The sequence below is a fragment of the Gossypium raimondii genome, chromosome 3, assembly GCF_025698545.1.
Source record: "Gossypium raimondii isolate GPD5lz chromosome 3, ASM2569854v1, whole genome shotgun sequence".
Classification (NCBI taxonomy): Eukaryota; Viridiplantae; Streptophyta; class Magnoliopsida; order Malvales; family Malvaceae; genus Gossypium; species Gossypium raimondii.
In genome coordinates this window covers 43,281,766-43,425,944 of record NC_068567.1, presented here as the reverse complement: position 1 = coordinate 43,425,944, position 144,179 = coordinate 43,281,766, and the positions used below count along the sequence as shown (strand labels likewise).

Below are 144,179 nucleotides of genomic sequence, written 5' to 3'. Positions count from 1 at the left end.
TTAAAATCCGAGAAATCCTTGACGAAACTTCAAAGTTACTTTAGAAAGCTTCTAATTAGGTTAAAAATAATTGAAAAACACTTTAAAACCAAGTTTTTATCCACAAACTCAAAATTCACTATTAAAGACCCGATTTTCGACTTTTAATCAAAACATGCGACTTAACGGCTAAAAATTCAATTTCAAATACCCAATAACATTAAAAACTAATGAGAGTGCGAATGGTTACCTTTAATGAGAGGAATAACAAGTTTTCGATGCAAATTCGAAAAACCCACAAATGGATAAGATGATGAAATTGGTGAGATTTTTAGGTAGTTTCGTGAAGATTTAAAGTGGTTTAATGCTTAGAAATGATAGAAATTCAAAGTATTACAGTTTTGGAGTCAAAAATCAATAGAGAGAGTGAGGAATAGCAAGGGACGACAACACTAAGGAGATGGGAAGAAGCATTCGTGAAAATAACTAGAATAGGGTTTATTAGGTTGATTTTGAAAAATTGGTTTAATTGCTTCAGAAGGACTCAAAGCTTTTACCCTTTTACAAATTAGTCTTTTTTTTAAATTAAAGACATTTAAAACTCATTTCCAAAAAGTGACTTAGCTCTATGAAAACCATTGTCGAAAATATTATCAAGTTCCAACCTTACGAAATTTCGAGCTTATATAGGCCAAAATTTCTAAAATACCCGTAAAACTCCTAGGCCCTATTTTGGGGTGTAACAATTGGCACAACAATTCAAACATATATTCAACAACCATTCAATCAAAACATGTAAACAATTTGGTTTCATTCAAACATCCTTTAAACTTTAGATAGCAAACATCAAAGTTCATCCACAAACCAAACCTTTAAATGTTCAAATACCTTACTGCAAATGCATAACATAACATAACCAATTTGACCATTCATCAAGTTTCAAACATTCCAAATTGCATATACCTAAACATACCAAAATAACCATTTGAATGCATCTAGATATCACTATATGCATCCACCATCATAACCAATCAAAATACTAGTTGAGATTTACATCAATATACACATATCATACTTCAATTGACACAAAACATATGCACAATGCTCATAACATATATATACTGAAAACCTATTTACATGTCACTTATAAATGACCAAGATAAACAAGTATCTACCAAATGAGTTGTCAGATAGTGTGATCTCCAACGACGTTCCAATTGACAGCAAAATTCCGACAATCTACAAGGAAGAAAACCAAATAGGGTAAGCTTATGTAAAGCTTAGTAAGTTCGTAAAAGAACATATGTCAGTCTAAGTTTACAATTCATACATAACATAGAAATAACATCCTTTTTTCTTGTTTCATAACTCCTACCATGTCAACTGGTTAGGCCTAGATAAATCAAATCATCAAAACATAACATACCAAGATTTATATACCAAGTTATAATCAACATGACATAATTCATCATATCATCTTGTTCCATTTCCTTTTCAATAATTAATTTTTTTGCCTGGAGAACTATAGTAAATTGACTTCAGATACAAGGAAGGGTAATACTCACACAAGCTGACAAAATAACATTAACTAATACACGATGTTGCTCACACAAGCTTTAGAGAATCTGCAACACATACAGGATCTCAAGCCATCGGTATGGTATCCATCACCGGTACATAGTATGTACTAAATAACTATGAAATGATGCCATAACGTCTTTCAGCTATGGTCTTAGTCCTATTTACCATGATGCCATAGCATCTTTCAGCCATGGTCTTACTCACTTCTGTCATGATGCCATAATGTCTTTCAATTATGGTCTTACTCATTTGAATCAAATTAACATGCTCATATTTGTTTCATATGATATACCATTCAATTCACACATACTCATTTACTATGCTTCACAAATCAATCATTCATTTCCAATTTTATGACTTACCTCAATTAATCATGTTAACCTAATACGAACTTACCTAAATAAAGCAACAACCATACCAAAATGATTACTACTTGACAACTTTTGCTTTCACGCAGTTAACAATCAATCAAACCATTTCTTGATATGCATGAATAAAAGTAAGATCGAAGCTTGAAGAACTCGAAACCATGGTGTTTCGATGGGGAGACTTTAAAAATAGGGAATATGACAACCTTAAGTTATGTTTTACTTTGAATATTATTATTTTAACATTTTAAATTAAAAATAACATGTAATTTAATTAATTCTATTTGATAAACCATCCATCATGCTACATTATGGTCAACTTACCAAGCCATTTAATTAATAAAATTCAATAGAGATTAAGTTTTATAGCTTTTACGATTTAATATTTTTTATTTAATTAACTATCTCAACATTAAAAATTCTGGATCAAATTTCAATACACCTTTATAATAACTCTGTAAATATTTAATAAAAATATTTACGGGCTCGATTTACAGAAACAAGGTCCCAAAACTTTATTTTCCAAAACTACTTGACTGTATGGACAACCCACTAATACTTTACTATCCATTCAATTAGCAAAAATTATTAAACCAAAATCTAATATAATATTAAAATTGACTCGTAAATATTAAATAATAATATTTACAAGCTAACTTGTTGGATTTTTTGTCTCGAAACTACTATTTTTGACACCACTAGAAAATGGCCTGTTACAGTTAGTGAGTGGACGTGTGATTAATTAATTGTTATGTAGGGTTTTCTTAGCGGATCAGCTATTTGGGAGAGGAATAACGTAAACCCTAAGCTTGACAACCCTAGAAAGTCATTTAGGTGGGAATTAACAAAAAAATTGGCATGGCTTATTCGTGAACATCTTACCCCCAAACCGATCTAAACTGTGAGGTCAAGATGTAACACCCCATACACGGCCTGGACGCCAAGCTGAATATCAAGATGCCACACCATCGTCTTACATCGATTTTATTATAATTATCAGAATTGAAATACATGTAGTTTCGTTTTACTTTAATTACTTTAGCATTTCTGAGAATATCAAGTCATGCAACCTTAGTTTAGTATTTAAACATACTACCATATGACAAACAAACATAAAATGTACATATCTCTAGCATTGGGACCACATAGCAAATTTTTCCAAAAATGTTACGTAGGTATCGATATTGCCTCTATGGTATCGATATTTCATTTAAGTGGTATCGATACCACATGGAAAATCGATACAAAACTAGCATTCTATTTCTCGCCAAATTTCAAACATTAGAAAATACCATTACATTTCATAAGGTAGCAATAATCACACCCCGAGTATCGATACTCGGGCTAAGGTATCGATACTGTGACACCCCAAACCCGACCTGGATGAACATGCCCTAATTCGAAGCATTGCATTAGTCACCTAAGTGGCTCTCCAACTAACGACCACGCAAGACACACCTTGACCTTATAACACCTCAATCTTATCTAATTATTAGTTATGTATTAATGTGGAAGAAAATTATGAGCCAATTTTAAACATTTCCTAAGTAATTTAACTTAAGGGCATTTTTGTCATTTTACCACCTATGGTAAAACTAACCCGATTTTAGATCTAAGTGCTTATCAACCTTCATTTAGTCAAAATTATGCAAGCCTAGAAATTTCAGCTTAATTTGAGTTCATTTACTATGTCTAATTAAAGTTTTATTATTAGAGACTAAATTGTAACAAATACAAACTATTAGGACATATTTCGAATATAAATTGTGTTTCTATCAAATTTTACCTATTATGAGACTAATCCTAAAACTTTACCAAGTTTCCTTATCATTTAAGGCTCTAATTAGACTAATCAATTTTTAGAATTAAATTGTAACTTAAACAAATTAGAATACCAAATTAAAAAGCCCAAAACCCACATTACCGTGTCCCCCAAACCATGTGTTATTAAACGACCGTGTTCGCATCGTGAAAAAATTTTTAGACCTACCGTACACGCCCGAGTGGAAATCCCATGTGCTCGTATGCAATAGCTCCAGTATCCATACGCTCGTGTCACTTACCCACACGTCTGTGCGCAACCCCTCACACGCCCGTGTGGACAGGCACATGACTGTGTGAAAACCACTGCACCTATTTTTGTGAAAAACTCCTTTTAAAACCCAATTTTTCATATTTTAATGGCCAATTAAACTCGATTTAACTACGATTAATTAACATACATATACATACACCTTCAATTGAATTTATTGACATCAATTAAGCCTCAATTATATAGAATTAGGCAATCAATTTCATGCATAACAAACACTGAATAAATCAAACAAGTGGTGTACCTTAGTTGATAGTAAACCACTCCATGAAAGCTTCATTTAAACAATCGTTAGTATAAATTTCATGCCTCACACACCATATTATCAATCATCGTGTTATTAAGCAACAATACACCGTAAATCATTCAATAATTAAACTCAAACATGCATCATAATTATAATAAAATCATCCAAAATAAAATGTCCAATGTCCAATGTCCAAAGTCCAATTACAACCAAAATTAAAACAATTCTCGGGAGTTCCACAATGCCTAATTACAGTCTCTAAGACGTGTAATAAAGTCTCTACCAAGCCTAAATCTCTTGGAACTCTCTTGCTAGGCTCCTCAAGCTCGACGATTATCTGCACGAATTGTGAGGGTGTAAGCTTTCAAAAGCTCAGTGAATGTTAATAAAAACAACTAGTAAGTCAACATCCAAATCATGCTTAAATCACATCCAATCAATCACCAATTATCATTCATAATAATGAAACATGTCAATTTAATTTCCATATGCTTTATCAATATCAAGAATCAATTATTCATGGCTTACAAACATCAAATGATATAACAATAATCACACTCAAATATATCGGCATACACTTCTCATGGCTTAATCGAGTGATCATACATTAGATAAACGGATCTCTAAACCCACACAAATATCAAATAAAATCCATTGAGTTGAATGGACTAAAGCACACGCTCCCTTATAACGCCTCAAATAACCCAATGAATGGAGACTCATGCTCAACACTCCCGTATCTACTGCGAACAAATCAGTCCACCTAGAGTCATATGCTCACAATGTCACAAATAAAAGTGAGTACTCACAAATCTTATGGCATGCCAAATATATCCAATGGATCCACCATGCATGTTGCTAATATATTCAGTCAAATAGAGCATATAAATCAATCATTATTGTGCTCAATTTAATGTGACAAAATGCTTATGTGTAACATGTAACATAGCCATTTAACATCCAATTAAATCAAGCATTTCATTTGCTATTTTTCAATGTTCAATTACCAATTGTAACACCAATATATCATGATCAGAAACTCCAGTAAACATGCTTTAATAATCAATATATTTAGTCTAATTAAATTGCACAAAATCACCTAAATGCTTACTTACCATTATTCAATAAAAACTCAACTCTTGTACATATAATATCAATCTTTCAAAAATAAGCCATTCAACCATAATTAATCAATTGAAATCATCAATTAAGCTACTAGTTAAACATAAATGAGGCTTAATTTACCAAATCACCCTTAGAAACACTCACCACACAATCTATTCTACCACAAACAAATGATCAACCAAGCAAATCCAAACTTCAGTTCCAGTTAGCTCTATCATCTTCAAGATTCAGAGCTTTAACAGAGATAAAGTAGACATTACAACCTTTCCAATGCTATAATAAACATGAATTTTAATTAACTATACTAATTGAAATCCTTTCACAAAGATACCTTACCGGATTTGTAACATCAAGTCGAAAACTCGATTCCTTACAAAATCGATCTCTCTAGCCCTTCTAAAAACTTTCAATCATCAATACGAGACAAAATACACTTATACTAAGTATCAATTTCATCTTTAAATCAATTTCACAAAATTCTGAAAAATCAGTTCATGAAGATGATAAAATTTGGATTTCTTTAAATTACCTCACATATCATGTTTAATCTTGATAAATAAGATCAAAAACCTTTTAATAGATCCATTTTGAGTTGAAATGTCCATTGATTTGTGGATTTCCTCTCAAAATTCAAGATCCACCATTAAAGAACCATGTGTTCTTAGAAGAAGATGACATTGATAAAAATCCTTTAATTGACTCTCAAATTGAGTAAAACTGTTTCTAATCATCACAAAGGAGTCGTACACCTCCGACCATACAGAGCCTCAAATGGTGTCATCTTAATACTCCTGATAGCTATTATTATACGCAAACTCAGCTAATAGCAAGTAATGATCCCAGTTATCTTCGAAGTTGATAACCCAAACTACGAAGCATGACCTCAAGAATTTGGATCACCCTCTCTGACTGACCATCGGATTCGAACCCAAAGCCTCATGCAAGGCTTTCCAAAATCTCAAAGTAAATCGTGAATCTCGGCCTGATATAATTGAAATAGGAACTCCATGAAGACAAATGGAGACACGAAAATATATACACTTTTTCATGCCATTTTAACTTAAATTCATGCAGTTTCGGTAAAATTCTTGTCGAAAAATATATAATTATTATAAAATAGTTAAATTGCACTCAAATTATTAACATGTTAAATCTTAATTAATTTTATATTAAATTTTGATTATTTTTTATTATTTTCAACAGATTTGCACAAAGGGCGAAAAATGGCTCGACAAACACTACTAGAAGCACAAAACCGAGAAGCAATTTTGAAGCATCAAGGCAAATTAATTTTTCAGCCTAAGACGATCCAAATTATGAATGTTAATTCATAATATAATTAATTTTAATTTTAATCCAATTTAATTTGGGTTAAATAAATTATTGTTAATTAATCATGAAAAGGGGTCTAGTTGAGTTGAACTGAGAAAACCAATCCAATCGAGCATTGGGCAACCCAAAACTGTCCTACATGTTGACCCAATCAGCTTGTTTGGCTAATTATTTGGATTGCAAAAATAGCCCTTGAAGACTCCTTGAATTTTCATTCAAACCCCTCCACTATATATGTCTTTCTAGATTTGCCCCTACCTTAAAATAGAAAGTTTGAAACCTTCAAACTTGCCACATGTGTGGCCAGCCATGGGGGGACTCTATGGCTGCTGATTTTTGCTATTTTTAGCTACCATCTCAACCTATAAATACCCCCTTGGCTGTTCACTTCAAACAGATCTCAAAAACCTCTCATCCTTTCACTTCTCTCTCACTTTCTCTCTTCAATCCCCTTCGTTGTTCTTCATTTTCTTCCCCATTCCCTTGTCGATTTTACCTCTTGAAAAAGAGTCCTTAAACCACCATTTGGAGTAGCATTCAAGTGTTTTTGGAAGCTTCAGTTCAACAAGAATAAGAGGAGAAGGAGGAGCGGAACAAACTAGTCAAGCCTCGGAGAAACACAGAATTTGATTCTTATTCCTTATCCTTTTTAATTTTATTGTTGTTGTTATGAACATGTCTATGAATATTTGTGATGTTGATATGTTTAATTTAATTAATATGGCTTAAATTCAATTCATGTTAGGCTGATTGCATTTTGTCCACTTAATTTATTAAAATTGTGTTTGTGTTGTTATAGGCCTTGGTAAGATGTTTGATTAAGTAAAACTATGACTAACAGTTGCAAGGTAACTAATGAATTAATTATTTAAACGAATTGAAATTATAATTAATTGTCACAATACTTAATCAATGCATGTTTAATCATCTAAGGTAGTTGAGGGTTAAATTAGCAATGGTATCTAACGATACATTTGCCTTGCATAACTTCTGTTCCAAGGTAGGAATACATTGTTACCTCACGTAATCTTTTATGTGCTTATGAGATTGAATTAATTGTTTGAATTGGCATAGAGATATGTACAATTGATTATTTTAATTTCATAAGTATGTATGTGCATTAAAACATTTGCTTATTAAAATTTGTTTAATCGGTTGAATTGACATAGAGATATAGTCAAGAGATAAATGGATTTTGGTAGGTGAGTATGTTCATAAGTTAGCAAATTACTGAGTTGCCGTGAATTTATTCGTAACAACATGAACATGAGTTTTGTAATTCTAAGTTAAAAAATGTAATTAATCTAACACAATTATGTCATCTTGATTAACATCATCTTTTGAAATCGTGCATTGGAACTTTTATTTTCTTTTTATTTAATTTATTTAGTTAAAATCTTAGTTTTTAATCACCTCCTCAAATCAAAATATTTTTCTTCACCAAAGTATTTTTAATTGCATTCATAAATAATTCTTTTCATAGTCCCTATGGGTACGATAACTCGACATTTACTTGTCACTTTGTTACTTGTTGCGACAAAAATTGAACAATCAAATAAAAGTAAACTCAAATTTTCACGAGTGAATGTTTACTCGATTGTGTACAGTTGCACATTTTCGTCGTTCCAACGAACAATCTTTCCGATGTAGAGCTCAACTAACTGATGCAGACTAAAAGTTGTACGGACCGGCAGAAAATGTACAGACTTCATAAATCTATCTGCAGTCACCCAAATTGAATCCTTACATGTTGGAATCAAAGGCAAACCCAAAATGAAGTCCATCATAATCCGCTCCCATTTCCACTCCGGAATCTAAATAGGCTGAAGCAAATCCGATGGACGCTGATGTTTGGCTTTCACCCTCTGACAAACCAAACATCTCACAACAAAGTCGAAAACATTCTTCTTCAACCCATTCCACCAATACAAAACCTAAAGATCTTGTTACATCTTATTCCCACCAGGATGTATAGAAAAATGATTGCCATGAGCCTTGATAAGAATCGAGTGCCTCAAATCCAGCGCCTTTGTCTCAAGTTCAACTCCTTCTGGGTTAGGAAATACTTAAGACTCTTGTGATCGGTGTATATCACACACCTCTCATTGTATAGGTAGTGATGCCAAATCTTGAGCGTAAAGACTATGGCAGCTAACTTTGGATCGTGAGTCAGATAGTTACACTCATGCGGCCTCAACTGCCTCGACAAATAAGCAACTACCCTACCCTCCTACATTAGCAGACAACCCATTCCCGTATAAGAAGCATCACTGTAAACCACATACTCCTTACCGGATACCGGCTGTGTCAACAAAGGCGCTTCGGTCAAAACTGACTTCAGCTTTTCAAAGCACTTTTACCTCTCATCAGTCAACTTAAAAGTAGTGTTGTTTTGAAGCAACTTCGTCAAAAGAGCAATAATGCTCGAAAACCCCTCGACAAAGCGACAGTAATAACTAGCTAACCTCAAGAAACTTCTAACCTCAAAAACAGTCCTCGACGGCTTCCAATCCAAAATTACCTCAACCTTCTTTGGATCAACTTGAATACCCTTAGCTGAAACGACATGACCCAGAAAAACCACCTCACGAAGTCAAAACTCACACTTGCTCAGCTTCACATACAACTGCTTCTCCCACAAAACTTTCAGAACCACTCTTAAGTGTTCATCGTGCTATCCTCAGATCGAGAATACACCAAATATCATCTATGAAAATCATTATGAACTGATCCAAGTAGGAATGGAATACTCGGTTCATCATGTCCATAAATGCGGTAAGTGCATTTGTCAACCCGAATGGCATGACAAGAAAATTGTAATGACCATATCGAGTCCTGAAAGCAGTCTTCATCACATCTGAATCCTTAACCTTTAATTGATAATACCCAAACCTCAAATCAATCTTCGAGAAAACCAAAGCTCTCTGAAACTGGTTAAACAGATTATCAATCCTTGGTAATGGATACTTATTCTTGATGGTCAACTTATTTAGCTAACGATAATCAATGCATGGCCTCAAGGTCTCATCCTTCTTCTTCATGAACAACACCGATGCTTCCCACGAAGACACACTTGAACGAATGAACCCACGATCTAACAACTCTTGCAACGTCAGCTTCAACTCTTTCAATTCCTTAAGTGCCATGCTATAGAGCACAACAGTCACTAGAGCAGTACCAGGATAGAGCCCAATACTGAACTCAACGGTGTTAATCCAGGACACTCCTCAGGAAACACATTCGAAAAATCACAGACAGCTTGAATCTCATCCAACCTCATCTCCCTACTATCGGTATTCAAGATATAGCTAAATAAACTTCGTAACCTTTCTGGACTAACTTCTCATCATGAAACGAAGAAATCACATTCGACAACAACTCAAACTTCTCACCAACAACAACAACTTTTGAACTGCCAACACCACACAGAGTCACCAACTTCGCCTCGCAATCCACCTTAGCCCGATGCTCAGACAACCAATCCATAACCAGAATAATGTTGAAACCCTAAAATAACAGCTTGAGAAGATAAATTGGGAACACTTGTCCCTGAACCATCAGAGGACAATGACGATAAACCCGATCCACCACTGCACTATCACCTAAAAGGCTCTTAACTATAACACTCAACCTAGATGTCTCTACAACAATCCCCAACTCTCTAGCTATGTCTCTCAAGATAAACGACCTCGTCGCACCAGAATCAAATAAAGCTAGCAGAAAAAAAGACTGTAGCTTGAAAGTACCTGCGATAACATCAGTGGCCTCTCTAATCTGAGGCTCCCTCACTACATAAACTTTGGCTAGACCACCATCACCACCTCGTGCATTACCACACTAACTAGCACCTCTACCACCATCACCTCTTGCACGACTTCTCCCTCGAGCCAGAATAGGTACAGCAGCAACACCAGCAATAGGCTGATCGCAAACAAAAATGGCTCTCCTCAAGCAGTCACTCACATGGTGCTCCATCGAACCACAGACAAGACAAGCACTCGCCACGATGACGTCGACTATAATGCTCACATATCAACCATACAATAGCCTCCTAATCAACAGGACCAGCCTCAACTCTCCCAGCTTGGCTATCCAGACTACGGCCACCAGCAATACGTCGCCCAGATCTACCGAAACGACCTCTCTTACCCTTATGACCAGAACCACTAGCAGCCTCAGTCGACATCTTAACAGCTCCAGACGAAGCAGTTTTGGGCTCCTCCCCCAAAGTCTCCTCTAACGCACGAGCCTTCTCAACTAACTCGTCGAAAACCTCAGTATTCTGAGAAACCAGATAGAGCTTAATCTCACGGTTCAACCTAAACCTGAACCTCTTACAACAGTTCGCCTCAAAAGACACCAACTCGGAAGCATACTGGCTCAACCAAAAAAACTCAGTCTCGTACTCATCCGCCGACAAAGTACCCTGAACAAGATCCATAAAATCCCGTCTCCTTGCCTCGAGATACTACTCGCCCATAAAATTCATTTGAAACGATGCTAAAAAGAAGTCCCAAGTTAGATGATCCGGTACAGTACCCCTCTCAATAGTCATCCACCATCTGTAAGCCTCGTTCGTCAACAACAATACGGTACAACACAACTTATCCTCATCAGAACAACCTATCTGACCGAGAATACAAACGACGCCCTCCAACCAATACTCTACACATGTCAAATCACCACCCCTAACACCATGAAATGCTTAGGCTCCAAGCTATGCAACAATCAACAATCAAATCTATCCAAAATGTGCCTAAACAAGGCAAAACATACCAATTCACAATCAACCTATGTGCCTAACCAATATGCCATCATTGGTGTAACACCCCATACTCGACCTGGATGCCAAGCCGAATATCGAGATGCCACACCACCGTCTCACTACTTGTTCATTTAAACAGACATGCTATTTCTCATTTATCTTTTTTTTATTAATAAAAACATAGCATTATCATGATTTATAAAACATTCATTCACTATTTGTTGATAAATCATGCCAATAATTCATAAAATAGCATAACATAGGCAATAATCATGCATTAGGACTACTTATCAAAATTTTCCAAAAATGTTACGTAAGAATCAATACCACCTCTATGGTATTGATATTTCCTTTAAATGGAATCGATGCCACATAGAAAATCGATATCAAGCTAGCATTTTGTTTCTTACCAAATTTCAAAACATCAGAAAATATCGGTACCTTTCACAAGGTATCGATAATTACACCCTGAGTATCGATACTCGAACCAAGGTATCAATACCAAATTGGTATTCTAACTCCCTGCACTTTAAAAAATACAAAGGTATCATTTTAAAAGTCTTAATATCGATACCTCTACTTGAAGTTACAAAAATTCAGCTTATAAGAGCATTTAAATCATTTAAGCTTAGTTCCTAAACATCATGCTTCATTCACCTAGTCACATATGAATAGATACTGTACAAATTGTGTAAATAATAATAATAATAATAATAATAATAATAATAATAATAAAACCTTATCATAATGTTGATTGTCATAAATTGATTTATGAAAATAAATTTATATGAACCTTAATAATTATTAGGTCTCAAATAATGTTAATAATTACCTTAATAATTTTAGGATCCATGTAAATTGATTCACATTGATTTGATGGATTGTTTATTAAATAAATCGTTAAATTTATCAATATATTTATACTTGTTATACATATAAAATTTTAATTGATCCGATATTTTTATCACATCGATCTAAAATATTATTTATATTAATATATATTTAATGGTTGAAAGTTTTTTTAAATAATTAAAATTTTTTAAATTTACGCTAAACTTGATATGTATAATCTATACGTATAAAAAATCACGAAAGAGCCTAAAATCACTTTTATTTTACTTTGGTATAAATAAATCCTCCCCTCCCTCTTAACTTGTATTTTGTGCATTTTGGTGTTGGTGAAGGATTAGAAGAAAGAACAAAAAAAAAATAGCAAAAATGCATTCGCATAGAAATATTCAGAGGTTAGAATTTGAGACACTATTTCATTTGAGAGGTCCCATGTTTAAATCCCGGGATGACTGCAATGTTTTGTAGAATGGGCGACTTAATTCGTGACAACCATGAATCATGCCATCTCGGCAACCGCAGCCAACATTGCGGATCAAAGTAAGAGCTCGCACAATTTCATCATCAATTTCCCACTGCAAAATTTGCAGCATTAATGCTTAAATGGAAGTGTTCTTTATGGAAATAAACAGACAACCTTTGAGTTCAAATGGACAATTTCCCAGTACAAAACTTTCTATATTAGATAGATAATATAAGAGTGGGAAACTCCCAGACAGTCTAACTAAATGATGAGCATTTTCTGCATTAAAAAGAACTTGGAGCATAAAATACCTCACGACCAATTAGACTCTAAAAACCAAAATCCAGTAACTGTAGTAAGTACATAAAACTGCTACTATTTCTGACATGCTAATGGAAGCCACTGGGAAATGTCAGCTCACTATCATCAAATCAGTACGTAAATGAGAAGGATCACAAAAACCAAAGGAAAACGAAAGCTTACCCTCTCAAGGTCTTGTGACAGTTAATAATATAAACATATGTACAATTCCAATCAATTTTCTTCCTCTTGTTCAACATTTATCTCTGGAGATGGTGAATCAAAATGGTGTAACGAATGGAGACTGTAACAGAGTTAAAAAGCAGGGAAACCATTTTGAGGAAAATATTCCAGATTATATAAACTTACAATGCATAGGATGATAGAAAAAAGGGTGCCTAGATTTAGACAGCAAGAGTACCTGCAGTTCTGAGGAACCCTCCAGGAGATAACAGATTCATTCTTCAGATCTGGTGGCAATGACGTGAAAGCTCTCCAATCTTGAAGCATAATTTTGAGATCATGAAGCTTGCTATCCATACCATAACAGCAATTTGCATGCATTGTGCATACTAAATTCAAATCTTTACTAGGTTCACAAAGACCACCAAAATAAGCAGTATCCAAAAATCTAATCTTTAATCCGATATCTGAGATTAAAGGATCAAACTTGATCTTATTGAAAACATCCTGATCGTGGTATCCAGGATAAGTTTCATGTGAAGCATACCAGAATTTGTAGAATGCTATTGACCGGTTATTAGACTTTACATAGTTAAATCCCCCATTGGGCATGTTATTCAGATCATCAGGATCGCCAAAAAAAATGGTCACATGCAATCTGGAAATCAGCATCTGGAAAAACTGCGGAAATGGATCCCTAAACCACATGATATCGGTGTCCTGGAGATTAACCAAAGAAAAAGGCATTAAACATGCAGATAATCGTTTTCACAGGATTCACTAGATTTGGATAAGATCCATAAACATAACTGAGAAAAGCTATGAACAAGTGAGACAAGACTGCATCTAAGTGGAAACAATTGTAGTCACCCCAACTATCCCTGCTATCTTTCTACCCCCTTTGTGTATCAACATGTTAGACGAGACCATATCTTAAGTTTTCCTATTTCTACTGACTAACATAAATAGTGATACATTTCAAAACAGACTGATCAGGACACAGTGAAACAAAACTCTGCAGGAACAGAGAGAAGAACACTCTTGTTAGTGCAAAATATTGTCAGTACTCAAGAAGACAAAGACCATTATCCTGTTTTGACATTTAAACAGTAATCTACAAAGTTATAAGGCGCTAGGATTTATTTTTGATTTATTATGTTACACAGACAGTAAAATGTGCGTTCTTCAGAAAATCGTAAATGAAGACTAATCTTTTAGCAGAAAGGAGTACTCCTGGACAAAAAATCCCTGCATTTGCAGCTCTAAAGGAAAATATAGAAAGTTTAATATATTATTGATTGATTTTCATTATGCATTTCCTGCAATGATTAAAGCTGCAGCACTGCTCACAAGCTCATATGGTGTGCATCCTTCAGCAACAACAGGTTTTCTTCTGATTGTTTGACCAATGAAAGCTTCCAATACTGCTTAAACTACTAAAATACATTCTAAAAGCAAGAATTTGTTTTCAAAAATTTTCATTCATAAAAGAATGCATCTTGCTTCTCGTATTCATTGACTGTGTTTTAAAAAGAAAGTATGCACCATGATAACAATGAATCTTTCAGTTAGATATCAAGCATCATCAGTTCTAAAACAAAAACAGTCAAGTCAATCTCAAATTGGACAAGCTTGGTCAAATTAATGATATTAAGTTTCCCAAATAGAGAAAAGGAAAATACCGTGAAAACAAAATCATAACCCAACTCAAGCACAGAACGCAGGAAATCAATCCTTCTCCACATCATCTTCAAGTAGTTTGGGGTCATAAAATATGCTTCCTCTTGAAAATCAACATCCTCGGTGACAAGTGAAAAGCAATGCTTATGTACTGCTTGACAACGATTATATGCCTTTTCATCCAGGGCAATAATCACCAAATGGTCCAAAAGCCAATGTGTGCCGTCTCCAAGCATAAAACTCTTAAGGAAAAGGTCAACAACTGAATTGGTACTGGCCCAGGCATCATTTAATGTCGTTAAAATAACAGTATTATTCCCCATAGAAGCATTCCCCAAAACTTCTTTAAGATGTTGCATTGGATTCTGCAGGAAAACAACTTTAAATGTAAAAGCTTTCGAGGATATTCCAGGGATTGTTTTTGCAGCTAAACACTAAAAACAAAACATAGTTAGCATGTCATCCTATAAGGACACTTCGGCGCTTCCTTTAGCACATGCAATATCTGTTAGATAAAAAGCTTAGTCTATTCAAGCTGTTCGAGTAAATTTTACTGCAGAACACAAGGGAAAAATACGGAGCACTAAACACTGAATTCATATTCAAATTACGTAGTACTACCCCAAAATCGATTATCTAAAAGCATCAAGCAAATAAATTCAGCAAATTTGTTAACACTTGTAAAAAATTTGCTTTCCGAAAAATATAAAATAGAATCCTTAGTCTCTACTAAGAACTAGTTCTATCATGCAGGGAATATCTAAACTGGATAAGCCAGTTGGATTCTTAATTTAAACCAATATGACAAATAGTTTAATAAACCAAGTAAAAATATTCCAAAACTAATTGAATTCACAACGAAATTATGCATGTAATAAAAATAGAAATAAAAGGAAAAGAGAACGAACCGGAGAAGGAGAGTTATTGAGATAGGAAGGGAAAATGCGAACTAAAGTGGAAGAGGAAAGGGAAGCGGACGGAAGATGGAGGAAGCGGATGGAATCAGTAGCAGTGTAAAGCATCAAAAGGGAAAGAGTGAGGAGCGTGAAAAGGCAAGCAGCTCGGCGGATGAGCGTTGATGGTTTGGGAGGAGACATACCGGCGGAAGAGCAGTCACGGAGAGGAAGAGAACGAGGAGGAGCGAAAGGGCAGCAAGCTGAAACCGCCGTAGAAGGAGGGTACCGTCGCCTGTGAAACCTTGCTAACAGTCGCGGGGACGCCATCCACCGACAACGACAATGGTTTCATTCCTTTTCCCTGATTCAGATTTTCGATTAAGATTGCAGAGAGAGAAACATGAAACTTGGTAAAGTGGGCCCTCACTCCGCACCACTACCCCCCACTTGAAATTAATTTTATTTCTTAATGTAATCTCAGTTTTGACTGATTTGATTATTTTATGCTTATATTAATTAAGACTAAACGCACTCGTTAATATTTTTTTGTTTTGTATTAAGGATACCCGTAAGATTAAAAAGACTCGGGCAAAATTATCTATATATATGCTAAAAAAAATCATTTGAGAAATTAAGTTGAATTTTAAAAATTTTGTCGATTTATATTGTTTCGGGGAGGAAAAAACACATCGTATAGAGTAGTTTTCACTGGTGTGGTAGTGAAAACGTGCCCTGTAGGAATCGTTTTCAAGAGAGAGAATAAAAACACGTCCTATAGGGTGAGTTTTCACTAAAGTGGTTGTGAAAACGTGCTCTATAATATGCTTTTTCACTTAGCTAAAATTTGTTTTTTTGTTTTTTTTTTCTTGCGATTAGAAATTAGAAGTTTGTATATTTATTTTTATCTGTGTTTGAGATAGACATGGTTATAGTTTTAAGGAACGTTTAAATTTACGGTGGTGCCATGAAGCCTTCACCCGGGAAGCCAGATCACGTTGCAAATTAAGGTCTCAGTTGATGGTGATTATACGGTCTAGGGTTGAAGTGTAACTAGGGTTTCAAGTTTATAAAGGAAATGTTGTCAAAGGATGGAGCATATTGGGGCTCTAATTGACAGTGGTTATGCGGGCACATCAACCACTTTTTCCTCGTCAAAGGAGGATGCTTTATAAAACCCCAAATAGACGTACGAAGAAGAAAATGCAGTGGCCTTTTAGTATAATCAAGTATTTCGTTTTATCCATGTCCACCAAAGGCAGCGACCCTATTATTATAACCTGTGATATGAGATGAACAATATGAATTACTTGATTATACTAAAAGGCCACTTTTATATAGGTTTCATAAAGCATGCTCCTCTGAATGGGAGAAACTGATGTTGTGCCCGCATAACTACTATCAACTAGGGCCCCAGATATGCTCTATCCTTTGACAACATAACCTTTGTAACCTTAAAGCCCTAGTTACACTTCAACTTAAGACAGTATAATCACTTTCATCTTGTACCTCAAGCTGCAAAACGATCCCGGTTTCTCAGGTGATGGCACCATACTCACACGATAAGTGAAATATGCAGGTTACCGAGCTTTATAACATCACCATGAACCCAAACACAACTTAAAAATATTACTATGTCTTCCTCAAAGCGAGAGAGAAGTAAACCTTTAAACCCAAAACTTTCAACGCGCAAGAAAAAGAAAAAAAACAATTTAGAGAAGACTGAGATGTGGGTGAGTAGGGGATGGAAGGACGATTTATATTAGGGATGGGGCGGGGTATAATGGGAAATTTTTCTATTCCGGGATAAACTTGATTGTGGAAAATATAGAAATCACAAACTTAATGACTTCAGGGTATCCACACAACCCGAGAGCATTGAGGAGAAGAGCTAATGACTATATGGTAACTCATGCAGTGAAAACACTAAATTATTCATTTATTCATTATTGCTTTGTAAAGTGTAAGTTAATATTAATTATTGAAGTAAGATATATTACAAAATGCAAGTCAAAGTTTTAATCTATTTCCGAACCTTCTAAACAATACTTCATTTTCTAAAAGTATTGTATTTAACAAATAGACAGAGAAAAACTTAAATGAAAAATGTAACATCCTATAACCGGCTTGGTATGAAAAATGTAACATCCTATAACCGGCCCGAACACCGAGCCCGAATATCAGGATGCCGCACCACTGTCTCACATCACACACAGTACAAATAAGCTCATTATTAAAGAAATGTCTTCCTTTTTAACATACGCACAAGTTATGAGTCAAACTTACTCTAGTCATACATAATACATACTAAACATACATTGAATAGTCTTATAAATATAACCAAACATGCATAGGGTTCATTTAGCAAAATTTCAAAACTGACTATGAGGGTATTGATACTGGAACATGGGTATCGATATTTTCCTTAAACAATATCGATACTGATTGAAAAATCGATACAAAAACGACATTTTGTTTCTTATCTAAAAATAAAACATAGGAAAATATCGGTACATTTCAAAAAGTATCAGTAATTTTACCCTGAGTATCGATACTCGTGATGTGGTATCGATACAAAATTATAAGACTATTTTCCTACACTTTCGAAAAATCACAGAGGTACAATACCTCTACTCCAGACCATAATAATACAACAGTTTCAAGCATATAATCCATACTAGCATAACCACAAACATCATGCATCATTCACCTCATCAAATGGACACCAAAAAGTCCAAAATATCAGTCCAAAACATCATAATCATGACTAAGCAAGAAACCAATAAAACATACTTTAAGTCCATAAGTTCTAAGCAAAATGAACATGTAATCAACTTAATAATCATAGCATATAGCCTACCACATTGTCTTTATTCCCCAAAACATAAATAATCAAATAAACACCGACAAATAACTACTAAAGTTTTGGCTTGGATCACCCTTCGAAGACCACACCGCTCACACTGGCACTACTTATCTACAATAGTTTAAAAGGAGCGGGTGAGCTTAACAAGCTCAGTGAATGTTCAGAGTAGCTACCACACAAACAAGTCATCATGAATTAACAACAACTAAATGGCATAATTAACAGTCCCAACTTTAGTGTCATATTATATTTACTCATGCATAACATATTAGTTCATTTTCATGGTAATCGCATTAGCTTTTAAGCATATATCACTTTACATGGAAATCATAGATAATGATAATTTGAAACTTGAGGTTATAAAACATAAAAGTGGGCACAATCACCACTTATCGGATACACGGATCTCCAATACACCAAATTTCTCATAGAGTTGAACATGTCCCAAAAGTGAAGCATATAGCTAATACTCTCTAACACAACAAATATATCTCGTTGAATGGAGCTTAGCACACATTCCCTTATCTCTCTAAAATTGTCTCGGGCCTTAATCCTCAAAATCACAACATAGAGGTGACTACTCATAATCCTATAGCATGCTGATTTTATCCAACGGTCTCATAAGGTCACAAGGCCAAAATATCCACAATTTATCACCCATTACTTACCAATTTTTTGCACATATTCAATGCATATTCACGATATTAGCACAATATAATCATTGTCAGTTGGCATGAATAACATGCCCACATATTCTCTTTCACAATAGTCATCGCAAGCTTATAACACATGTCATAGCATCACATATACATTCATATTTCCACATTTGCACAAGCAATCATATCTTATAATGAATCTTGGTATAAAAAGACTTATACTCGAAATTTAGAGTAGGGTTTTAGGTTACCTCTAAACTCCCAATTTACACAATGAATCATTTAAGAGCAGTAATTTCTAAACACTCACAAAATATGCTTTCGCCAAAAAGCTAAAAGCTCAAACAAGCTTTTCTTTACCTTTTTCTCTACTCTTTGAAGGTTCTATCAAATCTGACACTTAAACAAGACAAACCACACAAACATAGAACCAACAATCATCCACTGACTTACCTAAAATAGTCAAAAAAAAGCTTAAGCTAAGTTCTCTTATAACCGAAACCTTCGACATAGAAAACCTAGAATTCAAATATCTCGGTCTACACTTAATATTTTTGCATGAAACTAATTCCATTCATCTACATGTTCATCTAAAACTAATTCCCAACCATTAAACTACACAGAATCCCTCAATTTACAACACCAAAATTTTTTGACGTATAATGGCTATTTTGATGGAAGTTCATTAAAACTTGAGAAATCCTTAACGAAACTTTAAAGTAAGTTTAGAAACATTCTAATCATGTTAAAACAAGTTAAAAATCACTTTGACACCATATTTTTATTCAAAATCATAGAATCCACCATTAACGACCCAATTTTTGGCTTTTATTTAAAACATGCAAATTAATAACTGCTAACTCAGTTTTAAAGACTAAATAATGTTTAAAAAAATAGAAAGACAAACAATTACCTTCAATGGGAAAAAAATAGAGATTTTTTATGCAAATCCGAGAAGCCCACAAGTAAGGAAGTTGAAGAAATTAATAGTATTTTGAGTGTTTTTCTTAAAATTCCTATGAATATCAATGCTATGGAAATGGAAGAAATCAATTGAATTAAGGTTTGAAGAACAAAATGTGAAAGAGAGGAGCTTGGGGAGCAAGGGACGACTAATGCATGAAGATGGAGAAAACTTCTGTGAAAAAATATAGGTGGGGGAAAGAAATAGGTCTATTTTAAAAATTTTGTAAAATTGCAACATAAATGCTCATAATTTTGACTCTATCACAAATAAGTCATTTTCTAAAATTATAGGTTTCTAAAATAATTTTCAAAAATTGATTTGATTTCCTAAAAACCGTAGTTGAAAACATTTTCATGTTAGCATGTCAAAAAACTTTGAACACTCTAAAGCTAAAATCCCTAAAATACCTTTAAAACTTCTAGGCCCTATTTTGGGGTGTTAGGAAAAAGTAATATAAATAATTGTAAATTTTAAACTCATAATATGATTGTTTACAAATCAAACCAATTTAATAAATTTGTTTTGTATATTGTAAATAAGTATACATTTGGGATGTAAAACAAAGTATACAAAAAATTAAAAAATAACAAACTAACATAATTATTGCCATAATTAAAAAATAACAAACAAACCAGGTGGGCATTGGGCATGCCTAGGGCTCCGTCACACTGTTTGATCACCATAATCATCTCTTTCGTCCGTTGTTGCTTGCGACCGTGTCTTAGTAGCCCATCGTGCATCCCCCTATTTGAGTCAACGATTGCGAGGATGGCCCACCTCATTAAAACAACGATAAGGTGTTTGTGAGACTATCATCGAATGACTATATAGTGTTGCATAGGCTGATTGCGGATCAATGGTAAGAATTTTCGATGATACCAGATGTATTGTTGTTGTTGGCGAAATCGACATGTAATATGATACAATGGGTGGTGGTTGTGAAAAATATATCCCTGAAGAAGATGTTGATACAAGGAATGATTGCATGTGTTGTGGTACTTGCTTAAAATAAACTGGTGTTGAATGTGTTGATGTAAGGAATGATTGTGCATGCTGTGGTACTTGTGCAAAATAAACCGAAGTTAAAGGTGATGATGTGGAAAACAAGTTTGTTTGTGTGTGTGTGTTGTGATGCTTGTGACAAAAAAAAACTAGGTTAGAAGCAAAAATAAATGAATCATATTGACTGAGAGGTTACACGAAAATCGAGTCCTCCGGTGTAAATGGAGCAGATTTTGATCAAACCTGACGTCTTCTCCCGACCTGAGATTAATAGGCCCTCGTCTTGGTCTCCTACGACAACATTGCCTACTCTTTTTTGAAGTCAACAGTAAGTATGACTTGCCGTAATGTTTGAACCAATCCATGTAATCTGAAAATGTCACCAACTTTGGTGTAAGAAATGGTTTACATGTTGGCAAGTAATCAGATCTATGTTGCCACATCTCAATATACTTTTTTTGTGGAATGTTGGCCAATCTTCCTTGAGTCTCTCCCGCAAGTCGATCTTGTGCAAATTATCAAGCTCCTGAGATGGTGGTGGAATACGTTGCGTACACCTGAACTATCACATCACTCAGTCAAATTCGTACATCTCGACCGTCAAAAAAACTATCAATGACACTTTGACATTCTAGATGTTGTGATTGGCCAAAAATTCGACCGGGATGAATTCTTGAATCTTCGGATCCGCATATGGCAAATACAAACTGTAGTACAAATTTATAAATTTTAGCACGTGCTTAGTATTAAATTTCAAATGCTGGAATCAAAAACTGGTAACTTTTAAATTCATAAACTAACCTCCTATTTGATTTGTTGATCTAAACCTACTTGGATATCCTCGAGCTCAATTGGTATACTGATGTGTCTCGTAGGGTTATTCCACCTATTCAAATAATGTTATTTCAAAATTAAAACAATGAAAAATAAAAATAGTAATGATATTATCAAATGAATTTTACCATATGATGAGTGAGAATTTGTAAAAAAGTTCCACTCTGGAGCGTAAAAATGGTAGTTGATACCATGCCCACGATTGAAGAAGGAGCATACAACTGTCAATTTTAAATTTACCCGGTATCATAGCTCGACATATTTCTCGGAACAATGTCACCAACTGTAACACTCAAAAAATACATGTTTATGTTTTTATAATTAATTGACACAAATATCTGTCTGCTTCAGTGGTTAAGTGTTCTGGGAAGTGTCTGAGAGGTCCCAACTTCAAGCGCTTGGGAAAATTTTTGTTTTTAAATGAATAAACCTCCATCTCTAATCAGTATGCTTATAAATAAATGTTGGTAAAATATGACATAATTGGCCTGCTGGTCTAGTGGTTAAGTGGTGATTTGGTGTGCTAAAGGTCTTATGTTCGAGTCTGGGCAGGAGTATTATTTTTGTTATTTGTGTCGTGAAGGAGTTTGGATTGTAGTCAAATGTTGAGAATTTAAGGTGTAGTAGGGAAGTAGTGGACGATTTTGGGGAGAGATTTTAGGGATTGTGGATTGAGGTGAGTGTTTTGGGGGATATGGGCATTAACTTGAGGAATTTCATCCAGAATAGAATTTTTGGCTAAAAAGTTTTCTTCCTCATTTCTTTTTGTGTTCTGCCGATTTTCTACTCTGCATATTTTCTTCTTCTTTTTTGTTTTTAGCTGAAATATCCCCACTTGCTGCCTTTTTTAAAGAAATTTGATTCCCCTTTTCTGTTCCCAAATTTTTTACGCTAGTTTCCCCTTTCCCTCAAGTCGACTGTGCGTTATCTTGCTCCTCTTCTTGGCCGAATATTGCTAGGTGAGTTTTGCTTTGCCTTCTATCCCCTTTTGGCTTTGCACGTTCCTTTTCATCAGGTTTTTTCCCTTATTGTCGTTACCCCATCTATTTTGCCTCTTTTCAATCTTTGATTCCCCTTTTCGATTCGTTCTCTCCTGCGTTGCCAAATTGTACTATGTTCTTTCGTCAGTTGGGTAAGTGATTTAGGTTTTTTGTTGTCTCATTTTATAATCGGTAAGTATAATTTAATTGAAGTTTACAGTGTGATTCGATTAAAGGTTTAACAAAAAGGTTTGTGACTCTCGTTTTAAGTGGAGACCAAGGGTTGGTTGGTGCGTCTTCAAGGAATTGAGGGTACGATTTCGGTTGACTTTGGTAAGGGGGTTTTGATTGTTGATCTATTTTTAAATTTTTTAGGCTTTGATTGAATAATGAGTTAAGTAGTTGGTTGAATGATGTTTTCATTGAATCTAGGTTTTGGAGTACTCGGAGTGCAAGTTAACTTCAAACAAAATCAGGTGTGTAAACACAACTTTAAAAACGAAAATCGATGAAAAGCTAAAAAACATTATTGTTGACGCTACACAGGCGTACGACCGCCAGTGTGGTAGGTCGCGTGATCGAACATAGGGTGTGATCGACGAGGCTGGCCATGTACGATTCATGGGCCAAACCGAATTGGGCTGTGTGGGCACAAGGGGGCGTGGGCCCTATAAGGGTGAACCACACGGACGTGTGGGAATATTGGGTCAGGCCCTGAGATCTACATGGCCAAGGCCATTTTGGGCCGTGTAGGCCACAAGAGCGTGAGGGCCCATATGGGCATGCAACACAGGCTATGGGCCCATTTTCATTGTTTTACTGCTAAGGTTGCACGGGTCGCCCGAGTCGACTGTGGACCTACTGTAGGGTCAGTAAGCTTACCTAGACCCCTAATTGATTGAAATGACTGTATGACTGTTACAATTATGCAAGTTGTTAAGCATGATGATGTCCCACTGGTTTGATACTGTATGCCCTGATTTTATGCATGATATTATGTTTTAGCATGTCATATATGTATATTGCATTGCATTGGGGTGGGGTGGGGTTATATTGTTTGGAGGAAGTGTACTGAAAGGCCTTGAGCCTAAATTACTGGCAGCTCAGTTGCAAACTACTGTCTAGTGCTGCACTCGGTGCTACTTGGAGTGTAGGGATGGGTGGGTTGATTATATCCCCACATGGAGTGTAGGGTTGGACGGAGTTGGAGTGTAGAGGCTGGCTAGGATTTGATACTACATAACTGTTACTGTACTGAGTATTGATACTGTAATGGGCCAAGGCTGAAATGTATGACTGCTTCTGTATTGTAATGGGCTATAGCCCTAACTGAAACTGAAACTTTTACCAAAATGGGCTTAGGCCCAGACTATGATCGCATACTGTCTGTTTTTTTATGTTGGGATTACACACTGAGTTTTTGTAAACTCACCCTTCTGATTGATCTGTTCAGGTAATCCTCATACTTAGGCAGATCGGAGCGGCGGAGGACTTGGCTGTGGCCACACGGCTCCTTTTTATTGTTTCGTATTTAATTAGGTTTTTTTAAAGCTTTATTTGGGGTATTTTTCTGTAATAATGGCCGCTATGAGTTTTTGCTTAAAATTTGGATTTTATACTACTTTATGTTTTATATCTACTAGAGGTAGATAAAACACGGGTTTTTAAAAGAAATGCATGTGTTTTAGCAAAATACCCACAAGGACACAAACTGTTTTAAAAAGCTTCCGCAACGTATAATATTTTGCAAACTAACGACTGAATAAAAATCACTATTTTAGGATTAATAAAAGATAACGACGAGATCTAAATGAAAATTTTTTAAGCAAAGTCACGATTTTTTCAACACGAGCTTTGATTTTTAAACACACTATCAAGTGACATCGCCAGATTCGGCCATAACGTCTATACCGAGTTTAGGGTGTTACGTTTAGTGGTATCAGAGCCAAGTTACAAAACTAGGCTGTGGATTTGAGTTTTAAAACTTGGTTTTTAAAGCACTGATTTCTAAATGATTTGAAACATTTTTACTGAATGTGTGGTACACCAAGTCTTCAGTGCCGATCTTGTAAGTTTTCTGAAGCCTTTACGTGTTTTAAACTGAAACTAATTTGATACTGAAACTACTATAGATAGTAAAAACTAAGAATACTATAGGTAGATTGTATAGAAAACACTCAAGTTAGTGTATACTAATATTGTAGTAAAACCGATAGACACTGATAGACACCGCGTTGTACAAAAATGAACGTTACACTTCTGATACTATTTTCATAAAATATTTGTTAATAAACACTGGAACTGTAAACTGATGCATAAAATTTTAAATACAGATTAACACGAACAGACAATGAGCACAAGAGGTACTCACGGACAGGGTACAAGAGGCCGTAGTAGAGGCCGTAGAGGTGCTCGAGTTGGGTCCTTATTTTTTGGCAACTTGCCTAATTTAGATACAAGTGAGACAGCGGTTTCACCCGTGACCGAAACTGGGTCTCATGATCGTGCGGCTGGGGACGAAGCACTATCTCAAGCCGTGTTAAGGATTCTAAAGAGGGTCGTTAGGCCCAATATGGGAGCTGGAGGCCGCGGGTCGGTTACGGAACGAATCCAGTCTAACGGAGCTGAACTTTTCATGTGTATTGCTGGAGTTACCCCTAATGTGGCTGAGTACTAGATAGAGGCCACAGAGAGGAGTATGGACGATCTGAACTGCACTCCCGAGTAGAAATTAAAGGGGGCAGTATCGTTGCTACGTGATGAGGCATATTAGTGGTGGCTCACTGTTAAGGAGGGCACTCAGCCCAATCGACTGACCTAGGAGTTCTTTAAGACCGCTTTCCAGGGAAAGTATGTATGGGTCAATTATGTGGATGCCCATTGGAGGGAGTTCCTAAATCTGACTTAAGGACATAGATTAGTGGCTGGGTATGAGGCCGAGTTTTTATGACTGAGCCGCTATACACGTGGTATGGTTGCGACTGAGTACGAGCGATTTGTTCGCTTCGAGGATGGCCTCAGGGATAATCTGAGAGTTCTAATAGCTCCACAAAGGGAGCGAGATTTTGTTGCACTGGTTGATAAGGTGAAGATTGCCGAGGAAGTGAAGCGCACTGAGCTCCAGAACCGTAATAGAGAGAGGTAGGAATAAGAGGGATTCGGAGCCCTTGAGTTTCGTTCAAATGCCTATAAAAAGGCCAGAATTGATGGGCTGATCAGAGTTGGGGATCCTATTGCTACTATTGGACAACTGCTGCATACTGACTGTGGTAGGTGCCATTAGGGTGAGTGTTGGAAAGGAACTGAGGCATGTTTGAGGTGCAATTCTCTAGAGCACCGTATTAGAGAGTGTCCACAGAGGTCTGATTAGATGCAAGCTCCGGGTAATAATACTGCACAGCCACCAAGAGTAGTTCATCAGCCACCGAGAGTCTGGATCAAGCCAGAGGTGGTAATGGTTTGGGTCGTGGTTAGAGAGCACCGGGCAGAGGTGCTGGACATACTCGGGCGAGGCAGCCGACTCTAGTTTATGCTACTCGTTGCCGAGAGGATGGAGATATCATCAGTTGAGGGTTAAGGACACTGATGTGCACAAAACGACATTTAAGACTCGGTACAATCATTATGAGTTCCTAGTGATTCGTTTTGGACTGACGAATGCACCAATAGCTTTTATGGATCTAATGAACCGAGTGTTCCAACCTTATCTGGATCTGTTCATGGTAGTATTTATTGACGACATACTGGTGTATTCGAGAACTGAGGATGAGCACGATGAACACCTCAGAGTGGTTCTACAGATTCTGCGAGAAAAATAATTGTACGCCAAGTTTAGTAGATGTGAGTTTTGGTTACGTGAAGTAACGTTTTTGGGATATGTAGTTTCTGTTGAAGGGATTAGAGTCGATCCTCAAAAGATTGAGACTGTCTTGGATTGGAAGCAACCTAAGACTATATCTGAGATCCGTATTTTTCTTAGACTGGCAGAGTATTATCGGCGATTTATGGAGGGGTTTTCTCTGATTACTGTACCCTTGACTAAGCTATTACGTAAGGGTTTAACTGGACTAATTCTCAGCAAGAGAGCTTTGAGAAGCTCAAGACTGTACTAACTAAGGCCCCCGTTCTAATACAGCCAGAGTCTAGAAGGAGTTTACTATTTACAGCGACGCATCACATGTCGGTTTAGGATGTGTGTTGATGCAAGAGGGTAAGGTGGTAGTGTACGCGTCTCGTTAGCTTAAAACTAATGAAGCGAATTATCTGACACATGAATTGGAGTTGGCCGCAGTAGTATTCGCACTGAAAATCTGGAGGCATTACTTGTATGGTGAGAAGTGTATCATTTACACTGATCACAAAAGCCTCAAGTACCTCCTCACTTAGAAATAGAGCTATGACTGACCTGAGGGCGATGTTTGCTCGCCTCAGTTTATTTGATGATGGTAGTCTACTAGCTGAACTTCAAGTTAAACTGACATGGATAGAGCAGATTAAGGGTAAACAGTTGGAGGATCAGTCTTTGGGTCTTCTCTTCTGACAAATTGAGAGTGGAAATATTGTGGATTTTAGACTGAATAGCAAAGGGGTACTCTGTTTTATGGGAGAATCTGTGTACCAAAAGACATTGAATTAAGGAAATCGATACTGAGAGAGGCGCATAGTAGCCCCTATGCTATGCATCTTGGCGGAAATAAGATGTACTGAGACCTTCATGAGTTATACTGGTGGCCAGGTCTTAGGCGTGAGGTTACAGATTTTGTAGGTAAATGTTTGACCTGCCAGCAGGTTAAAGCTAAGCATTTGTTACCTTCGGAATTGTTGCAGCTAGTTAAGATTCTGTTTTGGAAGTGGGAGCGTGTAACTATAGATTTCGTTAGTGGGTTACCCCTCACACCCACTAAGAAGGATTCGGTGTGAGTCATCGTGGATCGATTGACCAAATCTGTCTACTTCATAACGATTTGTACTGACTACTCTCTGCAGAAGCTGGCTAGATTGTATGTGTCCGAGATAGTGAGACTGCATGGGGTACCAGCTTTAATAATATCTTATAAGGATCCTCGCTTCACGTCTCATTTCTGGAAGAAGCTACATGAAGCTCTGGGTACAAGATTGAACTTCAGTACTGCGTTCCATCCTCAGACGGACGGTCAGTCAGGGAGGGTGATTCAGATACTGGAGGACATGTTAAGGAGTTGCGTGATTGATTTCTGAGATAGTTGGAAGGATTACTTACCGCTAGCAAAGTTTTCTTATAACAACAGCTATTAGTCTAGTATTCGGATGACACCTTACGAGGCATTATATAGTCGTAGGTGTCGCACACCTTCATGTTAGATTGAGTTGGGCGAGCGGCATGTTCTAGGCTATGAACTAGTTTCTGATACCGAGGATAAAGTTAGGTTGATTCGAGACCGACTGAAAGCGGCATCTGATAGGCAGAAGTCTTACACCGACCTGAAGTGTCGAGAGATTGAATATTCAGTGGGGGACTTTATTTTTTTCAAGGTCTCACCGTGGAAGAAGGTACTGAGATTTGGTCGCAAGGGCAAGTTGAGCCCTAGATTTATTAGACCTTACCGTGTGCTTAAGCGAGTGGGACCAGTTGCTTACCAGTTAGAGCTACCTCCAGAGTTGGACCAGATTGACGACATTTTCCATGTCACAATGTTGAGGTGCTACCGCTCTGATCCCACACACATTGTTCCTGTTTAGAAGATTGAGGTAAGGCTAGATCTGACCTTTGAGGAGGAGCCAGTGCAGAGCCAATACAGATATTGGAGCGAGATGTAAAGGTTCTAAGAAGAAAATTCATCCCATTGGTTAAAGTTCTTTGGCGTAATCATAGCACCGAGAAGGGCACGTGGGAGCCTGAGGATGCGATGCGTTAGCAGTATCCCCATCTATTCTGATCAGGTAAAATTTTGAGGCCAAAATTTTCTTTTAGGGGTAGAGTTGTAATGCCCCAAAAATACTTGTTTATGTTCTTATAATTAATTAACACAAATATTTGTTTGCTTCAGTGTTAAGTGTTCTAGGAAGTGTCTAAAAGGTCCCAAGTTCAAGCTTTAGCTTGGGCAAATTTTTGTTTTTAAATGAATAAACCTCTATCTTTAATCAGTAGGCTTATAAATAAATGTTGGTAAAATATGACCGAATGGGCCTGCTAGTCTGGTAGTTAAGTTATGAGTTGGTGTGCTAAAGGTCTTGTGTTCGAGTCCGGGTAGGAGTATTATTTTTGTTATTTGTGTCGTGAAGGAGTTTGGATTGCATCCAAATGTTGAGCATTTGAGGTGTAATAGGGAAGTAGTGGACGGTTTGGGGGAGAGATTTTAGGGATTATGGATTGAGGGGAGTGTTTTGGAGGATATGGGCATTAACTTGAGAAATTTGGCCAGAATAGAATTTTTGGCTGAAAAGTTTTCTTCCTCCTTTCTTTGTGTTCTGCAAATTTTCTACTGTTCATCTTTTCTTCCTCTTTTTTATTTTTAACCGAAATATCCCCACTTGCTGCCTTTTTTTAAAGAAATCCAGTTCCCCCTTTCTGTTCCTAATTTTTTTCGCTACTTTCCCCTTCCCCTTAAGCCAACCGTGCGTCATCTTACTATTCTTCATGGCTGAATATTGCTAGGTGAGTTCTGATTTGCCTTCTGTCCTCTTTCGACTTTGCACTTTCCTTCTCATCGTTTTCTTCTTCCTTTTCTTGCCATTACCCCCTCTATTTTGCCTAATTTTAGTCTTTGATTCCCCTTTTCGATTCATTCTCTCTGGTGTTGCCAAATTGGACTATGTTCTTTCGTCAATTGGGTAAGTGATTTAGGTGTTTTGTTGTCTCGTTTTATTATATACTGGATGAAGGGTTATCTTTGATCGGTAAATATGATTTAATTGAAGGTTACAGTGTGATTTGATTAAGGTTTAACAAAAAGGTTTGTGACTCTCATTTTAGGTGGAGAGCAAGGGTTGGTTGGTGCGTCTTCAAGGAATTGAAGGTGCGATTTCGATTGACTTCGGTAAAGGGGTTTCGATTGTTGATCGATTTTTAACTTTGTTAGGATTTGATTGAATGATGAGTTAAGTAGTTGATTGAATGGTGCTTTGGTTGAATCTAGGTTTTGGAGTACTCGGAGTGCGGGTTAACTTTAAACAAAATCAAGTGTGTAAACACAACTCTGAAAACAGAAATCAGCGAAAGGCCAAAAAATGTGATTGTTGACGCTACACAGGCGTGCGGCCGCCCGTGTGGTAGGTCGTGTGATCGACCATAGGGTGTGATCGACGAGGCTGGTCGTGTGTGATTCATGGGCCAGGCCGAATTGGGCAGTATGGGCCACATGGATGCGTGGGCCCCACATGAGTGTATGAGAATATTGGGCCAGGCCGCATTCGGTGCTACTTGGAGTGTAGGGATGGGTGGGTTGATTATATCCCCACATGAAGTGTAGGGTTGGACGGAATTGGAGTGTAGAGGCTGGCTGGGTAGGATTTGATGCTACATCACTGTTACTGTACTGAGTATTGATACTATAATGGGCCACTGCCCAAATGCATGCCTACTTCTGTATTATAATGGGCTAAAGCCCTAACTGAAACTGAAACTGTTACCGAAATGGACTTAGGCCCGGACTATGATTGCATATTGTCTGCTTGTTTATGTGAGGATTACACACTGAGTTTTCGTAAACTCACCCTTCTGATTCATCTGTTCAGGTAATCCCCAGACTTAGGCGGATCGGAGCAGCGGAGGACTCAGCTGTGGCCATATGACTCATTTTTACTGTTTTGTATTTAATTAGGTTTATTTTTTTAAAGCTTTATTTGGGGTATTTTTCTGTAATAATGGTCGCTGTGAGTTTTTGCTTAAAATTTGGATTTTATACTACTTTATATTTTATATCTTCTAGAGGTAGATAAAACACGGGTTTTTAAAAGAAATGCATGTGTTTTAGCAAAATACCCATAAGGGCACAAAGTATTTTAAAAAGCTTCCGCAACGTATAGTATTTTGCAAACTAACGACTGAATAAAAATCACTATTTTAGGATTAATAAAAGAAACGTCGAGATCTAAATGGAAAATGTTTTAAGCAAAATTATGGTTTTTTCAACACGAGCTTTGATTTTCAAACACACTATCATGTGACATCGCCAGATTCGGCCATAACGTCCAGGCCGAGTTTGGGGTGTTACACCAACACTACAGATCCCCAACTAATCGTCCCAATTCTTTTAAGTTGGCTAGTAGTAGTAGCCACCTTAAATGTACCAGATTGCGAGATTTATTTAGCATTAGCAGACCCCTGATCAACCTTAAGATGAACACACGCGTGAATTTTTCCTTTTCAATGTCACTTGTAGAAGCCTCGATAGTTTGAAAGTTCTCCTTCAACCATCTCATCTCGATTCGACTACCCCTAAACTTGTTCGACACCTTCCCTAGTAGTTGCTCGCATGTTGCACTCCACTCGGCACTAATAACTAGCCCTATATCGACTTCCCCGTTGACTGGTAGACCAAATTGTAAACTAATGTACTCGAGTGTAATTGTACACTCACCGCAAGGAAGATGGAATATGTGTGTCTCTAGTCTCCATCTTTCGACCAAAGCACTGATAAGTGGGGGATCCAATTTTGTCTTCCTGAGCATATAAGTCATGTATAGAAATCTTGCATCTCGCAAGTGTCCATAAATGATATCAAATGCACATTCACTTCAATTGTTTATGAACGTCTCCAAAATTTGATATTCAGGTTGGGTATATAAACATAAAAAATTAATAATCTAAACAACATAATAATTAACTATTTAAATTTTAATAATTTAATAATTTTTCTTACCATTTGTAAATGAGCGTCGAAGATATACTTGTCATCCAAGCGAATAAATTGATTTGCCATTTTAAAATTATAATGAATAAATAAAATAGAAGAGAATAAAATTAAAAAAATTAGGATTTAGAATTGAAAATAGAAAATTGAAAATTGAAATTGAAAATTGAATATTGAAAATAGAAAATTGGAAATTGGAGATTGAAGCTTGAGAATTTGGGAAGGAAGAATAAGTATTGAGTATTTGGTTGAAAAGAATGAACTTTGGAGGGGTTTATATAGGAAATTTATGGTTGTTGGAGCCATTGTAGCCGTTAGAAAAGTTACTATTGAAAGGAAAATGCTACCTGTAAGGCCCAATATTTGCCCGGGCCTGCAAACCAAAAATCAAACAAAAAATAATACAAAAAACAAAACAAATACCATAGTTTATTAAACCGTCCATTTACAGACTCACTCAGCCCAAATTACCTAGACCCGAATACTAGCCTAACACCTAACCCTGGCCCAAATCTCCTAAGCCCAAAACCAGTAACAGAAACCTTAGGGTTTCTGGAAACCAAGTCGCCGCCAACACCCCACAAGCGCGCCTCCAGCCTTCCCTCGGCCCCACAAGCCTTCACACGCGTCAGCCGCCTCCGAGCCGAGCCACACCACCGCTAGGGACCACGCCTTCACGCGTCGCACCGTGCCACTCGCGCGAGCCTCCGTACGCACACGTCCATTGCTTCATACGACACCTGCAAAAGACACAGCAAACGCAACAAAAAACAGAAAAATAGCAGCAAATAAAAGAGATATTTCGTTGTAATTTTTTTGTTTTATCTTCGGCTATATAAAGCCATATTCGAGCATTTGTAAAAAAAAAAAAAACGCATACACACAATATCAATATACAAAAAAAAAATTCATTCAAAGAAATCAAAAAAGTTCGAAAGGTGATTTCTTTTAATCTTTTGCTTTTCTTTTTTCTGCTCCTTTGTTCATTGATTAGTGCTAAAGAGAGGAGAGAAAGGATGTGAGAGGCTTACCTGGTCTCCGTTCGCTCCGTCGCAATCGGGGTCGGACGAGGCTGAAAGTCCCCCGAGTAGTCGATGCACAGATGCGAGGAGGGGGGCTTCTGTCTTCTGATGCGGCGCAGGAGGGATGGTTTAGGGTTTCTTAGGTTTAGTTATTTATTTATTTATTTAATGCTGATTATTAAACGACACCGTTTAGCAGTCTTTGACCCGCGCGGTGACCCGGCCCAGGAAGGATCCGCGCGTTTTGGGTCTTAGGGGATTATTGCGTGAACGGCCCTTGTATCTTTGCATGTCTGTTTCAAATCGACCCTTTTACCTTTTTTAATTTTGCCCCGCGTTTTTAACGTGTGTCTCATTTCAGTCCTATGCAACGCAGCGTTTTGGGGGACAGGATATTTCCTGTTTCAGTCCCCCATGTTATTCGCACATTGCACATGGACCCTTAGTTGGTTTTATTTATGCTTATTCCCTAGTAACTCTGTTTTAGTTGCATTTTCATCCCTTTCGTATTTGTTTTCTTTTTGTCAATTAATTTAATAATATTATTATTATTTAATAACCCTAATGTTATTTGTATTATTATTTAAACTTGTCACATATTTTAGGTAAATTCAATATAGTTTGTGTATATTCATTAATAGTCTTATAATGTTTTTTGATCTCTCTTTTATACATCTTTGTGTTTTAAAGGATTTTCATGATAATATTCTTATACAATAGTATTATATATATGTGTATATACATACGTATACTTTATGTTAAATTGTTTTATTTTATATATTGGTTTCATATTATTATATATTATTATTTGTATTATTAAACTTTTCATTTTATACGTACGTTACTTATTTAAATTAGTATATGTATATTATTTTATGTAATTGATTTTCTTCTTATATGATATTTATTTTAAATTTTATTTTGATACTATTATTTTATATAGTATTTATTTTTAACTATATTTTTAATTTTCATGTATATATTATTTATTTTAAATTCATCGACTATAATTTTCCATCTTCCATATTTCTTAAATTATTTTAAAATTTGTACAATTTCATATGTGTTAATTTGTTTGGTGCTTTGATTGACATGTAATTCATTAACCCTTGAATGTAAGTATGATATGATGTGAGATTTATAGCTCGTATGCGCATTGTATCAATTGTCTATATTGATTGATTATTTGTTATTCATTAGTGTATGCTTTGGTTTACGAATTATCGCTTTGTATTGTACATTATTATACAATCGTTTTTTTATTCATTCAAAAGATTTAAATATCAAAATTATTTATTCAAAGTCTTTCAAGATAACGCAAAGTTCGGTATTTGGAGTCTTCGAAGGAATTGAGCCCTAACGTATTGGGTTCCAATTTTCCTCGTCGAATCTAAATAATCGAAATTTTTTTAAACATACAAATTTCAAATAAAAGCTCATTCTCGGAAATTTGACGCGTTGTGTCCTAACGCATTGAATATGACGTATTATTTTCTTGAGACGAGGATTTTAAGGTAATGTTCGATATCTAGGAATTTTGCAAAATCGAACCCTAACTTACTGGGTTTTGATTTTCTCATTTGACTCAGATAATCAGACATCCCCCTCAAGATGCATAGGTTTTAAAAGACGAGAGATAAATTTAATTTTGAGGATTTAAAATATTGCACTCTAACTTACTGAGTGTGACGATTTATTTCTTTGAAATAAGTGAATCTCATCGTCTAATTCATTTTATTCAAAATAAAAGGATCGTATTTTAAAATCTTTTCAAAATTTCGACATTAAGACATTAAACAATCAATTCGGTACTAATTTTGGGCGTCACGAGGGTGCTAACCCTTCCTCGTGCGTAACCGACTCCCGAACCTGTTTTCTCAAATTTCGCAGACCTAAAATTTATTTTTAATGGTGAACCGATCACACCTTAATAAAAGATCGGTGGCGACTCCATTCCCATTTTCAAAATCGATACCCATTTTTCAAATTGCAAAAAAATGGTTTCGACACTACCTACAAGACGCGTTTTCACTAATGCGACAGTGAAAACACACCCTGTAAGACGCGTTTTTATTCTCTTTCCTAAAAACACGTCTTACATTATCACATTAGTGAAAATGCGCTTGTAGGATGCATTTTCTTTTGTCTCCCCAAAAATAGAAAATCAATGTACTTTCTCAATTTCTTTTCCAGCATACTCTATTAAATTAACCAAAAGATGGCATTCAAACTACACATTTTCCTAATTAAATTTTTTATTATAAGTGTATCTAAATTTTCTTTTTCAAATTGGTATTTTAGTTAATGAAACTGTTATTATTTAAAAAAGTTTAACCAACAAATTGATACTTAAACTATACATTTTTCTCATTTTGTACTTAAATTTTCTTTTAATTACAAATGATACTTAAGCTATTTTTTTCCAAATTAATATATTTTTTATTTGATAGTTAGTTAAATCATTAAGTCCATTAAAAGGATAACCAATTAAAATTGACATGTGGCAAAAAGATAAAAAACTATTATTTTCTCTTTTATATATATACACATTGTTTTTATTTTTTCTTTCTTTAGAATTGAACCGATGGTCAAACCCATTAGGCTACTAATTCTCGGTTTGATCGATTATTCGATTTGATCAAATAAATTATTAAAAATTCATAAAATAAAAAATATATTTAAAAAATAGAGAAAATAGTTCATTTTTTTAGTTTGGTTCAACCAAACTATATAAGTTTGTGGGTCAATCGGTTCAACCCTTAACTCCGGACTGATATCTCAACCAATTCTTGGTTTAACTGTTCCAACAGGTCGTTCCGATTCAATTATGAAAATACTGATTCTGATTAATGAAATAACTTTTTTGATCTTGTCAGGTTGAGCAAACAAGTGATGAAATTCGAAAACAACGTTGGTATTGCCATGCATCATAAAAGAATAAGAAGAAAAAAAAAGGGGAAATAGAAAGAAATAATGTAAAAGGAAAATAAAAATAAAAATAATTATTTTTAATTTTATATGACATGAAAAATTATTATTGGCTGGATTTTTAACGGATATAATATTTTTGTGTAAAATAAGTAATAGAAGAATAGTTTAAGTATCACTTATGACAAAAAAAATATTTAGGTACCAAAGTGGGGAAAAATGCATAGTTTAGGTACCAATTTATGGTTTATTTAAAAAAATAGATTTAACTGACTAATGGAGGTATCAAGTTGAAAAAAGATACCACTTGTGACAAAAATTTAAATAAAACAAATTTTAAATACCAATATATGAGTTAAACTAATTAAAAATAATAATGAAAGTGAGATTAACTATTATACTAATAAAATCATATATGGTAACATAAAATTACAATCAATAAAGTGAAATGGAATAAGAAATTATTATTACAAAATTAAGCTAAAATCTATATATGACGAAATCTTGAGTTAATTGATATTTATGAGATAATTAAAAATATGTTTAATTGTAATCATATAATTTAATTATATATTTTTAATAACTCAGATTTTTGTTAGTGTTTGAAAATTTTAATTTTGACCAGAATTTTTAAATCAGATTAATTCGAAGAAAAAATTAATTGAAGGATTTTCGAAGATGAGTGTCACAATAATTGTATTTTATTTATTTATTAAATATGACACCGACAAACTACTCAAATCAAACCATAATTTAAATTAATAAATATGGTCTAGGGACTAAATTATAGAAGGTAGTGAAGTGACATGTAAAATTTAAGATTAATGAAGTGAGAAACATAGTGATTTTAGGGACTTAAGTGGCTATTTGCCATGGCTTAGTTAAGTTAAATTAGTGGATGACTTTGATACCAGCCATAGATTTCCACTAAGTTTATCAACATTAAATCATGCCCATTGATATATGTGTGAGTGAGATTTCATGGAAAAAAGCACTAACGAAGCTAGATTAATATTAAGAATTTTGTTGTTAAAGAACAGGGAGGAAATTTAGTGGTAATTGGATTATGATTGTAAAAAAATAGAATGTTGGTAATGATAATATATCGCAAAGAAAAGAGAAATAAAAATAAAGAGCACACAGATTTTAACGTGGAAACCCTTTCGGGAAAAAACCACGGATAGAGGAGAAGAAAATTCACTATGTTGAATTCGAATGATTACAAGAGGAGTAGACGATGTCTATTCATAGGCTTGTAAAACCATATTCTAATAGGAGTGTAGTAAGATTGAAACGTCTTATTCTAATCAATATCAAATAGATGGAGTTTAATAAGATTTAAAAAAACTTATTCTAAAATAAAATAAAATAAAGTGTAGTTCTATAGGGATTTTACTTTTATTTTATTTTACCACTGTATTTTATTTAAATAAGGATTCAGGTCACTTAATTCTAACAATCTCCACCTTGACACGAAATTCTCAATGAATAAGTTCTTCATCGCGAACTCTCAAAGAACAAGTTCTCCACCTCTTCCATAAAGCCCCTTTAAGGGTTTAACTTCAACAATGAACACCAACCAAGTCTAAGCAATACTCGAAATTGGTCATAGGAAATCACTTAGTCATCATATCTACAAGATTTTCATGAGTACTAATTTTGCTCACAACAATATCACCACGACCAATAATATCACGAACAAAATGATACTGAACATCAATGTGTTTTATTCTCTCATGAAACATTTGATCTTTTGTTAGGAAGATGGCACTCTGACTGTCACAAAATACTGTACTGATTTGAAGATCTTCATTAAGTTCACTAACGAGTCCCTTCAACCAAATAGCTTCTTTACAAGCCTCAGTAATCACTATGTACTCAGCTTCAGTGGTAGACAAAGTGACTGTAGTTTGCAAAGTGGCTTTCCAACTGATTGCACAACCTCCGATTTTAAAGACATAACTTGTGAGAGATCTTCTTCTATCAAGGTCTCCAACAAAATTAGCATCAACATACCCCGTGACTCCATCTCTAGTTCTTCCAAACTGTAAGCAAACATCAGTAGTACCTCATAAGTATCTTAAAATCCACTAAACTACTTTCCAATATTCTTTATCAGTATTCACAATGCATCTGCTAATTGCACTGACTGCATACGATAAATCTGGACGTGAACAAACCATAGCATACATGAGAGATCCCACTGCACTAGAGTATGAGACATTTGACATCTACTCAATCTCATTATCTGATTGTGGAGACAAAGCCGATGAAAGTCTGAAATGGGCTGCTAAAGGAGTACTAACAGGCTTAGCACTCTGCATATGGAACCTGCAAAGAACTTTCTCAATGTACCCCTTCTGACTTAGGTACAATTTACTTGCTTTTCTATATATAAGAATCTCCATACCAAGTATCTTCTTTGCTGGTCCCAAATCTTTCATCTCAAATTCTTCACTTAGTTGGGCTTTGACATTTCTTATCTCTCATTTATCTTTCGCTGCTATCAACATTTCATCAACATAGTAGATACACAAAAGAACCATCACTGTTTTTCTTAAACAAAACACAACTGTCAAAGCTGTTTTTTTTTGAAATAATGAGAAGTCATAAAGGAATCAAACCTCTTGTACCACTGTCTTGGTGACTGTTTCAAACCATAAAGGGAATTTTTCAGCAAGCAAACATAGCCCTCTTTTTTTGAGACTGTAAAATCCTTTGGTTGTTGCATGTAAATATCCTCCTCAAGTTCTCCATGCAAAAATGCAGTTTTTACATCTAACTGCTCAAGCTCCAAATTATGCTTGGCCACAATACCAAGCAAAGCTAAAATCGAACTATGTTTCACAACTGGAGAGAACACATCTGTGAAGTCCACTCCTGGAATTTGAGTGTAACCCTTTGCAACAAGCCTTGCTTCATATCTGGGTTTTTCAACTCCTGGAGTCACTTCTTTCTTTTTAAACACCTATTTACAATGAACAACCTTTTTACCTTTAGGAAGTTTCACAAGATCCCATGTTCTATTTTTGTGGAGTGATTCTATCTCCTCTTGCATAGCAAACATCCACTTTTGTAAGTTTTTATAGCTAACCGCCTCAGAATAATTAGATGGCTCTTGGTTTGCATCTATATCTTTAGCCACATTTAAAGCATAAGCAACTAGATCAGCCTCGGCATACTTTTTTAGAGGTTTAATTTCTCTTTTAGTTTTATTTTTGGTGATAGAGTATTGTGGTGAAGAAGTAACTCTATTCTGAATTTTTGTACTGGCTTGAGGAGTCGACTCTGTTGTAGATTCTGGATTAATCTGATGCTCCACCTACTTTTAATTTTCTTTATTGGAGGAGTCTTTAAGAGATAAGTTAGATAGCATAACAGTTTCATCAAAAACAGCATCTCTGCTAATCACAACTTTTCTATTTTCAGTACACCATAACTTATACCCTTTTACACCAACTTTATAACCAAGAAAAACACATTTAATAGATCTCGATTCCAATTTTCCATTATTAACATGAGCATACTCAGGACACCCAAAGATCTTTAAATCAAAATAGTCAGCAGGATTACCAGACCATACCTCTTGTGGATTCTTTTTCTCAATGGCAACAGATGGATATTGATTGATCAAAAAACATGCAGTAGAGGCTTCTTCGGCCCAAAATGACTTTGGTAAGTTAGCATTCGACAACATACATCAAAATTTTTCCATGATTGTTCTATTCATTCGTTCTTCAACGCTATTTTGTTGTGGAGTATGACGAACTATCAAGTGTCTCACAATCCTCTCAAACTTTCATAGTTCATTAAACTCATCAGAATAGAACTGTAAGCCATTGTCTGTGCGGAGATGTTTTATTTGTTTTCTTGTCTGTTTTTCAATCATAGTTTTCCAAGACTTAAATATGGAAAACACATCGCTTTTTTGCTTCAGGAAGAACGGCCAAACTTTTCTGGAAAAATCATCAATAAAAGTTACCATATAATTAGCTCCACCTCTCGAAGGCATTCTGGATGGCCTCCATAGATCAGAATGAATATACTCCAACGTTTCTTTCATGTTATGGATTCCTCTGGTGAATCGAACTCTCTTTTGCTTCCCAAAAATGCAGTGTTCACAGAACTTTAGTTTGCAAATTCTTTGCCAATTAAAAAGTCCTCTTTTGCTCAATTCTGCCATGTCATTCTCACTCATATGCCCTAGGCGCATATGCCAAAGTTTAGTAACATCATCATCTAATAAGGATGAGGAAGTGACACCTGTATCACTAGTAACAGTAGAACCCTGCAAAACATATAACTTGGCAGTCTTTCTCTACCCTTTCATAACAACAAGGGAACCTTTGGAAATCTTCAAAACCCCACTCTCAGCTGTATATTTGTACCCTTTTGAATCAAGAGTACTAAAAAAAATTAAATTTCTCTTCAATTCTGGAACATGTCGCATGTCACTGAGTGTTCTGACAACTCCGTCAAACATCTTAACTTTAATCGTTCCAACACCTGTAATTTTACACAAAACATTATTTCTCATCAAAACAAAACCTTCAGACATTGTTTCGTAAGTTGTAAACCAATCCTGATTGGGACTTATATGGAAGGTGCAGCCCGAATCAAGGATCCACTCCTCGCTCACTTTAGAATTGTTGATAGAAGCGACTAAAAGTTCACCATCGCTGTAGTCTTCAACAACATCAGCTTCACAAAATTTTTCTAGTTGTTTTCCTTCTTGATTCGTAGCCTCCCTTTTTATCTTGTTCTACAGCTTACAACACTCAGATTTAATGTGGCCTTTTTTCTTGCAAAAGTTACAAGTTTTACCTCTATTTGAAGACTTTGATCTACCTTTAGATTTACCGCGAGGATTTCATTTCTGTGTCCTTTCACGATCATAATCAGCATTTTGATCTTGTCTCCCACGAATAATAAGACCCTCTCCCTGAGAGTCAGGTTTAACCACAAGATGCTTCATCTTATCATACGAGGTCAAAGAATCATAAACCTCAGTAACTGTAAGAGACTCGCGGCTATATAAAATTGTGTCTCTAAAGGTTGAATAAGACAGGGGCAACAAACAAAATAGAATCAACCCTAGATCTTCCTTATCATACTGAACCTTCATGGCCTCCAAGTTTGAGAGAATTTCTTTAAACAATGTTAAGTGTTCATGCACAGACGTACCTTCCTCAAAATAATTAGCATAAAGACGCTGCTTCATATGGAACTTGCTGGTTAGAGTTTTCGACATACATATTTGTTTCAGCCTCTTCCATAATACAGCGGCGGTCTTCTCCTTTATCGCATCCTGTAAAATTTCGTTAGGAAAATATAGATGTAATTGTGTTAATGTCTTTCGATCCTTACGCTTCTTCTCTTCATCTGTTAATGTCGAAAGCATCTTATCTATACCTAGCAAGGCATCCTCCAAATCCATCTGCGCAAGAACTACTTGCATCTTAATCTGCCACAACGCAAATCTGGTGTTGCGATCCAACAGTAAAATTTCATACTTCAAAGACGCCATTATCCTGATCGAGATGAACAACCCGAAAGCTCGGATACCAATTTGTAAAAAAATAGAATGTCGGTAATGACAATATATCGCAAAGAAAAGAGAAATAAAAATAAAAAACACACAGATTTTTACATCGAAACCCTTTCGGGAAAAAATCACGGACAGAGGAGAAGAAAATTCACTATGTCGAATTTGAATTATTACAAGAGGAGTAGACTATGTCTATTTATAGGCTTGTAAAACCATATTCTAATAGGAGTGTAGTAAGATTGAAACACCTTATTCTAATCAATATCAAATAGATGGAGTTTAATAAGGTTTAAAAAATCTTATTCTAAAATAAAATAAAAGAAGTGTAGTTCTATAGGGATTTTACTTTTATTCTATTTTACCATTGTATTTTATTTAAATAAGGATTCGGGTATCTTAATTCTAATAATGATCAAGAAGATTAGGGTGGATTATGGTCATTGATCAAGTCAATAGATATTTCCTTTTGAGTTTAGTTTTATAGTCAATAAAATATGATGGGGATAAGTGGCATTGTATGGTGGTTCATGAAGCCAGTCTATAGGGGAGTGTAGGGGGTAGGAGAGAATTCAATGGAGCTTTCGTTTTGCTTTGACATGGCTGAAGAAAAAGGGATAGGAGAACAGTGTAGGAAAACTGAAATTGAGTTCTTCCATTAGTGCATTTTGCCAGCTGGTTAAAAAGATGATTTTTGCCATAAACCGTGAGTACCAACTATGATTTCTTGAAAAATTTCCTTACCACCGTGAGTCCTTCAAATTCAAACTTGGAAGTTTTTGCTTGCTTCAAGTGAAATTCTTTCCATTTAAATCTATAATATTTCTTACCCAAGGAGGAGAGTTTTAGTAAAGTCAGACCATAGTTTTAAGGGTTGGAAACTATATGTTGAAAGACAAAATCCTAGAGAAGATGAGCTTGGTTAAAGCTAGATTTCGATCAAGCCATAAGAACTAAAGACGTGTGGGATGTAGGGGTGAGCATTCGATCGAATCGAATCGAATCGAATCGAAAATTTTCGAGTTAATCGAGTTTTCGAATCTCATTTTATCATCTTAACTTTATTTGAAGTTTTCTCGAATCGAGTCGAGTGAGATGGAATTCGAATCGAATCGAATATATTTGTTCGAGTTAAATTTTAAAAAATAATTTTGGGTCATTGTAACCATTGTCACCCATCGTAATAAAATTTGTCCACCTTAATCAAATTTTTTATTAACTTTCATCACCTCATAATTTATTTATTAATTTTTATATACTGGTTAGCTTATTTGTTTGCTTAGTTGTTTCAATTATCTTGGATTCTTGTCACTATGTATTTTGGAATTAAAATATATTAAATATAAAATATGATTTTTAATAAAATTTATTTTAAAAATAAAATTTGAAATTGATACCAATATAAAATTTTAACACGAATATTTTATGGCATAATTAAGAATTCAATTTTAATATAAATATTCAATATGACTAAACAATTCAATAATATAAATAATATAAAATGTGAAATTTAATTTAATAATATAAATAGTATATATAAATAAAATTATTACTATTTATGTTTAGTGATTTTTTGGATAATTTTGATTTTTATTTGAGAGTAAAGGGTGAGAAGTAAAAGTTTAGGGGAAAATAAAAGTTTTGGGGAATAAAAGTTTGAGGGAAAGTAAATAGGGGAGTAAAATTTTGGAGGAAAATATTAAAAAAATTGGAGGGGGAGGGTTTGGGGTAGATGGGAGGTGGGATGGGAAGAGAATAAAAGTTTTAGGGGAAAAGTGGGAGGGAGTAAAAATTTTGAGGGAAGATAAAAGGTTTTGAGGGTTTTTGAGAGTAAAATTTTGAAAAAAAAAATGAATGGAAGAGTAAAATTTTGGTGGGAAATGGATTTTGGGTAGATTGGGGGGTTGGGAGGGGAGGGGAGTAAAAGTTTTGGGGGAAAAGTGGTAAGGAGTAAAAGTTTTGAGGGAAAAGTAAAAAAGTTTGGGAGTTTAGGGTAAAACTGTAAAATATTATAGTTTGATATTCGAATTATTCGAATTATTCGAATTATTCGAATTCGAAAACTCAACTCGATTCGAACTCAAAATTCAAAAAAAAAATCGAGTTGATTCGAATAACTCGATTAACTCAAATAACTCGATTCGTTTAACTCGAAATTCGAATTTTTTTCAATTTTTTCAAGTCGAATCGAATTTTGCTCACCCCTAGTGGGATGTGTGACAAGTTACGGTTTGTGTTAATCTAATTCGGCTTAAGAGATTTATTATTGATATAATGGTTTTTGAACATATATATGTTTAAAGCATGTAGTTGGTTTATTTGATTTGAAGTAATTAATTGACTTTGGGAATTTTTGGTTTAGATGAAAATTTGATTAATTCTAGATGTTCAATAATTGTGTTAAATAATAATAATAATAATAATAATAATAATAATATATAATGTGTTAAACATATATGTGTTCAAATTAGAGATGATATCGGTTTGATTTGATTGGATTTTTAGATTTTTAAATTGTTCATCATAATTTGGTTCGCTTTAGGTTTTTATATTAATTTTTATTTTGGATTTTAGACCTATTTTGACAAAATAAGCTTGGTTTCATGGTATTTGAATATTATTTGACCAAATTTTAAAGTCTTTTTCAAAAATATTTTTAAAATATAACAAACTTTTAAGAACTTGTAAATTATTTTCACTATTTTAAATATAAAATATTTATTTTTATCATAAAAATTAAAATAAATTATATATTAATTAAAAATAAAATTCGATTTAGTTTTAGGTAACCATAATTTTAATTTTATATTTTATAAACTGTCCAAAATTTTGAGTCGAATCGATTTTTATTTTTCTTGGTAAGTGCTAGTTCAAGTAGTTAAGTTTAAAGGATTAATAGTGATGATTGTTGGTATAATGTATAGGACTATGCTTGATGAGTTTGAAAATATTTGGTATGATGTCGATTGCACTATTATGATGGAAACGATAAATTATTCTCTTTGCATAAATTCATTGAGAAGTTAAGCTTAAAATATTAATGATAATGTCTTTTGTGATATCATGCACGGTTATAAAGTATTTTAAAGCATGAAAGAGTTGGTATAAATATCAATTAAAACAATGATAGATTAAAATTATATGCTTATAGTACTATGCGATGATTCTTGACGAAAATACAAAATGAGAAATGTGAATATGCTTTGGTGATTATGAAAATGATTGGTATATATACGAATGGATTGTGTATTAAAATAATATATATTGCAATGATAAATGATAATGACAACGTCTTGGATAGGGTTAAAATATATATTTACATGTCATAAGACTATGCCTAAGAAAGTTTTAGTGAGTAGTACATTTTATTTAACTCTCGAATTTTTGAAGGGTTAGAGTACGTATCATTAGCTTTAATTCTCCGAAAGTCGTAAGCGCATATCAATGTATTAACTTGCGTATATCCGTTCTTGAGTTTACATTCGACTAATAGTGACTAAATATGAAAATCTAATGTGGTTTAAATAATGGTAATAAAACTTGGTTATCTTATATATGAAAATGAAATGCAAATATCTTGAGGATGCATTGGTACTGTGATATATATTTAATAAAAGTGAGATATGATATACACATGAAAATTATGGTAAATGTTGTTTAAATACTCTAAGGTAGATGGAGGAAATCATATTTGGTTATATGATCATTGTTGTTAGATATGGAATTTGGTAATGATATGTTACAATTTCATTTTAGTATGTTTAATTGTTTAATTTTTTTAATATTTTGAAATCGAATTAAATTAGCTTCATTAAGCTTTCAATGCTCATGTGCAAATATGTTTGTTTTTATGTGCAAATATTTAGTAGACTTTTGACTAGCTCGTGTGGTTCAGCAGCATCTAAAGATTCAAGTCTCAGCTCACGTTAGTGATCACTACACTTCGTTAAAAATAAATTGTAAATGGCATATATATAAGACCTAGAAAACTTATGGGTCGTATATGTTGATTTTAAATATCTGAATATTAATTATGAATTATGTGTCACGCATTTTTATTCAGCTTTGAGTGTTATGTATCTGTTTTTTTGAGTTGCTTCGACAACAAATGTGGAGTCCTACCTTTCGGATTGGATGTGAGGTGTTTGTTTGAGTTGCTTCGACAACGAATATGATATCTTGTCATTCGAATTAGGTGTTAGGTGTCGAATAATATAATATAAAATTTAATTATCCTATCATTTGTATAAATTTTAAAAGTTTACTATTAGGATAAATTATTTATATATTAAGAAAATTATAAAATTTTACTATCAGGGTAAATTATTTATATATTAAGAAACTTTTGAAATTTTGAAATAAAGTTAGCTGTTTAAAATAGACCATTTAAAAATATTAAAAGTACATCTTTAAATAAATTGAGATAAAGTTCCTATTCTAAATTAAATGACTAAAATTTATTTTATATTAATATTTCTATATTTCTCCTAAATTTTATTGTTAAATTAAATGATTAAAACTTCATTTTATATTAATATTTCTATGTTTCTCCTAAATTTTATTGTTAAGACAATTTTAAAATGTTAGAATGGATTCTTTTCAGAAAAAAATAAAGAGAATGAATTGATAAAAAAATAAAGATTAAAATTTATCTAATTTTTAAATGATTAATGTCGTAGCCATATTTTTTCTGGCTTAAGTGTAACACCTTTCGCCCATCTTCGTCACCGAATTAGGGTTATGGAATACTATAGTAAATAACAGAACAGGAGCAAGCAGTTTTAATTCAAAGATTCTGTAAACAATCATGAATTATCAATCAATCGGAGCTGTTGACTCTACTAGTGAGACATAAATATAGTCATTGGAAGAATGATACATTAGACTGTACCCAGTTGAATTAATTTTGAATCCATTTGTGAATTAATTTATTGTGACGTTCATGGTGTGACTTACGTAAATCCATATTTAGTCACTGACCATGCGTATATAACAGATGTGCTTTGATATAAGTGAAGACTTATGCTGTAAAGATTATTAAGCCCATAACCGGTATGTTGGGTACTTGACTTGTGTATGGTATGGCTTTACAAGCAACAATGAAATTCATAGCTCGATTAAAGAGTTAACGATATCCTCTCATTGGCATTGTGTAGATTGATAAATATGGAACGTGCCCACAGGTTGCTTGTTCTCGAACAAGCAATTTATCACAGTCATTTATTAGCAGTGATCATATTAATCATTAAGAAGACACACTAGTCACAATGAGATAAAATAAGATTGTATTGAGTGAATGGATTTAAATCAAATGAATCAAGGGTATCATATAAGGGTAACACACATATGACGAGGACATTGGACAAAGCTGTGGGATGAATTGCTTTCGAAAAAAGTATACAATAAGAAGTTTTCACTCATAGTACTTCTTGTTGACTGACTCTATGACAAAGTAAATGCGAATTATCAGAACGATGCTTCTGGACATAATTGTAATTACTAGGGTCTAATTGTATATGTTTGATTGATTCCTCCACAAACTCAACAAAAGCTTGATATGACTGCATTTGAATCAAAAGGAAATTTTATGACTTTGGAAATAATTTAATTGAGTCAATTTATTCAATGTGAAATTAAATTAGGCTGTTGTTAAATTTGTTTAATTAGAGAATTTGAATAAAGAATTTTCTTGAAAAATTAATTTCAGAAAATCTCAGTGATTTTTAGAAAAATTAATTTTGATCAATCAAAATTAAATTAATCAATTCAATTAAAATAAATATGATATTTTGGGAAATTAAACTTCAAGTCAAACAATTGGCCCAACGGATTATTGAACTTGAAAATTGGATTTAAGATTGAAAATTGGACCTGAAACCCAAAACTAAGACCAACACCCAAAGCTAGTTGAACTAAGCCTGGTATGTGAAATCGGGCCGAAGATCCAACACTAGGCCCGAACCAGACTAGTCAAACTGTCATTAGGCCTGAATCAAACTGACAGTAGTCGAACCAGCTCGGGGTGTCGTAAAGGTTGTCGCGCCTGCACAATTGGACATGGTGATGTCAGTGACTGCGACATTCCGGTAGCTAACGAATGGTCAGCGACGACGGTTCTTCAGTGGTTGCGCTAGAGGCCAATTCCGAGGATGAAGACTAGTTTCATGTCTTAGCATAGTTTCATTTTTTTATGCGGCAGGAAACTATTAAATACTAAATTTTAGATGGATATTTGGATTTGTTTTTCATTTTTCATTTTTCTTTATTGTTTGCACTTGTTTCCTATGTTCTTTGTCTGTGTTACCATACCACGATAAGTCGTTGGGCCATTCAGGGAAGTCCAATAACCTTTTAATATTTTTTTAGGATACATATTAGGGACAATGTGTAGTTTAAATATGGGGGGATGCACACTATATTATTTTGCTTTGCTTTTATGTTCCTTTTGTATGTTTTTCTATTTTTAGGTCATTCTTCAAAAAATTTCAAAAATGCTTTTCTTTGTGCATGGTACTTGAACATGATTTGATTGATAACGGTGAATTGTGGAATGTTTTTGTGAAATAGATTCTTTGAGTGTACAAACTTTGAATGATGCTTGATGAATTCTATTTTTTGTGAATAAATTATTTAGTTCAATTAGTTATGTCATGCCCAAAAACTCGACCTAGTAGTTTTGGGTAGTAGAATCGGGTTTTTTTTTAACCGAAGGTTGAGTTAGTTATCCAAAAATAGGGTCGTAAATGAGTAATTGAAGTATGTGAGTGTCATAATTAGATTTTCATTTTATTATTTAGCTAAAAATATTTAAATTTTGAGGCCTAATTTGAAAAAAAATTTATTTGATTTAGGACCTTTTTGAAAAAGGAAAGAACTAGGAGTGACCTAAAGCGCAAATTGCCAATTTTTGAAATTAGTCTCTTACAAAAGAACACCCATCGTCCTCCCTTTCTTTTCAAAGACCCAATTTCGAACGAAAATCGCATTTTCTTCCCCAAATTCGTCATTTTTATTCTTGAGTTCAAATCTCGAATTAGAATGTATTTTACTTCAATTTGGTAGTTCATAACCAAATTTTTTTAAGAATAAAGAGTTTTCCCCTTTCTTATGTTCTTGAAAGCTTCAATTTTCTGGAAAATTTATGACCATGGATTTAGGTGAAATAAATGGTTTATTTGTGAAATTAAATGTTATTTAAGATGCTTGAACTTGAAATAGAGGATTAAAATGAGGTTAGGGTGTCGAAACTTCAATTTCGACAAAACTAGCTAGTTTTCGATAGTGAAAAAAGAGAGACTTGAATTGTATATTTCTTGATGTTTAGTTGTGTTCAAGGCTGATTTTTGATGAGTTTGGAATGTGTTTGTTATGTGTATAAAAGTTTCATATCAATTGGGAGCCACTACGAGCAAGTCTAAAGGCAAGGAAAAGCTTGTTTGAGCTTTTGGCTTGTAAGTGGAAGCGTGATTGGTGAATGTCGGGAGTTACTGCTAGTATGCGTGATTCATAGCATTAATCAAGAGCTTAGGAATATCCTAAAACCCTATCCTAAGTTTCGAGTGTAAGCCTTTCTTATATTGTTGCTTTGTTGTGAAATTACATTTAATGAATGTTAATTTGTGGATTGAGATATTTTTGTAACTTGTAATGTGTGTGAATACTTGTATGTGATAAATTGATTTTAATGCATACATATGTGGTTGGATATGTGATTGCTCAATGAGCATAGTTGTGGCACTTAAAGTGCAATTAGTTTTAATTCGATAAGCTTGTGTTATGTACAAGTTTGTGATATGAATTGATGAATATGAATAGAGATTATGTGCATTAAAGCAATAATTAAGTATGTGTAACTGTGGATATTTTGGCCATGTGGTCTCTTGAAACCGTTGGATATAGTTGGCATGCCATAGGATTGTGAGTACTCACTTTTGTGTTTTCTGATTTGGACGTTGAAGCCCCGGGACAGCTTGGAGAGGTAAGGGAATGTCGAGCTAAGCTCTATTCTTCGGGACATGTTGCTGTGTTAGAGAGTGTTAGCTTGATGCTACACTTATGGGATATGTTAGAATCCTTGAGTCATTGGTGTAATGGAGATTCGTGTATCCAATGTGTGGTGATAGAATCCACTTTTATCATTAAATTATCATTAAATTACTTATATATATGAGATATATTGTGTGTAATTGTACAGTATATGCTATTTTTATGAATTAATGAAGCATGAACATGTAATTTTGACTCGGTTAGAATATGGTTGTGAATGTGCTTAGTATGTTCTTGTTTAACCTTTGATGTTGCCTATGCTTTGTGGTTATTCTGACATTTACTAATCTTGTTTAAGCTCACACACTCCACATTCAAATCTTGCAACTAAGTAGCTTTTTCGGTGTGATGGAGCGGCAAAGGAAGTGATCCAAGCAAGCAATATTTTTTAGTAGGTGAGTTTTTGTGATTCTTTTGAACTCACTAAATAAAGGCAATGCAGGTTAGAGTTTTAGTTTTGATTATTAAAATTATTTTATTTATTCTATTTTGGTATTGGATTGACGGAATACAAATGCTGTTTTGGACTTTGTTTGCAACTAAATTGATGTTTGAGATTAAGTTTGATAATGTATGTTAGATATTCTTATTTAAATGTATGAATGTGGCATGATAAATGTTTAAAGGATGTTAATAAGTTCAGTTAAATTATATTGTAATTGTATGTTGAGTAGAACATTGTTTTGAGCATGGATAACATTCTAATTTGTGATTTTTGGTATTTTGGGTAATGTATCAATACTCGGGATACAAATATCGATACCTCAAAGTTGGGATGTTTCCAAACTTTGATAGAATCCAACTTCGGTATCAGTACCCATATACGAGTATCGGTACTCGAGATAAAATATCAATACATGCTCATTCGGTATCGATACCTACATGGTTTTTCGAGATTTATTAAAAATGAACCTTAATTAAAGTTAAAACCATTTCTATTGTCGTTTAAATTAGCCATGAAATTTTCTTTAAATGTTAATTTTAGTAGTCGTTGCTCTTAATCCAAACCATCTATGCATGTGATTAAGTTTCATTGGTTGATGTAGCATTTTGTAACTCAGGTCTGGCGACCGTATCGGTGAAGGGTGTTACAAGTTACATTGCCTAATAGAGTATAGGTATTAAAAAATGTGTGAATTTTTTTTCCAAATGATGAATAAGTATATGGATAAATATGTGGATCAATGCATTAGGATTTATTATCATTTATGGAAATAAGTAGAAGCATATTTTGGTTTTGTAATCGTTGAGATCTTAAGGAATGACCTAAGGCATTGTGTAACACCTCTAACTCGTATCCGTCACCGGATTAGGGTTACGAAGCATTACTGGACATAGCATGATAGAACGCAAACATTTAACATTCAAATGATATGCATACTACTTAAAATTTAATCATACAGTAACATTAAGATATGGTTGTAAATAACTTCTCTATTGTTATTACATGTACATAACTCATTTTATCATAAAGCAACCGAATTATCTTAGTTAGTGCATATATATATATATAAATATACTAATACATCATAAACTTATAGTTGCATATAACATAAATTTAATACTTGTCCATTTAAGATCAAATTATGTAAAAACGAAAAGCTTATTCATCTTTCCACATAAAAAATATCGTATAATGTAACTACTAAAAATTTCATTTCATAGTCGAATAACGTATCATGAATTTATATAATAAAAATACAAAAATGTATAATCACCACATTATAACTATTCAATATATCAACTTCAATACGACTAAACCTAACCATTCAACTATTTGCCATAATCAAATTCATTTATATCATAGACTATATAACCGAATTTAACCTATCAATTTTTACATACCATTACCGAATATAAATTATACCTATGACCACAACAAAATATGCCCATATTAGACATAAGCATAAACTCCATTTTTATACTTGTACATGCATGCTCATACTGATCTACTTCCAAGTTTATGCTTAAATTCATTACCAAGTAACTAAGCATTTATTTTAGAATCATGCATATAAATCATCCAATACATATCATGATATTATATGCTATCAACAAAACAAGTATCAAATTATATTCAATGGTAAACTCATTCATTTATCGAATTAATCATATAAACTAGCAACTACATTCAACATCCACATTTAAACGTATCATATTCAAATTTTATGTTTAAATCACAAGTCTAAATCATTAGATAAATAAGCATATCAACATTCATTCACCCTTATAATAAGACTAAAGAAACTCATTATTAACAACTATAGGTACATCTTCATACATATATACATATACATATGTACTATTATTCATACAATGCTAAACCCAAATTAAAATATGCTCTAGACATCATTCATTCAAAACTGAACACCACAAGATAACTAAGCCATTTTCGCATGGCTTTAGTATATACACATTTGAATTTAAACAAAGTTCAAACTAGTCTATACATGCCATATTCCAAATTAAGCTTCAACTTATAAAATACCGTAGTTATTTGATAGCGTGAGGAGCTTTACTGACGAATCCCCGAGCTCGTAACAATCTCCAAAATCTATAAAATAAAATTAAACAAAAATACAAAGTAAGCTACCTTAGCTTAGTAAGTCTTAAGCAATACATAAATAAAATATGAATCATATAATTTCTTAAATAAATTTACTGAGCCACAAATACCCTTTATAAATACTATCAAAACGTTTATTAACCTCAAGACCTTTTATTCATAACAATTAAACATGATATAAACTCACAAATTTGTACCTACCATTTGTACATAACCGAATATGTATACTCATCGAATACATATAAATATATACCTTAATATATTCTTTTTTTTATTTACAATCAATCAATGTACTTACCTAATATCAAATAAGAAATAAATAACACATACCCGATTATCATAATTTCATCATCCATTAGTTATTACATTGACAAAGAACTTACTAATCACATATTTTAAAATGATTCACCGGCATGTAGCCTGCTAGGCTTAAAGCCTAATTCAGAACACCGGTATTAAGCCTACTAGATGTAAAGTCTGAAATATTTCACTGCATTAAGCCTGCTAGACGTAAAGTTTGAATTATTTCACTGGCATTAAGCCTGCTAGACGTAAAGTCTGAATTATTTCACTAGCATTAAGCCTGCTAAGTACAGAGCCTGAATAACTCAGATGCAAAATTAATCTTTCATATAATGCTTTATGATTCATATAAATCCTTCTAAAGAAACTCAAATCATATATTCGATCCACATGAAAATATATATATAATTCATAACATTAAGTTTAGCTCAAAGAACTTGTATATTACATTCGAACCTCATATGTATAGTTCAAAACATTAAATTCAGCTCAATGAATTTGTAACCTATATTCGAACCACACACACACACACATATATATATATATATATATATAAATGTATACATCAAATTCGACTCAAGAGATTTTGCAATCTATGTTTGAACCACATACGTATAAGAAATTTATATATTAAATTCAACTCAAGAACTTGAATATATTTATATATATATTTATTCGAACCACATATATATGAAATTATACATCGATTCGATCAAAGAAGTTAAATCTTGCATTCGATTTACATGTCCATGCATATATTCTTCTATTAGTTTCATATCATTGAACTTAAAGTATACTTTAGCTAATATACATGTAATTTATACCTTTAATTTCAACCTACCAAAATCAATTCCTATGTTCGGCTATAATGTAGAAAAATCTCAAAGTTTTATTCCATTTAAATACTTTTAGTTCCAGCTTACTAATGTATGATAGATATATATATATATAAATTCCAATTTGATAACATTTAAATTGCTATTAGACTTACCTCGAATATCGACGGACACAGTCGACTACTCAGCTACTTTCGATCCCCCAATCTAATTCCGTTTTCTTTGTTTCTTGATCTAAACATATTCAAATTTAGCCTTTTTATTCATCAAATCATTCAATTTAATCCAAAAACACAAAAATGGGAAAATTACCATTTTACCCCTGTCATTTTACTCTTTTTGCAATTTAGTTTCTATTGCACAAAACACAAAATACACAAAATTTGCACACACTATGCTAGGGCCGAATGTTCATAAGCTTCATACAAGTCCCCACATTTCATTTATTTCACGTTTTAGTCCCTCAAAAATTTATTTTCACAATTTAGCCCTAATTACTCAATTTCACCAAAAATTCAAAGACAAAACATGTTAATCTTTCACATATCTTTCATATTTCATCATCAACTATCAGAAAGCTCAAGTATTCATCAATGGCATATCTAAAAATCACCATCAAATTCTAAAATTAAAGCATGGGCTAGATAGAACACGAAGCAACGATCACAAAAACATAAAAAATCATAAAAAACCGAAACCAAAACATACCTTAATCAAGCTAAGGAAGTGCCGAAACTTAGGAAGCCATGGATGGTTTCTTCCTTTTCAATATTCGGCTAACAAAGATGAACATATTCATCTTTTTATGACTTATTTTTATTATAATGTTAATATTTACCTTATTACTATATTAACCTTTTAATTATAATTATGTATAACATATATATTAAGGTTAATTTTGTCAAATGCTGCCCACTATCTAACTTTTGGTCTTATTGCATCATAAATCCTCCCATTTAAAAAGACAACAACATTTAGGTGCTTTTAGATTTAACCCTTAAATTTTCATTTTTCGCGATTAAGCCATTTTTATTAAATCGGACACTTAAACGACAAAATTAAAACACGAAAATTTCACACAATCAAATTCACACATAATAAAATCACAAAATAATATTAAGATATTTTTCTGACTCAGATTTGTGGTCTCGAAACCACATGTCTGATTAGGGTCAATATTGGGCTGTTACACATTGTTTGTGTAGCCTAGAGCCTAAACGACCAACCTATATGCTACGTTATCCCTAGTTCCCATGACTTGAGCCTTTAATTATCCTTTCTTGATGAACCTACTTGTTCTAGACCTGAAGCCTAAAGTGAGCTAAAAACTCAACCCTTCATAGTCTTTAATCTTGAAATGCACTATAAATGGATGTCAAGTCACAGACATTGAAGGTTAGGTAGAAACATTTGGAGGTCTTAAAAATGAGTTGAGTGAATAGTAAAGACATGGTTCAATATGGCATGTATAGACTCTTACAAAATGTGCATATAATGAAAAATATGAGCGAATAAAAGCAGTGTGAGGGTCAAAAGCAAAATGAGCAAATAAAAAGCATGGTTACGGATAAAAGCATTGAGAGTGAAAAGAGCAAAAATTGAAAATATGCTAAAAAATGAGAAATAGATTAAGGAGCGTAAAATGAGCTTTTCACTATCATAGTACACAAGTACTCGCTAAGTTGTTTATAATAGCCAATATCAAATCGTTTCTTCCACATTGTTGGAAAGTAAATGAAGGCGAGAGAGAGGAGAAATAATGTGGCGAGCTTAAAGATTACATATTGGGGAATTGGGAGTAATTTCATGTGTCATACTGTTCATAATGCTTGAACCGTTTTGAGTTTATTTTTTCTTTGCAACCATACCAACCCAAGCCTTAGAATGTTACAAGACAAAAAGCCCTATGTGACCTTCGCATCAACATTTATGAAACCAAAACTTGTGAAACTTAATAAGAAATGAATAAGTTAGATCCTATCATGTATAGATTCATCATATCTGCATATCTTGTTTGGATGGGATAATATGAAAAATGAGTTTTATGCATGTTTGTGTGTTTTCTTAAAGACAAACAAAGACTTTAGTGTGGGGGAGTGTGATTTGTCGTAATTTGATATGTGAAATTATGCTTCCCATTACACTTAACGAGCTTGTTTTCAAGAAATTTAAAGGTATTTTTTATGTTTTTAGTTAGTTTTAGTTCTCTGTATTAATAAGTGATTAGTGTGCTTTTTGTGCTACTTTTGAGACCCGAATTGGCCAAATACGTCATAGGAACCCTAACAGTTGATTGATTTTTGTAGGGAGTCAACTGTGACCCGGACATGAATGAAAACATCACTTAGAATGGGGTATCGCGATTTCAAAGCATAGAAGTCGTGATACCCCAGACAATGTTAAAATAAAAAAGATTAAGCTACCAATAGTGGTATAGCGATATCGACCATAAGGTATCTTGATACCCAAAACTCCCAAAGGACCCATATTTCAAAACTGTCAAGGATATCGCAATATGTAACACCCCAAACCTGGCCTAGAAGATAGGCCCGAATCTGGCATTTCATATTGAAGTGTTTTTCGAAAACCATGTTTTCATTAAAAATCCTTCTTGAAATTTCCAACTTTTTGAAATCCTCCACATGAGCAAAATAAATAATCTCATTTGCATGCAGTAAGACTTGAACCTTTGACCTCCTTACCACACCTGTGATGCCACCTCCTTGCCACACCTGTGTCACCACCTTGCCACTGCACCACTGACTCTTTTTGTGTCATGATTTCACAAAAACATTTATAAACCCTTCAAGCTAAGGCCAAGATTTACTTAAGAGCAAAAATAAAATAAAAAATTTCTAAAGCCAGGTTTGAACCCAAGATTTCTCCAACACTCCCAACTCTTCCTAAATCACTTAACCACTGAAGCAGACGTTCATTTATGTCATTTTCTTGAACACATAAGTTTTTATGTGATCTCATGCTCAATACATATTTCCATCTAGGCCCAAATTCGGGCCGTTACACAATACTGAACTATAGGTTTCGTGATATCACTATCGAAAGGAGACAAAAAATTATCGTAGGGGTAGTCCTTATCCAACATGTCCCCTAACCAAAATATAAAGTCTAGAGGCATTTTGGTCCAAAATTTTGGGTTGTAATCAAATGTTAAAAGCCACTTTTGGTTGAGAAGAAAGAGAGAGCTTTTAGTTTAGGGTTTCTTTCATCTTTTTAACTTAGGTTTAGAGTAGTTTTCTTTTGCATAGCTCTAGGTCTTAGTTTATATTTTCTTCTAGTTTTTCTTAGTTCCAAGAGTAGTTAGTTAAGTTAGTTATCACTATAGCTAGGGTTTATTTGCTTGTTCAGCACCTTAAACTCTTTATATTTTCAATTTAATACTTAGTTTTAACATAACTCAATTTCCTTTTAGTTTAATCATTAAAAATCTAATTTTTAAGTGTTCTTTTACATTTCAGTTGCTATCATTTTCATTACTTTCAAGCTTTTTCAAGAAAAGCCCAAGCTTTCTCATTTTATTATGTTTACCTTAGATGCATATTTTGTGTGATTATTGTGTATTTGTTTGCTTCAGTATGATAATGGGTAACTGAATCTGAAGTGAGAGGCTGATGGAAATGTTAGCTAGTTAACTTTTGGTTCAAGGACTAAATTATAAAAATTGAACTAAATCAAATAGACTTCAAAACTTAGGATTGACGCCCCTAAGGGAAATTTAAGATAAGTGAGACCAAGAGGAGATCTTACCGGGCACCAATTTAATATTCTAGGGTTAGTTGGGTGAGGTCGAGAGATAAACCAGACTAATTCTTCTAACTTGGTAAAATTGAGGCCGATAGGTAAAATTGATCAATTTTAGGTGTAACATCCTAAAAATTGGGGGTTACTAGAATTGGGTTTGTGAATCGAGAGAGAGTCATCATGCCTTAATTTTTTAAATTATCTATACATTTTTAGGAAATAAATGAGGTATCGGTTTGTTGGTTAAGTGTTAGTGTAACGTTTCTTGAAACCCAAGTTCAAATCCCTTCTCTCGCATCATTTTTATTATTTTGCGAATTTTGCCTTAAACCCTAGCATGTGACATGCCTTGGTTTTTTAAATAAATATTTCAATTTATATTAAGAATGAGTTATTGGTTTGATGGTTAACATTAGTGAATTTATCATTAAGGACCTAACTTCAATTCCCTTCTCATGCAAATAATTTAATTTTTTTGACAAAAACCCCTTGTTTTAATGTGTGGGCCATCCAAGCCTAGTTAACCTAGGTATAAATATTAATTTTTCACTAATAAACAGCCTTTAATCCTCCTTCTCATTGCCCTAGTCGTTCCTCTCCTCCTCTCCTTCTCTTTGATTTTAATTTTTTTTCCTTTCCTCCATTATTATCGTCGCTCAGGCCTAGTTTTACCATCTTTATTTTTCTTTTTCTTTTTTCCACAAGATCTGTTAACATATTCTCTATTGCTGTCATTTTTCCTCATTAAAATCAGCCCCAAATCTACAATCTTGAACTCCAAGATCAATCCTGAACATTACCAAGAAAGTGTCATTGTCGTTTTCTCTCGACTAGCTTGGGTAAGGTCTCTTCTCTCTTCAATTTATTAATTAATCTTGTCCATTAAAAACCTAAATTTTAAAATCTAGAATTTTGGAGATTTTAAATGATTTCAAAGGTATTTTTCCAAAATTTAATGAGATCTCAAACCATTTTAAAATTTAGCCCCAATTTTGGCCACCATGGGTGGTGGTGTGTGCGCCTATGTGCAATAAAGGGTTGTTTTGTTTCTTGGTTCTTACCTATATTTTTCCAACATTAATTTGAGTTCTTAAACCCTCCTAATCAGATTTTAAACTCATTTCAATTAGGGAAAAACATTCTTAATTGATTGGTCATTTGAATCACACAAATCGTGAAGCGTATGTGCAATTAAGGGTAACTAATTTGTTATTTTGACATAGTTGTTGGGTAAAGGTTATGAATTGATTAAATTAAGGAATTTAATCATTAATTAGTTACTGATTTTCCAGTATATTATTGAATTAGGTGCTGACCCAAACACCCCAAATCATCCATAAATGCGAAGAACGATTGTACGTACGATTTGCATCAATACAGTGTAAGGAATCTAACTAGTTTGGATTCATAAAATAGTTATAATTTCAACGATTGGTTTGAATTCATAAGTGGGTTTTTGGGGCCTGTTTTAATGGTAAATTGATTGAATTTATACTGAATTTTTATTTAGATTCATTTAAGAAATTAGTAAGGAAAATTGGAAGATTCGCTAATGTGTTGAGAGGAAGCAAAAAATAAGGTGTGGGTCCTAAAATTATAAAATTGTTTGAAAATATTAAATATCATGTTATATATGATAAATTAGCTTGCTTATTGAATTATCTTAATAGCCAAATTATTGATTTTGTGAGTGGTCGAACCAGGTATGTTTCGAGCCTTAAAAGATTGACATGTTGGCAAAATTTCTAGTTTGATACTATGGATGTTTGATTGAGTTTGTAATTGTATATTTGAGTTATGAGATATGAGAATGTTTAACTGAATGATATAATGTGTTGAGATATTAAGCTTATGTATGATTTAAATGTATGAGATATTTGCTATATTATGTACTGAAAATGGTGCTATTTATGCACAAAGAAAATCTGTAAAGTATGTGAATTTGAACGATATTGATTGATACCAACACAATGGTAATTTGAAAGATTGGAAAACTGTTTCCATTTACTAAAAGTATGTGATTATTGAGGACATGCTGAGCATGTCAAATGAATGTGAAAAGTATTGAGGTATAATTATGTATGATATTGTGTGACATATTACATATGCAATGGGTTGGGATTTAGTGGTTGACGGAGGAGTTTCGTGGAGTACCGGCGACATATTAAGTCAGCATTATTCGTAGCCAGTGTACTTCACCTGGAGCACCAAGGCGATTGCTGATTTTATCGCGTATTATATGTTAATTGCAATTGTATCGCACTATTTGATATCCGGCAAATTTTCTGCATTATTGATTATTCGGTGGTTTTACCACATCGAGCTATGCTCCAATGTTTTGGAGTTTGGCAGACGGGTTCTGGGGAATTCGTGGTGTGTAGCGGATGGTATGGGTAGGAACCTTTTTGCATTGCATCATGTGTACGACATATTTGAATATTATTGATTTATGTTACGCATTGTATTTGTTGTATTGAATGGTATCATAATTAATGATTGTTCCTCGAATGAATGATGACCTATGCTCATACACCGTTTGACATCATTTGATAATGGCTATGTAATGACATGAAATTCCTATGATGGTTCTGTTTTCTTCTTTTAATGCTAATATGTTTCACTGTATTTGATGTTTTTACCCGTTTAAATAATTATTTGACTCACACTAAGCTTTTCATAAGCTCACCTCCCAATAATGATTAAATTTTCAAGTAAATCTTAAAATTAGGATCTGGCTCGGCATTCAGAGAATCACCTTGGACCTCGAACTATTCTTAATAAGTATTATTAAGACTTTATTGGTTTTGGCTTCTAATTTTTAATTATCTCTGATCTGTGGCTTGGTAACTGTAAACTGAAAAATATATAGGATTTTCCTATATAATTCATTACCTTTTACGTAAATTTGTTGTTAAAACCAAGTAATTGTTTAATAAATTAATGAAATATGTGAAAATATGAAATTAGGACATAGAAATTATTAAAATGTGATTTTATACTTTATTATATAGTTTTCATGCATAAAATGGCTTATTTTATATTAATTTGAGCATATTATATTTTTAAGCTATAAAGTGGGCCATGCATGATTGAATTAAATAATAAAATATAAATTTATATTTAATAATTCATTTTTAATATTTCATTAATAAATTGGGTTTTAATTAATTAAGCAAATTGATTAATTAAAGTGGTTAAATTATATTATTTGGTCCTGTAAACTATCTACTATTTTTGGACAGGTCTGAGAGTTTTCTTCTAATTGCAAAACCGTCCAAATTGGGGACCAAGTCAACCCAATTTTTGGCTGCACATGGATGTCATAAACCATTTTTTGGTTTAATTATACAAAGTCTTTGAAGACTTAAAGAAATCAGAGATTTTCCCGAAGATTTGTTGATGACCGAGTCTTAGTCCTAAGTTGTTGTGGCACTCAAATTGACCAAAAATCAAGGGAAAATCAGCCACCTTTCCTCAATTCATGGCCGGACACTCTTGGAGGAAGTTTCAAAGGATGGGCACTCCTATTTTTAGCAAACTAGCTCCTTTGCCTCACCTATAAATAAGAGTTCATTTCTCACTTTTTTAATCAACCCTCATCCCATCATCTCTCACTCATTCATCATTCTCTCAACTCTTTTAGCTATGTTTCCCCTTCTTCATCCTTGCATAAGGATTTTAGCAATTAAGCCTCTTAAAGAACCCTTGGAGAGCCATCAGCAAAGGAGCAATGCAAAAAAGCGAAGGAGCCTCGTCAGTCAGAGTCTTGGGTGACAGCCACTTTGAATTGGGTTTAATCTTTCTTTTCTTTAATTTAATATAAAGATGTTTGCTATGTGTTCATTGTTCTTGTTTACAACAATGATAGCTTAATTTTATTTAAGCTAGGATGATTATTTTGATTAAATAATATTTATTTGATTCATGCTTATTATGTTTGTGCCTCAATCGATCATGTTTTCAATTAAAATCAAGTTTGTATTTCGTTCATACATTATTGAAATGCACCTGAATTAGCTGAACGATCCTAACCAGGCGACGGCTAGTGGACACATAATTGAAATGTGGATGCTCAATTTAGATCCTAACTCGATTGAATTGTATGTTGCATAACAACTCTAACCAAGCTCTGTTATTTGCATAGTTTTTAGATTTGTGTGATTAAATTGTTTCAAACCTAACATGTCCCTGTTACCTCACACGAATGCTAAGAAACCCTCAGTAAAAAAGGATTAGTAAAATGCTTATTTACTAATTAAAGGATTCCGAAAGGACCTAATGTGGTTTCCAAACTCATGAAAGATTAAGTTTCCATGGAATGTTTTTCCAAATGTTATTAAGCATGTTGATAATAAATTGAGTTTAATTAAAGTAATTGTCCTAGTTTATTTATGTTATAATTGTTGCAAATTGTGTTTAATGTTACTAAAATCTATTTTATTCATATAGTTTGCATACTTAGGATAATTTGCATTAGGGATCATTGCATTTAGTTTAATATATTTTAATCACCACTTCTCAACAATATTGTGTTTCTTTTTTACCAAATTGTTAATATAAATTTACAAATTAAGTGACTTAGCACAAATACAATCCTTGTGGAGACGATAACTCGAAACTTACTTATTACTTGATAACAATTGTGTACACTTGCACAAACCCCAACGTTATAAGTTTTTGGCACCGTTGTTGGGGATTGTCAACTGTTGCCATAGTCATTTTTTTCGTGAAACTATTTATTTTCAATTTGATTTATTTCTAACATTACTAACTTATTCTTTTTAATTTTTTTGATTTTCTTTTCAGGTGTTTATGAGCAAAGATCGAATTATCGATTTACTCCCTATAACCCTGAAATTGAGTAAAATCTCAGACAAAGAAGACGTGAACGAATAGCTCAAAGACAAGTCAAGATGGACCTTGGAAATCAAAATCAAGACCAAGGTAATGAAGTCGACTATGTACGAAATCCTATCCTCATTGTCAATGATAGGGATCGATGCAATAGACAATATGCTGTGCCACTTTTCAGTGAGTTAAACCCAAGAATTAGAAGGCCAAATATTGAGGCAACCCAGCTTGAATTGCAACCAGTGATGTTTCAAATGCTACAAACGGTGGGCCAATTTAGTGGTATGCTCTCGGAAGATCCACACCTCCACCTTCGATTGTTTATGAAGGTGAGTGATTCATTCAAGATAGCCAATGTGACTGAAGACGCGCTGAGGTTGAAGATGTTTCCGTACTCGTTTCGAGATCGAGCATGAGTATGACTCAATTCATTTCCACCAAGTTTCATATCTACATGGCAAGAATTAGCAGAGAGATTTTTGGTTAAGTATTTCCCGCCTAGCAAAAACGCTAAGTTGAGGAACGAGATCACAACTTTCCAAAAATTGGATGACGAGTCTTTGTCTGAGGCTTGGGAGCGGTTCAAGGAGTTACTTCGTAAATGTCCGCATCATGGGATTCCTCACTGTATTCAATTGGAGACATTCTATAATGGTCTCAATGCACATACAAGATTGATGGTAGATGCTTCCGTAAATAGTGTAATTTTTTCTAAGTCTTATAATGAGGCTTATGAGATCATCGAGAGGATTGTCAGTAATAACTATCAGTAGCCAATAAATCGAATAGATTTAGGAAGACACGTAGCTGGAGTTCATGAAGTTGACTCTCTCACTTCATTATCAGCTCAGGTATCATCTATTTCCTCTATGTTAAAACAGTTAACCGCTAATAGTACTAACAATTTTGCAGCTCAGGCACCAAGTCTGTTTGTAATATTTTTCTATGTGTACTGTGGGAAAGGTCATTCTTTTGAGACTTGTCCATCAAATCCTGAGTCAGTGTACTATATGGGCAACCAATATCAAAATAAGAATGCAAAAGGACCCAGTCCAACTTCTACAATCCTTCATGGCGTAATCATCCTAACTTTTCTTGGAGCAACCAAGGAAATAGACCGAACAATATAGCAAATACCCAACCAATCTCAAGAGTTTAATCAGCAAGCTCTCAAACCACCTCAAACTGAGGCATCAAACAGTTTGGAGAACTTGTTGAAAGCGTACATGGCAAAGAATGACGCTTTGATCCAAAGCCAAGTAGCAACACTGAAAAATTTGGAAAACTGAATGGGTCAGTTGGCTACGGAGCTTCGTAATAGACTGCAAGGAACCTTACCGAGCAATACTGAGAATCTAAGAAATTTGGGTAAAGAATATACCAAGGTAGTGGCATTGCGAAGTGGTAAGACTCTTGAACCCCGATTGATTGATGTCGAAGATGAGCACGTTGAAAACGAGAAAAGTCAACCAAATGTTGAAGGTCATACACCAAAGGAATCAGAATCTACAAATTCTGACAAGGTAAACCCTAACTTAGTGAATTTAGATATTTTAACATCTTCTTTGGATGCAGATTTACCTACTAAGAAAAGTTGTCCGGTTCAACCGAAAGTTCCATCACCTCCATATCCGCAAAGATTGCAGCAACACAAATAGAAACAGGAGGTGCAATTCAAGAAGTTTTTGGATGTTCTAAAGCAGATACATATGAATAGTCCGTTGGTGGAGGCTTTAGAACAAATGCCAAATTATGTGAAGTTTATGAAGGATATACTGTCCAAGAAGAAATGACTGAATGAGTATGAGATTGTTGCCTTGACAAAAGAGTGCAATGCGTTCCTGTAGAACAAACTGCCACCGAAATTAAAAGACCCAAGAAGCTTTACTATACCCTGTAACAGTGGTAAATCTTATTGTGGTAAAGCTTTGTGTGACTTAGGAGCGAGTATCAACTTGATGGCTAAGTCTATTTTCAAGATGTTAGGGATAGGTGAAGTAAGACCTACAACTGTGATGCTTCAGCTAGCAGATCGATCGTTAGCATATCCCGAAGGAAAGATCGATGATGTTTTGGTAAGAGTCGATAAATTTATTTTTCTGCTGGTTTCATTATTTTAGATTTTGAAGCAGATAAGGAAGTGTTAATTATCCTTGGGAGACCTTTCCTAGCCACGGGGAGCATGTAACTTTTAACATTCTTAAAGCGATGAAATTTCCCGATCCGACAGAGGAGTGTTCAGTTATGGAAGAGATAGAAACCAAGGTTTTGAATAAAATTTTGAAGAAGATCCATTGGAGAAAGCCTTAGATCTTGACCCTTTGGAGGATGAACAAAGTGAAGAAAACATGGCTTTGATGGAAGCCAATTTGGGAAATTTTATTCAATCCACACAGTTTGAACTGTTGGATTTAGAAGTTAGAGAATTTGTGCAACCCAAGTTGTCAATCAAAGAACCACCTACACTCGAACTAAAGGTACTTCCTTTCCATTTGAAATATGTTTATTTAGGTGATTATTCTACTTTTCCATTGATTATTTCAGCAGAACTAACGAAAGATCAAGAGGCAGAATTGATTGTTGTTTTAAAAAAAATTAAGAAAGAAATTGGTTGGACCATAGTTGACATTCGAGGTATAAGCCCTTCTTTTTGCATGAATAAAATCATTTTAAAAGAAGGTGAAAGAGCTCGAATTGATGGGCAAATGAGGCTCAATCCTATTATGAAAGAAGTTGTGAGAAAGGAAGTGATCAAATTGTTAGATGCGGAAATCATCTATCCTATGTCAGATAGTTCATGGGTAAGTTCGGTACAGTATGTGCCGAAGAAAGGTGGAATCACGATTGTTGAAAATGAGCGTAACAAGTTAGTTCCAATGAGAATTGTTACTGGTTGAAGAATTTGTATTGATTACAGAAAGTTGAATAAATCCATTCGGAAGGACCATTTTCTGGATCAGATGTTAGATCCTAAGGTAGTTGTAATGCCCCAAAATTTTTAATTCTTGTTTTTGTGTTTATATGATATAAGTACTTGTCTGCTTCAATGGTTAAGTGCTCTGGGTGTGTGTGGGAGGTTCCAAGTTCAAGCCATGACTTGGGCAAATTCTAGTACTTTTATAAATAAAGCCTTAACCTGGCCTAAATGGATTAAGTTTAATAGTTGGTAATAAAATAACATAATGGGTTTGTTGGTCTAGTGGTTAAATGGAGTGTTTGATTGCATGAGGTCTTATGTTCGAATCCATGTTGGAGGGTAGGCGTTATTTTTGAGCAATGATGGACAAGTATTTCGGCAGAGTGGGATTCTGGAGTGGTTGTAGGTTAGTAGGATTAGTGGGAGAAAATTTAGGGATATGGGGCAGCTATCGATATCATCCAAGTTTCTATTTCGTTTTTACTTTTCCCAAATTTCGGCATTCTCCTCTTTTCCCCAATTTTTCCGTCGTCCTATTCTTCTTTGCTTTGCCGAATTTTTGCTCCCTAGTCCACCCTTTCCGTTTGATTTTTCTACTAGCCCACTTTTCGTCCAGCAATTGTATACACTAGCTCTATAACTATCTGACTGCCTTTATTTTATAGTTTCTTAGCTAGTTCCTAAAAAGGATGGTTTTGGCTCTCTTGGTTTTGGCAAAAATCAAAAATCAGTTACGGCTTCACAAGCTTAGAAATTCTAGTTCGTTACCGGTAAATGTTTAGGTTCATTATCAATTTTGATGTAGACGATTTTCAGTTGTGAGTTTTCTTTAGTGATCTAAATTGGGATATAATTATTTATTTTTTAGGTCTTGAAGTTCTTGGGAGCGTATTAGCATCAAACAAAACCAGGTGTGTACCCAAAACACAAAAATAAGAGATTCGGTGAAAAGTCAGCAGTAGGCTAACTTTGAAAAATCACCATAAATTGTGGAAAATGAATTAGAGGATGAAAAAAACGGAATTAAAGATATTTGAGTCTAGTTTCTCATAGAAGAAACGAAGTAGCAAAAGAATTTCATATTATGAGATATTTGAATTTTAGTGAGACAGGGTCAGAATGATTTCGGAATTCCCTTTCCTGAATTTGGAAAATTATCAAAAATTGGAGAAAAATAATTATGGGTTAGAATTTATATGTTTAAAATCCTGAATGAGTTTATTTTCAAGAGAAATAAGCGAAAACATCATCCGAATTCTGTACAAAAATTTACTTGATTTTTAGTGCAAAAAGGTCGAAACTGTCAAACAGCAGAATAGGGGAAACTTTAAAGAATAAACTATACTTATTGGCTAAACCAAAAATTCTAAAAATTTTATGGTAAGAAGATATATGAGTCTAGTTTCAAGGAAAATTTGTGAATCTTAATTCGAAAATCTGTAGCTTAAGATACAAATCATTTAGTAACAGTAACTCAAGTAGACAGCTTTGAAGGATCATATAAATAAATAGTGGAAACACATATGAATAATTTCCTAGCACGGGTTACATTAAAATGGATCACGAGGCCAAGGCCAATTTGGTTTATGTGGGCCACACAGGCATGTGAGCCCACACGGGCAAACATCATGGGCTTGTAGGCCCATTTTCACTGTTTGACTGATAAGGTTGCACGGGTCGCCCAAGTCGACAGTGAACCTACTGTAGGGTCGGTAAGTTTACCTAGACCCCTAATTGACTGAAATGACTGTATGACTGATATGATTAAGCATGATGATGCCCCACTAATTTGATATTGTATGTCCTATTTACATGCATGATATTATGTTATAGCTTGTCATATTTATATATTGCATTGCATTGGGTTGGGGGATTATATTGTTCGGAGGAACTGTACTGAAAGGCCTCAAGCCTAATTTACTGGTAGCTCAGCTGCAAACTACTGTCTAGTGCCACATTCGATACTACTTGGAGTGTAGGGATGGATGGGTTAATTATATCCCCACATGGACTCTAGGGTTGGACGGAGATGATGTGTAGAGGTTGGATGGGTAGGATTTTTGTGACTGTATATATGTTACTGCTACTGATACTGTGATGGGCTAAAGCCCTACTGCATGACTGTTTTTGTGCTGAGATGGGCTAAGGCCCAAACTAGACTGATACTGATACTGAAAAGGGCTTAAGCCAAGACTGTGATTATTTGTTTACTGTCTGTTCATTTGTATAGGGATTACACACTGAGTTTACATAAACTCACCCCTTCTATTTAATTTGTACAGGTAATCCTCAGATATAGGTGGATTAGTGTGGCGGAAGACTCATTGGTGGCCACACGACTTCATTTACATTGTTTATTACCTATTTATGATTTTACTTTTATTTGGGAGTATTTTGCTGTAATTATGGCCTTTACAGATTTTGGTTTAAATTTGGTTTTTATACAGTTTTATGATTTAAATCTGCTAGTGTTAGGTAAAACTCAGGTTTTCAAATGAAATTAATGTTTTATCAAAAATACCACGAATACGCAAACTGTTTAAAAGCTTCCGCAAGAAAAAAAATGTTTTGAAATTGAATAATGATTTGTAAATGAATAATAATTTAGAAACGAACGATACGATTTGAAATTAATATAAGGTAATGAAGAAAATGGTTAAATAGCAAAGGGAATTTAGTGATGACATATTTTTCAAAAAGCATTACCCTGTGACATCGTCAGATTCGACCATAACGTCTAGGTGGGGTTTGGGGTGTTACATTTAGTGGTATGAGCAGGGTTGTAAAATTCAGCTTTGGATGTGGGTTTTTTAAGACGTGATTTTTGATAACTGATTTTTAAATATTTTTACTGAAAGTGTGGTACATCGAGTCTCCGGGGCCGATATAGTAAGTTTTCTGAAACTGTGAATTGTTTAAATTGAAACTGAAATTGTCTTTGATATTATATCCTGAAACTGCTATAGGTAGTATATACTGAGACTATTATAGATAGACTATACTGAAAACACTTAAAATAGTGTATACTGAGACTGTAGTAAAAGTGATAGACATTGATTGACACTACGATAGATGAAATAAACTTTACACTTTTGATACTATTTTCATAAAATATCTGTTAATAAACACTAGAACTGTAAATTGATGCATAAAACTGTTAATATCGATAAAATGCAATTAGACAATGAGCACCAGAGGTACTCGCGGAAGGGGTACTAGAGGCCAAGGTAAAAGTTGTAGAGGGGCTCGAGCTAAGTACTTGTCATCGGACAGTCTACCAAATTTGGATACGACTGAGACGTCAGTGTCACCTGCTACTGAAACTGGGTCTCAAGATCGCATGGCTGGGGACGATGCATTGTCCTAGCCTATGCTAAGGATTTTAGAGAGAGTCGGTGGGCCTAATATTGGATTTGGGGGTCGAGGGTCAGTTACGGAATGACCTCGGTCTAATAGAGCTGAGCTCTTCAGGGGTGTCACTGGGGTCACCCTAATGTGGCCGAGTATGAGGCCGAGTTTTTGAGACTGAGCCGCTATGCGCGAGGTATGGTGGCATCTGAGTATGAGCGATGTGTCAGCTTTGAGGATGGCTTCAGAGATAATTTGAGAGTTCTGATAGCCCCGCAGGGGAAGTGAGTTCTTTCTGCCCAGGTCGAGAAGGCAAAAATCGTCGAGGAGGATATGGAGGTAGACATGATTGGAGAACGTCAGAACTACTTATCTAATGTGATCTCTGCATTAGTGGCGGAGAAATTAGTTCGTAAGGGATGTGAGGCATTCTTGGCCTCTGTAAGTGTTTTGAATTTTAGGGACTCTATAGTTAAGGATATCAAAACGGTAAAGGATGTTCTGGACGTCTTTCTTGATGAGCTATCTGGTTTACCTCTGAATTGTAAAGTGGAGTTTGGGATAGAGCTCCTTCCTGGTACAGCTCCGGTGTCCATCGTGGGTTCATCTGCCCTAGTGTGTCTCCGTGGGGAGCACCGATTCTGTTTGTAAAGAAAAAGGATGGAACGGTACGTATGTGCATCGACTACAGGTAGTTAAATAAATTGACCATTAAGAATAAATATCCCTTACCGAGGATAGATGATTTGTTTGACCAATTTCGAGGAGCTTCGGTTTTCTCTATGATTGACCTTCAATCTGGATATCATCAATTAAGGGTTAAGGAGGCTGATGTTCATAAGAAGGCGTTTAAGACTCGTTATGGTCACTATGAGTTCCTAGTGATACCATTCGGACTGACTAATGCATCGGTAGCTTTCATAGATTTAATGAATCGAGTGTTCCAGCCTTATCTGGATTGGTTTGTAGTGGTACTCATCGATGACATACTGGTTTACTTGAGGACTGAGGATGAGCATGATGAGCACATTCGAGTCGTTCTTCAGACTGTGAGGGAAAAACAACTCTATGCTAAGTTTAGTAAGTGCGGGTTCTGGCTGCGTGAAGAGACATTTCTTGGTCATGTAGTTTCAACTAAGAGGATTCATGTTAATCCTCGAAAGAATGAGGCTGTGTTGGAGTGAAAGTAGCCTAGGAACGTGTTTGAGATCCGTAATTTTCGGGGACTGTCGGGTTATTATCGATGATTTGTAGAGGGTTTTCCATTGATTGCAGCATTCTTGACTAAGCTGCTACATAAGGGCCGTTTAACTGGACTGATGAACAGTAAGAGAGCTTTGAGAAAGTCAAGACTGTACTTACTGATGCCCCTATTCTAATTCAGCCAGAGTTTGGAAGGAGTTTACTATTTACAGCGATGCATCACATGTCAGTTTAGGATATGTGTTGATGTAAGAGGGTAAAGTGGTAGCGTACGTGTCTCATCAGCTTAAGACTCATGAGGTGAATTATCCAACGCATGACATGGAGTTGGCCGCAGTAGTATTCGCACTGAAAATCTGGAGGCATTACTTGTATGGTGAGAAGTGTATCATTTAAACTGATCACAAAAGCCTCAAGTACCTCTTCACTCAGAAGAAGCTGAATCTTAGGCAGCGTAGGTGGATTGAGCTACTTAAGGACAATGACTATACTATTAAATACCACCTTGGTAAGGCCAATGTGGTGGCCGACGCACTAAGCCGTAGAGCTATAACTGACCTAAGGGCAATATTTACTTGCCTCAGTTTCTTTGATGGTAGTAGTCTGTTGGTCGAACTACAAGTTAAACCACGTGGATAGAGCAGATTAAGGGTAAGCAAAAAGAGGATGAGTTGTTGGGACTTCATTTCCGACAAGTTGAGAGTGGGCATATTGAGATTTTGGACTGAATAGCGAAGGGGTACTCTATTTTTGTGAGAGAATCTATGTACCGAAAGATACTGAATTGAGGCAGTCTATACTGCGAGAGGCGCATAGTAGCCTTTATGCTATGCATCCTGGCATAAATAAGATATACCACGACCTTCGTGAGTTGTACTGGTGGCCAAGTCTTAAGCGAGAGGTTACAGAATTTGTGGCTAAGTGTCTGACATGCCAACAGGTTAAGGCTGAGCATCAATTACCTTCGGGTTTGTTGTAGCCAGTCAAGATTTCACTTTGGAAGTGGGAAAAAGTGACTATGGACTTTGTTAGTGGGTTACCCCACACATCTATTAAGAAGGATTCTATATGGGTCATCGTAGATCGATTAACCAAGTCTACCCACTTTATACCGGTTCGTACTGACTACCCTTCGTAGAAGCTGGCTAAACTGTATATGTCTAAGATAGTAAGACTGCATGGGGTACCAGTTTCGATAATATCTGATAGGGATCCTCGCTTCACATCTAGATTCTAGAAGAAGCTGTATGAAGCTCTGGGTACAAGATTGGACTTCAGTACTGCGTTCCATCCTTAGACTGACAGTCAATCAGAGAGGGCGATTTAGATACTGGATGATATGTTAAGAAGTTGTGTGATTGATTTCCGAGGCAGTTGGGAGGATTACTTGCCGCTAGCAGAGCTTGCTTATAACAACAGCTATCAGTCTAGTATCCAAATGGCACCTTACAAGGCTTTATATGGTCGTAGGTGTCGTACACCTTCATGTTGGACTGAGTTGGCCGAGCGGCGTGTTCTGGGCCCTGAACTAGTTTCTGATACTGAGGATAAAGTTACATTGATTCGGGACCGATTGAAAGCTGAATCTGATAGGTAGAAGTCCTACGTCGATCTGAAGCATTGAGACATTGAGTATTCTGTGGGGGATTTCATTTTTCTCAAGGTCTCGCCATAGAAGAAGGTACTGAAGTTTGGTCGTAAGGGTAAGTTGAGCCCTAGGTTTATTGGGCCTTACCGCATACCGAAACGTGTGGGACCAGTTGCCTACCAGTTGGAGTTACCTCCAGAAATGGATTGGATTCACGACATGTTCCTCGTCTCTATGTTGAGGCGTTATCGCTCTGATCTCACGCATATTGTTCCTATTGAGGAGATCGAGGTTAGGCCAGATTTGACCTTTGAGGAGGAGCCAGTTCAGATTTTGGAGCGTGATGTAAAGGTTCTAAGAAGGAAATCCATCCCACTGGTTAAGGTTCTTTGGCATAACTATAGCTCTGAAGAGGTCACATGGGAGTTTAAAGATGCGAGGCGACAGCAGTATCCTCATCTGTTCTGATCAGGTAAAATTTCGAGACAGAAATTTTTTTAAGGGGGTTAGAATTGTAACGCCCCAAAATTTTTAATTCTTGTTTTTGTTTTTATATGACATAAGTACTTTTCTACTTCAATGGTTAAGTGCTCTGGGTGAGTGTGGGAGGTCCCAAGTTCAAGCCATGACTTGGGCAAATTTTAGTATTTTTACAAATAAAGCCTTAACCTGGCCTAAAGGGCTTAAGTTTAATAGTTGGTAATAAAATAACAAAATGGGCCTGTTGGTCTAACGTTTAAGTGGAGTGCTTGATTGCATGAGGTCTTGAGTTCGAATCCATGCTAGAGGGTAGGCGTTATTTTTGCGCAATGATGGACAAGTATTTCGGCAGAGTGTGATTCTGGAGTGGTTGTAGGTTAGTAGGATTAGTGGAGAAAATTTAGGGATATGGGGTAGCTATCGGTATCATCTAAGTTTCTATTTGGTCTCTATTTCCCAAATTTCGACATTCTTCTCTTTTCCTTAATTTTTTGGCCGTCCTATTCTTCTTTGCTTTGCCGAATTTTTGCTCCCTAGTCCACCCTCTCTGTTTGATTTTTTTCTACTATCCCACTTTCTAGCTAGCAATTGTATACACTCGTTCTATAAGTATCTGACTGCCTTTATTTTATAGTGTCTCAGCTAGTTCCTAAAAAGGATGGTTTTGGCTCTCTTGGTTTAGGCAAAAATCAGAAATCAGTTGCGGCTTCACAAGCAAATTGAGCGTTAGAAATTTCGGTTCGCTGTCGTTAAGTGTTTAAGTTTGCTATCGATTTTGATGTAGGCGATTTTCAGTTGTGAGTTTTCGTTAGTCATCTAAATTGGGCTCTAATTATTTATTTTTAGGTATTGGAGTGCTTGGGAGCGTATTAACATCAAACAAAACTAGGTGTGTACCCGAAACACAAAAATAAGGGATTCGGCGAAAAGTCGAAATTGCTTACTGTCAAGACAGCAGCAGTAGGGTAATTTTGAAAAATCATCATAAATTATGGAAAACGAATTAGAGAATGAAAAAATATGGATTAAAGCTATTTGAGTCTAGTTTCTCATAGAAGAAAAGAAGTAGCAAAAGAATTTCATATTATGAGATATTTGAATTTTAGTGACACAGGGTTAGAATGATTTCGAAATCCCCTTTCCTAACTTTGGAAAATTATCAAAAATTGAGAAAAATAATTATTGGTTAGAATTTATATGTTTAAAATCTTGAATGAGTCTATTTTCAAGAGAATTAAACAAGAACATCATATGAATTACATGCGAGAATATAATTAACTTTTAGTGCGAAAAGGTCGAAATTATTAGATAGAAAAATAGGGAAACTTTAAAGAATAAAATGTAATTATTGGCTAAACCAAAAATTTGAAAATTTTATGGTAAGAATATATATGAGTCTAGTTTTAGGGAAAATTTGCGGATCTTAATTCGAAATTCTGTAGCTTAAGATACAAATAATTTAGTAACAGTAACTCAAGTAGACAGCTTTGAAGGATCATATAAGTAAATAGTGTAACACATATGAATAATTACCTAGCACGGGTTACATTAAAATGGATCACGAGCCCGAGGCCAATTTGGGTCAAGTGGGCCACACCGGCGTGTGGGCCCACACGGGCAAACATCATGGGCTTGTAGGCCCATTTTCACTGTTTGACTGATAAGGTTGCACGGGTTGCCCAAGTCAACTGTGAACCTACTGTAGGGTCGGTAAGTTTACCTAGACCCCTAATTGACTAAAATGACTGTATGACTAATATGATTAAGCATGATGATGTCCCACTGATTTGATACTATATGCCCTGTTTACATGCGTGATATTATGTTATAGCATGTCATATTTATATTGCATTGCATTGGGTTAGGGGATTATATTGTTCGGAGGAACTAAACTGAAAGGCCTCGAGCCTAATTTACTGGTAGCTCAACTGTAAACTACTGTCTAGTGCCGCATTCGATACTACTTGGCGTGTAGGGATGGGTGGGTTGATTATATCCCCATATGAAGTGTAGGGTTAGACAGAGATGGTGTGTAGAGGCTGGATGGGTAGGATTTTTGTGACTGCATATATGTTACTACTACTGATACTGTGATGGGCTAAAGCCCTACTGCATGACTATTTTTGTACTGAGATGGACTAAGGCTCAAACTGGACTGATACTGATACTGAAAAGGGCTTAAGCCTAGACTGTGATTATCTGTTTACTGTATGTTCATTTGTATGGGGATTACACACTGATTTTACGTAAACTTACCCCTTCTATTTAATCTGTACAGGTAATCCCCAAATATAGGCGGATCAGTGCGGCAGAGGACTTATTGGTGGCCACACGACTTCTTTTACACTGTTTATTACCTATTTATGATTTTACTTTTATTTGGGAGTATTTTTCTGTAATTATGGCCTTTAAGGATTTTGGTTTAAATTTGGTTTTTATACGTTTTTATGATTTAAGTCTACTAGTGTTAGGGAAAACTCAGGTTTTCAAATGAAATTAATATTTTATCAAAAATACCACAAATATGCAAACTGTTTAAAAGCTTCTGCAAAAAAAAGTGTTTTGAAATTGAATAACGATTTGTAAATGAATAATGTTTTGGAAACGAATGACACGATTTGAAATTAACATAAGGTAATGAAAAAATGGTTAAATAGAAAAGGGAATTTAGCGACCACATATTTTTCGAAAAGCACTACCTTATGACATCGTCAGATTCGGCCATAACGTCTAGGTCGGGTTTGGGGTGTTACGGTAGTCATGCGATTCCTACATAAGCATGTGTTCACACGATTTGGGACACCAAGAGCTATTATTAGTGATGAAGGTTCACTTTGTGAACAAATAGCTTAAGTGGTTGCTTGACAAATATGATGTGAAGCACAAGATTGCTACTGTCTATCACCCCAAGTCCAATGGGCAAGTTGAAAGAGTGAACCGTGAAATCAAAGGTATCCTTGAAAAGGTAGTATGGCCTAGCAGAAAAGATTGGTCTCGAAGGCTCGATGATGCATTATGGGCTTATCAAACAACATTTAAGACTCCGTTAGGAATGACTCCTTATCGGTTAATCTTTGGAAAGGCGTGTCATTTGTCATTAGAGTTGGAGAATAAAGCTCACTGGGCTTTGAAAGAGTTAAATTTTGATCTAAAGTAGGCCGATGAGAGAAAGATGTTACAACTGGATGAGTTGGAAGAGTTGAGGTTGTTTTCCTATGAGAATGCGAAAATGTGTAAAGAAAGATCAAAGAGATGGCATGATACTTATATACAACTTCGCAAGTTTAAAGAAGGTCAGAAGGTGTTGTTGTTTAATTCAAGGCTGAAGTTATTTCCTGGGAGGCTGAAATCCCGATGGAAAGGACCCTATACCATCTACCGAGTTTTTCCTTTTGGAGCTATTGAATTATATGACAATTACGGAGGTACGTTTAAAGTTAATGGTCAACGTCTCAAACATTAATGGGATGGTGAAGTTGAGCGAATTGAATCCTTACTCAAATTAGCAGACCTTCAATTTTTTCATGAATTCATTGTATAAATAAATAATTAATTAGAACTTATTTTCTTAATTTATTACATTTAATTAATTCTGTCTAAGGAGATTAGAACTTAAGCGGGACCGCTGTGACCCCCCAACCTTTCTTGGGAATTAATTTAATGTAATTTGTTAAGAAGAAATTTTCTAATTAAAATTTTTAAGTTTCATTTTGTTCAGTTTAAATTTTATTTTTTTATGTTAATAAAGGGGGTCAATTTTGGCCCAAGTACTAATCAGTTTTTTTTCAGATACAGTCTGAGTATGAGGCCCAAGACAGCAAAAATGAGGGAAAAAATTAGGCCTTGCCATCACACCCAAGTAACTTTAATAAACTCTGTCGAATTTTTGGGAAAGTACCATGTCTCGCAAAAGAACTAGATCGTCAAAGACTACTCTTGAAAATCGGATTGTGGTTGGTGAAGAAGTGAAAGAGCGATTTGATTCAATTTTCAAGCATCAACCTATGATGCCAGAAAAATTTTTTAATCTGAAGAGCAATGATGTGATGGTTGTTCCAGTGCAAATTAGAAAGATAATCAATACTCTCAAATGGGAACGATTCTGTAATGCTCGTTCACTTCCCGATGATGAACTAGTTCGAGAATTCTATGCTAGTTTGACTACGTAAAATGCTACTAAAGTCATTGTTCGAAAGAAAAATGTACCTTTTACTTCTAAGTCCATCAATGATTTTTTTAATTTACCTGATGTTGAAGAAGATGAGTACTACCCTATGATGAGCAATATCAATTGGGATTTTTTTTCAACAAGTGCTTGATGTTGTGACAAATCTGGGATCCCAATGGATTATAAGAAAGTATGGGAGCCATTCTTGTCGAAGAGAATACTTGAAACCAGTAGCAAAGGTATGGTTTTATTTTGTTAGCTACAGTTTTATTCCTATCTCACACAGTTCCACCATCTCGATGGAACGGATGCTCTTGTTATATGCAATCTTGACAAAAAAATCCATTAATGTTGGAAAAATTATCCTCAAAGAGATTCATGATTGTGCTAAAAAGAAGGTAGGAAGTGCTTATTTCCCATCATTAATCACTTCACTTTGCTTAAGGGCCCGTGTTAAAACACAAGCAAATCTGAAGGGGCAGTATGTTCAAGGGTGTATTACAAGTCATGATCTTGAAAGGTTGGTAGAAAGAGTGCATGAGTTGAACCAATGTGAGCAAGAGAAACTAATTGAGCCAGAAACCGAAGAGTCAACAAATAAAACAAAAACTGAAGAAGAAGAATCTGATAATGAACCAAATAGTCCTCAACCAACTGAAGGAGCTGAAAACCCTGAACCTAGGGTTGAGCCAGAAGAAGAACCAATCAAGCTAAGTGTTGAACCTGAATTTACAACTCCCATGCCAACTTCTGCAAGTACTTCAAGGAAATCAGAGTTGTCAATTTTGATGGATATGTGCAAGTTCATGCACAATCAGCAACAAACTTACTGGAAATATGCAAAAATTAGAGATGATTCAATTCGAAATACTTTTAAGAATATCTCTAATACTTTTGTTCCTGAGTTCCTAGATGCTATCTTTGAGACATGGACGGAAGAGACTGACGATGCAACCGAAGATGGAGCTAAAGAAGACAAGGGGAATAAGTCAGAAAAATAAAATGAGGGATTCTTGTCTTGTTATTTATTTAATTATTTTTAGATCTTTAGGAATTTATTTCTTTAGTAATTAGGATTTAATTTTTGCAAAATAAAACATAGCAAGCATGAATAAATACTTCTTTAGAAAGAAAAAGGTTAAGTGATGTGGCAATGGGAATAAACATGTCTAGGATTGGGTTATTAGGAAAGACTTGGTATTTAAGCAGTCTTAATGACTCACCTCTCTTTCTTTACAACCCTACCTGGTGTTCAGTTTTCATTCATTACTTTATTCTCGCAATGAGGACATTGCTTCTTTTTAAATGGGGGTAAGGAAAATAATTGCTCGAAATTTTTAAAATTTTCAAGTATGTTTCAAATCATTCTTTCATAAGTATGTCTTAATAAATGAATGTTTAGAAATTTTCTTTTTAATAAGATAGCTTGTATGCAAGCATGAATGATGATTTTATCTGAGTGATTGTATGCTATCATGAAAAATGGAATGTTTTTATGATCTTAGTCTTAGGTAATGTTTGCCATGAAAACTTAGTTTCTCTTGAGATTAGACATGCATGAAGGTTTATATCTTTAGAATTGACTTAGTAACTTTCTTAAGGTGAAATCCTAGGGGACATAAAAATCTAAAATGATATAGGCACCATTTTTTTTTTTGGATCGTTTGAGCCTTTTCAAGCACACCTTATGATATTAGACCCTTGAAACTATAATTTTGAGCTTAAAGGTCTATTCATTGTAATAAACCTACATTATAAGCCAGTACCATCTTTTTAAAATTATCCTTATTTTGTGTGCCTATCTTAACTAAAGTTGTCTTGGGAATCAACATTTGAGGAAATTTTCATAAAGATGTATGTGCTCATGCTTAAAAAAAAAACAACAAAGACAAAGAAAGAGTGAAGAAAAATTTGCTCAATCTCCAAAAAGAAAATGTATGAGTATGAGTTCAAAATAAGTTTGGGAGAGTTCCAAAGGTTCATTTGAAGAAAAAGGTTAAATTTCGAGAAATCCAAGACAAGTTAAAGGTTAAGATTTTGAAACTGAAATGTCCCATCTCTTCAAATCCCTACCTTTAACCGAGCCCCGTTACAACCTTATGAAAGGCCTATTGATTTGATAATTATATCACCTACATTAGTGGAGAGAAAGTATTAAGTCCAACATATGAAGATCATAACTAAGCCTTATGATTGTTTTGCTTGATTGATGAGAAATCGAATGAAAAATATTATCTATGGTTGTGATATACATGCAAACTATGATTCATGTTGGCATATCTTGAAACTTAGAATAAAATTTTCAAAATGTTTGTATATGAGTTACTTGTTAATAAAGAAGGTCTATGAGCATGAATTTATTAATGCATGATTATGAGACAAAGATTTGATGCTACTTACACTCTTAGCAAAATTTGCCTTAGCAAGACATTGTGCTATGCATGAACATTACTCGGGACGAGCAATGATTTAAGTTTGGGGGTATGTAAACTGAAAAAAATATATAGGATTTTTCCCATATAATTCATTATCTTTTTACTTAAATTTGTTGTTAAAACCAAGTAATTGTTTAATAAATTAATGAAATATACGAAAATATGAAATTAGGACATAGAAATTATTAAAATGTGATTTTATACTTTATTATATAGTTTTCATGCATAAAATGGCTTATTTTATATTAATTTGAGCATACTATATTTTTGAGCTATAAAGTGGGCCATGCATAATTAAATTAAATAATAAAATATAAATTTATATTAATATTTCATTTTTAATATTTCATTAATAAATTGGTTTTTAATTAATTAAGTAAATTGATTAATTAAAGTGGTTAAATTATATTATTTGGTACTCTAAACTATCTATTATTTTTGGACAGGTCTGAGAGTTTTCTTCTAATTGCAAAATCGTCCAAATTGGGGACCAAGTCAATCCAATTTTCGGCTGCACATGGATGTCATAAACCATTTCTTTTGATTTAATTATACAAAGTCCTTGAAGAGTTAAAGAAATCAGAGATTTTCCCGAAGATTTGCTGATGACCGAGTCTTAGTCCTGAGTTGTTGTGGCACTCAAATTGACCAAAATCAAGGGAAAATCAGCCACCTTCCCTCAATTCATGGCCGGCCACTCTTGGAGGAAGTTTCAAAGGATGGACACTTCTATTTTTAGCAAACTAGCTCCCTTGCCTCACCTATAAATAAGAGCTCATTTCTCACTTTTTCAATCATCCCTCATCCCATCATCTCTCACTCATTCATCATTCTCTCAACTCTTTTAGCTATCTTTCCCCTTCATCATCCTTGCATAAGGATTTTAGCAATTAAGCCTCTTAAAGAACCCTTGGTCGGTCACCTTGGAGAGCCATCAAGAAAGGAGCAACGCAAAGAAGCGAAGGAGCCTCGTCAGTCAAAGTCTTGGGTGACAGCCACTCTGAATTGGGTTTAATCTTTCTTTTCTTTAATTTAATATAAAGATGTTTGCTATGTTTTTTTCTTTGTTCTTGTTTACAACAATGATAGCTTAATTTTATTTAAGCTAGGATGATTATTTTGATTAAATAATATTTATTTGATTCATGCTTATAATGTTTGTGCCTCAATCGATCATGTTTTCAATTAAAATCAAGTCTGTATTTCATTCATACGTGATTGAAATGCACTTGAATTAGCTGAGCGATCCTAACTAGACGACGACTAATGGACACATAATTGAAATGTGCATGCTCAATTTAGATCCTAACCTGATTGAATTATAGGTTGCATAACAACTCTAACCAAGCTCTGTTATCTGCATAGTTTTTAGATTTGTGTGATTAAATTGTTTCAAACCTAATACGTTCTTGTTACCTCACACGAATGCTAAGAAACCCTTAGTAAATAAGGATCAGTAAAATGCGTATTTACTAAGTAAAGGGTTCCGAAAGGACCTAATGTGGTTTCCAAACTCATGAATGATCAAGTTGCCATGGAATGTTTTTCCGAATGTTATTAAGCATGTTGATAATAAATTGAGTTTAATTAAAGTAATTGTTCTAGTTTATTTATGTTATAATTGTTGCAAATTGTGTTTAATTTTACTAAAATCTATTTCATTCATAGTGTTTGCACACTTAGGATGATTTGCATTAGGGATTATTGCATTTAGTTTAATATATTTTAATCATCACTTCTCAACTATATTGTGTTTTTATTTACTAAATTATTAATATAATTTTACAAATTAAGTGACTTAGCACAAATAGAATCCCTGTGGAGACGATAACTCGATACTTACTTATTACTTGATGACGATTGTGTACACTTGCACAAATCCCAGCATTACAGTAAATTTTCTTTTAGGGATTTTTGCATGCTTGGATTACTTAAGCATAATAACCGGATAATGCATGATATCGGGCTTAAGTAAAATTTGATATTGTTCCCTAGTTTCCACTACATTGCAAATGAATTGGTTTTGAAAAATAAATCGATAAGGCAACTAATTTTCCAAAATGACTTGAAAAATAGTTTTTCTGCTGCACAAGTTTAACTGCGAGTTTCTTTTTAAAGAAAAACGACAAGCAGACGGTTTTTCTAAAACAACACTGTCATGATAAAATGAATCCTAAGTATACACGACCTAATGAATGAATGCTTTTAAGCTAACTCAAAGTAAAACTATAGTTTTCTCTAAAATGAGTTTATTTAATGTCTTCAAAAGTAACGTAAGTTAGCTTAGCCATTTCGGTGGCTAATGTAGCCTTCTCAATCTAGCCATAACGTCTAGGCCGAGTTTGGGAGGTTACATTAGGAGTTTAAGCAATTTAGTTCCGTAACTCGAGGGTTAACTAGCAACATGGAAGTCAACCAATCACTGCTTGTTATTAATCGATTAAGTTCATAGTTTTGCTTGATTTACAATTTAGTCATTTTCTGTTTCTAGGTAATTAATTAGTGTAATTAACCTCTTGTATGGCCTATCGTAATATAATTATTAATGAGTAGTTAGCTAGACTCCTTTAATTGCATGTTTGTAGTTTAGAAATCGTTTAATCAGCAACTCTTGTGGGTTCGATCCTTGAAATACCCTGATTTTTCATTGAACATTAGAAATATTACAATTGACCTGTCACACTTGCAGATATTGCTTTATTATTTGATTGTGTTAGTGTTGATTTCTCAGCCCCGGTGTTTGCAGGCGGTATCAATGAAATTCTATCTCACAATGGGTGATGTAAAGTCCAAAAGAAACTTTAGGTTGTTTTTGGAGGGACAATGACATTAATTCCGGTGAAATTAAAAATGAGATTAAGTATTGTAGTAGTAAATTTGAGTATTGTAGTGGATATATTAAAATCAATGATAAGATAAATGTTTAGATTCAAACACGATGTAATGATAAGGTGATAATAGAAAATAATTATTAGATATATTAGTTTAAAATATGTTTAAAAATATTAAATAATTAAATTTCTATTTTTCTTAAATAATGAAATATAAACTAAAAAATTTAAAATAATATTTATATTAAAAATAAATTATTTAAAATTATTTATTTTAAATTATAATGAAAATTATATTTATGATAATAAATTTTATATATTCACTACATTATTATATAAAATAAAATTTATATAACCATTATATAATAACATAATATATAATCTTCTACATTTTTAATACATGAATTTAGGCCCTTTTTTTTCTCTAATGTGTACATATTTTTTCTTAATGTGGTACCAATATTTGACAAAAGCCATGCATTTTGGTATTTAAAAGTAACAATATTAAATTTTAATGAAATCCATAATTTGCTAACAATATGAGCAATTAAATTTCATCAAATCAACTCTAAAACTCGAAAAACTTATAGTCATTGGATTGTATTTAACAAATTCACAATTAACACTAAATTTATACTATTAACAAAATCATGAAAATTCAAACCTAATAATATTATCAATAAACTTTTATCAAATCAACTCTAAAACTCGAATTAAACACTCTAAAACCTGTGATCCAAATCCAGCCATTTTCAAGTAAGACATTATATGGTTGTCCAGACAGTAGCCCGGCCCATGGCTACATGCTCTAAAAACGCGACACTATCTTGTCAATTAAAGAAATTGATCAACTAAAAAATAATTCCTCAAATTTAGCATTTCAACTTCTCAGTAAGACATAATTAATATTTTTATTGTCTCATTGATCGTTTGTGTCGTGTGATTGCCTAATCTGATAAGTAAACTCTTCTTGATTTTTGTCACGTTTATTAATTAAAATATTGTTAAACATTATTTTAAAATAATAAATAATTTAATATAACATATCAATTATATTAATAAACTCAAATAACCAAACATTAAATACACTCAGATAACCAATTATAAAAATATGTTCATATCTTAAATACAAAAACCGATATAAGATACTTCAAAAACATTAATAAAACAGATTAAGCATACCTTTAATACAAACTTAAACCTAATAAAACACAGCAAAAAAATGTCCTTCCCTTAAATACAAAAAACCTGATATAAGATACCACAAAACATTAACAAAACAAACTAATCATGCCGTTAATACAAACTTAAAGCTAATAAAACACAATAAAAAATTATTTGTCTTAAATACATAAAACTGATATAAGGTATCATAAAAACAATAATAAAACAAACAAATCATACTTTTAATACAAACTTAAACTTAATAAAATACACACACAAAAACTCTTTTACCTTTCAAAATTCTTTCTATAGCCGAATGTGAGGCCTGGTGGAGGACTATTTTTCATTTAAACAAGGAAGAAGAAGAAAAGAACAGAAAGAAAGAAAAAAAAATGACTGATGGAAAATTTTGACTTATGGGATAAGCCCATTAGTCATTTCTTTGTTTCTTTTTGTATTTCTTTTTTTTCATTTTTCCATACACAAGCAAATTTTGCCAGTTACCAATATCTTTATTTATTTTTATTAACACATCATTTTTTTCATTTAAATTTTCATATTTCTTATCTTCTTCAAATATTATTTTCTTCCTCATTTCTTTTATCATTTTCTAATTTTTTATTTCACCAATTTATTTTATTAAACTCTCATCATATCTTGTATACTTTTTTCCTTTTACTATTTTTCATTCGATTATATGAAATATTTTTAAAGCAAAAGATAACGCCAAAGCAAACTTAATTTTATTTATGTATCGATTATATGGAACAATACATTTATTTTCTCATCATCTAAACATTTTTCCTTCCATGATCATTTATACACATGACTAACAAATTAAATATTGCTTAACTTAATAACATTTCAAATATTACAATAATAATTCAATTAATATTATCACATTATGGAGTTGACAATCTAGTTAAATCAATATTTTGCTTGTTTCCATCAACTTTTGCTTGAATTAGGTCAATCGAGAGCCCTACTATATTCAACTTTGGTTGCTATCGAGGTACAACATTTCGCCAACACTTCCCCTACTTGAGAGCACTTCCCACGCCAACACTTCTCCCTTGATAGCATAACTAATTTGCGGTTGTGATCGTGTAATCACTACCAACTAGAAGCCCCATCTCCCTTAGTGTTAAATGGGGTATTCCGATAGGGGCTAGACTATTGACCGCATAACCACTAGCAACAGAAACTCTTAACTACGTAACTACTACCCTAAAAATGACATTATGTTTTACGAGTTGTTTATCTATAAATGTGATAACGTAACAATTTCTCTATAAAACACCATCATAATAATAAATATCCCCCATTCTTTCAACATAACACATTTATTTCTCTTTCTTTTTCTTTCAAATAACAATAACAACAAATATATATATATATATATATATATATTTACTTGTTAAGTTGGTGCCGAGGGTATATAGGTGGTGTGTACCTCCATTGAAAGAGACAGCACAAAAAATTAAAAAAAAAAATCTTACATGGTGTCGCCACTTGTAAACCTATAATCAAAATTTTTTTTACTGATATTTGGTGCCTCCATTGAAGGAGGCGGCACCAAAATTAATAAAAATTATAACTTTTTTTTTTACTCTGAGAATACCCGTGAAAATATGATATTTGAGAAAACTTGTGCCGCCTTAAAAAGTGGCGGCACAAAAAATGGTTTTTTAACTAATTATTAAATTAATTATGAGGCAATAATTGGGAACATTTTTGGGGTGCTGCTGCCTTGAGAAGTGGTTGCACCCAATTTAAGTATAGATTTTAGATTATTTTCTTAGATAATTTGAAACTTCGGTCATTTTTATAATTTTTTTAATATTATAAAGTTAGTTTTCTAAAAAAAGCCGGAATACATTTTTGAGGGGCATAATTCCAAAATTTATCCACAACGTTTCGGGTTTTTTTATTATTTTAAATTTCTCTCTTTTTCTTCCAAGTGCACCTTTACTTGCTATTATTTTTCAAAGTCGATCCAATTTCAACAGAAAAATTAACGTGACTATTAATTAACTAATGATCAATTATTTTGCTAACGTGACATGACACTTCTTTTATGATTTCACGTTGGTGTGGTATTGGGGTGTAAATAAGATATTGATATTTACAAACTACTTAAGTTTGATTTGAAAAATTTAAATTTGATTTAATAATGATCAAGTTGAGCTTGAACTATCAATCGAATCAATTCAAACTTAATAATAATTGATTTGAACAATTAGTGATCCTTATCAAATTTTTATATTTTTATATTATTAAATTACGTTATTATTCTTAATATATATTATTAACTCGAAGCTTAATTATTGAGTCAATTCAAGTTCAAATTTAAATTTGAGTACAAAATTTGTAAACAAATTTAAAAATAAATATTTAATCAAGCTACTCAAATTGACATATTAGCAACCCTGGGACATTTTGAATTAAAATTATAAAAATATATACATTGCAAAAATAAAATAAAAATATTCAAAATGCAATATTTATAAAAATTCAAAAATTAAGGAAAAAAAACTAAAACCCTCAATAAAAACCAGAATCCTTTCGATGGAAGGTGTAAAAATGGAGGATTCTCAGGTCAAAGAGTGTGAAAACGACAACAATACACAGGAAGATACTCAAAATCTCAAATGGAAGAATCTGAGCAAAACAACAAAGACATGGAATTTGCACCTGCCCTTACTTCCATCCACCCGATGCCGAACTCAGTTGCAGTCTCTTGAGTTCAGTTCCAGTCTCCTGTAAGCTTTTATCTTCCCTTCTCTTCTTTTAATTTCCTCCAGTCATATTTAGTTGACCTATTGGTCTCCCAAATTCCGAAAAGAAATGAAGATTGTTTTAAAAGAAAATATTGGGCGTTGGCGGAGAAGATTGTGCTATGAGTTTGGTGGATGCGTCGAGCGGGGCTTCGAGTTATTAAATATGAAGCAAATGGGAAACTCTTTGTATCTGCTGGAAATGACAAGCTGGTCAAGGTTTGGTCTGCCGAGTCCTGGCGCTGTATTGCTACTGTGTAAGTTCATAAACACCCAACTGTCCTTTCTGCTTTCTTGTTTTAGTTTCCATAATTTCTGGGGGAAAACCTTTCTTCATTTTAGTGATGCATTATGAATATGATGTATGGCAGGTGTTCTGAGAAGGGAGCGAGTGCACTTGCTATAAGGAATGATGGTCTTCATGTCTGTTTGGCTGACAAATTTGTAGTTGTTTGGGTGGTGAATCTTTCAGGAGTTGGTGGAACTCGAAGGTCCTCATAACGAGAAGGCAGTGCCATTGCTTGCTTATTATTGTACTATCATTACTAGCCTGGTAATTGATTATATTTTTTATTTTTACAATTTTTGATAAATTTATAACTTTTATAATTTCTATATATTTTTGAATTTTTAAAATTTTTATCATATATCTTTAAATTTTTTTATAATTTCAACCCAAATGCCATGTCATCATGTCACGTCCACGTCAGTTTTTCAGTTAAAATCAGATTAATTTGAAAAAAAAGAAGAAGGATGAAATTGAAAACCCTAAATATCAGGGGCAAATTTTGGAATTATGACTTTTTTAACTATCATAAAATATAAAATTTATATAAAATATATTTCTAGCCACTGACAATTTCTATTGTTTATATATTCGTTTCATTTGTATCATTATTCTATCTAGATCCTTAAAGAAAGTATTTCTTGATCGTTACTCTTATATATTAAAAAAAGAAAAAAAGATGGCTCTAATCTGAGCTAGCTTTTCAACACCTACAAAACATTACAAATTCAGATAACATAAAGTCTTTGAAACTACTTTTGCCATATATACTTGAAAATACATACATAATATCAGTTGGGTCACATTTTCTCTCCATCGATGACAATCTCGGGGATGTGAGCAATCATTGACCAATTTTTGCATTTCTTGATTTGGCCTGTGTCGAATAACTTTGAACAGCTTGTAATTTCAAGGTACTCTAATGCTTTGAGAGAGTACAGTGTTTGTGGGAAAGATGCTAACTGAGGACAGTCCAAGACTTCAAATCTTTGAAGTGAAGTCAGATTTCCAATCCATTCCGGTAACGTCTTCAGATTCGAACAGCTCGAAATCTGCAAATCTTTCAGTGTGGTGACATGTTGAAGACCATCAGGCAGAGAACTTAGTTTCGGCATATCCTCGATTCTCAAGGTGCGGAGGCATTGCAGTTCCATGACATTCTCTTCCAAATCTTTTGACAGATCCAGCTCTCTGCATTCTTTGATTTCAAGCTCTTCAAGGGCTGTTAGATGTTTAAACCCTTTGAAAAGTGACTTGAGTATTTCACAACATCGAATATTGAAAAATCGGAGTGAAGTTAAACTCTTCAGGCCTTCCTCAGTTAGGCATACTAGGTCAGGACAATTTTCTATTGATAGATGTTGAAGAGATGTAAGATGATGAATCCCCTTCTCTGGAAATGACACCAAATCTATGATACCATCAATATGCATAACCTTTAGCTTGGAAAGATACAATGGATACACCAAATTTGCTCCTGCTGCTACCATTGCTGACTGTTGCAAAAGCCTTGCAGGCGTATTCTTTAGCTCCAGTTCTTCCAGAAATGGATGCAATGGCATATGTGTCAGGTTGGTGCAAATCCCAATTTTTAATTTCGAAAGACAAGGGAATGAGACCATTGATTCCTTCTTCTGCAATGGCCTTTGTGGTGATGCTGCTGCGCCATGATTATTATTGGTAACAGGAGGGGCTTCCCTCCACCATCCCTTCAGATTTCGCAAGTCAAAAAACACTAATTCTTCTAGGCAAGGGAAGAATTCTTTACCTTCTCTTCCTCTATTCATTGGATTTCCCTTGAATGATAAAGATGAAGAAGACTCGGCCCTGCTATCTTCAATGTATTCGACAGCAGTTATCACTTCAAGCCTGAGCACCTTAAGCTTGGGAAGCTGACTGAACAACGGGAGATGTATGCATTTAATACAATTCCATATGGTGATTTCAAGTAAGTTTGGGAGTAGCAAAGCCATGTCAAAGCTCATCCACTTTGGGAACCTTTCAGCTCTATATCCATAAATGTGAAACTCTTGAAGATTTGAATGTGGCTGCAGGCCTTCCAACAATGCTTCATCTTCTTCAAAACTAACATGATTATTAACTTCTCGACTCCAATCTAAAGTCAACACCTCTAGGTGTTGTTTCTCCTTCAAGTTTGCTTCCTCGCATTCTGCTGCAACATTTCTCAAATTTTCCAGCTTTGCTATCATTAGTTCTCCCCTCAGCTCATTTAGGTCTTTCAGTTCCCTTAGACCTCCACTGGCCATTTCGAAGGAACTCATGCCTACTACAAATCGTGTTAATGTTTGAAGCGAAGTTAGCTGCCCAATCCCGGATGGCATATGTGTCAAACCAGTACATTGACCAGTCTCAAGATGCTTAAGACTAATCATGTTACTTAATTTTCTCGGAAGCTGTTCTAATCTCTTACAAGAATAGATTTTTAGTGTCTGCAAATTAAGCAACTCAGTAATGGAACTTGGGAGTTTTCTGATGACTTCATTCTTGGAGAGATCAAGATACCTCAAATGTTTCAACTTACCGATGATCCTCGGTAGGATGTGAAGCCCGGTATTGTGTAGATCCAATACACGCATAAGCCTAAAACTTGAAATGATTGCTTCATGATCAACCTTGTCCAAAACTACACGATGAATAGGTTGCATTGGAAGAAGAAATGTCCGTATTTTGTTTGCGTTGAGCAAAGTGGTTGGGATTTTCCAGGATGAATCTAATTCGGCACTCAACGACACATGATGAGTTCTTTCAGATATGTTTTCACAATCCAGATCTACCATGGAGCAGTCACTCCCTGCAATTAATTGAGCAAGGTCATGCATGAGGTCATGCAGTTTGCAACTTATTACATTGCCCCATTCATCATATTCCACATCTTGAAAAAAGGACCGCCTGAGGAGATCCATGAAATACTGGCCCCCCAATTCCTCGAGGCATTGAATTCCCTGCAAAGGTTGTATAAACCCTTCTGCAATCCAAAGCGAAATCAGCATTTGCTTGTTTATCTCATAGTCCTTAGGAAACAATGAACAGTAAGCAAAGCACTGTTTTAAATAGGATGGCAGTTGTTCATAGCTTAACTTCAGTACGGATAATACATCATCTTCGTTTCGAGTTAGCATTGACAATTGCCTCTCTTTTAAAGAGAGCCACTCAGTTTCGGTATCTTTGGTATATAGAACGCCACCTATGGTCCTTATCACGAGGGGATTACCGGCACATTTTTTGACAATGTCCTTCCCAATTGCTACTAATCTTGAATCATTTGTCTCTTTGCTTTCTTTAAATGCCACTTTTTCGAACAAGGACCAAGACATGTCTTCTGGAAGGCCTTCCAACAGGTAAGGCTGGCTTGTGCCTGTAATGGAAGCAACCAGTTGAGCACGTGTAGTGACAATTATCTTACTGCCCCTTGCACCATTCATCAACAAATCTGCCAAATTCAGCCACCTCTCCCGACTATCATTCCACATATCGTCTAACACAAGTAAGTATTTCCGGCCATCGATCCTTTTACGAAGGTGAGTTTGCAAGGAATCCATCTCGAGACTTTCATACTTGGAACTAGTAGCAGACTCCAAAATCTTCTCAACTATCATTTTCACATCAAAAACATCGGAAACACACACCCACATCCTCAACTCAAAATGCTTCACTGTTCTCTCATCATTGTACGCTAGTTGAGCTAGAGTGGTCTTGCCTTGTCCCCCTATCCCAACTATTGGTATCACTGAAACATTGTCAACGCCATTACTCTCCAACAACCTTTTCATGATGGCATCTTTGTCACCTTGTCTCCCAACTACATCTTCCTTTCGGACAAACGAATGTGTCTGCCTCCTCTCAACCTTTACAAGTGGTATGCTTATAGGGGATCGGTCCGTAAAGTGGTATTTAATTTTATCAGCAGCTATTGCATCTAATTTCTCCCTAATGGCCTCGATTTGATGACTTATCTTAAGATTGTAAGTTACTTGACTAACTTTTGAGAATAGAAAGCTTACCTGTTTTCCCCTTTTCCCCTGTTGACGTTTCAGAACATGAGTTGAAAAATTATCCAACAGGTCATCTGTATCATAAACTGCATCTTTAAGCTTTCCAAGCCAATCCCTAACCTCATGGCTCTTGGCATGCTGATCCTCTGCATCCAAAAGTACAGCTTTAATGGTGGAAACTGTGTTTTTCAGTTTCTCAAGCTGTTCTTTGACACCCCACACCAATCCGATTTCCTGGAGGGCAAGGTTGCCTATCTTTCCCAGGATCCCATCAGCTATGTTGAACAAACCTGCTTCTGCCATTCTTCTCTTCTCGTAAAACACTAACAGCAGCAATGGTTAAAATGCAAAGCTTTTGTTGATCTGGTAAGCAGTTTAGCCATAAATACAAACGGTTGACATCAATTTCATTTTCAAATTAGATTAGCTGGCTATGTTAACAAGTCTAGTTTTAAGATTAAAATAATCTATGAGGAGGATAACATGGAAAGTTCATTGCAAGTAAAGGAAACCCATTTTTAATTAGGCCCCAGATAGGTAAAGACAAAAACATGCTTGACATTTATTTATGCTTTCAAGTGGTTGTGGAAAATACCCCACAATCCAGCAGTGTCAAAAGGGACAAACTCAATCTTAGAGAAAACAACTACGAAATATGTGCATCAAAATGAAGGATTCCATTAAAATCGAATGAGTCGATTACTACAGTAACAGGATGAAACTTCAATCATAAATACCATGTTTGGTTGAAGGGAATAGAATAGCACTAATCATCCTGACTTTTTGTCCTCCCATAGTAGCTAATCTTTAGTATGGTATGTAGGGGTGAGCGTTCAATCAAATCGAATAAAAAAATTTCGAGTTGACAAATTATATTTTATCATCCTAACTTGATTTAAAATTTTCTCAAATCGAGTTGAGTGAGATGAAATTCGAACCGAACTGAATCGAATATATTTGTTCGAGTTAAATTAAAAAAAAATATTTTAGGTCCCTATAATCACTGTCACCCACTGCAATCAAATTTGTTATTAACTTTAATCCCCTTATAATTTATTTATTAATCTTTTATATATGGGTTAACTTCTTTACTTGCTTAGTTGTTTCAATTATTTCTTATCATTGTCACTATGTATTTTGAAATTAAAATATATTAAATGTAAAATGTGATTTTTTAATAAAAATCATTTTAAAGATAAAATGTGAAATTGGTAAATGGTGAGAAGTAAAAATTTAGAGGGAAAATAAAAAGTTTTGGAGGTTGAGGGAGTAAAATTGAGGGGATACATGGGAGGAGTAAAATTTTGGGAGAGAAATATTCAAAAAGAAAAGAAAAGAAAAGAAAAATGGAGGCAATGGGTTTGGGGTAGAAGGGGGTGGGAGGGGAGGGAGCAAAAGTTATGGAAAAAAATGGGAGAGAGTAAAAGTTTTGAGAGAAAATTGAAGAGATTTAGGAGTTTGGGGTAATAATGTAAATTATTATAGTTTAATATTCGGTTTATTCGAATTATTCGAGTTATTCGAATTCGAAAACCAAACTCGATTCGAATTCGAAATTCAAAAAAAAATCGAGTTGACTCGAATAACTCAATTAATTCAAATATCTCGATTCATTTAACTCGAAATTTAAAAAAAATCGATTTTTTTTATTTTTTTGAGTTGAATCAAGTTTTGCTCACCCTAATGGTATGACCAAAGAATGACTATTTCATGCAAACTTGAATAACAAAACAAATTTAATTTCCAAATTACTCCTTTAAAGCTTGTACTCATAAAATATAAAAACAAAATATTTGAGATAATTTAGCATAGTTTAATATAAAAATTTATTTCAAAGTATAATTTAAAATAAAAATTTTTAATATAATTTAATAAAAATAATTATATTAAGAAATTTATTAAATTTTTATTTTTATTAAAAATTATTATATTAAATAATAATTATATTAGATTATGATTAAATTATTTATTATTTATTATTAAATTATATTTAATAAAAAATTCTTCTAAAGTTATTCGATCATTTCAACTTTTTCCTCATACTATTACAACATTTATTCTATTCAATCAAACACAAGAATATTATTACAATTCTATTTTATTTTATTCAACCAAACAATTGAATTCTTGATTCAACTCTATTTCATTATAGTCTTATTCTATTCCAATGAACCAAACATTTAGTAAATTTCTTATAAAATGACATTGTGGTTTTAATCTCCAATTTAAACATAATTATTTTAATGCAACCCATATGTTTGCTTTGGGAAAATAGATCTTACCTTTTCTTTTTCTTTTAAGTATTTATATTGTGTTAAACTACATCCAACTTTCATAAAGAATTTGTAACCCGTGTGTTTTAAGTTTTATATTTAATGCAACCCATGTGTTTTGGACATTGAAAGAGAATTTGTAATATGGGGCACTGTATTTACATATTTTTATCATTTTACTCATCTGCCATTAATTTGTCACGTCTTAGTCAACTAATTTTAGTAATTTTTCATTTTGATCTCTCAATTTATTCTTTAAAGTTAATTTTTTGTTTTTAAAAAGTTAAAAGATAAAATGAGTAATCAAAATAAAACTTATTAAAATTGGGTGACTAAAATGAGTGTATGTAATAACAAATTAACGGTGAGTGACTAAAATGATTAAAGTATATAACAACATTGCAAACTTTATTTTAATGCCCAAAATGAAAACTTATGAAAATTGGATCACGATAACCCTTTATTTTTTAACTTTAACTATATATATGTTTTTTTGGCTTAATGCTCAGTTTGGCCTCCTAACTATGTCTATTTTCCTACTTTGGCACTTAAACTTTTTTTTATCCCAATTTGATACTTAAATTATTATTCCATTACCCAATTCAACCAATTATTTTCTAATGGTGTTAAAAAATCTTGTTGCCACATGACACTAATAAAAATATGCCACATGGCACCTTTAAACCAATTAAATAATATGCCATGTGACACTTATGTTTATTTAAAATAAAACATTAACCATTCATTTACTATCGCTCACCGACTTTAACTGTCAACGTGGTGCTAATAGAATGTGTCATGTCACCCTTCCTTTTTTTCTAAATATTATATAATATATTGTTAAAAATGTAAAAGATCATATATAATATAAATAATTCAAAAAATTTAAAACAAAGTTTAAAAATAAAATAAAATTCTAAAATATATAAATATAAATTTTAAAAATCAAAATATTATATAAAATTGAAATTTTGTCATAAAATTTTTTTCCAAAAATTTAAATTCTAAAATTAATATATATATTTCTAAACATTTAAAACTATATATATATGATGAAATTTATCTATTTTGGAAATTTAGATATATATATATTTTGAAAAATTAAAATTTAGAGTTTTTGAAAAATAAAATTTATGACAAATTTTTAGAATATATATTTTTGAAAATTTAAGTTTTCTTTTGCAATTTTTTAAAATACATTTTATATAATATTATAAAAATTTTCATTTTTATATAATATTTTGATTTTTAAAATTTATATTTGTATATTTTAGATTTTAAAGCTTTTTATTTATTTTATATATTATGTATTATTTTTATATTTTAAAACAATATATTATATATAATATTTTAAAAAAGAGATGTGGTGTATTTTAATAGTGTCACGTGAACAATTAAAGTCGATCAATAGTAAGTTAATGTTTTTATTTTAAATAAATTTAATTATTTCGTGACACATTATGATTAGTTAAAAGTTGCCACAAGACATATTCTTATTGGTACAATGTGGTAATCCAATTTTTTAACATTGATAGAAAAAATGGATTAAACCGAGTAGCGGAATGATAGTTTAAGTACCAATTTAAAATAAAAAAAAATTAGGTAGCAAAGTGAGAATAAACATAATTCGAGGGCCAAATTGAGCATTAAACCTTTTTTTAAATGCAATACAAATAAAAATAACTAACAAACAAAACCCTAAGCAATCGATACTCTCTTACAACGATACGAGACTTTGGTTTCATAAAAGGGAAAGGAAAAAAAACCTCCCTAAACAACTATCAAATATTGTCCCTGAAATAAGTACAAAAGTGAGAGACGATAGGGCTTTAAGAGGGACTTTTTGGGTAGGAGGTGCAATAGAAAATGAGTGACGAAGAAGAAGAAAGAAGAGAACTGAACTTGGTTTCAAAGAAGGATGAAGAAGAGAGCGAAAGCTCAATGACTCCATGGGAGCAACACGCCAAAGTTATAAGCATTCCTCGCTTCGATTACAAGGCTCCTTCTTCTTTGCTTCAACGTTCTCACTCTGGTTTTCTTATCACTTGCACTATTAGTACTTCTGCGGTCCCTTTCCCTGATTTTCTTCAATTTTCTGTTCTGTTTTTTGTCTGATGGCTGCTTCTTTTTTTCAGTTTGGAAATGGGGTTTTGACATTTTCTTTTATCTTGTTATCAGAGAGGGAGAAGAGCGCGACGAAAGAAGCTATGGCTATCTTTTCTAAGGTCTTGTCTTTTTCATCTCAATTTTTTGATTTAGTCTTCCTATTATAGGCATAGCTAATTGTTGATTTCATTGAACCATGTCCTGAGATTTCGAGTGGGATTCGAGAACCGAAAAAAGAAATGCAAAAGTTTTGGCATCCAATGTTAGAAAGTAACAGGAAGCAGTTGAAGTTCTCTCTCTGGGAGCTATAATTGCTAATTGTTGGTTGCATAAATAATGAACGTTGCTTTATCCTTCCATATGTTTAAGTAACCTCTAGAGTCTGTATAGCCCTTTCATAGCGTGATTGACACTGCCACTGTTGTTTCACAATATCATTTTCGTTTTTCTTTCTAACTGACTGCGAAAAAATGCAAAATCTTCAAATTAAGTTGTATCCGTTAATACATTATAATTGAAAAAAAAATAAGAGATTTTCTCTTTCTATTTTACATTGACTAATTGGAGTGTGCACCACTTTTGGATGATGATGCTAAAACACTGAATTGGTGCATTTGACATTGTAGAGCATGCGCCACTTTTGAATTGTTTCTTTTGAGGTTTATGGAAACAGGTTTCTGGTATTGGGCATGTTGTTGTACTGTTTTCAATACTAATGCTTGTTAATTGTTTTAATATTTTGCAGTATGTTGGCCCCTTCAATGGTGATGACGACACCTTGGGATGTTCAGGAAACTCTGATGCAAATGCTGATATTAAGAGAAGGAAAATATATACAGAAGAAATTGATCAGAATATTGGCAATAGTGTCGACAGCTCAGAGATCACTGATGCAGCCGGTGGGTAGTTTTCAGGCCTAAGAGACTGGCACTTTGACATTCAGTTCAATTTTGCTTATGCCCTGGATTCTAAATTTATTGAGAATATCTCATTGTGGTAGGGGGAATTCCAAAAGATGACTGCTTTGTATCTGCAAAGACGGATAAAAGTCAAGCACCAGAATTTGTTCTTTCACTAGTCAAGCTATCAAGGAGTGGTTTGCTTCTGCTTACCTTCCCATGGGGGAACTCGTTAGACACAATAGATGTTGTTTCAAAGATCTTTTGTGATCTGGAGTCTGGGAGTTTAAAGTCACCACTGTAAGTTTGTTGCAGAAATCCTCAAGTTTATTTGTTTTCTCCTTTTGGCATGTTTATAGTTCTTACCCTGGCTTCTGTTTCCAGAAACTCTGGTTATGTCTGAATCATCTTCCAAATGACACAATGAGATCTCTTCAGAAAATATTGTTAGAGATAATATCTCAAGTAGATCAAAACATAATTGGCTCCTAAACCCTCAATGAGCTGGTCTAGAAGTTCTTTAAGAGAATAGTATTACTAAAGTCCATTTAAACTTTTTATCTGAACATATTTCCTTTGTACTTAAAATTACATGTTATCACTTTGCAATAGTAGATGGATGGAAATTGTGTAGGAAACAAGTTGACATTAATCATGAAATAAGTTGTACGTAGGCTGCTGTTAGAACTGAAGACATGGATGATTAATACCTTGCACCACCCCAATGTTAATATAAGAAAGCTTAGTCTTAAATTTGAAGTGCATTTAATTTTTTTTTTCTTTTTTTTGCACATATAATTTTACGAGTCAAAAAGTTAAAAAAGATTCCACAATATCTCCAATGCAGTAAGTTAAATTATTTGCAGATCATGTTTTCACTTGCCTCTTCTATGAGCTTGGTGGGTTATCACTTCCCAGGATTGCCAAATTTGTATTTGTGATATCTTCACGGCTGACAATCGCTGATTTCTTTTCTATCCTTGCATTATCATTCATATGCTTTTCCTTTTTCTTCAGCAATCTATCATGTTTACTGAATTTTGGGTGAAATTTCATTTCATTGGTGCAGTTGGTGTCACCGCATCTTTCCCATCCAAGCTACCTGTACTTTGAATGAGAAGGAACTGCAAGCAGTTGTATCGAAACTTGTCTTTCAATTTGTGAATGATAAGCGGAATAAACTTGCACAACCTCTAAAGGTTTGAGCTTTAGGTTTTAGCTTTTATACTTGAAGTATGTTGCCTGAGAGGTTTATGGAACATTGGGATAGGTTATCTTGGTATGGTGAAAACAAAATGTTAAATGGAATGCATTTTAACTATTGTATTTGTTTAGATGACTTATCTTTCCACGTATGTGAACACCATAAGAATAAACTCACTGCATCCCTAAAAATTGTGGTCTCTAACTCAAAATCCAGCCACCTAGGTTTATTTTTCTATACTCCATATCTGAGTTATATTGTCAAATGAAATCCGTCTTCCTAACATAAATGTCTGCATTTTTCTTTTAAATACGAAGTTGTACAAGTTCAAATCATTATTGCTATCTTTAGTTTGCAGTTGGGTTTAACAGAAGAGGGACTGAAGAGAGCCAAATGAAAACTTCGAAAGATGCATCAAAGAATTCTGATATGTCTGTATTATTGGACCGCAACAAATGCTTTGGTGCCGTGGCTGCTGCTGTTAAAGGCATTGTTTCAGATTCAGTTGTGGATCTGAAATCTCCTGAGGTACAAGATCCTATACAGCTTGTCATAATGTTTTCTGTCCTTTTCACTGCCTAACTGCAATGGCAAATCTTTCAGCTATCTATTCTTGTTGAGTTGCTTCCCCTTTCTGGAGTGCCTAATGGATCGCTATTGGTTGGTGTGTCAGTTTTACCCCAAAACCTGGTTAGTACTAAGCCAAGACTCTGCATTAAGCCACTGGTTTGCGATAAAAATGGGAAGAAGGCAAGTTAAAGCAGGTATGTGTTTAACAATGTTTTATATGATGAGACTCAACGTCTTTGCAGTAACGGTAATATGAGTCCATGGTGAAGTAATTTTGTATCCTGTACCTTCACCCCATTGGAGTAAAACTGCTTTAATTTTGATGAAAAGAAAGTGCTTTCATGGTTGAATTTAGAAGTTAGTGTGAGCAAACAATGGTCCATTTATCTCCTAAATGGTTTTACACGTGCATGCCCGGTGGTTGACTCCATGGAGACCAATGTTGAGATGCCGCCATAAAACTTGAATTGCTCGTTAGAATTTTTTTTTTTTTTAAAAAGGAAATTTAAGATTTGCTATGTCAATTACAGCTTAGGGCTTTAGTCTTCAACAAGTTCTTCACCCTCTGGTGAGAGTTTCGGAACCTGAACTTGTAAATTGTGAGATATATTTATTTATATGACTTGCTAATCCAAGGTAGCTTTTCCAATTGGTATTCTGTGCAATGTAACATTGAAAGTTTTTCCTTTTTTTGGATAAACAATCTATTTTTATGGCATTATTCTTATAGCATCACTTCTAACTATCAATCAATTAGTTGGGTTGCGACTAAACTTGTTCATGACCAGACAAGGTTGGGCCAAACCTGATTACCCAAAAATGTGTTTTGTTTATGGTCCGGCTCTATCCAAAGCAAAATCTGAGATTCATGAGTTGGGATGGGTTATGGGTAGTTATAAGTATTATATAAAAAAGAATAGATATTATTAGAATTTATAATTTGAATAATAACGGTGAAGCAAAATCACGAACCATTAAAATTGGCTTTGGATTTAGGATTGCTCTTTCCATAGATTGAAAGTTAGAAAATTCGAATGAAAGAAAAGATTATAAGTACTCATTCCAATCTTAAATTTATTAGATATTAGTTCTTTAAAATGACTTGTTCTATTGTTACAGCAAAAAATTATAGGGAACTTATGAAGCGAGTTACGCCATGATTGGTGTGGAGGGCTGAATCCCCCTTTTGGTGAGCTGTATTCATAGAGGAACGAGGGTTGGATTTGGGGTAAAGTTACCCTCTCTTGAGTGTAGTGATCGGGTGATATATATGCTTAAGATATTGTTGGAGTCAACTTGAATGAACCTTGTGTTGTTGGATATGATAAATTGATGGATGTTGTTAAGAGATCTGTCCAACATATCTTTTGAGTTACGTGGATTCTTGGGAATGATGTTAAAAGGTTCTTATGGTTTTCAACTGTGCTGACAATGAGGTTTAAGGTAAAGATAAAACAATTGTATAAATTAATTTGATTAAATCTTAGATTTTCTATAAATCAAATCTAATTTAATTAAAAATTATGTATTATGTCAAATTGAAAATACATCAGTCTTCAAAAAGAACATTTAAAATTTCAAGTTTTTTTCATGGAATTAAAATATGTCATAAATGTTTGTATTAATCGTCAAAATTTATGTACAATTGTTAATCTTATTAAAAATAATTTTATTAGTCATTTCCCATACAAGGCTACTCAGCCATATTTCGAAACAAATGATATCAAATTTAAATTTTGCATACTGAGACGAAGTTGCAATTTATAAGTAACACATAAGTATTTTCTTTTAAGCAGCTTACAAACCTGTAAAGTAACTTTTGTAAGGAAAACGGGTGAAGTTAACATATTAAAAAAAAAAATCCGAACGGGTCATTAGACCCGTCAATACACCTCTGTATTTTTAATGTTGCAATCATGTCTAAAGCACTTTATACTTATATCAATTTTAGCTATTTAACAATTTATTTTATATTTTTATATTATATATTATATATTTATTTTGTATATTGTTTAACTTGGCCATGCCTGGCTTAAGACAGTACGAAGTCAATATCTCAAAACCTAAGTTTCTCTAAGAGTCTCCAATCTTCAAGTTATTTCCCGGTGATTAATATGCCCCATAAATTTGAGTTGTTTATAGAAACGAGTTGCTTTAACTCAGTCAAGTATATAAAACACTTCAACAACGTCTAATAAATTTGAATTTGTTGAATGACCAATTTCGATCTACAAAATTTTTAGTCACTTCTTCTAGATAAATCGTTGAGTTATCTTCAACTTCAAGCATTCAAATGGGCTGGTATGTAGACATTATACATGCATCAATGTGCTTTTTTTCTTTTCTTTTTCTTGAATTACTTGGTGGTATGGTTCAACTATAAATTTGTAAGCTCACGATATATTTTCCCCCATTGATCAAATAGCAAAAGCTTTAAAATGAATATTTGAATCCTCCAATCTGAATCTTACAACATTGAAGATTTGTCTAAATAGACTCGCTTATAGAAACGGATTGCTTTAACTCAACCAAACACATAGAACACCTCAACAATGTCTACTAAGTTCGAATCTGTTAAACGAACAACTGCAGTCGATAAGTTTCTAATCACTTCCTCTAGATAAAGAATCGTTGGGTTATCTTTAATTTCAAGCGTTCAAATGGGCTGGTTTGTAGACATTATACATGTATCAATGCCCCAGTTGACCAGGTGGAATGTTTTTCTTTTTCTTTTTCTTTTTGATGAATTACTTGGTGATATGGTTGAACTATATAAACTTGTGAGCTAAAACCATGATCTACATGCCCCATTGATCAAATAGCAAAAGATTTATTATACATTGTCATTGCATATTATTTCTCATTTGACGCATATACCGCCGGTTATGCATATCCATTGTATATCTGTTGCAATTAAATAAACACCAAACTGAAGCATATTTACCTAGTTGGCTAAGTGAAAACAGATGTCCACTTTGATGAGCAACTTTATTCCATAAACAAAGTTGATGAGCTGATGACAGATCACAAATGAAATAGTCCTTACATTCGTCCACAACAAACAGTTTCAAATTTCTCCCAGACAGGTGACAAACATCAAATATCCACCAAGCTGTCTAAACCTTCCTGCCATGTATTTAAACAAGGTATTATAAGCAGAACTCATGGCAAATGAAAAAGAAAATCATTAAAGCTTTAACAGCAATATTACAAAAACTAAAGCCCAATAAAATATTAATCTGAAAATCGAAAAACAATATCCGTTGGAATGTATTATTAGCAACTAAATTATTTCGAGACTGAACATAACAAAATTGCATTGTACCCATCTTTTTTTTATTTTTCTTTATGTAAAGAATCTTCTGGACAAGGGAAAGTCAATAATTCTTAAATTTGGATCATTCATTTTGTTGCCCATGCACACATATTCTATGCTAGAGTTCACTTTTTTACTTGGAAGAGAATATCTACCAGTCTAATGCATATTAAGAGTGGTGAATACGGTACGACCGGAAATGTACCTAAAAGCTGCTGAAATAGACCTTTGCAGTAACATCAGTAAAGTTTGTACTTGGGACTTAAGAGTATACTATACTAAGGCAAGTGAAAAGGAAAAAGCTGACGAGTTTTGCTAGTGCCTAATTTCAGCTTCTAATCTAGCCATTGTCGTGAGTATGACATTCTTGTGCTTTCAGAATTTGAAAATATCATATTTGTTCCTTCAATTAAGTTTTTCTTTTGGCCATTTGTTAGGAGTGGAGGGGGAAGGGGCTGTCTAGGGTTTGAACACTGAACCCGTTGTCAACCAATACTTGAAATCAACACAAGACTTTTACCACTACACCAATGGCTTGGTTGATATTCCTTCCATTAAGTTTGCTTCAATATTTACCATAAATATAATTGTCAAGAAATTGATATACTCGCTAAACTTATAAAGTACTCTCAAATCGCTAAACTTATATTTACCATGGACAAAAAGGCCCCAAAGCAGAAACTGATTGATACGGACACATTCCAGTTTACCTTTTCTTTCCAATCAAATGCCACAAGAACCAAACAAATAAACCCCCAAATCACTACACCCTACTATAAATAGACCAAATGAAAATAAGTCCCTTAATAGAAAACAGGAAACCAGTAAAAACATCAGAAGTATTGACAATAGAGAAACAGAGTCTCAAATCCTTTAATCTTATATCCAACAGAGGGAAAGAAAGGGTTAAACGCTTCAATTTCAATAATAAGAGCAGACAGGAAAATTCTATCGAACATATAGCAGCTAACCTTGATTAAAACAAAGCCCTAAAAAAGTTAAACCAATCCACCATGCCAACTAAGAAAGAAAAAAACAAAAATTTAACCTAGCTAAATACCCCAAAATTTTGGAACTTAAACAACCCTTAATACAAATATCAATGAACCCATCAACAAACTATGAACGAAAACATCAATAGATAAATATCCAGTTATTAAATTATATATAAAAGAAGCTGAAACAAAAAGAAAGAAAGAAAAGAAAATTTGACTGACCCTGGAGGCAGCTTAAGCATTAGCAGTTTTGGGAATGAGAGGAACAGAAACGCCCTGTTTCCCAGCCTGTTTCAACTTGGCCTCTTCTTCACGGATCTTCTGCATCTGCAGCATCCTCTCCATGACGAGCTCGTACTCGCACTTTTCATAGGAGTGGCGTTCAATCTCGCATTTCCAAGGTAAGTAAAACTCGGCTTGGCGGCACTTGTTGAGCGGGATGAGAAGATGTGCACATTGATCCCTGTACGGGATGGGGACCTTGTTCTCCACCATCTCTGCTTGTGTTGCTATCATCTTCTTCGATGAACCCTCCACTTCCATTCTTTTTTCTCCCTTTGATTTGTGTTTGAAGAAAAAAAATTGGGTTATGAAAATGCTTTGCTTGATCTCCGAGTCCAACTCCAAGGTAATTATCGGCTAGCTTAGCTTTTCTTTGTACGCCCAAAGGTGGAAGGGTTGGGCGCAAAACTATGATGCCCAAAATGGGCCTAAAAAACTAATTCCATTTAAAATATGATTTGAGTTTCGCTCGGTTGAAAATTTTTTTAATTTTATAATATGTCTAAATTAGGAACAGTTTAATCTCTATTAATTTCAAAAGTAGATGAGCATTTAAAGATAATTAATCGTAATATTAATATTTTTTATCAATTATGTATAATTTCGATTGATATAATAACAAAATTTATATATTTTTTTAATTTGGACAAATTTTGTGTTTAAATTTAGAAAGGCTACAATTTCATTTGTTTTGAGAGTTTGGGTATTGAGCACCCCCTCCGAGTTTTCTACATTCACTTGTTGCATTACCAAGGCATAATACAAAATGTGAATTATATCCCTTTCCCGCTTTCTGTTATAATTTATGGGTTTGTGACCGCCATTGTTCCAAGTTTTTTTTGTTTATTTTACAATTTTTAATGTCGTTTGCATTGATCGTTGGCTCCAACATAATATACCCTTAATTCTCACCCCCTCTCTAGCATACTGAACCAAAGACCCAAACCCAGGTAACAAGACCATATTCGAGCACCATAATTACCTCGCTCCTCGTGCCTTTTCCCGATGCTTCCATTTTGGTTAGTATGATTGGATTTTTAATGAAGGTTATGAAATATTGATCAAAAAATAAGACAAGTAGTGGTTTAAGGAAGGAAGTTTTAGAGAGAAAAAAGTGAAGGTTGATGTCTGCTTTAGATTAGTTTTGCTTGAGAAAGGAGAGTGCAGTGTCAGACTCCCAATGCTATACTTCTTTAATAAAAGGGGGGGATTAACAAAACTGGCTATTTAAGTAGCCATTTCAAATCAACATTTTATGTGGTTGATATTTGTTCGTTATTCATGTAGGAAATAACGAACGGTCAGCTAAGTAAGATTCTGTGTAAACGTGTAATGTTAGAGATTAATTTTGTTGATTTTTTTTTTAGAATTAAGATTAAATTGATAAAATATGTAACTATTAAGAGCAACTTTCTACGTGCATGGATGCCGGACAGGGGTGCGATGCCTCGGCCATCCTTGGCACCTTTTGCATGTTGTTAAGGTGTGATGCCCTTGCTCTCACGCGGTAGCCTCGCAAGACTGCTCTGCTAAGGCACGAGGCCTCGGCCGATGCTGTGTGCCTAGCTCACACAATGGGGCGCGATGCCCCTCGCATCACCTCAACAATTGCGATGCTCCGACTATTGTCCACAACGCCAACTTCTCCTTCTTCAACTGTTCATCCATTTTTCCGTCTAATCTACTTCGAGGTCTCTGGTTTGTAATTGGTATAAGACTTAGTCTGTTTCCAACTCACAAGACTTTTTATTTTAAGGAAAAATAAAAAACCCTATATGGAGATGATAGTTTACGATCGTATTACATAATAAAAAATTTAACCTAAAATATACCCAATCTAATTTTAGAAACCACAACTTTAGCAAAATTCATAATTAAAATTTTTTATAACATCTATAAACATCCATTCACATATACAATCCAAAAGCACGCATAAGATAATAATGTCACTTTCTATCAATTTAATCAAACAATAGAGAGACGAGGTAATTCGATAATAAATTTACAACATAACACAACCTGGTATGATACCAATTGATCGAAAAATTAGTTACGAAATTCACAACGAAAATTTTAAAAATTTTCATAAAACCAAACCTTTGTTGTGTTATCCATGGCAATAAATTTTACCAAATTTAATATATGCATTTTGGTCTAGTGCGATCTGTCGATTTTCTAACTTTCTACCAATCAACCTTCTCCGTTATTCTCTTACCTTTAGTTGTAAAGAGAGGGCTCCTAGTCCTAAATCGATCACAATACTAAAACTTTAATTTTTTCAATGGAAAAATAAATTCTCTTCTTAATAACCAAAATCGAAAAACTCAAGTGCTAACAAAATTTAAAATTTATTTGTAGCTAATAAATTTCCCTAAATTTTAATAAAATAATAAAATAACCACGTATCGATGAGTGTTTGTATTTCGACTTCCCATGATTCCTTTGTATAGAGAAAAAAATACAAGAGCTCTACTTGAACAAGAAGAGGGATAAATAATATTTTAATAGAAAACTCATACTCCTACTAAGAGTGCTTGTGGTAGGCAACACACCCTTACTAGGATTACTCAATGTGCCGCCCACCCGTTTAGTAAGATGAGCTTTTTGGGCATTTTATTGTATTGGGTATAATTATATTTACAATCTAGTTTTTAATAAAACAAGCTCATATAGTTATCCAACCCAATAATCAATTTCTATTCCCAAAATATTATTTTATTGAATTAATTAGTTGAATAAATAATATTTTAGGAATAGAAAACTAGTTATTGGGTTGGATAATTAATTGAGCTTGTTTTAATTAAAATGGACCTACACATATAATTTTACTAAATACATGAATGGTTAAATGAGCCCAATAACACTAGGGGTGGGAAGCACACTAGGTTTGGGAAACCTAGTATGTGTTGTCTAGTGCATTAACTCCTATAACTCCTAGTAGGATTTTGGTTTTCTATTAAAATATTACTTTTCTTCTCTTCTTGTTCAAGTAGAACTCATATTTTTCTCTATATAAAGTGACTATGGGGTAACTGAAGACACACACTTATAAGATGAGGTCGAAATTTAGGAAAATTTATTTAGCTACAAAATGAATTCTATATTTCATGAGTACTCGAGTCATTAATTTCAGTTTGATTTCCCATAGAAAAAGTGAATTTTCTCCACTAGAAAGTTTTAGTTTTTCTTCTATGATCGGTTTGTGATAATAACCCACTCCTTAGTAACTAAGGGTTTGAAGATGGCTGAGAAAATCATTTGCTTGAAAGCCAAGAACCAACAAATTTTGCTAGTCCAATAAAGTAGGTATTATGTTTGGTAAAATATATGGCCATAGATATCACAACAAAGTTTCAAGTTTTATAAAAGTTTTTGAAATTTTGCTATGCAACAAAATCGTTCTCATAAACAAATTTTCCAACAATATTGTATTAGAGTATGCCCAAAGACTAATCATGCGATGATTGTAATCACATACTTGTTCACCTAGTTTATTAATAAAAGACATTGCCATTATTATTTTAGTCCTAAGAATAATGTGATTATTCTTAAATGTCCTTAGTCAAGTATTATTGCGAGCTTAAGCAATAATAATACATTGAGACTGATATGTAGTTGATTGATAACAAAATGTTGTCATTGACATAGGGATGTCATGTTGGAAGATCGAGTTTGGAAAATGCAATGGAAAATAGGTTTAAGGGAAAACTAGAGTTTTAAATTCTTTTTCCAAAAACAAGAACTTGATTGTGTTATCTAAAATAATAAATACTTTACCAAAATCGTACCTTTATGATTCGTCTAGGATGAACGTTTCAATTGAGTAGTCTTCCCCGTATCCTCAAGCACACGTTTGCCAAGTGTGAGCTCGCTTCAAATTAAAAAAAATTTCCCAAAATTACTAGTGGAGTAATTTCGTAATTTTTCTAAACTTATGGGGTCAAGTTATAAATAACAAGAATATCTCTAGAAATTTTCTGAAATCATTTTTTTAGAGAATTTTCTCTCTACAATTTTTCTTGAATTCAAGTGTATGAGAATAATGACCCATGCTCTTTTTATATAGGAGAGTTTAGAGAGTTTAACTAGGATTAGAATTAATCACATTAATATTAAATTAATAAAATATTATATAGATAAATATTAAATTAAATTTAATATCCCATATTAATATCTAGGTAAATATTAAATTAAATTTAATATCCCATATTAATATCTAGATAAATATTAAATTAAATTAAATATTAAATTCATTAAAATAATATTATCTTTGGAAATTTTAATCAAGTTACCTGATAGAGTCCTATTATGAGTCTAATTTTTCCACCACTCTACCATCGAAGAATCGTCACCGCCGACCATCTATCGATTGTTGGATCGTCGCTGTCGTAGTTGTCGTGCTTGGCGGTGCCATCACTGGCGTGACTCCCCCAGCACCCAAAACTATTTTTGTTTTTCCCAAATGGGCTTGACCAATTTGGCTGCTATCGATTCGGTCTAGGCCAGTGACAGCCCAACCGGTCCGATCTAGCCGTCGGATAGATCATCGATCCAGTTTCATACACGGAGCTCGATTTGACCAATTTTTGGGTTTCAATCTCAAGTTTTGATTCTTGGGTTCAATTTTCGATCTTGGGTACAATTTTTAAGTTCAATTACTCATTGGGCTAATTGTCTGACTTGAAAGTTAATTTCAAAAAATATCATATTTATTTTAATTAACTTGATTAATTTAATTTCACTTGATCAAAATTAATTTTCCCAAAAATCACTGAGATTTTCCAAATTAATTTTTCAAGAAAATTCTTTAACCAAATTCTCTAGTTGAATAATTCTCATGACCACCTAATTTAATTCCACATTGAATAAATCGACTCAATTAAATTATTCTCAATGTCGTATAATTTTCTTTTGATTCAAATGCAGTCTGATCGAGCTTTTGTCACTCTAGCGAATGGACCAATTGGACATATACAATTAGGCTCAAGTTAATTGCAATTATGTCTAGAAGTATCGATCTGATAATTTGAAATTTACTTAACTATAAAGTTAGTTCACAAGAAGTATCATGATTGAAAACTCCTTATTGTATACTCTTTATGAAAGCAATTCATCCAATTGCTTTGTCCATTGACTTCGCCATATGTGTGTTACCCTCATATGATATCCTTGATTTCTTGAGTTAAATTTGTTCACTTAATGCAATCTTGTTTTATCTCATTGTCACCATTGTGTCTTCTTAATAATTAATATGACCACTGTCAACTAATGACTGTGATAAATTACTCGTTCGAGAAGAAGTAACTCGTGGCCACATTTCATATTTATCAATCCACACAATTTCAATGAGAGGATATCGTTAACTCTTTAATCGAGCTATGAATTCTATTATTTCTAGTAAAACCATGCCATACATAAGTCATGTACCCAACATAACTACTATCGACTCGATCATCTTTAGAGCATAAGCCTCCACTTATATCAATTCATATGGGTTATATACGAATGGTCAATGACTAACTCAGGATTTAGGTAAGTCAGACTATGAATATCACAAGTGAATTAATTCACAAACGGATTCAGTACTAATTCAACTTGGGTCCAGGCCAATGTATCATTCTTCCAATGAGTACATTAATATCTCAACCCATGGAGTCAACTACTCCGATAACCAAGATTAGTCATCTCTCTATTTGGAATTGTAGATGACATAATAATCCTTCTAAGTATTTGAATCAAATGTTCACTTTGATTCTTTTACGGGATTATGAACTCGTTTAGATTATCTACTGAAGTAAGTTACCTTTCTCGCAATGTAAACCTTCTTACAGTGCCAATTATTATCAGCTTGAACTTAGATAAATCAATGAGCTGACATTTGCTTATCACAATTTCGCTATGTATGCAAAACATGAAAGACAAACACAAAATATAGTGAAATGTGAAATTAATTTTATTTATTTATTCATTGTTCAAATACATATAAAACAACTACATGTTTACTATCATGCAAACACATTTCCCAACATGTCAAAGTTAATGCATAAGTACATGTTAGAGAACAACGTATTGGACTGACCTGCTATGAGAATATTTCTTGGATTATTATGTAATAGTCATAATATTTCTCATAGTGATAATTATATGTATGATTCTAAGACTTGAGATCATCATTATTCCAACATCTTGAGTCATACGCTTTGACACAATCAAACCTCTTCCGTAAATGGTTGTACTTTAAGGACTAATGTTGGGTGTGCCATAATCTATGTAGTGAGATGTGATTGATCAAGATAGGATTTGTCCCTCCTACATAATGAGAGAAATATCTTAGGCCTCTTGATCAAATGAGACAAAAAATACATGACCATGCTCAAATTAGTTTATATGAGATATCACACTTATTTGTTTATCTTAGTCTACACGGGAATCAAGAAATAAGAGATTAGACCATACAAGTTTGACTATTTCATGACTCGTGTTCAATATAGATATAAAGGACAAAGGGACGTTACACGTAATAATATTGTCATAGAAAACCATGTTGAACCATGACTTCTTGTGACTTACGTAGAAATGATGCATTGCTAGATGTCACTCACAATTTGTAAAATTATAATCTTCTCAATGTTATTCCCACCGTTATAGAATCTTATAGGTCACACCCTTTGGTTGAGACAATCAGAATGTAATGAAAGTTGAGACTATGTTTAAAATGTCACAAAAGTTAAATTGATTATAGAAATGTTCTAATAATTAATTAAATTTAAAAATGTTAAAATTAAACATAATATATGTACATACTTGAAGCATATGTATATATAGAACTCAATTAAAATAGTATGAAAATGTGTTTCATATAATTTAATTTTATAAGCTCGCCTAATTGAATTTATTAAATATTGTATTTAATAAAAAAAATTGGTTGAAGGGTTAAAAGATATATCCTATTTTCCCTCTAAGAGTTTCAAGGGAATTAAAACTTGTTTTTGAAAAATGCTTAATCTTAGTTTTTGTTTTCATCCGAAATCTATCTTTACTAGCAAAAAGAAAAAAATTCATTTTTTCTCTAAATAGTTCAAAGAACTTTCTTATCATTCTCTTCCAAGTGAGTCACATAGAGGCCAGGACTTTACATTGCGATTGTGGCTTGCGAGACAGGCAGAAGGATCCCCTTTGTACTATACTTGTTTCCAAATTATTAAAGGTATATTTTCAATCTTTCTTAAACTTGTGTTCGTTCCTCGTACATGGATCCTTGGTTGTGATTTCTATAATAATTTTTCTTCCACACCAAAGGGTGTACCGACGATCCAACATATTGGTATAACGCTAGAAATTTTGGTACAAGTTATTGGTCCTCATACATTGGCAGGCAAAGGAAAATTTTGGCATACCAAAATATCTAATGATTTCCATTAGAAATATTAGTATCCGATACAAATTTTGGTGGTATCATTAGAAATTTTGGTATTTGGTTACAAATTTTGGTATCTGTTAAAGATTTTGGTATACGTTATAAAAATTGGTATATCAAAATATCTAAGGACATCCCTTGGAAATTTTGGTATGCATTAGAATATTGGTATAACATTAGAAAGTTTTGGTACATGTTATTGGTCCCCACACACAAGTAGGAAAAGGAAAATTTTGGTATAGTAAAATATCTAACGATTTTCATTGGAGATATTGGTATTGCATTACAAATTTTGGTATTAACTTGTAACCGATTGATATGGTAAAACATTTTCCTATTTTTTCAAAGTGAACAACAAATCCTCCACACATAAATGGTTAGAATTTCAAGTTTGTTTTCTTTCATGAAAAAAATACATAAAAATATCACAAATAAAATTATTGTTAACACCGATTGAAAGTCAATTCCATTTGAGGCTTATGTACAAGTTTAAAGTTTTGGATTAAATGATATCAAATTTAAAGTTTGCATACTTGGATGAACAAGTTGCTATTTATGAGTGACGAGTAAGTTATATCCTTTTTTGCATATTATAGATTTTTAATTTTTGTTCCATTAGTTTATGTAATGTGCTGTACAAAATCCTGACAAAAGTGATTGCTAATTAGACTTCACAAATTCCTTCCTAATCTTATAGCTTCGAATCAAGTAAGCTTTAGGGAAGCATATCTCTGATAATAACAATGATAGTAGAAGAAGTTGTTCATTCAATGTGAGTCAAGAAAGGCAATATTGCTTGGATGACTATTAAGGTTGATTTGGAGAAGACATGACCGCATGCATTGGGATTTCTTGGATGAGTGTTTGTTTGACATTGGTATTCTTGTTAAAATGCATTGTCCTATCATGTATTGTGTTTCACCTTTGTTTATGTAGGTTCTTTAGAATTGGTCATCGATGACAACCTTCATATATTCTAGAGGATTACACCAGGGTGATTCTGTCTCACCATACTTATTTGTCCTTGGTATGGAGAAATTGGGCTTTTACATTAGTTCGATTATAGAGGGTGTGTCATGGAAACCAATTAGACTTGTGATGAATGAGCCTCCTTTGTCCCATTTATATTTTGCTAACAACTTAGTGCTTTTGGGTATAAAGGATTTGGATCATGCTTCACTCATGCACAAAATTTTAAACCAATTCTACATCAAATCAGGTCATAAAAGTGAGCTTCTTCTCTAATAATAATTTTGAAGAAGTTGTCATTTCTTTAAGTGCTAGATTGAGTTTTCAATAGGTGAAGGATCTTGGCAAGTATTTGAGAGTGCCACTTTTCCATCAAAGATTTATGAAGAGGTTTTTTTTTTCCTTTGTGCTGGATAAAGTTTGTCAAAAGCTCAATGGTCAGAATGCTCATCTCTTATCTTTAGCGGGTAAAGTTACTTTAGCTAAATTAGTGTTACTCTTTATTCCTAACTATTTTCTGCAAACAACCAAGGTTATGAAGGGCAAATGTGAAGAGATTGAAAAGGTTATTCGAAGATTTATTTGAAGGTCATTAGAAAATAATCTAAAAGCTTCTTGTGGCATGGAATACATTATGTCGATCTACTACAAATAGGGTTTTAGGACTAAGGAAATTAAAAGATTAGAATGATTCACTCTTGCTAAAGCTTGGATTCAAGCTTGTAAATAATAACACAATTTTATGGGTTAGAGTGCTTAAATCAAATTATAAGTTTAGTGTTAGATGCCTTCTCGATATAAAGAGAAGTAATTCTTCCCATGTATTTTTGGCATTCGATTATGAGAATATATGATATGCTTAGAGAAACATTGATTTGGTCTATTGGGAATGGGTCGAAAGTTAGTTTCTGGATGGATTCTTAGGTTCGTAATTTTGGGCCATTAAAGTTTTATTGCTTTCTATGCTCTAATACGATGCAATGAATATTGGTTTGAGAAATGTCAATAACCATTGTGATTGGGATTGGTTAAGAATTAAAGGCATGTTGGATGATTCCCTCATAATGCAAATTACAAGTATACAATAGTTGAATGCACATGGTAAAGAGGACCAATGTATTTAGTCAAGATCTATTAATGGTAAGTTGACCACTATATAAACTTATAGATTCAAAGCTAAGCATTTATGGAAGCCAAAGTCTAGCAAATGGGAGTTGCTTTGGAAATCACCTATTTTGCAAAGAGCTAAGCAATTCCTATCGCTAGCTTTTCATAATAGAATTATAACTAATGTCGAAAGATGTCGGAGGGGACTAGCTAGGTCAGATAGTTGCTCGATGTATGGTGTACCAATTAAGGATATCATCCATGTTCTTAAGGACTGCAATATAACGAGATCTGTCCAGACCCAAGTAATCCCTAATTCTGAACATGATAGGTTCTTTTCATTGTCTCTGAATGATTGGATTTGCTCAAACCTGTAAAATTCTTTATCTCTTTTGTTTTTTATAAGTTTTATTGGGAATTTTTTTTTGCTATTCGTTGCCAGAAATTATGGGAGCAATAGAACAACTATATTTTCCAACAAGGCAATGTATGAGTGTTTCAGCTTGTTGTATTATTGAAGCTAGACTATTTGTTTCAATGCTACCAATAGTAGAGGCAAAGGACCCTTTAATTGAAACAAGGAAGATAACAAGTGGATGAAACCAAACCTTGGATCGATCAAAAGTTGGAAAATTCAGTTAAGAAAACAATTATTTTAGCTATAACGCAAGTTTACAATTTTTCTTAAACCGAGTCTGTTATGTTATTTATAACAATAAACCATAACTGAGATGTAGATGTAGATGTACTTTGTGTAAGGGGGACTAAAGTTTATCCTTATTTCAACCGAACAACCTTCTCCGCTATCCTCGAACCACAAATTGCCTCGTGTGTAGGCTCAAGCAACACAAACCAAGTCACAGAATGAAAACAATTTATTTACTTTTTATGGGAAAGTAAATTCTCTTATTAAACCGATAATTATTCGATATTCCCAGAAAATTGATTTCATTATTTGTAAATAAATTACCACTACTTTCTGGTAAAATAACGACATCTATCAAATGTGTATTTAGGTCAACCGGTGGTCTCTATTTATAAGAAATGTATAAGAGTTCTGCTTGAATAAGTTCTAAATAAATAATTTTATTTTAATAGAAAATACAATTCTACTCTAAATGAAGTAGGGGGTGATGACAACCTAGAAATACCAAGGTTGCTACCCATTGTATCTCATACAAAGCTCCACTTTGGGCCTATCATGTATTTAGTCCAATTATATGTGTTTTATGGACTTTTAATCCAATACTTATAATTTATCCAACCCAATATTTATTTTCTATTATCCAAAAAAAATATTATTTGACCAATTAATTTAACTAATTACATTAACTAAATTAATTTCTCAATTAAATAATTTTCTCAGCTCAATTATAATTCCGTTAAAATCATAATAACTTTAACGTAATAGAATCTATAAAGAAAATATATTTAATTTCCTTATTCAATAAATTCATAATGACTTGACTAATCTAATTTTATCTTCGAACTCCAATTATTTAATTATAATTAAAAAACATTAAGCTAATTTCTAAGTCATTTCTTGTCCTTAGCGAGAAAATGCATTCATTGCGGATAGTGATACATGCGATCTATTTCTCCTATTTCATCATTTTCATTCATTGGTTCTACATGTAATTCGTTTCTAGTTATCTCGAGCTAGTGGAGAGACCAATTAATAATTAGGGCTAAAATAATTTATAATTAAGTTCTGACTTTTCACTTATTAATTATAAAATTATTTAGTCATGAAGTGATACATGCACCGATAGGTTAAAATTTATTAGATTCCATTCAATAAAGCTATCAATTTTCAAGTTTGGAAAATCAACCAACTTGTGATGACTTTTGGATTGAATCCAAGCATTTCTTAGTTGAGCTGTCTTCATAGTGTTCAAAGATCTATCTCTTAGCTTCGAAAATCACATTGAATCACTCAATTTCGAGTTTGGGAGATCAAGTTATGACCGTTTTAGTAAATACTATGCGAACATAATTTCTGAACGAGATTATTATGAAAAGTACGAGTTTCGAGCTTTTAATTTGAGTTTCAATCATATTGGGTCCAATTTTTAGGCTTAATTTTTATTATATATGAGCCTAATATTGTATTTATTAGGTCGTATTATTTCATTATTTATTCCAAATTTTGGATATATTTTTAAGTATTTTAAGTTATTTAGGAGTTTCATGTTTTTTAGTCAACAAGAAAGTTTAGTTTAAAACTACTTTTTATTTAGATTAATTAGAGTTCCAGATACTTGAGAGTTTTATTTGGATGTACTTAGTTAGCCAATATAAAGGCTCCATCATTGTACATATTTCATAATTCATTCAACAACTTTTCTTTTGAGTTAATAAAATTCTTTTGAGTTTTCTTTTAGAAGAGTTTTAACAATCTTTCCAGTTGTGGGGATTATCTTCAAGCTTTTTCTTGCCAAGTTTTCTTTCTTGGAGGAAAAATTAGAGTTGTTTGAAGGGGCTTATGGATTCATCTGGTTTCCAAGGCTCCTTACGACTTCTACATGCCGGAAAAGAGCCTTGGAAACCGATGAATCCATAACTCCTCCAAACGACTCTAATTTCTCCTCCAAGAAAGAAAACTTGGTAATAAATAATGAAATAATATATCCCTAAATAACTTTCTTATTGACTAAGAAACATAAAATCCCTAAATAACTTAAAATACTTAAAACAATATATCCAAATTTCATAATAAATAAATAATGAAATGATAAAACCTAATAAATACAATATTAAGCTCATATATAATAAAAATTAAGCCAAAAATCAAACAAAATATTATATAAACCTAAATTAAAATCCCAAAACTTGCAATTTTCATAATAATCAAAAATTCTATTTACGCAGTCTCACTAAAATGGTCATAACTTGAACTCGTGAACTCGAAATCAAATGATTCAAAGTTATTTTTAAATCTAAGAGATATATCTTCGAACTCTATGAAGACATTACAGCCTAGAAATGTCTGGATCCCATCCAAAAAGTCATTGCAAGTCGATTGATTTTCCTAACTTGAAAATTGGCAGCTTCGGTGAATGGAATTTAACAAATTTCACCCCGTTTGTGCATGCATCACAAAGTCATTCCACTAAAGTATCGTGACCGAGCTCTCCTTTATTATATACCATTACGAAAGCTACTCAATAAGTGTTTGTCCAATGACCTTGTCATAAGTGTTTTACCCTCATAGGATATATTTAATCTCTTTGGGATAAATTTGTTCTTCCAATATGATCCTATTTTATCTCATGTTAACCATTACATCTTTCTTCATGAAAAGTCAATTACTATCAAATAATAATTAAATCATTTATCACAAAGAAAAATGACTCATGACTATGTTTCAGTTTTCATCTATCATGTAATGCCAATAAGAGGATATCATTTACCCTTTAGTTGAGTTATGAATTCCACTATTTTGAATGATGTTACGAACTGCAAAAGTTGTATACCCAATGTACCAACTTTCAGTTCCTTTTCTATTTGAACTCAGGCTTTCATTTACATCAAAGTATACGAGTCATGTATAATATTCCATCATCCTCTCAAGATTGATGTATGTACACTATAAATGTCACAAGTGAATAAAATCATAAACAAATTTAGGATCTATTCTACTTGGGTCCTATTCGATGTATTGTTAGTTCAGTCAGTCACATCTATGTCTTTATCTTTTAGGAGTCATTCACTCTAATACCTAAGACATGATATCTCCCCAATTTGATCTGATAGAGGTGCTCATTTTCAATTAGACTAAGGACATGTTTAGATTATCTATTATATAAGTTGTCTTTTCGTATTATGATCCAACCACGTAATACTATTTAGTATTAGTTAAATGTTAGATGATCATTGAGTCAATATTTGCTTTGCGTGAAAAACTATTTAGGACAATATACAAAGAATATTAATGTAACTGATGGATATTTTATAAACTAATTTGTTTGAAAAATACAAGTACATATAGACGAAAAACTACACTAATGGCACTAAATCCAACACTAAAATTAGCATAGATGGGTATTGGAATTTGGCCAACAGGCAAGCTTTAGCAGGAAAAGTTATAAGGGACGATAAAGGGATGTGGGTTTTTTTATATAATAGAAGTTTGGGGTCATGCTCCGTGGAAATGGTGGAACTATGGGCAATTATTGATGGCTTCCATTTTGCTTGGCTTATTGGGTTTAAGCATTTCATTGTCAAAAGTGATAGTGTCAGTATAGTGTAGTGGTTGAATGAGGACATAGAGGGAAGCAATGTGGGCATTATAAAGCAAATAGATGAGCTGTGTGGAAGAGAATGGACTGTGGTTTTCTAACATACATTCCGAGAACCAAATAGAGTTGTCGATTTCATACACAAGTTAACAAGAGGGAAGGAACCAAGCTTATACTTTCCATGCAACCTTCGGAGCATTGTTGGTCTTTTTGGATGCAAGACTTTTCAAGGATAATAGTTACTAACTTATTTGATATATTGATTTTTCTAATTTTCTTACAACAACAAAAATCTAACTATTATACTTTATTTAAAAATTTAAATCCTACGTTAGACTCGTCACATTATGTTAGTTTCATAATACAATCATGTCTGAAATATTTGTTGGCAAAAAATATGTTTGAAATATTTGTTGTTTATATAAGTTTAAGATAATTAATAATATGTGTAATATAAATATTAATATTTTTTCATATTATCTGTATCTTATTCATATCACATTTAATATTTTCAAGTTTAACTTATGATGGTAGGAAGCAAAAGCCCAAAGCAATATCTCGAAACCTAAATTCCTTCAAGAGCCTCTAGTGTACAGGCTATTACCTAGTGATTAATGAGTAAATGACTTAAGTATCCGACAATATATCTTAAAGGACATATGCCCCATAGTAGTCAGCATAATATGGGTGAACAACAATATTGAAACTAATAAAATTGATGAGGTCCAAGTTGAAAAATCAACTCAATAATTGTTTAGATAGGAATGACTCGAATCTACTAATTGAATTAAAAATTAGAGATTTATCTGATAATATATATTTAAAATAAATTAGAATAACTTCATATTGACAATTTAAAGATCGAAACAATCAGTTAAAATTTAGGAAATCGATTTTAAAACTTTTATTTCTTTAACAAAAATTTTGAATTTTTTCTTATCATGTTTGATTCATTTTATCTTTGATTTTTTAAAAATATTTTTAATTATTATTAATATTTTTTAAAAAAATAAGTGGTTGAATTAATTAATTTAAAAATTAGAAATATAATCAATTCTACCTCCAACTTAATTCTTATGACATCAAGAATCGTCTAATTAGACTTACTCATGGCCCAAGTGGCCCATCTGACTTGGTTGATTCAACCTATTTGGGTTGGGTTGGACAAAAAATTTTCAACTTCAAGTTAACCTAGCTTGTTCGAATTAAAATTAAATAATTTTAAATTTATTTTTATTTAAATTTAATTATAAAAGAATATAAATATAAATATAAAATTATTTTTAATTTCATTTTTAAAGGCTTAATCTACACTTTAGTCCGTAACATATACTATTTTTTCCACTTTGATCCTTAAAGTTTTTCTTTCACCACTTCAGTCCCTAATGTTATCCAATGTTCCTAGTTTAGTCCTTTGGAAGTTAAAAAATGGTTGAGATATCCAGCCAACCATAAATTTCCATGTGACATACGTTGACTCACAATGAATCATCATTTGAAAAAAACCCTAAAATCTTTAAAAATATAAAAATTACAAAAATATTTAAAATTAAAACATGTTAGAATTTTTAAAATTTAAAATTATATAAAAATTACAAAAAAATATTCAAAAATTAAAAATATGTTAGAATTTTTAAAATTATAAAAATTATAAAAATAGAAATTGTAAAATATTGTAAGAAATTATAAAATTATTAGAAATTGTAAAAGATTGTAATTTTTTAAATAGTAAAAATTGTTGCAACTTGGAATAAAGTATACATTCTGTAATTACATTGAAAATATTAACTATTTCATATAAAATTGTCTGTCCTAATAAAATCAATTTTATAATAAAAAAGTTGTTTTAAAAGTATTTTAATAAAATTTGAATAAATTTTAATATTTTAAAGTATATCAAATTTTAGTACTATACCAATGTTACTAGCAATATGTTTGTTTGACTTGACTACCTATTTAATGTCTGAGTAAGCTTCCATCCATCACCCATCATCATGCACATGTTCCTTTTATTTTGTATCAAAGTGTTTTAGAATGGTTAAACACTCGACCCAAGGGCAAATCCAGTGGGGCTGGTAGGGCCCAACCCCCCTAAAATAGAATTTTTTTCATTTATACCCTTTAAAATTTTTAAAATTTTAAATTAGTAAAGGTAAAATTGTATTTTATCCCCCTAACAATGATAAAATTTTGATTTATTCTTTTAAAAATTGTATTTTTACTATTGTAAAAATTACAATTTAATTTCGGCACCCCCTAAAAAATTTTTTTGGCTTTGCCCCTGACTCGACCATAGTTCTTAAGATATTGGTCTACAAACAAATTATTTGTCTTGAGATAGTAAAAAATATCTGGAATAATTAAAATATTTTTTAATTATTATTTAACTGAAATAAAATTATTTTTATTATTTAAATAAACTGAAAAAATTATCCAAATTTATAAGCTAAAAGATCTACCAATTATAAATTTCTATTGATTGAATAAAAGTAATTGTAGATGGTATCCTTCTAACTTCTAAAAGCTAACAATTTCGTATTCAAGATTTAGTAATGCGATTTAGAAAATTTTGAAGATATTAAAATTTCTAATATATATATTTTAAAATATTTAGTAAATTTTTATATTATATATTTTTTATTTTTAACTTTTAATAGTATTACTAGTTTTTTTCTAACTTTTTAATTTTTTTCCAATTTTAAAAATTATTTATAGTTTTTCGAATAATGACATCACTTTGACATCCGATAGTATATGATTAGCTGGGACTGAAATAAAAATATTTCATAACTTTAAGAACCGAGGTGCATTAAAAAAACCTTAACTATATGCCTTTTTTGGAAAGAGTAAAAGTAATCGAGTTAGGCTCGAACCCGTAAATTCTTACAGAAATAGGCCTTGACTTAGCTTGAAAATTCTTATAGAAACGAGCTCTTTAACTTTGTCAAGCACATAGAATTCCCCAATGTCTAATGAATTTGAATGATCAATGAATTATTGGGTTTCTAGACACTATACATGTATCAATGCCCCCATCGACTCGGTGAAATCGTGTATTTTTCTTTTTGTTTTTGATGTATTACATGGTGAAGTGATTGAACTATAAACTTGTTAGCTAAAGCCATGATCTGTTTGCCCCCATTGATCAAATAGCATATCCATCGTATATCTGTTGCAATTAAATAAACACCAACCTGAAGCATATTTACCTAGTTGGGTAAGTGAAAACCATTGTTACAAATATATCTGAAAAAGAACATGTCCACTTTGATGAGCAACTTTATTCCATAAACAAAGTTGATGAGCTGATGACAGATCACAAATGAAATAGTCCTTACATTCGTCCACAACAAACAGTTTCAAATTTCTCCCAGACAGGTGACAAACATCAAATATCCACCAAGCTGTCTAAACCTTCCTGCCATGTATTTAAACAAGGTATTATAAGCAGAACTCATGGCAAATGAAAAAGAAAATCATTAAAGCTTTAACAGCAATATTACAAAAACTAAAGCCCAATAAAATATTAATCTGAAAATCGAAAAACAATATCCGTTGGAATGTATTATTAGCAACTAAATTATTTCGAGACTGAACATAACAAAATTGCATTGTACCCATCTTTTTTTATTCTTCTATATGTAAAGAATCTTCTGGACTAGGGAAAGTCAATAGTTCTTAAATTTGGATCATTCATTTTGTTGTCCATGGAAACATATTGCACGCTAGACTTACTTTTTTCCTTAGAAGAGAATATCTACCAGTCTAATGGATATTAAGAGTGGTGAATACGGTTAAATGACCGGAAATGTACCTAAAAGCTGCTGAAATAGACTTTTGCAGTAACATCAGTAAAGTTTGTACTTAGGACTTAAGAGTACTATACTAAGGCAAGTGAAAAAACGAAACGAGTATAACTAGTGCCTAATTTCAGCTTCTAATCCAGGCATTGTTGTGAGTATGACATTCTTCTGCTTTCAGAATTTGCAAATATCATATTTGTTCCTTCAATTAAGTTTTTCTTTTGGCCAATTGTTAAGAGTGGAAGGGGAAGGGGCTATCTAGGGTTTGAACCCTGAACCTGATGTCAACCAATACTTGTAATCACTGCAAGACTTTTGCTACTATAATATTATTGTCAAGAAATTGATACATTCCCTAAACTTATAAAGTACTCTTAAACATTGACCAAACATTTCCATCAACATAGAGATTATTGTCAGCACAATGCATCATCAAACAGGTAGCTGCATACAAGTTCTTTACTCTTTATTATGTTCCTTTCATGCTCTAAACATAAGGCTATATCTTGGATTTAAAACAGCAACATTATTATATTCACTAGCCCAGATCTCCTAGGATACCAGCACCACTTGAGGGGAACAAGCAAGAACAATCAAACTAAATAATGGTAAATCAGAACTCATGTTTGGTAAATAACTGGGATATTCCACTTTTATGCATCTGCATGTATGAATTCAGTGCTTTGTTGTCAAACTCCTATTTCTTCTTTACATTGCTATCAGACTATCTTATACTGACCATAATAAAAAAATTTCCATTGGCTACACCTACTAAACAGGAACATACGGGTAACTGAAAAAAGTATCAAGAATATACCGATTTACTCTTAAAGCATAATACGCAATCTCAATAACCAAGGACCAAAAAAAACTTGATTGTTAATAGTCTTACTCAAACCCATCTACGGGGCTTATCCAGAATGCATGTTGTTCTCAATCTCACTACGAGAATCCCCCCACCATATTTCGAGTCATTAGGCAAGAACAACCTAATACCAATTTCAAAATCTTCAAAATGAAATTCTAAATCATACAAAATTCCATGGACAAAAAGACCCCAAAGCAGAAACTGATTGATACGGACACATCCAGTTTACCTTTTCTTTCCAATCAAATGCCACAAGAACCAAACAAATAAACCCCCAAATCACTACACCCTACTATAAATAGACCAAATGAAAATAAGTCCCTTAATAGAAAACAGGAAACCAGTAAAAACATCAGAAGTATTGACAATAGAGAAACAGAGTCTCAAATCCTTTAATCTTATATCCAACAGAGGGAAAGAAAGGGTTAAACGCTTCAATTTCAATAATAAGAGCAGACAGGAAAATTCTGTCGAACATATAGCAGCTAACCTTGATTAAAACAAAGCCCTAAAAAAGTTAAACCAATCCACCATGCCAACTAAGAAAGAAAAAAACAAAAATTTAACCTAGCTAAATACCCCAAAATTTTGGAACTTAAACAACCCTCAATACAAAGATCAATGAACCCATCAACAAACTATGAACGAAAACATCAATAGATAAATATCCAGTTATTAAATTATATATAAAAGAAACTGAAACAAAAAGAAAGAAAGAAAAGAAAATTTGACTGACCCTGGAGGCAGCTTAAGCATTAGCAGTTTTGGGAATGAGAGGAACAGAAACGCCCTGTTTCCCAGCCTGTTTCAACTTGGCCTCTTCTTCACGGATCTTCTGCATCTGCAGCATCCTCTCCATGACGAGCTCGTACTCGCACTTTTCATAGGAGTGGCGTTCAATCTCGCATTTCCAAGGTAAGTAAAACTCGGCTTGGCGGCACTTGTTGAGCGGGATGAGAAGATGTGCACATTGATCCCTGTACGGGATGGGGACCTTGTTCTCCACCATCTCTGCTTGTGTTGCTATCATCTTCTTCGATGAACCCTCCACTTCCATTCTTTTTTCTCCCTTTGATTTGTGTTTGAAGAAAAAAATTGGGTTATGAAAATGCTTTGTTTGAACTCGGAGTCCAACTCCAACGTAACTATCGGCTAGCTCCTTTTTCGAAAGTACGCCCAAAGTAAATTGGAGGCGTTTAATGTAGAGCTCGCAGTACAGCCCCAGCCTGAAACTTTTTACATTCCGAAACGAGCTCTAAATGATTCGAATCTGAGTAGGTCTGAGATCAATTTAGCCCGAGTTGAAAATAAATCCAATTCAAAGTCCAAAATTTACAAAATAAATAATATAATTTTATGACAATTATTTATTTTATAAAATGTCTTCATAAATCTTATATATTTATATTAAAATGTAATTAATAATAATTTTTAATTAAATTGTAAAGTGAAATAAATTATTAAAATAATTTTATTGATAATATAAAATATATAATTACTCTTATTGCATAGGATTAAACATGAGTTATTAGGTCATACTAATAATATTATTAATAATTTTAATTTTAATTTTAATGATTACTCTTTTTTATTTGAAAATTTAGATTTTAGTTTTTAGTTTCCATTTGGTCAAGATGCTGACAAGTGTCAAATTAAATATAGTAAAATATTTTAAAAATAAATATATAAAAATAGACACATGATAATTTTTAAGGATGTTTATGTAATAAAAAAATATTGGCAATATACTAAATGCTAACCCTATTTTTATTTAGGTTGGGTTTTGAAAGTTTAAATTGAGCTTAGGTTTGAGTTTGAGTTTAAATATATATTACATCTAATATATTAACCGACAACATCAAATCAACCAATTACCTAACTTGATCTTAATGCACATATATCAACTATTAATATATTATATATTACTTAAAGCATATTTTAACCAAGATAATAATAAACAATAATAGTTAATAGTTAATATATTATCTATTTCTATAATAGTATGTAATATAGTATTACATAATAGATTAATATATTTTAAAACTATTAATACACATATATCACAATTAATTGATCCAAAATCAAAACTAAATTTACCAATCAATTTGCTTGAATTGGCTCGATTTAATAATTAAATCAGTTTTAATTGCTAGCTATAATAGATAATATACTATTACATACTATAATTAATAACATAGTATATGGAGATGGATCTACTTACACAAGTGTAAAATTAAAGTGGTTTTACACCCTTTCATATCTCTTTATACGATTAATATTTTAACAATCCAACCGTAAAATTTATCAATATAATTGTATTTTGTTGCATATAATTTTTCGAACTGATCTAATATCTCTATCATATTGATCTAAAATACTATACATCAGGGGTGTAACCAAACAGGGGCATGCAGGGGTCTTGGCTCCCTCTTGGCTCAAGGGGAAATTTTCTTTATAGCCTCTCCCCAAAATTAAGAGATTTAATTTATTCCTTTTTTAAATTTTAATTAAATGAAAAAAGTTATAATTTTAGTCTTTTTAAAAAGTTAATGATTTGATTTAAGCATTTTAATACAATTTTTTTAGTTTTGGCCTTCCCAAAATTTAAAATCTTATCTTGGCCCCTTAAACAAAATTTTGACTTCACCCTAATAAATATATATTAATATTAATATTTATTGATTTTTGGAAGTTTTTACTTAAAACAAATAGTTAGAAATCCTTAATTTACATCAAATTTGACATGTATGATCTATATGAATGAAATATAAATTGTGATGGTCAAATCGTTAAAATTTTAAGGATAAACTACACCAAATATAATTGAACTTTGGTAATTCATTTTTGCCACTGAACTTTTGAAACTTACAAAGATATCACTAACATTATCGCATTATTACAAAAATGCCACTCAATCGTTTATTGTTGTTGTTAGGTAACGTTCATGGCATGGCACGTTAAATTTGCCACGTCTTTAATTTTTTAATATTAAAATGTTTATTTTCTTTTTTTTCCTCTCTTTTTCTTTTATTTATTTTTTCATCTTATTTCCTTTCTGAGAAAACCCTAGTCGTTACCAATTCTATCACCATCGATGGCTTCCTTGGATACCAAACCTATCGTTAGATCTCCCAAAGTTGTTCCTTAATTTCGATAAGTCTAATCTCAACCCTTTCGCTCCTTCCATAAACATAAACACAAACCCAAACTCAACTCACCGAAGATGATGATGGTTAAATCGAGAGGAATAGATTAATTTATCAGAATTATTAGCAAATTAATATCTCTCCATTCATCAGTAGTGACCTATCATGTGTTTTAGATTTTTTTCCCTTCCTTTCAGATAATGTGTATATATGTGTATACACAAACATATATAGCAATTATAAATGATGGTATATTGATTTTCTAAGCTAACTTTACTTATGACAATAGAGACAGAGCTAGAATTGGTGTTCATGGACAAGAATAACAACCAAAAATCAATCATTAAACAAAAAAATTGTTTATAGTAGGATGAAAATGCTTGAACAAAATTATTATCTCAAAATTATGTATACACATATAAGTTGTATATATAAATAAATATACATAGACGTTTAGGGTGGGGGTAATACAAGGTAATCATACATGCAGTAAACCACGAGATGGATGTCATAGCTATCTACAGTAACAGAAAATTAACAATGGGAAATACAAACTCCAACAACACTGTCTAATAAATCTCATGCACGAATAGTCGTCGAAATTGAGGTCAGGACAATAAGGAGAAGTGGCGCCATTATTCTTTCTAGAGCTACTACTTACACCTCTTGGATTGCTTAGTGATGTCTCGGTGGCTGGTGGAGGAATGGTAGGCGATGGGGATGGAAGAACCCATGATGATGAGTTATCAGTTTGGTTATCTCCTTGGCTGAGCATGGTAAAGCTGGAACAATTCCCCATTTCAGTGTTTTCATTATTCAACGATGTTTGGAAACTGAAAGGGACTTGTGGATCTAGCAAGTGAGGTAACAGAGTGCGATGGTGGATTTGTTGAGAAGTAGTATTTACTGGAGAAAATTGGGATGAATTTGGAATGACTAGGTTGTCTTTTACATGAGCTAAAATTGGTGAACTTAATAAGTTGATAGCTACGATGTCTGCAATTCCACGGCGGAGTTGTTTATGTTTCTGGAAGGAGTGAAAGGGTTGCGGCTAGGCTTATCGGAATCACGAGACAACCTTGGGAGATTCACTGGCTGGTTTGGTGTCCGGAGAAGCCATGGACAGTGGTGAAACCGGTGGCACATTTAAATATTAAAGAAAATAAATAAAATAAATAAAATAGACAATAAATGTTTTAATATTAAAGAAGAAAAAACAATATTTTTTTAAAACACGTGGCACATTTAGACGTACCTTACCAAATAACGACAGTAATAAGTTTCAAAAAATTGGTGGAAAAAATGAAAAATTAACCAAAGTTCAATCGCATCTGGTTCAATTTAACAAAATAATAATCATACAAAAGATACTTAAGGTGTAAAATATTTTAGTTTTACATTAACGTAAGTGTATCCCTTCACATAGTATATAACTATTACTAAAACTATTAATACACATATATAACTATTACTATATTATAGATTATAATAAAAGATATAGTATTACATAATATTATAATGTTTAATCATTTTTTATACTCTATATGATACCACTAAGGGCTAGTTTGACAATACTTTGGAAAAGTGCTGTGGAAAAGTGCTATTGAAAAGTGCTTTTGAAAAGTTTGGTTTAAAATTTGAGTGTTTAGCAGTACTGTCAACAAGTGCTTTTGAGAAATAAAATGTCCATTTTAGACATATTATTATCAAGTAACAAATATGCATTTAAATAATATTTAAATTAGTTAATATCATTATATTTTAGTAAGAATATAAAAAAATTATTACAACTTGTTGTTAATATTTTAATATATGAAATATAAATTTTAAATATTTTAAGCAATAAATATTAATTATTTATAAAATTTAATTAGAATATATAAACTATATTTTAAATATTTAAATATAACCATTAAATATTTGTAATTAGTATTTTAAAAATATTTTTTTTATTTTTAATTAATAATTTTAACAAATTTGTAATTAAACACCAAGAAAAGAAAAGGAAAGTACTAGGTTATTAGAGGGGTGAAAAAGTAATTTAAGCACCAAAAGTGCTTTTGGGAGAGGAAAAGCTAACATTAAAGCTAAAATTTTTAGCTTTTCCTTTTCAGAAGTGTTTTTGAAGCTAAAATTTTCAGCCAAAAGCAGCTTGTTCTGCACAGCTTTTCTTCCAAAAGTGCTTTTGGAGTCAGAAGTGCTTTTTTTAAGCAATGAAGAACTGACCCTAAATGTAACATCCTGTTACCTGATCCGATCGCCAGATTCGAGTTACAAAGTGTCACATTCATTGTCGGAGCAACTACGGTCAACTACATTCAATTTATACTATTAAATGATCAATTTCAACTTAATCATGCATACCATACAATATACAACAGTTTCTAGGCCTTATACAACCTTCCAAAAGCTCTAAAACTAACTTGAGGTCGAAATAAGACCAAATTGTAAGAATTCAAATCATCGGGTTGACGTTGCGACGTTAGGGAATTTCTCGTCGCAACGCAACATACTGAGTAGGTTTCTTTGCAATGAACCAAACCCGACGTCGTGTTGTGGAATGGCAACATGGTCTCATCGTGATGGTAGAATTTGATGTCGCAACTTGACATATTGACTTCAAATGGTCAAGTTTTGTTACCTGTTTGCAAACACCTAAAACTTTTCAATTTTAATTACAAATATAATTTCAACAAAATCTCAGTACCTAATGAATTCCACTAAATATATAGTATCATTTATACTATTGGAAGATTGAATTTAAAAAATGCAGCGGAAAATAGGTTTAAGGGAAAACTAGAGTTTTAAATTTTTTTTCCAAAATAAGAACTTGATTGTGTTATCTAAAGTAATAAACACTCAATCAAAATTAGTACATTTTTTTATTCGTCTAGGATGAACGCTTCAACTGAGTAGTCTTCTCCGCTATCCTCAAGCTCAAGTTTGCTAAGTATGGGTTTACTTTGAATAAAAAAAAAAAAATTCACAAAGTTACTAGTGGGTCAATTTCACAATTTCTCTAAACTTCTAGGGTCAAGTGGTAAATAACAAAAAAATATCTCTAGAAATTTTCTGGAATAATTTCTTTAGAGATTTTTCTCTCTACAATTTTTCTTAAATTCAAGTGTGTGAAAATAATGACTTAGTCTTTCTTTATACAGGGAGAGTTTAGAGAGAGTTCAACGAGGATTAGAATTACTCACATTAATATTAAATTAATAAAATAATATCAAGATAAATATATTAAAATAAATATTTAAAAAAGTTAATTTGAAATTAAGTTACCCGGTAGAGTCCAACTAGGAGTATAATTCTTCCACTGCTTTACCGCTAATAAACCGCCGCCGCCGACCACCTTTCAGTTGTCGGATCATTGCCGTCATGCCCGATGGTGCCATTGCTTACGCAACTTCCCCCAGCACCTCGAACCGTCGCTGTTTTTTCCTGAATACTCCTCGTCGACTCAATGCCTCCTCGCAAGGCTACTGGTGTCGTGGTTGGGACAGGGCTGGCCATTTGAACGGTTGGCCCCACACCTAGCCTCCCATTTTTCCCGATCAACAGGTGCTTGCCCAGGCCGGTCGTTCATACGACCAATTGCAAGGGGTGCAACACCCCTCGGTAAGGCGTTTGCACGCTTGGTTGTTTCCAATGGGGTTGGTCGAAACCCCTAGTAGGTTGTTTGAACAACTTATTCCCATGGCAGGTGCACCATCAGTTAGGCATTTGCATGCCTTGGCGTGACAGCCGATTCAGCTATTGTGAGTTCAGTTCGAGCCAGTGACGGCCTGACCAGTATGGTCCAGTAATCGGTTTGACTGTCAGCCCAATTTCATACATCGGGCCTGATTCAACCAATTTTTGGTCTCGATCTTGGTTTTTGGTTCTCAGATCTAACAGTGTGTTTGGTTCAGTGTATTAGCTAATCTATTACGCCCCGATTACGCACCTATTACATTACGCTCCTATTCCGGCGTTTGGTTCTCTGTAATAGATATTACGCGCGTAATACAATCCCGACCTAATCCCTAAATTCCCTGCTTTTCTAATCCCTTCCCAAATCGCGTATTACACATTACGTCCGGCTTCCCTCCCCAACTCTCTGTTTTACCCTCCCTCCCTACCCGACCCTCTTCTCTTCTGTCCTCATAATTTCTCCTCGTCTGCCTTTACCGATTTTCTCTGTCGATCATTTTTTCCCTTTCATTTGTTGCAGCACGTTTGAAAGCCACTACTTCATTAGGTTCTCTCGGTCTCGGCGTGAGGTATGGATGAACTTTTCATTTTAGTTTTTTGTCTTTGCCTTGGATTGTGGGTGCTTTGCATGCTGATTTGCTTGTCTTTTCTGAAGCATGACTAGAGAGGGTTATAAATCATCATCTTCATTGCATGAGAAGCATCGGTTGTTTATTTCTGATAGTTGAATTGATTGTTTATTTTAAAAATTTTTTTAATTGAATAATCATGATAAAGTTGGAGATATTATGAGCAGTAATATGTATATATTAATGATAATAGGATGTGAGTTATGAAATCTGTTCTATTGAAATAATTTCTGTTTAAAAGAAAATCCGACACCCCCACCCTTAAGAAATTGTGCAGTGCGGTGCTTCTCTACTGTTAAATACAATAAAACTGCATTTCTCCATCCCCAGTCTTTTTCCTTCTCAATAAACCCCAGCTCTAAGGAAAACTTTGGTCTTACCTATCTGCCATGCAAGTTGTGTTAAACAAAGAGTAGTAAACAAATTACAAACCCACTGATAAATGAACACTGATTGTTGTGTATGAATGATCACACAAAATCTTTAATCATGGAGCATAAAAAATATGTTCTAATAACATACTGGCAAAGGTATTGTCCAATGCAGGACTTTCATTTGATTTTACGATAAAGCTGAGAATAGATGATGTTCTAATATCTGATCTATGATTTGAATGTTGTTTTCATTCTTTCATGCTATTCGAGCAAGTATTGTTCTCAATTTGACGGCTTACTATCTTTAAATGCTTCGACAAGATCATCAATCGATTAATCAAATTTCGCAAGATAAAAAGCGTATTTAGTTTCGATTTTCTTACCGAAAGCTTCAGAGACCTTTCTCTCTAGGCTTGGATATTTTTGTTTTGTTTGGGTTAAGGGTGTAAACCATGATGGATGATATGACTGTATATTTTCCGTGTTATGGTGGAGATTATGTTTCTCGGACTAATGCCGATATGCATTTTTGTTAAACTATCTCTTGGGAAAAAATGATTTGTGTGGTCCAATGCAGATAGAAGGGAATAATGCGAATGCCAATGATGCAATCATGCTCGACAAGGATGGTTATGTATCTGAAACAAATGCCACAAACATTGTAAGACTAGGATTTCCCCCTAATAGCTTAGATCTATATAGGAATTGGGGGTTTGGGGAACATTAAGACTGAGTATTGTATCGATATGCATCAATAATCTTCATCTTTGTTCTTGGTTATTTTCCGTTGTTTTTACCAAAAATGGAAAACTGTGAAAATACCGCAGTTTGCCATTCATCTCGATAACTGATAACATTGATGGTGTGGAATGTTCAAATGCATTTAGTTGGTTATAGAAGGAAAAGCTTTTTTTCTAATGCATATGCTTTGAAAGTTGAAAATCTCTAACTGAAACATTCTTATGTTTTACGTTGCAGTTCTTGGTCAAGAAAGGCTGTGTTTTAACCCCTCATGTTGGTTATTGTCTTCATAGGATTACTCGAGCAACTGTAAGTTTCTTAAACATTCATTTGAGCTGTAATTTATATTTAGGCTCGTAAATATCAGAACTTCCTGGTCTCAAGCAGACAATTTTGTCATGAGAATTTCAACTATTTCATTTGTACTTTTATATTGTATCATTGGCACTGATATGCCTTTCATGCCGTTTGGATTGCAGATTATGGAGCTTGTTGTAAAGGAAAAATTTGAGCTAATGGAACGAAGAATTAGCTTGTCTGAGTTCCATGCAGCAGATGAGGTATCATGTTGTTTTTCTATCGAAAGCATTTATATGGAATACTTCTGAAATTCTAAAGTAACTGCATATAATTGATGAAGTTCCTTTGAACCATATGAAAAGGCCTTATTTGCTTCTATCCTATGTTATATTTTAAAGTTCATTGTCACGAGACAAGTGTTAATTATGGTAGCTAGCCCAGTAACCTTCATATATATATTTTTCTGAGTTAGTAACCTTCATATCAAATAGAAGATGTTCGGGTTGTTTCTATTAATCATATTGTTCATGCTTCTTTCAGTGAGTCCCAGTTACTTCTCTTTTAGAGTTTGATTTAATAGCAGGGCAGCAATTTCCACTGTTGGTTATATTTTGTTTGGTTCCTGTTGTTGTTGCATTTGTACAAAATATTATCCAGTCCAAGAAAGGGATTTCCCCCCTTAACTTCTTAAAATCCAAACATTAAATCTAGAAAGATTTGATATTGAATTGCATAAGCAATTGCTGTTATTGTTCTTGGATTTCTTCATACATTTTTGTCTCACAATTTATGCCAACAAGTATATACAACAAGTCTATTTAACAAGTCCTTCCAAACACATTTTGTAATGGTGGGATCTTGTGCACATCTTGTAATGGTAAACTCTTCATGGACTTAGTCTCACATCGAGAAGCTTTGGGGTATTCCTAAGTGCAGTAAGCGAGTTTATCCACCTTGTGATACTTCAGGACTTTAGGTTTTGTTTCTCGTTATTCATCACCAATCATAGTGCATTTTATATTTTTTAGTGCCATTCATCTGTGATTTCTTACCAGTTTACATCTGAAACAGGCACTTCCTTTGGAAAGGTCGGTGGAAACTCCAAAAATCATATCTGTTGCACAATTTCGTCCCGAGAAGGTGCACATACTTACATAGACCTTCAAGCTAAATTTTTAATGGTTCCGGTGTTTCAGTTTTGGAACCTTGATTAGTTCTAGAAACTCTTTACTGCTTTGATTTTTTAACTCAGAGCTGCGGTACATGGTCGCAGGAGTACATGGTGTGATTTCTTACCGGTTCTGCTTTGCATTAGTGTTGTAGAGTACATGGTCAGCAGGAGCCATACCTATAGGTGAGCTAGCATGGCAACCGATATTATAATTTCGATTCAAGCTACTTTTGTTTTCCATTTTAAAATGTTTTTAAAATGATATTCATTTTGCTCGACTCCCTCACTCATAATTCTGCGGCCGAAAATGGACATTGTTTTAGATGAAGATGGACACAAACAGATTTCTTGCTCAAAATGTAGAAGAATATGCAGATGCAAATCACGAAAATCGTGAAGATGCCCGAGTCGAAAGACTCAAGATAGCTACTGAGCAAGGAGAAGAGCTAGCGATTTTGAACAAAGATTTTACGATGATCTCAAAGTCGCAATCCGACCAATTATATGCGGTTCTTCCTAGTTATAGGATTGCATTAGAAGATCACAAGACATAGAAAACAATAGTTATACTTGTTCTTGTTTATTGGGGTTCTTCACCCTTTCGATCCATCATTAGAAAAAGCTTAGTTTAGATTTGTCAACAAAATAGATATACTTAATACACTAAACCAAATCATCATTCTTTATTTTATTTTTTTAAACTTAGGTTACCTTAATTAAACTAATTTTATATGTAATAATTAAATTATATGTAATAATTATTATTTTAAATTATACAAATTCATAAAATATAATTTATTAGTTATAATTATTTTAAATTTTATTAAATCATATATTTTAATTAAAATATATTTAATATTAATTATTTCAAATTTTCTTTTATAGTATCATATATTATGATTTGAGTAAATTCATATAAGAATATTAATTATTAAGAATTTTCTTAAATTATATATTTTAATTATAATATATTTAATAATAATTATTTTAATTTATATTTTACAAGATCATATATTATGATTTGAGTAAATTCATATAAGAATATTAATTATTAAGAATTTTATTAAATTATATATTTTAATTATAATATATTTAATAATAATTATGTTTAAATATGATTAAATTATTTATTATTGATATTAATAATCTTATTAAAATTTAAATAACAATAACAATAATAATTTACCAAAACAAATTTCGCTAATTATTAAGAATTTTATTAAATTATATATTTTAATTAAAATATATTTAATAATAATTATGTTTAAATATGATTAAATTATTTATTATTGATAATAATAATCTTATTAAAATTTAAATAACAATAACAATAATCATTTACCAAAATAAATTTATGCTAAGGGTATTCTAGTCATTTTAGTTTTTTCCATTATGCTATTACACCTCTATTCCATTCAACCAAACACAAGATTACTATTACGCCTCTATTCCATTACATTCAACCAAACAGTTGATTTGCTATTACACCTCTATTCCATTACACCTCTATTCCATTACACCTCTAATCCAATACAGCGAACCAAACGTGGTGTAATTTTCAATATTTGATCCAATTTTCAAGTTCAGTTATCGTTGGGCCAATTGCTTAAATTGGAAATTAATTTCCAAAAATATCATATTTATTTTAATAATTTGATTAATTTAATTTTACTTGATAAAAATTAATTTTCCTAAAAATTAGTGAGATTTTCCAAATTAATTTTTTAATAAAATTTTTTAATTAAATTCTCTAGTTGAACAAATTCTCACGATTGCCTAATTTAATTCCCCATCGAATAAATCAACTATCAGTAAGTTTCGTTTCCATTCTCGAAAGTTATCCACATTTAATTTATTCTCAATAAGAATGTTAATAGGAGGAGTAGGAGATATATTTGAACTGAAAAAAAAATAAAGATTCACTAATTACTATCTTTGTATTAAGCAAATATTTTTCATTTCAGCAACATATCAAGAATGCAGTATGATGTATGCGTCTTGTGTTAAAACCGTGAAAAATATTTTTTTCGTTGCTACTGTTAGCTCGGAGGAATCAACTCGAGAAGACCGATAGGAAAGTTGAATAGGCTTTTGAGATGTTGTGGTGGAAACAATAAAAATTGTGCAACAAATAACACAATAATTTATAGTGGTTTGACTCAATTGCCTACTTCACTACCTTAGCTTACCACAACTAAGGATTTTCCCAAATTCACTAATTTGGCAACCTTTGAGGATAAGGTTTGACCTTACAATCTATTCTAAGATTTATGCCTCAAAATCTTAAGATACAACTCCCCTAAGGTTTCTACCTAAACCTTAAGAATTAACACTCTCTCAAAGAGAAACAAATAAGCAAACAAAGAAATAATCCTTACAAGATTAGGATGTTTGCTAATTAAGCACAAATACAAAGAAGAACATTTGAGCTAAATGAATACAATGAAAGCTCACAAGTGTTTACAAGAAAAGGTGTGAAAGAATTAAGCTCTAGGTTGTTTTGATTGATCTTTAAGCTTTGCACACGTCTCTTATTGATGCTAAACCTTTTGAAGATGATATTTATACCCTATAACTGATTTCCAACTGTTGTGGTTGTTGTAGAAGTGAATGTAGCCGTTGGGATGAAATATCAGGTTATTAACTTTAGCTACAGCAATGAGTATCGATACTTACTAAAAGAGTATCGATATTTATTGTAATTAATGTTGATTTCAATAACCGCTGGAGTAGGAATATCGATACCTTAGGAAATTATATCAATACTTTAAGAAAACTATCGATACTGGATCGATACCTACTAGGGTTTAAAAATGATAGAATGTCAAGTTGGTATAGATTATCAGAGGGGTATCAATATTTTGTAAAATATCGATACTTAGACAAAAAACATCGATACTTTTGTCCTAGAGCAATTCTAGCTTGTTTGAAAATGGTTAAAACATGTTTGAAAATGTTTGACTCAATTGAAACCATTTCAACTTGATTTTTATGAAATTGCTCAACTTTAATTTTATTCAAAAACACTTTAATTTGTTATATCAAAACATAGTATCCAATAAGGCTTAGTTTAGCAGCTACAATCATTCTCACACCTATCAACTATATCGCCTTGGGGTCCCATGATTAACTAGCAAGAACATGGATTACATCCAATCAGTTTGTGAATCTTAATTCTCAAGACTCCAAATGAGCTAATGATCGTTTAACATTTGACCATCATCTCTAGCTTAAATATCGTTTCTTGGGAAATTATTTAATAAGAGATGATCTTGAGTGTGTAACCATTGTCTTAACACCCATTATGAACATGCTCTCATTTGTGAGTCATGTTGGGAAAATCTCTTTAAAAGGAAATTATAAGGGTTTAGGTATTTTCTTTTTACCACACTTATTTTTTTAATCAATTAACTGTAGATCATCTCATATATATATATATATATCACAATTATAACATTATATAATATAAATATTATAAACAATTACAAAACAGATATATAAAGAGATAGGTAATTAAAATAAAATTGCCAACTAATGTTTCAATGGTTCTATTTCTAGAAAATAAAATTACATGATTTTTCGCCACAAAGCATTCCTTAGGTCTTCAACCGCCATCGCATATTTTCCTCGTCATGGACTCCTTTTGGAAAAATTACATTTAAGTCTTATGTCTATTTCTGACTCACAAGAATTTTATGAATTTTTAAAAAAAATAGCCCTACATGGAGATGATAGTCCATCGTCTATTTCTTAAGAACCACAATCTTGAAAATAAAAAACAATTATATAACAAATATATAATATCACATCCATTCCCATATATAACTCAAAACATGCATAAAATCTAAAGAATGTTACTTTCTATGTAATTAAATCATTCAAAAGAAGAGAAATTTATTTTGATTATCCGGTTATACTTATAGATAGAACAGAACTTGGTTTTGATACCAATTTTTGGAAAAAATGAGTTTGAAAAACTAGAGTTATAATTTTTTTTCCAAAACAAGATTTTGGTTGTGATATTTAAAGTAATAAACAATTAATCAAAATTGTACCTTTTTGATTCATCTAGGATGAGCACTTAGACCGAGTAGTCTTCTCCGCTATCCTCAAGCTCATGTTTGCAGAGTGTGGGCTTGCTTCAAAATAGAAAAAAAAATTTCATAAAAATTACCAGTGGGGCAGTTCCGCAATTTCCCTAAACTTTTGGGTCAAGTTGTAAATTAAAAAAATCTCTAGAAATTTTCTAAAATAATCTCTTCAGAGAATTTTCTCTCTACAACTTTCTCTTGAATTCAAGTGTGTGTAAAATAACAACCCAATACTCTCTTTATATAGAGAGAGTTTAGAGAGTTCAATTATGATTAAACTTAATCACTTTAATATTAAATTTAATCTAATATTAAATCTAATTAAAATAATAAAATGTAAACATTCAATTAAATTTAATATTAAGATAATCACTTTAATATTAAATTAATAAAATACTATTAAGATAAATATTAAATTTAATTTAATTTTAAACTATTAAAATAATATTATTTTTGGTATAGTTAATCTGAAATCAAATTCTCTGATAGAGTCTAGTAGAAATGTAACTTTTCCACTGTTCAACCATCGAAGACCAACAACCGCCGGCCACTAGGACACTGCCATCGCAATCGTCAACACCGACGTGTCCGGTGATGCAGGTGCGACACCCTTACGAAACCCTGAGTCAGTTTCATTTAGGTCAGTGACGACTCGACTGGTTGTGTCTAGCCACCGGTTGGACCGTCATCCCGGTTTCACATATCAAGCTCTGTTTGACCAATTTTTGGGTCTTGGTCTCGATTTTGGGCTCCTAGACCTAATTTATGATCTTAGATCCAATTTTCAAGTTCAATTACCCATTAGACCAATTGTCTGACTTGAAAATTAATTTTAATTAATTTGATTAATTTAATTTTACTTGATCAAAATTAATTTTTCAAAAAATCACTTAGAGTTTCTAAATTAATTTTTCAAGAAAATTATTTTATTAAATTCTCTAGTTGAACAATTCTCATAACCATTTAATTTAATTTCACATCGAATAAATCGACACAATTAAATTATTTCCAAAGTCATAGCATTTTCTTTTGATTCAAATATAGTCCAATCGAGCTTTTGTTGAGTTAGCGGAGGGACCAATCAAACATATACAATTAGGCTCTAGTAATTGCAATTATGTCTAGAAGCATCGCTCCGATAATTCGCAATTACTTAATCATGGAGTCAATCCACAAGAAGTACCATGATTGAAAAGTCCTTATTCTATACTCTTTACGAAAACAATTCATCCAGCTGTTTTATCCAATGAGTACGTCATGTGTGTGTTACCTTCATATGATATCCTTGATTTCTTTGAGTTAAATTCGTTCACTCAATACAATCCTATTTTATCTCATTGTCTCCATTGTGTCTTCTTAATGATTAATATGATTATTGTTAACAAATGACTGTAATAAATTGCTCGTTCGAGAACGAGCAACTCGTGGCCATGTTCCATATTTATCATTCCACACAATGCCAATGAGAGAATATCATTAACTCTTTAATTGAGCTATGAATACCACTATTGCTAGTAAAGTCATGCCATACACAAGTTATGTACCCAACATACCAACTATGGGCTCGATCATCTTTAGAGCATAAGCCTCCACTTATATTAAAGCACATGAGTTGCATACGCATAGTTAGTGACTAACTTAAGATTTAGGTAAATCACACCATGAACGTCACAAGTGAATTAATTCACAAACGGATTCAAAATTAATTCATCTTGGGTCCATTCCAATGTATCATTCTACCAATGAATACATCTATGTCTATACCCGTAGAGTCATCTGCTTTGATAGCCAAGACTAGCCATCTCCCTAATTGGAATTGTAGACGACATAATAATCCTTCTCAGTATTTGAATCAAATGCCCACTTCAATTCTTTTACAGGATTACGAATTTATTTAGATTATCTACTGAAGTAAGTTGTCTTTCTCGCAATGTAAACATTCTTACAATGTCACTTATCTTCAGTTTAAACTTAGACAATCAATGAGCTAATATTTTTTGTCACAATTTTGTTGTGCATGCAAAATATAAAAGACAAAAATACAAAAGACATAATAGTGAAACGTGAATTAACTTTATTTATTTATTCATCGTTCAAATAAATAGAAAACAGTTACATATTTACTACAATATGGACACATTTCCCAACAATCTCCCACTTCCCCTAGTGAAGTAAATGTCTCATGTTTCGCATTCCTATATCCTCGACGTGTTTGTTAAAACTCCTAGTTACAAGAGTCTTAGTAAATGGATCTACAAGGTTATCTTCAAAATCTACTTTCACCAAATCTATTATTTCTTTGGCTACTGCCTCCTATATCAAGTGATACTTCTGGTCAATATGTTTGGTCCTCTTGTGACTTCTTTTTTCCTTGGTATTAGTTATTACAGCACTGTTATCACAATACATTGTTATAACTTTTTCTGGTCAATATGTTTGGTCCTCTTGTGACTTCTTATTTTCTTGGTATTAGTTATTGCTGCACCGTTATCACAATACATTGTTATAGCTTTTTCCATACCAGGAATGTATTCAAGATCGGTTAAGAACTTTCAAAGCCATATCGCTTCTTTTGTTTCCTCAAAAGCAACCACATATTCAGCCTTTGTAGTAGGTTAGCAGTGCAAGTTTGCTTTACACTTCTCCATACTATGCTCTACAGCATAGGGCGAATACACTTTTTGATGTCGATTTCCTTGAATCTTTACAAGTTTGGAAGTCTGAGTCTATGTATCCAATACGAGTAAGGTTTTTCCCAGAATACACAAGCATATAACCTTTGGTTCTTTTAAGATACCTTAATATATGCTTTCCAACTTGCCAATGCCTAAGACAAGGATCCGTCTGATATCGATTAATCATTCCCACTACAAAACAGATATCTAAATGTGTGCAAAGCATCACATACATAAGGCTTCCAACTACCAAATAATATGAAACCTTACTCCTATGCTTTTTTTTTCTTTTACTGTCTTAGGACAGTCATCTAAAAAAAGATGAAACCCTGATGTAGTCAGCTGAGCGCCTAGCTTCGCATCGTTCATTGAAAACCGTTCCAACACCTTATCGATGTATAAAGCTTGTGATAAAACTATCGTTTTATTCTTTCAACCCCTAAGGATTCGAAATCCAAGAATATAACTAGCTTAACCCAAGTCCTTCATGTTAATCTATTGAGTTAACCGTAGTTGAACCGATGATAATTCTCCTACATCATTTTAGATAAGTAGAATATCATCGACATATAGAACGAGAAAGGCCACCTTTATGTCCTTTATGCTCTTTTAAATACAAGGTTCATTAGTATTTTGCTCAAACCCATAAATCTTAACCATTTGATTAAATCTTTTATTCCATGAGCAGGATGCTTGCTTAAGTCCATAAATGGGTTTAGCAGTTTGCAAACTTTCTATTTCTTTCTTTTAACAACATAACTAGTGGGTTGAGTCATGTAAATGGTCTCATCAAGATAGTCATTTAAGAATACTGTCTTAATGCGACCCTAGCTCGGGAAGTTACCATCGAACTCGTTGAGCTACCACAAGGACCTATAACTCGGTCACAAGCTAAGAGGTTTCAAGATGTGTTAGCAAGCTATGCTGGTCGAGCTTGGGGAGAGCAAGTAGCCGAATCTATTGATCATGCTTGGACCAGCTCAATAGGCGTCCCTTGCAATTTATTGCAAGCTGAACTTTAATTTTATTAAACTCATTTTAGTTAATTAATTGCTGGAATAAATGCTTATCTTAGTTTATTTAATTGTTGGAATAACTTATTGTTAAATATGTTTATTTACAGTTTATTAAATTAAGTTAAGTGTTTACAGTTTATTAATTAAGCTTATTAATTTTAGTGTGTTTAAATGTGTTTTAATTTGTTTGTTAATAAATGCTTGTAGGTGACTATTTAGTTGGAATCAGTTATGTACAAGGGCTATTACAAAGTGATAAATGCGACTATTTAGCTTGAATTGGTTACATACGAGGGGCTGTTACAACAATAAATGGAGAGAAATATGCATCATTAAAATTCGGCAGCCTTTCCATCTTCTCCAAAGAGCTGTTCAAGAATAGCAACGGACAAAGGAGTGATTACAAATTCCATAACTGATTGCCTCTTTATGAACACTCCATGGTCTGTTTGTGTGCCCAAAAATATCATGAATGTTGTTGGTGTCTATTCGACTATCCAAGGAGAATTTAAAGCTTATCCTAAACTCTTTGGCTGCTCAAGAATGAAACCTAAGCATTCAAGCTTATTAAATCTGCTGAATTAGAACATTAAATCTTATTTATAGTTGTTGTTACTTAGGCCTAGAATTTTAAGAGTCTGTGCTTAGTGATTAAGTTTTATTTCAGCTCATTATTAGCTCATTTAAGTTGAACAATTGTGACTTTTCGGCTAGGTCTTATCTAGCACTATAAATACTTGTAATCAGCTCATTGTAAGGAACTTTGCCAAATTATGCTTAAACTGAAACTTGTGAGATTTCCAACTCTCCTAGATCATTTCAAGACTGAATTGACTTGTCAAGTTTTTCTTGTAGCGTCATTCTTTCTTTTGTTTAAACCGAACTTATCACCTTTTTTTGGTGTGGCGTTCATATACCTTTGGTTCCTATCACTTTTGATAGTGGGTCAAGGTCCTTGCTGTTTGTTATTTTTTTTAAAAACCCTAAATCACCTAAGAGCCATTTTGAGACTAGGGTCAACAATCCAATATTGTTGGTTCAATCTCGGTCTTAGCCAAATTATCCATTAATTACTTAACCATTTTAGCTACTACCATTGTTTGAAGCCATTTATCCTATTTTGTTTCATTTAACCCCGAGGCGAATTTATCCTTACTCATTTCACGATAGGGAAATCTAAATGACTCAAATAATTTCAAAATGAGTTTGTATCATGTCTTGACATCCATTTGCCAAATCTCGTAATCAATAGTAGCCGCAATCGATAAGAGTATGGGAATAAACTTAGGCATGGCTATCAGAGAGAATGTCTCATCGTAACCGATGCTATCTTTCTATGTGTAGTCTTTCCATACAACTCTAGATTTATGTGTTTCCACTTTTCCTCTGCATTTTTCTTCTTGTAGATCCACTTACATCCTATTGATTTAATCTCAACTGGTAAGTTTACAAGTTCCCACATCATATTAGATTTCATAGAATCCATCTCGGCATCCATAGCCTGTTTCTAGAGTTTGGAATCAATGTCTTGCATAGCCTTATGGTAAGTGAGTGGATCATCATCCTCATGATTTGACTTCTGTGTTATAAATACTACCATTATAGATGAAGCAATCCAGTTTCTTATAAACTCTCCCACTACGACGGCTTTCTCTATGTTGTGAACTTGGTGATTATTCTAAAATGCTCGAAAGTTCTTGGAGTATAACTTTACTTCGAGAATTAAAATTTTTCATGTAGATTTCCTAAAGGAAAATAGTATGAGTAGAAACTTTAATTTTATTATCTTTCAGATTGTAGAATAATTCACCACTTTTTTCTTTCGAATATCCTACAAACATGCACAATTCTGTCCATGCATCTAACTTCTTTGCATCTTTATCCAGAACGTGGGTTGGATTTTTTATGCCATAGTTCATAAGTTGTCTTACAAGCAGTGTTGGTTGAAAAATCATTCAGATTATAGCAAGTTGTTTGAATCTTATATCCCAAGAAAGAAGTACGGAATTGTGAATAGCTTAACATTGAACGAACCATGTTAAGCAAGGTTTTGTTCCTTCTTTTAGCTACGCCATTCTATTGTGGAGTGCCCAATGTAATCAATTGGGATAAAATCTCATTCTTTATAAGGTATCCTAAGAACTAGTTGGGCAAGTATTCCACACCTCGGTTAGATCGAAGATTCTTTATGAATAAATCTAATTGATTTTCCACTTTTACATGAAACTCTCAAAATTTACCAAAGGTTTTGCTTTTCTAGTGCATTAGATACACATATTCATATCGAGAATAGTCATCGATGAAAGTCAAGTAATAATCGTAACCTCCTTAGGCACAAATGTAACACCTCTAACCCGTCTCTGTCGTTGGATTAGGGTTACAGAGCATTATCATACAAACAAAAAATATTTATACATTTTAAAATTAAATAATTTAAATCATATTATAAATTATTCATACACATGCATACTGTCCCTAAATTGAGCCCTCCGGGCCTTTAAAATAACTTAGAAGCAAATCGAGACCAATTTGAAACAATTGGGAAAGTTTAGGAAAAATATGCAAAATTTACAAAACAATGGTCATATGGCCGCGTGGACCTAAAATTCACCTAAAACAAGCCATTTCCAACACCATTTCATGCATATTCATTTAGACCATTTGTGCACACTTTCAAGACACCAAAACATCATTCAAATATGCAAAAGCATGCCATTTCAAAAAACCTAATTCACCTAAACAATATGTCATTCAAAGGCACCTCAATTTGTATACAAACATCAAAACTTAATCTAAAGCAATTTAACCATTTCAGATTTACCCAACTTAGTGCATTTTAACCATCACATGCCAACAGAAATGACTAATTCTATGCCATCACAACATCCCAATGGTTCACATACATTATTAGTTAAAAGTACCAAAATGACATAGTTTAACATGCACTTCTAAGTCCATAAACCAAACATACTCTTCCAAACATAACATACCAAATTACCAAATACATAACTTTCTATACATATAAACAAGGCTATTTCCATCCATAATAACCTAGTTCAAATATGAACTAAAACATACCACAAGTAACCATTTTCATACCATCATCAACATGCCAAGAGAACCATATCAACAAACACTTTAAAGTAACCAAAATCACATAATTTGGTAAGGGATCAAGGTGTACCAGACTAACATAGCTTTCCAAAGTTTATACATACCAAAACACCATTAACACATACATCATTATACCATTACAAATCATCCTATACATGCCATTATAAACCTTAGTCAAATTACTCAAAAACTACCAAATTGTCCATTGGATAGCGTGATAGATCTCTGAAGAACTTCCTACCGATCGAACTTCTGATAATTTGTAAAGGAAAATAACTATATAAGCAATGATTGCTTAGTAAACTCGTATAAACTTTAAACATAATTTACCACTTTAATATTATAATACATAGATTAAGCATGATTCAACACCAATACTTTAAACTTGGTATAAGCCTATTGAACACCATTCAACTCACAAATGAGTAAGTTCATAAACATCACATATAATTTCATTCATAACATAATATGAATTTATAAGACATATTACATAATCATCAACCTCTTCACAAGATTATGAACCATTCCATTTACTTACTTACCATTTCATTCCAAATGCTTAGTATAAGCCTAAACAACATCATCAATTCACGAGTTAGTGTATTTGTCCATGATATAAGTGAAATCATCCATAGCATAAATAGATTTCTTATATATAAGTACATCATTTAACTCATCAATCCTTTTATAACATCATGTTACATCCCAATTATGAACTTACCATTTCATTCCCTTTTTTTACCCGTTGAACCATCTGGAATTACATTGGATACTCGGGAAAGCTCACACGAAGTGTGCCTTTACATAACTATAACCTTTCCTTTACATCATTGCTCATACGAGTTGTGGAGTATTCGCAACAACTGCAGGACCTCAGCCATCGGTAGGACATTAAAGACCAGCACCTGAAATATGAAATCCCTAATAACATGTCATTTGTATACTAAGAATTCCTAAGGTTCAACCGAGATTCAATACCCGTCAATTCAACATAGTTTTGATACATTTATATTTTGATTCATTTACATCAAATAATATAATAAACATTCAATTTAAACAACATTTAAGTGATTACAGTTCATACGAACTTACCTGACTAAATTGCAGAAATGACTAAGTACAAAGGCTATTTGGTAATTTTCTCTTCTCCTCGATTTTCCACTCGTTCTTGATCTAAAATAATTATTCCATTCAATTAAATAATTATAACAGAAAAATCAATTCATTTTATGCAATTAAGTCCTTTTGACATTTTACAAAATTACCCCTAACATTTTACTTTTATACAATTTAGTCCTTAAGCCCAAAACATGCAAATTAACCATTTTCATTCAATTAATCTCATTCTACAATTTAAAATAATTAATTTAGCTTATAACCCATAATAATGAAAATTTACAAAATTACCCTCAAAGTTTACCCTTTTGCATTTTAGTCTCTAAACCCGAAACTTGCAATTTCATCATTTTTAATCATAAATCATGCTAGCCAATTTTTACCCAATCTTATAACTGCCCATATTTATTCACAATTTACACTATTTTCCTTAAATTTTACCTTTTTCATAAATCAGTCCCTAAACTTGAAAATCACTAAAATTTACTTAACAAAATACTTACACTTAACAACAAAGCTTAATAATCTATCATAAAATTTCAAGAACACTTCAATTTCATCCACGGTAAAATTTTAAACATTGGGGCTAGCTAGATTAAGCTACAATAATCTCAAAAATATAAAAATTACGAGAAACCAACAAAAATAACACTTACGTGCATAAAGTTTTCTTTGGCCGAAACTTAAAGCTTCTCAAATGGAGTTTCTCCCTTCTCTTTTCTGTGAAAAAACAAAGTAATATGATACTTATCTATTTTTACTTTTGTTTCATTATTTTAATACTTAAACATTAATTTAATAAAACATTTCAAATAATAACTTAAGAATCATCCACATTGCCGTCCACTATTACCAATTATGGCTAATTTGCCATATTAAACCATCCATTTTTTAATTTATACAAATGGGAACTTAAATACTAATAATAATTAACTTTCACACTTTTTACAAATTAGTTCTTTTAATTAATTAACTATCTAAATATTAAAATTTCTTAACCGAATTTTAATACGACCTTAATAACACTCTTTAAATATTTAATAAAATATTTACGACTCTGTTTGTTGAAACGAGGTTCTAATACCTCATTTTCCAAAACTACTTGACTTTAGGGTCATACCACTTGAACCTAATTATTCTTTCATTTAATATAAATCATTAAATGAAATTTTATTATTACACAATATTTGACCTGTAAATATTAAAAAATAACATTTACTAACTTACTCGTCGGATTTGTGGCCCCGAAACCATTATTTTCGACACCACTGAAAAACAAGTTGTTATAACTGATGTTAATGGGCCACATACATTAGTGTGCACAAGTTCTAAGGATTGGTTGGCCTTTGTACCTTTTGCATTAAAAGACCTCTTAGTCATTTTTCCTTCCAAGTAAGATTCACATTGTGGAAGACTACTTAAGGGACTATCTTCCTTGAATCTAGTGATTCCTTCTTGGTTAGTATGACCAAGTCTTAGGTGTATTCTATACCCCTCATTAGAGTGAGAATTTTTAAGCTTTTTATTCACCATTTAAGTTTGAAGCATCGAGTAGCTATTTGGTTTGATAAAGTAGAGATTATTTTTCATCCATCCATTACAGATCAAAGAACAATTTTTGTCTATAACAATCCATTTATTGAATGTCACAAAATAACCATCATTAAATAAACATGTTACAAAAATTAAATTCCTCATAAAACGAGGTACATAAAACACGTCTTTTAAAATAATCTTCCTAAAATTATCAAAATGTAAATGTAACACCTTGAATCATTTATTTCTGTTTCTGTAAATCTTGACATAAATGAGTATTTGCCCCAGTGGTTAAGTGTTCTGGATGTGTATTTGAGGTGCTGGGTTTAAGCCCACTTTTGGGCAAATTCTGTTATTTTTTATCCTAGCCTTATCCCTGCTGGGTAGGCTTATACTATATTGTTTGTAAACTCATATTAGAATGAGCCTGCTGGTTCGAGTGGTAAGGAGTTTGCTTTCTGGAGGTATTGTGTTCGAATCCCTGCGTGAGCATAGGTGATATTTTTGCTTCGGTTATGAGATAGAGGTGTGGAAGTAAAATTCTGAGGTAGTTGTGAGTTAGTGGATTAGTTAGTGGGATAATAGGAGTTGAGATATTGTGGGGTTTAAATTCTATTTTGTTTATTTTAGGTTTTTCCCCTTTACTCAATTTTTCTTCTTTCTGACGTTAGTTCTTCCCTTTTCCATTCTTCTCTGTGATTTTTCCTATTTTTGATTCTTTTCTCTACTCCGTTCAACAACTAATTGTTCCAATTGTTCGATTTGTTATTCCGATGGTTCCCCGTCAGTTTTGGTAAACTTTGATGTTTCATTTTGCTTGTTTTCATTTTCTTTTAGATTGGCATAGTGGTATGGTTAGGGAAGTTAATTTCCTGCAAATCTGTTGGTAGGTGAAGGTGGTGAAGCAACGAATTTTGCTCCAACGGCCTGATTGTGATTGTGGTCATTTTAGCTGGAGGTAAGTGTTTGTGCATTGTTCGGTTTAGTTTGGGGAATTCATGAATTGGTTGTTAAATTTGTTGTTGGAATGTTGTTTCTTAGGGTTTGAAGGTCTCGAAATTGCAATTGCATCAAAATCGAACCAAGTATGTACCTAAAACACAAGAAAATGAGGTTCAACGGAAGTCAAAAATTAGGTCTATCGACGCCACGAGGGCATGTGGTCGGCCATGTGAGACACACGGTTGTGTGACTATCAAGGGTGTAACTATGTGCTAGACATGATTGTGTAACTATCGAAGGTGTGGTCATGTGCGAGACACGACCGTGTGATGGTGAATGTGTGGCCGTGTAGGCCACACGGGCTAGGCCAAGTTGGGTGTGTGGGCCACAAGGGTATGTGGGCCCATAATTTTGAAATTTTCCCTAAGGTTGCATGGGTTGTTTCCATGAACTGTGGGCCTACCGTAAGGTCGGTAAGGGCTAATCAGACCCTTTTTCATGTGATCTGATATTCTAATAGTCT

The 144,179-nt window shown here is 33.1% G+C and overlaps 6 protein-coding genes and 1 non-coding gene across 10 annotated transcripts; 2 read left to right on the top strand and 5 right to left on the bottom strand.

The window, feature by feature from the left end:
* Window positions 1-12,583: 12,583 nt before the first annotated feature.
* Window positions 12,584-16,297, bottom strand: LOC105794350 (uncharacterized protein At4g15970). 2 transcript variants are annotated; one of them, XR_001133885.2, is made up of 5 exons: window positions 15,873-16,297; window positions 14,967-15,329; window positions 13,523-14,004; window positions 13,285-13,405; window positions 12,584-12,913 (listed from the first exon to the last, which is right to left on the bottom strand). XR_001133885.2 is itself a non-coding variant. In XM_012623497.2 (4 exons), exons 1-4 carry the CDS (start codon window positions 16,185-16,187, stop codon window positions 13,336-13,338), a joined length of 1,230 nt encoding a protein of 409 aa, XP_012478951.2. In that variant the 5' UTR covers window positions 16,188-16,297; the 3' UTR covers window positions 12,931-13,335. The 2 variants fall into 2 exon arrangements, 1 of the variants encoding a protein (XP_012478951.2); XM_012623497.2 differs by lacking the exon at window positions 12,584-12,913 and having other exon boundaries at window positions 12,931-13,405.
* Window positions 16,298-62,361: 46,064 nt separating this feature from the next.
* On the bottom strand, window positions 62,362-62,468 carry LOC128040084 (small nucleolar RNA R71). The gene has a single exon (XR_008194744.1). It is a non-coding gene; the product is annotated as a small nucleolar RNA R71 (small nucleolar RNA).
* A 22,085-nt stretch (window positions 62,469-84,553) lies between these two features.
* On the top strand, window positions 84,554-85,439 carry LOC105794349 (uncharacterized WD repeat-containing protein C713.05). Its single transcript, XM_012623496.2, has 2 exons — window positions 84,554-85,017; window positions 85,132-85,439. Exons 1-2 carry the CDS (start codon window positions 84,896-84,898, stop codon window positions 85,259-85,261), a joined length of 252 nt encoding a protein of 83 aa, XP_012478950.1. The 5' UTR covers window positions 84,554-84,895; the 3' UTR covers window positions 85,262-85,439.
* A 407-nt stretch (window positions 85,440-85,846) lies between these two features.
* Window positions 85,847-89,362, bottom strand: LOC105794348 (putative disease resistance protein RGA3). The gene has a single exon (XM_012623493.2). The coding sequence runs from the start codon at window positions 89,360-89,362 to the stop codon at window positions 85,847-85,849; it is 3,516 nt and encodes a 1,171-aa protein (XP_012478947.1).
* Window positions 89,363-93,042: 3,680 nt separating this feature from the next.
* LOC105794347 (uncharacterized) lies at window positions 93,043-96,760 on the top strand. 2 transcript variants are annotated; one of them, XM_052628384.1, is made up of 7 exons: window positions 93,043-93,364; window positions 93,511-93,557; window positions 94,184-94,337; window positions 94,439-94,637; window positions 95,407-95,536; window positions 95,893-96,069; window positions 96,145-96,760. In XM_052628384.1, the coding sequence occupies exons 1-7, from the start codon at window positions 93,199-93,201 to the stop codon at window positions 96,298-96,300; spliced, it is 1,029 nt and encodes a 342-aa protein (XP_052484344.1). In that variant the 5' UTR covers window positions 93,043-93,198; the 3' UTR covers window positions 96,301-96,760. The 2 variants fall into 2 exon arrangements, with proteins under 2 accessions (XP_052484344.1, XP_012478946.1); XM_012623492.2 differs by having other exon boundaries at window positions 93,043-93,388.
* A 2,320-nt stretch (window positions 96,761-99,080) lies between these two features.
* On the bottom strand, window positions 99,081-101,087 carry LOC105794345 (NADH dehydrogenase [ubiquinone] 1 beta subcomplex subunit 7). Its single transcript, XM_012623485.2, has 2 exons — window positions 100,645-101,087; window positions 99,081-99,237 (listed from the first exon to the last, which is right to left on the bottom strand). The coding sequence occupies exon 1, from the start codon at window positions 100,963-100,965 to the stop codon at window positions 100,657-100,659; it is 309 nt and encodes a 102-aa protein (XP_012478939.1). The 5' UTR covers window positions 100,966-101,087; the 3' UTR covers window positions 99,081-99,237; window positions 100,645-100,656.
* On the bottom strand, window positions 99,081-120,375 carry LOC105794346 (NADH dehydrogenase [ubiquinone] 1 beta subcomplex subunit 7). 2 transcript variants are annotated; one of them, XM_052628383.1, is made up of 2 exons: window positions 119,846-120,375; window positions 99,081-99,237 (listed from the first exon to the last, which is right to left on the bottom strand). In XM_052628383.1, the coding sequence occupies exon 1, from the start codon at window positions 120,164-120,166 to the stop codon at window positions 119,858-119,860; it is 309 nt and encodes a 102-aa protein (XP_052484343.1). In that variant the 5' UTR covers window positions 120,167-120,375; the 3' UTR covers window positions 99,081-99,237; window positions 119,846-119,857. The 2 variants fall into 2 exon arrangements, with proteins under 2 accessions (XP_052484343.1, XP_012478941.1); XM_012623487.2 differs by lacking the exon at window positions 99,081-99,237 and adding an exon at window positions 117,686-117,856.
* Between the last annotated feature and the right edge of the window lie 23,804 nt (window positions 120,376-144,179).

Excerpts from the sequence above, each read along its gene's own strand:
- LOC105794346 (XM_052628383.1), bottom strand. The coding sequence starts at position 120,166 with ATGGAAGTGGAGGGTTCATCGAAGAAGATGATAGCAACACAAGCAGAG.
- LOC105794348 (XM_012623493.2), bottom strand. The coding sequence starts at position 89,362 with ATGGCAGAAGCAGGTTTGTTCAACATAGCTGATGGGATCCTGGGAAAG.
- LOC105794347 (XM_012623492.2), top strand. The coding sequence starts at position 93,199 with ATGAGTGACGAAGAAGAAGAAAGAAGAGAACTGAACTTGGTTTCAAAG. Across the intron at positions 93,389-93,510 it reads TCTTATCACTTGCACTATTA|AGAGGGAGAAGAGCGCGACG; the intron begins GTACTTCTGCGG and ends TCTTGTTATCAG. Across the intron at positions 95,537-95,892 it reads AACTTGCACAACCTCTAAAG|TTTGCAGTTGGGTTTAACAG; the intron begins GTTTGAGCTTTA and ends TGCTATCTTTAG.
- LOC105794349 (XM_012623496.2), top strand. The coding sequence starts at position 84,896 with ATGCGTCGAGCGGGGCTTCGAGTTATTAAATATGAAGCAAATGGGAAA. Across the intron at positions 85,018-85,131 it reads TGGCGCTGTATTGCTACTGT|GTGTTCTGAGAAGGGAGCGA; the intron begins GTAAGTTCATAA and ends GATGTATGGCAG.
- LOC105794345 (XM_012623485.2), bottom strand. The coding sequence starts at position 100,965 with ATGGAAGTGGAGGGTTCATCGAAGAAGATGATAGCAACACAAGCAGAG.
- LOC105794350 (XM_012623497.2), bottom strand. The coding sequence starts at position 16,187 with ATGGCGTCCCCGCGACTGTTAGCAAGGTTTCACAGGCGACGGTACCCT. Across the intron at positions 15,330-15,872 it reads TCAATAACTCTCCTTCTCCG|AATCCAATGCAACATCTTAA; the intron begins GTTCGTTCTCTT and ends GTTTTCCTGCAG. Across the intron at positions 14,005-14,966 it reads GTTATGATTTTGTTTTCACG|GACACCGATATCATGTGGTT; the intron begins GTATTTTCCTTT and ends GTTAATCTCCAG.